The 144179-nt window shown below is 42.2% G+C and overlaps 1 protein-coding gene across 2 annotated transcripts; it reads right to left on the minus strand.

Annotated features, from left to right (window-relative positions):
• Nucleotides 1-31239: 31239 nt before the first annotated feature.
• On the minus strand, nt 31240-85112 carry LOC110509003 (ephrin type-B receptor 3). 2 transcript variants are annotated; one of them, XM_036966281.2, is made up of 15 exons: nt 84409-85112; nt 79102-79166; nt 76364-77036; nt 72794-72949; nt 68644-68979; nt 68030-68154; nt 57559-57715; nt 56684-56792; nt 56344-56396; nt 55562-55684; nt 53421-53668; nt 40268-40483; nt 39243-39392; nt 37543-37736; nt 31240-33268 (listed from the first exon to the last, which is right to left on the minus strand). In XM_036966281.2, exons 1-15 carry the CDS (start codon nt 84470-84472, stop codon nt 33154-33156), a joined length of 2784 nt encoding a protein of 927 aa, XP_036822176.1. In that variant the 5' UTR covers nt 84473-85112; the 3' UTR covers nt 31240-33153. The 2 variants fall into 2 exon arrangements, 1 of the variants encoding a protein (XP_036822176.1); XR_016493063.1 differs by having other exon boundaries at nt 32183-33268; nt 53421-54767; nt 84409-84945.
• Between the last annotated feature and the right edge of the window lie 59067 nt (nt 85113-144179).

The raw sequence follows: 144179 nt of genomic DNA on the forward strand, positions 1-144179 counted from the left end.
AAAACTGTGGATGGGCTGTTGTAGTGACTTGACAATAATGACAGAGTGAAAAGAAGAATACAAATAATATAATAAAATATTCCAAAACGTGAACTGCAACAGAGAACATGGCAAAAGGAATACACTTTTGGTCTAAATGCAACTGAGTAAATGACTCCTTATTTTCAACCATGGAAATGGCTGCATCACCATGGTGAATTCACCTTTCAGCAGCACAATGACCTACAACACGAAGCCAAATCTACACTGGAGTTGCTTTACCAAGAAGACAGTGAATGTTCCTGAGTGGCCGAGTTACACTTTTGACTTAAATCTGTTTGAAAATCAATGGAAAGACTTGATCTGTCTAGCCATGATCTCCACCACCTTGACAGAGCTTGAAGAATTCTGACAAGAATAATGGCCAAATATTGCACAATACAGGTGTGCAAAGCTCCTATGAGACTTACCCAAGAAGACTCAGCTGTAATTGGTGCCAAAGGTGTTTCTAAGATGTATTAACTTGGGGGTGAATGCTTATCTAATCAAAGAATATTAGTGTTGTATTTTTCATTAATCTTTAAAACAAAGTTTTAGAATTTTTTTTCCACTTTGACATTACAGAGTATTTTGTGTAGATCGTTCACACACAAAAATGATAATTAGATCCATTTTAATCCACAGTCCCACAGTATATGGATGTATATTGTGGAACTGCTCGATAAAACTGCTATTAAAACAAACTAAATTAAATGAGTGGGTGTATAGTTGACCCATAACACTTTTCTCTCCAAAACATCATCACATAATATATCAAATGTTTTAGACAAAGGTTGACATTTTGTTTGCCATACTGTTAAACAGGCACAAATGAACCCCTAAAAAATATATTCCTCAAAAATGTTCAAGTGTGATGTCTCAAAATGTCTCTGAAACAATGATACAGGCTTTTAACCCATAAGTCGCTTATGTCAATGAAGTCGGATTTTCAGGCTGACATTTCCTGTATCAATTACAGCAAATAGGGGACTTTTGACATACAGCAATATATGAACTAGAAGTACGACCCAAGACATGTTTAAGCTTAGGAGCTTTGCGTGCACCTGTCTGCCAGCCTATCTCCATTCTCTAAAACACAACATCCTCAGTTAGAGGATTAAAGTAGTTAATATACATATCAGTAAAGGACTGTCATTCTCCCAACTAAACTTTGAAGGACTGGGTGTCGGTATAGATCCTGAGTTGAAGGATTGAAGTAGCTAATATACATATCAGTTCAAGAATTAAAGTAGTTAATATACATATCAGTTGGTGGATTAAAGTAGTTAATATACATATCAGTTGGTGGATTAAAGTAGTTAATATACATATCAGTTGGTGGATTAAAGTAGCTAATATACATATCAGTTGGTGGATTAAAGTAGTTAATATACATATCAGTTGGTGGATTAAAGTAGTTAATATACATATCAGTTGGTGGATTAAAGTAGTTAATATACATATCAGTTGGTGGATTAAAGTAGCTAATATACATATCAGTTGGTGGATTAAAGTAGCTAATATACATATCAGTTGGTGGATTAAAGTAGCTAATATACATATCAGTTCGTGGATTAAAGTAGCTAATATACATATCAATTGGTGGATTAAAGTAGTTAATATACATATCAGTTGGTGGATTAAAGTAGCTAATATACATATCATTTGGTGGATTAAAGTAGTTAAAGTAGTTAATATACATATCAGTTGGTGGATTAAAGTAGTTAATGTACATATCATTTGGTGGATTAAAGTAGTTAAAGTAGTTAATATACATATCAGTTGGTGGATTAAAGTAGCTAATATACATATCATTTGGTGGATTAAAGTAGTTAAAGTAGTTAATATACATATCAGTTGGTGGATTAAAGTAGCTAATATACATATCATTTGGTGGATTAAAGTAGTTAAAGTAGTTAATATACATATCAGTTGGTGGATTAAAGTAGTTAATATACATATCAGTTGGTGGATTAAAGTAGTTAATATACATATCAGTTGGTGGATTAAAGTAGCTAATATACATATCAGTTGGTGGATTAAAGTAGTTAATATACATATCAGTTGGTGGATTAAAGTAGTTAATATACATATCAGTTGGTGGATTAAAGTAGTTAATATACATATCATTTGGTGGATTAAAGTAGCTAATATACATATCATTTGAAGAATTAAAGTAGCTAATATACATCAGTTGGTGGATTAAAGTAGTTAATATACATATCAGTTGGTGGATTAAAGTAGTTAATATACATATCAGTTGGTGGATTAAAGTAGTTAAAGTAGTTAATATACATATCAGTTGGTGGATTAAAGTAGTTAATATACATATCAGTTGGTGGATTAAAGTAGTTAATATACATATCAGTTGGTGGATTAAAGTAGTTAATATACATATCAGTTGGTGGATTAAAGTAGTTAATATACATATCAGTTGGTGGATTAAAGTAGTTAATATACATATCAGTTGGTGGATTAAAGTAGTTAATATACATATCATTTGGTGGATTAAAGTAGCTAATATACATATCATTTGAAGAATTACAGTAGCTAATATACATCAGTTGGTGGATTAAAGTAGTTAATATACATATCAGTTGGTGGATTAAAGTAGTTAATATACATATCAGTTGGTGGATTAAAGTAGTTAATATACATATCAGTTGGTGGATTAAAGTAGTTAATATACATATCATTTGGTGGATTAAAGTAGCTAATATACATATCATTTGAAGAATTAAAGTAGCTAATATACATATCAGTTGGTGGATTAAAGTAGTTAAAGTAGTTAATATACATATCAGTTGGTGGATTAAAGTAGTTAATATACATATCATTTGAAGAATTAAAGTAGTTAATATACATATCAGTTGGTCGATTAAAGTAGTTAATATACATATCAGTTGGTGGATTAAAGTAGCTAATATACATATCATTTGGTGGATTAAAGTAGTTAAAGTAGTTAATATACATATCAGTTGGTGGATTAAAGTAGTTAATATACATATCAGTTGGTGGATTAAAGTAGTTAATATACATATCAGTTGGTGGATTAAAGTAGTTAATATTCATATCAGTTGGTGGATTAAAGTAGTTAATATACATATCAGTTGGTGGATTAAAGTAGTTAATATACATATCATTTGGTGGATTAAAGTAGCTAATATACATATCATTTGAAGAATTAAAGTAGCTAATATACATATCAGTTGGTGGATTAAAGTAGTTAAAGTAGTTAATATACACATCAGTTCAATAATTAAAGTAGTTAATATACATATCATTTGACGAATTAAAGTAGTTAATATACATATCAGTATCAACATCAACAGTGAAGAGGCGACTCCGGGATGCTGGCCTTCTAGGCAGAGATGCAAAGAAAAAGCAATATCTCAGACTGGCCAATAAAAATAAAAGATTAAGATGGGCAAAAAAAACACAGACAATGGACAGAGGAACTCTGCCTAGAAGGCCAGCATCCCGGAGTCGCCTCTTCACTGTTGACGTTGAGACTGGTGTTTTGCGGGTACTATTTAATGAAGCTTCCAGTTGAGGACTTGTGAGGTGTCTGTTTCTCAAACTAGTCACTCGAATGTACTTGTCTTCTTGCTCAGTTGTGCACCGGGGCCTCCCACTCCTCTTTCTATTCTGTTTAGAGCCCGTTTGCGTGCTCTGTGAAGGGAGTAGTACACAGTGTTGTACCAGATCTTCAGTTTCTTGGCAATTTCTCGCATGGAAAAGCCATTTCTCAGAACAAGAATAGACTGACGAGTTTCAGAAGAAAGGTCTTTGTTTCTGGACATTTTGAGCCTATAATCGAACCCACAAATGCTGATGCTCCAGATACTCAACTAGTCTAAAGAATGCCAGCTTTATGGCTTCTTTAATCAGAACAACACTTTTCAGCTGTGCAAACATAACTGCAAAAGGGTTTTCTAATGATCAATTAGCTTTTTAAAATGATAAACTTGGATTAGCTAACACAACGTGCCATTGGAACACAGGAGTGATGGTTGCTGATAATGGGCCTCTGTATGACTATGTAGACATTCCATTAAAAATAATCAGTTTCCAGCTACAATAGTCATTTACAACATTAACAATGTCTACACTGTATTTCTGATATTATTTTAATGGACAAAGAAATGTGCTTTTCTTTCAAAAACAAGGACATTTCTACGTGACCCCAAACTTTTGAATGGGAGTGTACATAGCAGTTGAAGGATGAAGCTAGTTAATATACATATTAGTTTGAAGAAGTCCTTGAATGGGTATCAGTATAGATCAGAGATCAGGGTTGGCTTAGTATGATCACTGGTTCACGTCTCAGTGCTACTGTCGATTAAAGATCTGAGAGAGCTCAGAAGAGCTCAGAAGAACTCAAAAGCCCCAAATCTGATAATATAACCTTAGATCTGGTATGTTTTCTGGGCCAATTAAGCTGTAGGGGGGCTTTTTGAAGTTCTACATTGAAGGGCGGGAGGCTGGCTTTCCAGCACGGCCTGAACTTACCAGTGAGGGGGGAAGAGAGGGGAAGACCCCAGGGGTCCCGGTTCCCAGAGCCTGGCTGTGTAATCCAGTCAAACACGCATGCAAATCTCATCTGTGCCCGCACACAATGGCCTGTCTGTGCTCGAGGCCTGGGAGGAGAGCAAGGTGGACATGGTGGATGTTCCCTGCGTGCCACAGATACCCTGATAGGCATATATGAACAAACAAAGCAGACCTGGGTTCAAATAGTATCTGTTTTCTTTAGAAAGGGTTGATCGAGCGTCTAGAGCCAGATGGCGGAGTTTGGGGTTCCATTGTCCGGGGCCGGCAGACGAGCTCAATCAAGCGCAGCTCAACGTTATTGAGAGACAATAGAAATATGCATCCCAAATAAAAACGATTTGAACCCAGTTCTGATAGCTACAGTAAATAGACACACAGAGAAAGATTGAGAAACTAGCGTCTTTCTTAAGGGCTGTTACACAAACATCTCGCTAATTAGCCAGACATTTTTATTGCTAATGGCGTCTGAAGAGAGAAGATACAGCGTCTCCAATAGAGGAACAATGTGCGGATAGCTACTTGGCACTTCTCGTGATACGGGTCTCTGCAGGCAAACAAAGTTGGCAAAGTGCATCTCTGGGGAAATTAAAAATCTTTCTATTTTCTGGCCAATTAAATTGAATCCCATTTTCAAAAAATGTGTTGCGGCTCCTCCGAATAAATGTTTTATTTGTGAGCTGTGTCTGCCATGTCTATCTAGTCTATGCCCATTGTTGAGCTTCATTGAGTTTCCCGACATGGAACAGTGTGGGAGTTGGGAAGGGGACTGGATGAGGGGGTGTATGTGGGGATTTTTCCCAGGGTTCCAGATCAGAGACACAGGGAACTCAGTTTACATCTGTCGCTATTTTATAGATTTATAGGATTAGGGCATATGCTCTTCAGCACACACTGGCTCCAATCTTTAATCTTAAACATTGGATTAGATGGTCCTGTGAGATTGTGTGTGTGTGTGTGTGTGTGTGTGTGTGTGTGTGTGTGTGTGTGTGTGTTTCCCTTCAAATGGATATGGTCCCTTTTCTCTGGCATCCCCTTATGCTATTGTGTGTGAGGATGTATGCGTGCCTGTGTGTGTGTGTATTCTCCCCTAGAACCTGTTCTATTGTGATCCCAGTTAGTAGACTATAGCTCAACAGGCAGCCTTCTCTCCAATTTGCCATCGTTTGTCCCCATTTGTTCACCCAACAAACATAAGTTGGCCTTCAATTTTTCCTGTTGGTCACACACACACACACACACACACACACACACACACACACACACACACACACACACACACACACACACACACACACACACACAATCACTGACAATCCTCCTCTCTTAATATAATAAGAATTTGTTCTTAACTGACTTGCCTAGTTAAATGAAGATACATTTTTTTTTAAATGTACCGATGAGAATCCAGTAGGTCTATACCATTATTGAATACTCTAGGCCTGCATTGAATTGCCATATTGTTAGTATATTATCTGACATTAAAGTGTAATTCAGTAACTGTCATTGCATTATTAATGACAGTTGATTATAATACTGTTAATCACAGGTGGCTACATGCTGTGACAGTTGTATTGTGTCTTTATCATGAGAGCTCCCAGGCTCAGTAAAGTTTCAAGTTTCATGTAAAGTGAAATGCCTTTCTTGCAAGCACTAACCCCAGCAATGCAATAATCAATAACAATGTAGCACAAAAAATAACAAGGTAGTACAAAAACACACAAGATTTAGAAATAAGAAGAACATGAGAAAGAAGCTTTATACAGGATCAGTTCCAGGGTCAGTAGCTATATACAGGGTCAGTTTCAGGGTCAGTTCCAGGGTCAGTAGCTATATACAGGGTCAGTTCCAGGGTCAGTAGCTATATACAGGGTCAGTTCCAGGGTCAGTAGCTATATACAGGGTCAGTTTCAGGGTCAGTTCCAGGGTCAGTAGCTATATACAGGGTCAGTTCCCAGGTCAGTTTCAGGGTCAGTTCCAGGGTCAGTAGCTATATACAGGGTCAGTTTCAGGGTCAGTAGCTATATACAGGGTCAGTTCCCGGGTCAGTTTCAGGGTCAGTTCCAGGGTCAGTTTCAGGGTCAGTTCCAGGGTCAGTTCCAGGGTCAGTTTCAGGGTCAGTTTCAGGGTCAGTTTCAGGGTCAGTAGCTATATACAGGGTCAGTTCCAGGGTCAGTTTCAGGGTCAGTAGCTATATACAGGGTCAGTTCCCGGGTCAGTTTCAGGGTCAGTTCCAGGGTCAGTAGCTATATACAGGGTCAGTTCCCGGGTCAGTTTCAGGGTCAGTTCCAGGGTCAGTAGCTATATACAGGGTCAGTTCCAGGGTCAGTTTCAGGGTTAGTTTCAGGGTCAGTTTCAGGGTCAGTTTCAGGGTCAGTTTCAGGGTCAGTTCCAGGGTCAGTAGCTATATACAGGGTCAGTTCCAGGGTCAGTTTCAGGGTTAGTTTCAGGGTCAGTTCCAGGGTCAGTTCCAGGGTCAGTTTCAGGGTCAGTTTCAGGGTCAGTTTCAGGGTCAGTAGCTATATACAGGGTCAGTTCCAGGGTCAGTTTCAGGGTTAGTTTCAGGGTCAGTTCCAGGGTCAGTAGCTATATACAGGGTCAGTTCCAGGGTCAGTTTCAGGGTCAGTTTCAGGGTCAGTTCCAGGGTCAGTAGCTATATACAGGATCAGTTCCAGGGTCAGTTTCAGGGTCAGTAGCTATATACAGGGTCAGTTTCAGGGTCAGTTCCAATACCATATGTACACTGTGCAGGAATACTGGAGTGATAGAGGTATACTGTTTGTATAGGGGTAAGGTGACTAGGCATCAGGATATGATGATAAACAGAGCAGCAGCAGCGTATATAATGATTGTATATGAGTGGGTGTGCGGATGTGTAGAGGCAGTATAAATGTATGTGCATATTATGTGTGTGTGAGCAAATGATGGAGTGAGTGTTTGTGTGTGTTGGAGTATCAGTGTGCATAGTGTGTAGGGCCCTGTGGGTGTTCATAGAGACAATGCAAAAATGAAGATTTTTTGGGGGGTCAACTCAGATAGTGCATATAGCCATTTTGTTAGCTGTTTAGTTAGCTATTTAGCAGTCCTATGGCCTGGGGATAGAAACTGTTCAGGAGCCTGTTGGTGTCAGACTTGATGGTCCGGTACCACTTGTCTTTCGGAAGCAGAGAGAACAGTCTAAGGAACAGTCAATGGAACAGTCTATGGAACAGTCTATGGAACAGTCTAAGGAACAGCCCAAGGAACAGTCTAAGGAACAGTTTATGGAACAGTCTAAGGAACAGTCTAAGGAACAGTCTATGGAACAGTCTATGGAACAGTCTAAGGAACAGCCTATGGAACAGTCTATGGAACAGTCTATGGAACAGTCTAAGGAACAGCCCAAGGAACAGTCTATGGAACAGTCTATGGAACAGTCTATGGAACAGTCTAAGGAACAGCCTAAGGAACAGTCTAAGGAACAGTTTATGGAACAGTCTAAGGAACAGTCTAAGGAACAGTTTATGGAACAGTCTAAGGAACAGTCTAAGGTACAGTCTAAGGAACAGTTTATGGAACAGTCCAAGGAACAGTCTAAGGTACAGTCTAAGGAACAGTTTATGGAACAGTCCAAGGAACAGTCTAAGGAACAGTCTAAGGAACAGCCTAAGGAACAGTCTAAGGAACAGTCTAAGGAACAGTCTAAGGAACAGCCTAAGGAACAGTCTAAGGAACAGTCTAAGGAACAGTCTAAGGAACAGCCTAAGGAACAGTCTAAGGAACAGCCTAAGGAACAGTCTAAGGAACAGCCTAAGGAACAGTCTAAGGAACAGCCTAAGGAACAGTCTAAGGAACAGTCTAAGGAACAGTTTATGGAACAGTTTATGGAACAGTCTAAGGAACAGTCTAAGGAACAGTCTATGGAACAGTCTAAGGAACAGCCTAAGGAACAGCCTAAGGAACAGTCTAAGGAACAGTTTATGGAACAGTCTAAGGAACAGTCTATGGAACAGTGTCTTATGATGATAAACAGAGCAGCAGCAGCGTATATAATGATTGTATATGAGTGGGTGTGCGGATGTGTAGAGGCAGTATAAATGTATGTGCATATTATGTGTGTGTGAGCAAATTATGGAGTGAGTGTTTGTGTGTGTTGGAGTATCAGTGTGCATAGTGTGTAGGGCCCTGTGGGTGTTCATAGAGACAATGCAAAAATGAAGATTTTTTGGGGGGTCAACTCAGATAGTGCATATAGCCATTTTGTTAGCTGTTTAGTTAGCTATTTAGCAGTCCTATGGCCTGGGGATAGAAACTGTTCAGGAGCCTGTTGGTGTCAGACTTGATGGTCCGGTACCACTTGTCGTTCGGAAGCAGAGAGAACAGTCTAAGGAACAGTCAATGGAACAGTCTATGGAACAGTCTATGGAACAGTCTAAGGAACAGCCCAAGGAACAGTCTAAGGAACAGTTTATGGAACAGTCTAAGGAACAGTCTAAGGAACAGTCTATGGAACAGTCTATGGAACGGTCTAAGGAACAGCCTATGGAACAGTCTATGGAACAGTCTATGGAACAGTCTAAGGAACAGCCCAAGGAACAGTCTATGGAACAGTCTATGGAACAGTCTATGGAACAGTCTAAGGAACAGCCTAAGGAACAGTCTAAGGAACAGTTTATGGAACAGTCTAAGGAACAGTCTAAGGAACAGTTTATGGAACAGTCTAAGGAACAGTCTAAGGTACAGTCTAAGGAACAGTTTATGGAACAGTCCAAGGAACAGTCTAAGGAACAGTCTAAGGAACAGCCTAAGGAACAGTCTAAGGAACAGTCTAAGGAACAGTCTAAGGAACAGCCTAAGGAACAGTCTAAGGAACAGTCTAAGGAACAGTTTATGGAACAGTCTAAGGAACAGTCTAAGGAACAGTCTATGGAACAGTCTAAGGAACAGCCTAAGGAACAGTCTAAGGAACAGCCTAAGGAACAGTCTAAGGAACAGTCTAAGGTACAGTCTAAGGAACAGTTTATGGAACAGTCCAAGGAACAGTCTAAGGAACAGTCTAAGGAACAGCCTAAGGAACAGTCTAAGGAACAGTCTAAGGAACAGTCTAAGGAACAGCCTAAGGAACAGTCTAAGGAACAGTCTAAGGAACAGTCTAAGGAACAGCCTAAGGAACAGTCTAAGGAACAGCCTAAGGAACAGTCTAAGGAACAGCCTAAGGAACAGTCTAAGGAACAGCCTAAGGAACAGTCTAAGGAACAGTCTAAGGAACAGTTTATGGAACAGTTTATGGAACAGTCTAAGGAACAGTCTAAGGAACAGTCTATGGAACAGTCTAAGGAACAGCCTAAGGAACAGCCTAAGGAACAGTCTAAGGAACAGTCTATGGAACAGTCTAAGGAACAGCCTAAGGAACAGTCTAAGGAACAGTTTATGGAACAGTCTAAGGAACAGTCTAAGGAACAGTTTATGGAACAGTCTAAGGTACAGTCTAAGGAACAGTTTATGGAACAGTCCAAGGAACAGTCTAAGGAACAGTCTAAGGAACAGCCTAAGGAACAGTCTAAGGAACAGTCTAAGGAACAGTCTAAGGAACAGCCTAAGGAACAGTCTAAGGAACAGTCTAAGGAACAGTTTATGGAACAGTCTAAGGAACAGTCTAAGGAACAGTCTAAGGAACAGCCTAAGGAACAGTCTAAGGAACAGCCTAAGGAACAGTCTAAGGAACAGTCTAAGGTACAGTCTAAGGAACAGTTTATGGAACAGTCCAAGGAACAGTCTAAGGAACAGTCTAAGGAACAGCCTAAGGAACAGTCTAAGGAACAGTCTAAGGAACAGTCTAAGGAACAGCCTAAGGAACAGTCTAAGGAACAGTCTAAGGAACAGTCTAAGGAACAGCCTAAGGAACAGTCTAAGGAACAGCCTAAGGAACAGTCTAAGGAACAGCCTAAGGAACAGTCTAAGGAACAGCCTAAGGAACAGTCTAAGGAACAGTCTAAGGAACAGTTTATGGAACAGTTTATGGAACAGTCTAAGGAACAGTCTAAGGAACAGTCTATGGAACAGTCTAAGGAACAGCCTAAGGAACAGCCTAAGGAACAGTCTAAGGAACAGTTTATGGAACAGTCTAAGGAACAGTCTATGGAACAGTGTCTCCTAGTGTATTGGGCATTTAGTTTGGCGTTTCTCACCAACTAAGGCAGACAATGGTGACGCCCCAAAAGGCACCCTATTCCCTATATAGTGCACTACTTTTGACCAGAGCCATATGGGCCCTAATCAAAAGTAGTGCACTATACAGGGAATAGGGTGCCCATTTGGTGTGCAGCATTATAACAGCGACACACATCCCTATTACCAGACTGGCGGACCCTCACATTCCAGATTAATCATGTTATGCTGCCCACCGAATCAAACACTGCACGGTAGTTGTACTTCGCTAATGCTACTCAAACTTTCTCACGCAAAATCTTAGATTCTGGCTGCAGGGGTAACATGAGAAGACTCTATGTCATCGGATTGTTACTGTTGGTTTCAGTTGGTGGTGGTACCATCGCAGTGTTCCCATCTCAACCGCTGTCTGTGGTGAACCTGAAGCATGATAAAATGGTCTATAGCTCCATAAATGCCAGCGGAAGGTCAAACTGTTAATGATCTGTACTGGCTGGGAGGCGAAGCGTCTCTTTAGAGCGCCTGTAAATGGTTGGGCCATAAACTTTAGGTGACTGGGAGTTTAACGGTCAGGAATGAATCCAGTCAGTTGGAGGGATTCAATTTCAACACTCATTCTCTACCATAATATTTCAACACACATTCTCTACCACATTATTTCAACACTCCTTCTCTACCACAGTATTTCGACACTTATTCCCTCCCACACTGATCTGATGTTCTGTGTTATTATGTTTTAGAGATGAGTTGTCGGATGAAACAGCCTGGTCTCATAGACTAGACATAATAAATGTTAATGATGTTACGTTTGGTATGTTTTAAGGCAAAAACGAAAGTAGGGTGGTTAGTCAGGATGGATGGGTGGGCATATAACGTGAACGTCTAGCAACCCAAAGTTGCGAGTTTGAATCTCATCACGGACAACTTTAGCATCTTAGCTAATTAGCAACTTTTCAACTACTCACTACTTTTTAGATACTTTGCAAGTACTTAGCATGTTAGCTAGCCCTAACCCTAACCCTAACCCTAACCTTTTAACCTAACTCCTAAACTTAGCCCTAACCTTAACCCTAACCCCTAGTCTAGCTAACATTAGCCAGCTAGCTAATGTTAGCCACCTAGATAGAATTCGTAACATATTGCACGTTTGGCAAATTCGGAACATATAATACGAAATGGGTGATGTACATCCACAAATGAATACATAACATACGAAATGTAGCATATCAAACATATCATGGAGTGTCTCAGATTTATGTACAGAATAATACAAAATGCTCTAAGACCAGGTTGGATGAAGAGAGAGAGAGGGAACTGTTCCGTTTGGTGGTTCACTGTGTTAATGTGTAACTACATAAGGACAAGTTGGCCAAAGCAGGACACCCACAGATGTGGGCTCTAAATTCAATCACCCTGTTGCATGAGAACTTTCCTGCAATTCAGAACATTTTAAACGTGTAGTGTTTTTGTCATTTTAAAAGATTCCTGAAGTGTGCAATTTCCACTTAGAAATGTCAGACTTGATTTTCTCTTATGGAAAATTGATCAACCCCTACAGAAATTAATTATAATTCACATAGTAATTCACATTTCCTGTTGCTACAGGATTATTTTCCTGCTGCAGCAAACTGAATCAAATTAAGATCCTATATCTGTATAGGCTAAAAAAAATCATTAAAAAAAGGGAAGTGCAGATACTTGAAGTGTTAAAATATATATTTTTTAAATGCAGTGAATTTAAACTCTTAATTAACCTGTTACTAGGAAGAATTTGTTGTCAAAAGCATGTATGTTGTACATATTTAAAACAGCATACTAAACTTTTAAATAGTATGTCCTTACTTTAACTCCTTCATAGCGTACCTGATTATAAATTCTCTCATTACTTTGATATAAACTGTCTGCTTGTGTGGATCTACTAGGAAGGCCATGTGAGCTCAGACAGCAGTTAGTGGGTAATTGGAGACAGAGATGTTGACCTGGTAGTACATTTTCCAGACCAAAGTAAAGACCGACCTTGCTACTTTTATGTTTCTTTGCCTCTAGGGCTTTACGGCTCATGGGATATTTATTGCAAACATAAATCCAATGTTTAAAGACTGTGTGCAAATATGTTCAAGATGGTCTTGCTGATACCCTGTGATGTTGTAGGAATAAATAAATAAATAAACAGTTAACATGTATTATATTCCATGAAGTCTATTGATGTGTTGTCCCTCTGATGGTTATAAGGTTTGATGGTAGGTTTGTAATACTGCATGTTAAAATTAGGACTAATATATTGTGTCCCCAAGCAATTATGACCCACACGATTAAGGCGAGTAACACATAAAAAAGGTACCCATAGTCTTATAGAGAGCAGGCTATTCACTAGTCTTATGAGAAGACTAGAACGAGGGTGTAACGGTACCATGGAAAGCCCCGCTGACAGCTGTGTGTAGGCATTTATAAGAGAAGTGCCTACATGGTCTGCAGCCACTAACATATGTTGCATAGCAAGTAACGCCAGGAAAATCGTTGAAGACGCAAATGGGTTAATGTGGGAGATTACCAAGTGTTGTTTGGGAACAGTACTTAGTGAATGTGGATGTGAAAGTTGTGAGATATGAGATATGACATATTAAGCTGATTGAAATTTGGATAAGAAATGGATTGAAATTATTACTGTTAAGATTGAAATTTGGATAATAAGATTGATACAAATTTGGTTAACAAGAAAAATGGATAATAAACTGATTGAAAATTGTATAATAAGAGATTGAAATTTAGCTATAACGTACCGAGTGAATGAGAGCTGTCAGTGAAAAACTCAGTGAATGTGAGTTTTTCAATCTATAATGTTATCTAGGGGTTCTGTCCACCACTGCCCATCATAGTCTGGGGCTACTAATAATAGCACTGATGTTATTGAGCACAGGTTGTTGTTTTATATGTATAGGACATAGTGGTCTATAGACATTTCTGGAATTGTCTATGTGGTCTGGGATCACTGTACCATAGTCTCCACCATAGTCTCTATGGTAACCATTTAAGATACATATGGAGTGGTGTGTATGTGAATACCTTATATTTATATAGGGAAAATAATGAACACCCCAACCTGTTCTGTGAGCTGAGTTTTTCAATCTATAATATTACCTACGCTTATTATATATGTATAGGAAGTAGAAGGTGTGAGAATGTCTTCCTGTTGGGATGAAGGGAGTCCTGGATGAAGGAAACAGATATGGAGACTAGTGAAAGTAACAAAGTGAATGGTAATTGGCTTTCAGATAGCACTCTAATAATGCAATATCTTAGTAATTTGAAGAAGTCAATTTAAATATAAGGTCACATGACGAACAGAGGTATAAGTCCACCATCTGGTGTTTGGGTTAGAGATAAGCTTTCTGTGAAACAATAGATAGCCGTCAGTACACACTGAACTCAAACAGGCTGTAAGGGAAACAGTGCGGAAATTTGGGGCGAAGATATGAATAATTGAATAAGACACATTGACAATTTATTACTCAATTCTATTGTTTGTGTAGCACCAGTGAACTAAGTAAAACATTTGATTTTACTAGGCATGTCAGTTAAGAACAAATTCTTATTTTCAATGACGGGCTAGGAACAGTGGGTTAACTGCCTCGTTCAGGGGCAAAATGACAGATTTTTACCTTGTCAGCTCAGTGATTCAATATTGCAACCTTGTGGTTACTAGTCCAACGCTGTAACCACTAGGCTACCTGCAGCCCCTTTACTACTGACCACTGTGAAGCTGTGAAGGGATCTCCCAAATTAAGGCCAGGCCATTTTATTTGTTTTTACCCTACGATATTTACCTCACACACCTCAGCACCCAAACACAACCCACCTTGATAAGAAATGTACCGAAAAACCCAATGCGAACTCGTTTCAACAAACGTTAGAAATGTTTGAAATATCCTCCTGATCGACATGTGTACTTGGTGCATTGAGTTGTTTGGAACCTCTCCAGCGCACTGATAATAAACAACGATTCATTTAAGATTGACTTCGAGTGTCCCTGCGTAGAATTTCCACGACAGACCATTTATACAAACGGGTGGGTCTAATCTTATGACCACATTTATATTTGTCAGAGATATGGGTAGATCGGTTCAATAAAAATGCAATGAGGGGAGTCAGGGGAAAAACAACCCAATCCCGGGCCCCCGCTGGCGAGGCCCTTCCTCCTAATCAAATCACATGTCCCCTTAACCTTAACTTTAACTCAAATTCAGAACATGGTACTGTGACTTGGCTGAGGTTAAATAAATAAATGAAGTATCAGTGAGATAATTTAAAGGTTATTTCTGATTGATCAGATATATGTGTTTACTGGGAATGCCATCTCGTCGACCGTGGGAACATTGCCTTTAATTGTCAATCGCGGTATAAAGCGGATCTTTAGCACTAAAATCAGCTGGGCGGCGGGGGGGGGGGGGGGGGGGGGTTACCACTTCATTGACTCCTCCCCTCAGAAGGCAAAATTACAGAACATGGGTACTCGTGAGCCATTATGGAGGCTTAGCTTCTGCGTTTAAAGGATGATTAAATATTGCCATTAGATTAAAGGCAGCAAACCCACATGGTTATGTGATATACAGCAATTTCGGGCCACCTTACATTTGATGTTTTGTTGGTTTTTTAAAACGGACAAATGTGAGATTTTTTTATGAACTATAATAGCAATGCAATGCAATGCAATGCAATTAATTATGCAGCAATACAAAGAAACTAACACCATGGTATTTCTTTCAACCACTGAAGCAGTATTGTCAGTATGAATGAGAACGACAGAAAAAAGTGGAAACAATATAAAAGATGAATACGACCCCCTATATGCCACCTGTTCTAAATAGGCTTCAATGTGTTTGTTAATCATTAATCTACAGGTAACTGCCCAGATAAAATAAACACTTCGGTAAATGAGAGATATAAAGTATATTGAAAGCAGGTGCTTCCACACAGGTGTGGTTCCTGAGTTAATTAAGAAATAAACATCTCATCTTGCTTAGGGTCATGTATAAAAATGCCCAGATGCCAATTATTTTGGCCACCATGAAGAAGAGATTTCAGTGACTTTGAAAGAGGAGTCTCAAAGGAGCATAGGTGTTTTAGAGGGTGTGTGTATGTATGTGTGTTTGTCTATGTGTGTGTATGTATGTTTGTCTATGTGTGTTTGTCTGTCTGTCTGTGTGTGTGTGTGTGTGTGTGTGTGTGTGTCAAAGTCACCAGATCTCAATCCAATTGAGGACTAATGGGAGATTCTGGAGTGGCGTCTGAGACAGCGTTTTCCACCACCACCATCAAAACACCTAATTATGGAATTTCTCATGGAAGAATGGTGTCACATCCCTCCAATAGAGTTCCAGACACTTGTAGAATCTATACTAACACCTATTAAGACACTTTATGTTGGTGTTTCCTATATTTTGACAGCTACCTGTAAATGTGTCTATTAAGGTATACTTTGGGGTGGCAGGGTAGCGTAGTGGTTAGAGCGTTGGACTAGTAACTGAAAGGTTGCAAGTTCATATCCCCGAGCTGACAAGGTACAACTCTGTCGTTCTGCCCCTGAACAGGCATTTAACCCACTGTTCCTAGGCCTTCATTGAAAATAATGATTTGTTCTTAACTGACTTGCCTAGTTAAATAAAGGTAAAATAAAAAAAGCAGTGATACAAAGCCTAGTTTCAAACATTCATCAAAGTTAAGATAGCAATATTAAGTTAAAATAGTACGCAGAATCAGTCATCTTTTATAGTTAAACTATTATAATATACATTTTGGCAGCGCCTAGCCCATAAAATTATATGAATTTAAGATACAGATACAAATCAAATCAAATTGAATGTGTCACATGCTCCGAATAGATTTAAAGAGACCTAAAGTGAAATGCTTACAAGCCCTTAACCAATAATGCAGTTTTAAGAAAAACCAACAAAAAAAGTAAGAGATAAGAATAAGAAATGATGCAGCTCTAAAACCTTTTGAGGATCTGAGGACCCATGCCAAGTCTTTTCAGTCTCCTGAGGTTTTGTTGTGCCCTCTTCACGACTGTCTTGTTGTGCTTGGACCACGTTAGTTTGTTGGTGATGTGGACACCAAGGAACTTGAAGCTCTCAACCTGCAGCCCCGTTGATGAGAATGGGGGCCTGCTCGGTCCTCCTTTTCCTATAGTCCACAATCATCTCCTTTGTCTTGATCACATTGAGGGAGAGGTTGTTGTCCTTGCACCACATGGTCAGGTCTCTGACCTCCTCCCTATAGGCTGTCTCATCGTTGTCGGTGGTCAGGCCTACCACTGTCATCAGCAAACTTAGTGATGGTGTTGGAGTCGTGCCTGGCCGTGCAGTCATGAGTGAACAGCGAGTACAGGAGTGGACTGTGCACGCAGCTCTGAGGGGCCCCCGCGTAGAGGATCAGAGTGCCGGATGTGTTGTTACCTACCCTTACCACCTGAGGGCAGCCCGTCAGGAAGTCCAGGATCCAGTTGCAGAGGGAGGTGTTTAGTCCCAGGGTACTTAGCATAGTGATGAGCTTTGAGGGAACTATGGTGTTGAACGCGGAGCTGTAGTCAATGAATAGCATTCTCAAATAGGTGTTCCTTTTGTCCAGGTGTGAAAGGGCAGTGTGGAGTGCAATAGAGATTGCATCATCTGTGGATCTGTTGGTGCGGTATGCAAATTGTAGTGGGTCTTGGGTTTCTGGGATAATGGTTTTGATGTGAGCCTTGACCAGCCTTTAAAAGCCTTTCATGGCTACAGACATGAGTGCTAGTCATTTAGGCAGGTTAACTTAGTGTTATTGGGCATGGGGACTATGGTGGTCTGCTTGAAACATTACAGACTCAGTCAGGGACAGGTTGAAAATGTCAGTGAAGACACTTGCCAGTTGGTCAGGACATGCTCGGAGTACACATCCTGGTAATCCGTCTGAATGTTGACCTGTTTAAAGGTCTTACTCACATCAGTTGCGGACAGCGTGATCACACAGTCGTCTGGAACAGCTGATGCTCTCATGCATGTTTCAGTGTTACTTGCCTCGAAGCGAGCATAGAAGTTATTTAGCTCGTCTGGTAGGCTTATGTCACTGGGCAGCTCTCAACTGTGCTTCTCTTTGTAGTATGTAATGGTTTGCAAGTTTCGGAGCTGGTGTAGTACGATTCGATCTTAGTCCTGTATTGACACTGCCTGTTTGATGGTTCATCGGAGGGAATAGCGGGATTTCTTATAAGCTTCCGGGTTAGAGTTTTTTTTAAAGCTTCCGGGTTAGAGTCCCGCTCCTTGAAAGCGGCATCTCTACCCTTTAGCTCAGTGCGAATGTTGCCTGTAATCCATGGCTTCTGGTTGGGGTATGTACGTACTGTCACTGTGGGGACGACGTTCTCAATGCACGTATTGATAAAGCCAGTGACTCTCAGCCCAAAACCCCTTCCTGGACTGTGTCTCATGTTGCATCCCACATGGCACCCTATTCCCTACATAGTGCACTACATTTGATCCGAAGTAGTGCACTACTTCAGTTGAATACATCCAGTTGGACAGCTGACTAGGTATCCCCCTTTTCCTTGACTTACTTTTGACCCGAAGTATTGCATTATATAGGGAATAAGGTGCCATTTGGAGCACATCATCTTCTTTAATGTCGAGGGCTTTGTTCACACCAACTCCTGTAAAGGATTCTTTGTGGCTCTAACTACAGAATAAGATTAGAGAGAATTCGCATGCCAACACTTTGATGACAAAGACAGAAGAGACGCACAGAAAATGTCATCCTTCAAGAACCATAGTAACCAAACCAATTTAACCTGTGGGGGTTCAGTTTAAAATGTCAGTTTTTAACAGCTGTTTTCTGTGAAATGTGAGAGAAGAGCATGTTAACTTCAGTCAACCCTAAGAAGCTGTGTGGATGAATCCTTTGAAACTGAATTATTCATAGTTTTGTTACTCAAGTTCAACCTGCGCGTAATCCAAAGCGTCTAATCTTCTCCCTCTTTTGCAAACATGAAAGTTATTTTAAGTATACTATTTAAATATACATATTTAAAGGCCCAGTCCAGTCAACAACATGATGTTTCCTGTGTTTTATACATTTCCACAATATGAGGCTGGAATAATACTGTGAAATTGTGAAAATGATGATAACCCATTAAGCACAGATGTCAATTCAACGTCTATTCCACGTTGGGTCAACGTATTTTCAGTGAAATGACGTGAAAACAGTGATTCAACCTCCCTCTGGGCACAAACTGGTTTAATCAACATTGTTTCAATATCATTTGGATTTGAAAATAGTAATCAAAAAGTAATCAACAATAAACTGTTGTTTTGAGTGTTCAACCACAGGATTATGTCATCATAGTAACTATTTTAAACAGACAAACCTTGTATAAAATATGTTGAATTTGTATCTTTGAAACAATGTCAGATCTTCAAAGCTACAGTGCCTTGCGAAAGTATTCGGCCCCCTTGAACTTTGCGACCTTTTGCCACATTTCAGGCTTCAAACATAAAGATATAAAACTGTATTTTTTTGTGAAGAATCAACAACAAGTGGGACACAATCATGAAGTGGAACGACATTTATTGGATATTTCAAACTTTTTTAACAAATCAAAAACTGAAAAATTGGGCGTGCAAAATTATTCAGCCCCCTTAAGTTAATACTTTGTAGCGCCACCTTTTGCTGCGATTACAGCTGTAAGTCGCTTGGGGTATGTCTCTATCAGTTTTGCACATCGCGAGACTGAAATTTTTTCCCATTCCTCCTTGCAAAACAGCTCGAGCTCAGTGAGGTTGGATGGAGAGCATTTGTGAACAGCAGTTTTCAGTTCTTTCCACAGATTCTCGATTGTATTCAGGTCTGGACTTTGACTTGGCCATTCTAACACCTGGATATGTTTATTTTTGAACCATTCCATTGTAGATTTTGCTTTATGTTTTGGATCATTGTCTTGTTGGAAGACAAATCTCCGTCCCAGTCTCAGGTCTTTTGCAGACTCCATCAGGTTTTCTTCCAGAATGGTCCTGTATTTGGCTCCATCCATCTTCCCATCAATTTTAACCATCTTCCCTGTCCCTGCTGAAGAAAAGCAGGCCCAAACCATGATGCTGCCACCACCATGTTTGACATTGGGGATGGTGTGTTCAGCTATGTTGCTTTTACGCCAAACATAACGTTTTGCATTGTTGCCAAAAAGTTCAATTTTGGTTTCATCTGACCAGAGCACCTTCTTCCACATGTTTGGTGTGTCTCCCAGGTGGCTTGTGGCAAACTTTAACCAACACTTTTTATGGATATCTTTAAGAAATGGCTTTCTTCTTGCCACTCTTCCATAAAGGCCAGATTTGTGCAATATACGACTGATTGTTGTCCTATGGACAGAGTCTCCCACCTCAGCTGTAGATCTCTGCAGTTCATCCATAGTGATCATGGGCCTCTTGGCTGCATCTCTGATCAGTCTTCTCCTTGTATGAGCTGAAAGTTTAGAGGGACGGCCAGGTCTTGGTAGATTTGCAGTGGTCTGATACTCCTTCCATTTCAATATTATCGCTTGCACAGTGCTCCTTGGGATGTTTAAAGCTTGGGAAATATTTTTGTATCCAAATACGGCTTTAAACTTCTTCACAACAGTATCTCGGACCTGCCTGGTGTGTTCCTTGTTCTTCGTGATGATCTCTGTGCTTTCAACGGACCTCTGAGACTATCACAGTGCAGGTGCATTTATACGGAGACTTGATTACACACAGGTGGATTGTATTTATCATCATTAGTCATTTAGGTCAACATTGGATCATTCAGAGATCCTCACTGAACTTCTGGAGAGACTTTGCTGCACTGAAAGTAAAGGGGCTGAATAATTTTGCACGCCCAATTTTTCAGTTTTTGATTTGTTAAAAAAGTTTGAAATATCCAATAAATGTCGTTCCACTTCATGATTGTGTCCCACGTGTTGTTGATTCTTCACAAAAAAATACAGTTTTATATCTTTATGTTTGATGCCTGAAATGTGGCAAAAGGTCGCAAAGTTCAAGGGGTCCGAATACTTTCGCAAGGCACTGTATGTCCTCTATCAGAAAATAAACAATAGGCTGGGCAGTACCTCCTACTACTAGAGAGTTGATCTATCTACAGCCATCCATTTGGTCTCCCATCCAGGGTTTTAATCAAGCCCTGCTTAGCTTTGATATTTGTCACTGACTACTACCAAGTTTAACAGAGCAAATTAAATGCACGTTATAGGCCATACAGTATATCATCAATTATACTATTAAGGCCTATATAGGTGAAAAATATCCCCATAGCATGATGTTGATACCACCATAGTTCACAGTAGGGATGGTGCCAGGTTTCCTCCAGATGTAACGCTTGGCATTCAGGCCAAAGAGTTCAATCTTGGTTTCATCAGACCAGTGTCTAATGGTCTGAGAGTCCTTTAGATGCCTTTTGGTAAACTCCAAGCGAGCTGTCATGTACTGAGGAGTGGCTTCCGTCTGGCCAGTCTACTATCAAGGCCTGATTGGTGGAGTGCTGCAGAGATGGTTGTCCTTCTGGAAGGTTCTCCCATCTCCACAGAGGAACTCTGGAACTCTGTCAAAGTGACCATTGGGTTCATGGTCACCTCCCTGACCAAGGCCCTTCTCCCCCAATTGCTCAGTTTGGCTGGGCGGCCAGCTCTAAGAAGTCTTGATGGTTCCAAACATCTTCCATTTAAGAATGATGGAGGCCACTGTGTTCTTAAGGGACCTTCAATGTTGCGGAAATGTTTTGGTGCCCCACCCCAGATATGTGCCTAGCCACAATCCTGTCTCGGAGCTCTACGGACAATTCCTTCGATCTCATGGCTTGGTTTGTGCTCTGACATGCACTGTCAACTTTGGGACTTCATATAGACAGGTGTGTGCCTTTCTAAATCATGTCCAATCAATTGTAATCTATCACAGGGGGACTCCAATCAAGTTTTAGAAACACCTCAAGGATAATCAATGGAAACAGGATGCACCTGAGCTCAACATCGAGTCTCATAGCAAAGGGTCTGAATACTAAGGTATTTCTGTTTTTAAGTTATAAGAAATGTAAAAAAAAATCAAAATACTTGTTTTTGCTTTGTTATTATGGCGTATTATGTGTAGATTGATGAGGAAAAGGTTTATTTAATCCATTTTAGAATAAGGCTGTAACGTAACAAAATGTGGAAAAAGGGAAGGGGTCTGAATACTTTCCAAATTACATTTTGATATTTGGTTGCATTGTCAACCAAACAATTTAATATAACTTTTGTAATACAATAAATACACTAAAGTTAAGGCTATCTTACAAACTAATATAACAGTTTTATTCAACCTTAAAATGAGTAACACATCCATGGCCACATTTTGAGGTTACTGTAACTATAAATGTCTTCTTATGTAATCATATAAAGCATGTATGTTCAAGATAGCAAACATAGGTCATTGCAGGTCTGTGGAGATCTTCACAATTGACGCAATAATCTGCGCAGAATTTCAAACAGCATCGATCACTTTCAACATGTAATTTTAATGTACTGTAATCTCAACTGCAATCCAGATAATTTGTGTGTGCTATTAGATGAAGCACAGTGATAACACATTAAGTTGTTATATAAATACCAAATATCTGACATTGTATTCCCATTTGAACTTTTTTGTGTTTCTAAATGGTTGAAAGCATAGTGATAACACATTTAGATGACAACTAAACCAAAACGTGAAATTGTTTTAACATTGGAATTTGGTTGTGCTTCTATATGGTTGAAAGCATAGTGATAACACATTGGGAATTCAACAAACTTCTGGCTGTCTTTTTGAGTGTGTGAATAAAGGTTGAAATATCATTGGTCAACATCTCAACCAAATACAATCCACATTTCCACGTTGAAATGACGTGGTGTGCCCAGTGGGAATGCCCTTATTGAGTATGAGAGCTGTTTGAAAAGACTGCTTGACATTTCAGCCTTTTTTGGTAGGATTGTGTTTAGGCCTGCCTGGTAACATCACCAGCCACTAAATTAGTTCATAGACCAATAAGAGAGTTCCAAACCTCTCTGCCAATAACAGCTAATTTTCAGTTTTCCCCTCCCCACTCAGACTATTCCCAGACAGTCCTAGCAACATTTTAGCTTGAGAAATTGCTCTTTGCTAAGAAGCAATTTTTGTTTAGTTTGACAGTTTTAATTGAAAACAAGCACAGTAAGGTACAGTACTTAATTGTTACCCAGAAAGGATTTGATATTGAGATGAAAACGGTTGCATTGAACTTTAATATATCCATGAATTAAAATAATCCTTCCTTAATTTCTAGAACTAATATTTTATTAAAATGGGAGTTTTCAGGGCAGAAACTGGCATAGGCAATAAAATATACTTGCAGCACTGAGTTGTTCAAGCGAATAGCAAGAAACAAACTACAGCATCCCTCTCTACTGTACTCCAGTCTATTCCCCAGCACTCATTACTGGGAGGAGGAGGTGGGGGGGTAGAAGAATAGAGGATGAATCTCAGAGCTCGTAGTGTTTCGGGGAAGTAGACTCATATCTCGTTACATACAGCTGGAGCTCAATTAGCGGCCATTTTGCCTAGTTAGGCACACTCAGCCCGATTCACTGCTGCGAAAAACAAATGTTGTTTGTCCAATCACACCCCACATCTGTCAAGTTGCCTCTGAGGCAGCCTTTAAGACCTAAGTAAATACTGAAGCATACAAGCAGCCTCTTTGGCAGTGTGAATACAACAACAACCAAAATGAAGTGAGGCGCTATAACAATTCCAGTGGCTTCTAATCCAAGGTAGCTTTGATTTTGAGTTTGAAAGTTTTTGGTGTACCCAAATTTCCCTCACTATTTTGTTGTTGTTATTGTTTATGAACAGCAATTATTCCAAGAGGAGTGAGTCGTATCATGTAAAGTAGGTTGGCTTGCAAAGAGTGTTTCTAATAGTGCGTGAGCGAAAAACAAAGTTGTGGCAACTTCAGTCTCGATGAGTAAAGAGAGAAAGACCCACCGAGAGAGACTTGTGTTAATTGCCTCAGAAGTGTCTGTGTAGTTAACAATCTTGTCTCATGAGATGTGTTAAATTGCCCCCCGAGGCCATTTGGGGACAGAAACTGTCCAGCTCTATACTCCAACTGCGTTTGGTATTAATTTACAAGACGAGACAGGTCCTCAACAGAAGGGTCAGTCTTCTCCAAACGATCTGTCGACCCCTTCATCCCTTTCTTTCATCCCTTATCATGGGTGCTCTTTCCTCCATCTAGCTGTTGCCATGGCTACTGGTCGCAGGGACGAAGGAATGAGAAGCACGCTGGAGTTTAGAGAAGAAGAACTGCTATCACTGGAGTTTAGAGAAGAAGATCTATCACTGGAGTTTAGAGAAGAAGAACTCCTATCACTGGAGTTTAGAGAAGAAGAACTCCTATCACTGGAGTTTAGAGAAGAAGAACTACTATCACTGGAGTTTAGAGAAGAAGAACTACTATCACTGGAGTTTAGAGAAGAAGAACTCCTATCACTGGAGTTTAGAGAAGAAGAACTACTATCACTGGAGTTTAGAGAAGAAGAACTACTTTCACTGGAGTTTAGAGAAGAATAACTACTATCACTGGAGTTTAGAGAAGAATAACACCTATTACTGGAGTTTAGAGAAGAATAACTACTATCACTGGAGTTTAGAGAAGAATAACACCTATTACTGGAGTTTATAGAAGAAGAACTCCTATTACTGGAGTTTATAGAAGAAGAACTCCTATTACTGGAGTTTATAGAAGAATAACTACTATCACTGGAGTTTAGAGAAGAATAACACCTATTACCGGAGTTTATAGAAGAAGAACTCCTATTACTGGAGTTTATAGAAGAAGAACTACTATCACTGGAGTTTATAGAAGAATAACTACTATCACTGGAGTTTAGAGAAGAATAACTCCTATCACTGGAGTTTAGAGAAGAAGAACTACTATCACTGGAGTTTATAGAAGAAGAACTACTATCACTGGAGTTTAGAGAAGAAGAACTCCTATCCACACACACCCTCTGTTATGCCGGACTAAATCCCTTCTTTTGATCCTCCTTTGATGGAGCCATTAAGGATGTATCTTCTGTACAGTTTGACTAGCTGAGGTATTCAGTTCAGAATGTTTTAGGCTCTCGAGTGGCGCAGCGGTCTAAGGCACTGCATCTCAGTGCTAGAGGCGTCACTACAGACCCTGGTTTGATCCCGGTCTATATCACAACCGGCTGTGATCAGGAGTCGGATAGGGTGGCACACATTTGGCCCAGCGTCGTCCTGGTTAGGGGAGGGTTTGGCCGGGGTAGGCCGTCATTGTGAAATAAGAATTTGTTCTTCACTGACTTGCCTAGTTAAATAAAGGTACTTCCATTTGCAATATTTGAAGATAGAGCGGCAGGTAGCCTAGCGATTAGAGCTTTGGGCCAGTAACTGAAAGGTTGCCAGTTCAAATCCCCAAGCCAACAATATGAAAAATCTGTTGATGTGCCCTTGAGCAAGGCACTTAACCCTATTTGCTCCAGGCTAGCAGTTGATAATAGTAGACCCGGGCCGTGATCCCACTCTCCTAGGATGTCTCAGGGGGAGAAAAAAAACAACAACAAACATTTCCCATTCATACATATGTGAATTTGGACAAATATAAGCACCCACCAAATTATAATTATTACACACAAACACAATGAGGATAATGAACTCTGCTGTGGTCTATGATAGAGTGTTGTGCACTACTCACTCCTAGTACTCTTACAAAGAACAAGCTCAATTCAATTACGGAGGTTAGCATCAAGATACATTGCACTTCAAAACTGACAAATGTAGTTTACGAAGGTTGAATCAGGAAGGCGGGTCTGAATGGCTTGTCACTTTTAAATTCATCTAGTAAACACAATATAATTCACATCACTTCCTATCGCACGGGCATAGCAGGTATAACATACAGTAGTGTTTATCATGTTACCTCATCAGCATAGCAGGTATAACATACAGTAGTGTTTATCATGTTACCTCATCAGCATAGCAGGTATTTACATGAATATAGGGGTTCGATGCCAGCTGCCTAGCATAAGACAACCTGTCATCAGCATCTGGCTCCGAGGAGCAATCCTCAGAGAAGAGGCCATACCTCAAACTATTCAATAAAATTCCATATTGCATTCTGTCCTTGTTGTCATTCAGTTAAGCCTGTACTCGATTTAACAGAACTGAACGGTCGTCATGGGTAACAGTACACTAGAAAATCAAGAGAGGACATTCGTATTCATCACATGCCGCCTGGCACAATCATTTATAACCGCTCATGTCCATCAATGACAAATGATGCATCGCACATAGTGGCATGCGCCAACTAGCTGACACGTTAACAAGGTCGTTGTGATTTGATTGGAGTGAGCCGTATGCATCGTTATACTCCCGTGAAGTCATTTGTCAGCTAGGGGTTCTAAAAGTTAAAACTGGTGTCGTGTTGTGTGTATGCTAGCTGGAGTTCTATGGGGTGTGTAATAAATCGTTGGTGTCAGGTGTTTCCATGGGGATGATTACTTGAGAGCAAGACAAGGCAGTATAAGCATGTGGGATTTGGAGCCAGCCCATCAAACGCTCGACAGGCCCATCTATTTCACATATACCAGGTAGTTTCAGATAATAAGAATCTGCCATGGTATGCCTTCGTGTTTATTAGTTTCGGAATCAAATGTTCAGAATATGGCAAAGGTTGCCTATAAATACCTGTATGAACCAAACAACCCAAAAAAGTAATTTGAGGTGGCTTTGTTGCTATGGTAAACGCGTCTCTACATCAATACTTTTTTGTTGGTTCGGGTAATCTGTTTGCCTTTCTCTCCTTGTATTTTTAATATAAATCTTGTTGAAATGGTTCCCAGAGCCGTGCCAGTCTGTTCACATTACAAAGAGTCATCATGCCCTCTGGCCACACTCTTGAAATACCCTTTTAGATCTACGGCTGACTGCTATACTACATTCTACAGATATTCGTTTTTTTGGTGAAATATTCCCAGGCTTTATATCTAGTAGTCCCTTGCACTTTCTCTCTTTCTTCCCCAATTTTCACCATCTGTTCAGAGACCTCAGACCTCATCACCCCCCATATCAAACAAAGTTTGCTCAAAGGCCTATGTTACCCATCTATCTCTCTCTTTTCTTTGTTCTATCCTTCTCCTTCCCCTCCCTGGTGGGGTTTGTAATGCAAGCAGGAGGTTTGTGAGACCTTCCAATCCCATCAGCAAACACTCAGATGCATAATCTGTCTAAATCTGCCATTTCTCCCTCACCCATCCACATGCAAGCTAATTTGTCTTGGTAGGTTCTTCTTTTGAGCCAATGTCCATCACTGTGACTGGGATGACTGCTGGGCACCACAAGCCATGAATCAAGACTTATTTTCTAGGATGTATATTGGTTAACACTTAAAGCTGACAGGAATAATGGGTTATTACTCGTTTTTAACTAATAACAATGCTTATATTTGTCCTGTTACACACGGAGACACCCACTGTAATGAGTTATTATTTGTTACATAAGCATGTATGTTATGAGATGACATAGCACTGTATAATGGGTTCATACATGCTTATGACATGTTGTAAAATGCATTATAACGGCACAATACACTATACCTATTGGGTTTAAGTAAAGTGGTACTTGATAAAATCTCCCTAGCATATTTTGTGGAGTGAAATGTAGAAATCACCACATAAATGCATATCTGCGGAACATTATCAGAATGAGAGTGAAAAACAGAGGTGATGATATTGTACTTTGTATTCAAGGGTTCAGACTTGTACTTTGAAAGCCGAAGACATGCACAGTACTGTATTTGAAGAGTCAAATAAAATGATGGAATTTCAGTTGAAATATACAATATTTTTGACTGTTGCCAATGGCTCAAATTTGAGGGATTTTGAGCTTGCATGACTCCAATTAAAGGGCATATTTTTGTCGAGTGTTGTCAGAGTCAATCATCTCAAACTCACATCAGTGGATTGGCATACTTGTGATGCAGCTCCACGCGATGATGTGTAGATCAGTGAATTAGTGTCATCCCCCGAGCTATGATGAGCAACCGTCAATTAACAAACCACACAGGTTCAATTAGACCAATGACTTCAGATTGATCTATTTTAGAATACAGATTAATTCACACACAAGCACCTGTGGGTGGCACAGACAGACAGACAGACAGACAGGCAGACAGACAGACAGACAGACAGACAGGCAGACAGGCAGACAGGCAGACTGGCAGGCAGGCAGGCAGGTAGGCAGGCAGGCAGGCAGGCAGGCAGGCAGGCAGGCAGGCAGACAGACAGACAGACAGACAGACAGACAGACAGACAGACAGACAGACAGACAGACAGACAGACAGACAGGCAGGCAGGCAGGCAGGCAGGCAGGCCTTGGGTAGTTGAGCAGTATTGGAAGAGCGTGGCTCTCTGTTTGTGAATGTAGCCAGGCACATTGTGATGCGTATCCTGCATCCTATCCATCAGACTCAGGCCCTTGGGTATTGACACCCATTTAATCAATGGCAGGCTTTAGGCCTTTTGTGGATCGCATCACACTGAACTATACAAAACAGACACACAGGCCTTACCCTCTTCAGCCTCACCGGCCGCACACAAAGTGCACTGTCATGCTAATCTGGAAAACACTGGAAGCTAAAGACATTAATGACAAAGACTGGCGGGAGTTGTGGAGTTGACTTGGAACTGCGTTGCTTTGACTATTTTTGTTTGTCTCAATTATATAATTTTATTTGAATGAATATTGGGGTAAATAACCTTGTAAATGAGTGTGCAGTATGTTGACTCACCTGAACAATGTGATGCCTTCACTATAACAGCATTATGTAGATCGTTGATGGCACAACATCATTTTGTCATTTCCCAACAACTTCCCCTGTCAACTTTCCCCATCCTCCTTGATAAACCCTTCAATCTGCTGTGTTGAGGTTTCCTCCCAATGAGAGATAGCAGGCACAGTTGAAAGGCAGATCTTTTTGTGACTAGCCCGGCAGTTTTCAGCCGAACAGCCTGTCATTTTCTACATGAAGGGGGTAGTTTTCCACTGATGAGGCTGCACAGACAGCATCGGCCGTCTCACCGGCAGCAAATCACTACTCTGTTAAAAGTCCCTGATGCGTAGCAAACTCTGCCTGCCAAACCTCGCTTCAAATCTGCCTGCTAGCACAGCCTCCAGTAATTGGAGGCATTACACTAGCTTTGGACAGAATAGCAAATGAGCGCTATGAGCTTAGGCAGAAACCGTACCGATGGAACCAAAAGGTGATACTGAAAGATAGGGGGGGTGGAATCAGAAGAGGCTTCAGAAGAGGCTACTGAGAGATGGGGGAGTGGAATCAGAAGAGGGTACTGAGAGATGGGGGGGTGGAATCAGAAGAGGCTACTGAGAGATGGGGGAGTGGAATCAGAAGAGGCTACTGAGAGATAGGGGGGTGGAATCAGAAGAGGCTACTGAGAGATGGGGCGGTGGAATTAGAAGAGGGTACTGAGAGATAGGGGGGTGGAATCAGAAGAGGGTACTGAGAGATAGGGGGGTGGAATCAGAAGATGGTATTGAGAGATGGGGGGGGGGGTGGAATCAGAAGAGGGTACTGAGAGATAGGGGGGTGGAATCAGAAGAGGGTATTGAGAGATAGGGGGATGGAATTAGAAGAGGGTACTGAGAGATAGGGGGTAGAATCAGAAGAGGGTACTGAGAGATAGGGGGGTAGTGTGTGTGTGTGTGTGTGTGGCTGTGTGTGGGGGGAAGGGAGTGTGTGCAAGCAAATGTGCATGTGTACGTGCATGTATTAGTCTCTCACTCTGTGTGTATGTGTGTGTGTGTGTGTGTGTGTGTGTGTGTGTACACATGCTGGCATGTGTGTGTGGTTGGATGATTATCCTTCCCCACACACACTCTCATGTACACACAGTGGTAAGTACAAGAGCTTGCCTGTTGTTAATCTCCCAGTAATCACATGGCTCACTCTGGAGATTTGACGTTCTACTGCACGAGTGTCTGGCCATCAAAAAGCATACGACAAGCAAGCAGGAAATTGCCTGCCATCTACGCGCCACGTCCTCCGTTCTTACTCCATCAAGCACGCTCATTAAAATCTACAGATGAACTGTCTCAGTTGATTTGTCATTACCTAATAGGCTGTAATATGGGGATGGTGTCACATCCTTTCCTGAGAAGTTTGCTGTCGTCTAGCATTAAATTGGAAGGATTTAAAAAAAAAAAGAGTTTCCGAAACAGTTTTATTGAGATTAAGTGATGGAAGATTGAAGATTTCTAGCTTCTAGTCCGTGGTGGTCCTGAGAGAGATTGTGTTGGATCAACATTGATTTCATTGTAGAAAAATAGAATGCGAAACCCCACTCCTGACACCACGTGTCAACGGCGCTACACACAGTCAATATCGAACATACACTCTGGCTGAAGGCATTAGTTAGTCAAGGCCCTCGTCTTCAACACCTAATGCACTGAAGTGCTGTATACTCAAAGCTCTACACAGCAAAAACCTACAATACTATTCTTCATTCTTTAACCCAACCTTTATTTGACCCATTGACATAGATAGACTCTTCTCCAAGGGAGACCTGGCCAAGATGGCAGCTTCAGTATCTATATTAATAGGTTTTCTCCCATCTACGTCTAGTGCTGTATGTTCCTAAACAACCTGTACTGGGGGCTACAGTACAAGAAGAGTATCTATAACAAGACCCATTATAGCCCAGATATACAGTACTCTATTATATACAAGAAGGAAATCATGCCAGATCTAACCATACAGCTCAATGACCTATTCCCACATTCTTAATCAACTGGGACACTATATGGTGTTGGTGGCAGTACGTCTATCTTCTCAAGGACAAATTCGGAGGAGAACGGACATGTCACCACCGATCTCTCCTCAGGGAGATTATCATACGCCTTCTTGCTCAGCATCGGGTCCAAAAAAACCCGATAAATATCTGCATTAGCCTTCCAGGCCATCCACGAGGGTCGGTTTTAACACAGTCAATAAAAACAGAACATCAGTAAAGTGTCCACCGCCAGGGTGTTGCCAGGTGACAGCACCGCTCATCAATATTGGCAAGACAAGACCGATGTGACATGATGTGGTTGTGTACAGGTTGTGTACAGGTCGTGTACAGGTTGTGTACAGGTTGTGTACAGGTTGCCAAGAAATGCACATAGATCCACTACCAGTGCTGGAATGATGTCAGGGTATCTCGCTTCCTTGAAGCCTCTCTCATGACAGAGGACGAATCTATAGTCCTGCTTTCTCACTAATTAATGAGCTGTGTGGACTGGTCTTTGATTAAGCTTAAAAGTGAATGAGTTTCATAACTAATATGATATTCTAAAAGAAAAAACATACTTGCTATTCCCTATGTTCGTCCTACAACTGGAAGAAGAGAAGACCTGGAATGACTTTGTGCTGGACCCGCAGAGAAATAAAAGAGAATACCATAGATCACTTTAATAATTGATTTGCATATGATTATCGAAAAAATACTAAGAGAGAAATGCGTATTTTGTTCTAGTTTCTTTTTTTTCTTCTTTCTTTTTTTTTTTTTACAATTCCATACACCTTAGTCTTACAGAAAGAAGTCTGCCCTGACAGACAATTCCATACACCTTAGTCTTACAGAAAGAAGTCTGCCCTGACGGACATTTCCTTGTTTTTCTTATTTCACATAGATTTTTCTATCCTGGTACATGGCCCCTTTAAACTGTAATTTTTCTTTTGATGTTGCCAACAACAAACAAACATACGGAGGTTCACACGGAGGTCAGAGGGGCCAAATGAAGATGAACTCTGAGCGGATTTAGTAGGGATGGGGAGATCATATAACACGGAAGATACTGACAGCTGGCGTACTTAAAAAAAAAAACATGTCAAGAGTAATTCACTGAATAATTCAAACTTTTTGTGGGTCAGGTTGATATTGAGGTCACATAGTTATCATCTTAATGGTAACATATTTCATTTGAATGGGATCCTTGACACATTTTACTTAAGAAAACATCCGACACTTCAACATAGTTAGCCAGTTAGCCTGGTCCCATATTCTATGTGCTTTAGCCAACTTCCCTGACTATCGGTGTCAGACCAAACATGTTCGGCATGACAATGGAAAAACACAGAGACGATTTGGTTAAAGCACAAACAGACTGGAACCCCAGGCTAAGATATCAGTAGCGTGTCCAGAATAATGGAATTGACAACTGTACTGACAGGCTGGCGATGTGGGCCAGCAATGGTGACTAGAAGTAGCTATGGTTCATCATTAACCCTTTCCTACGAGCTACAGCTGCCACAAAATATTTGAATATCGTTTAATCATTAAATTCACTGTCTAGTGTATTAAGATAACGTGTCGAAAAAAAAACAAGATATCCCTCAATTACTGTAGAAAACGCAATACTATATTCAACTATAAGTAATAACTTAGCATCCAAAACAAGACATAGTTGAATAAAATAAGAGTAAGAAAATAGACTAATAGTTATGCGGAACCATTGTCTCTTGTTCACATGACATTCATCCACAACAGTTCCAATTTGGCATGCAAATGATGGTGTGTCCTGTACTGTATTACAGTCAAATACGTCCTACTCAGTCAGCCCCTTTATCCAGGGAAGGTGAATGGGACACGCAAAAACACATACAGTATCATGAGACCGAAACCTTCCACTGACATGAAAGACCACAATTAAAGAAAGTGGACAAAACAAGATAATAAAAAACAGCAATTCTTATAGAAGTCTGCAATCAAGTTCTCTGACCAAGGGCTTTAGGATACAATATTTTCAGGTGTCCGCGTTCCTTCAGAATCCATAGAATACATCCTCAAAGACTCATCATTCGAACAAACCCTTTTGTATCATCATTGCGCCTGTATCTTTCCAGTACATAGTATCCATATCGGTTCCCATCCGTGGTCAAAGTCAATGATAAAGGCAGGGAAGACATGGGAATCACTTTGGCAAAAAGGACGCTTCCCAGGCAGCAGAAAACACATGCAGACATGCAAACATAACCTGAGGGAGAGTTTGGCTTTCTGTCAATGGACGGTTCTCGAAATCACAAATGTCAATACTGAGTGCGAGCACACACCAATAAACAAGTTCTCCACAAGCTGCTCAAGAGTCTGTTCTCAACAGAGCTCCACTGAAGCTGTCCAAAGTCAAGATGTCCTTTTCCCATGTTAGTTTTGTGTAGGTACAGCAGACCACTTTTGTTTTTGTCTAGGAATGGGTCATCCATTCATTCACTCATTGGGTTCTGCAAGTAGAGCTCCTAGGTGGTTTCTAGTGGGTCCAGTTTCCTCTGCTGATGTGTTGGTTTGTTGTTCTGTTGGTCCAGATCCAAACCTCAGACCCTTATGGGGAGAGTTGCGCTCATCTGTTGTCGAACGATGTCATTCTGACTGCTGTCCAGGCTCTTTATGTGGTGGCCAGGCAACGTCCCCCCGATCCGCATCAGATCCCTGTCAACAGAGGTAATAGGTCAGTCACGTGTGTTTTTTTTTCAAGAGTACAAACTGTTACACCAGTGTTATTAGATTCCTGGTTCTGGAGCAGAGACCCATAGGGTGTGCAGGGTTTTGTTCCAGCTCAGTGCTAGCACAAAATGTTCAACTTATCAACTAATCATCAAGCCCTTGGTTTGTTCAATTACCGGTAGGTGTGTTAGTGCTACACTTATCTATTTCAAACTGTATTTACCCAGGAGCAGGACTGAAGAACGCTGCTGTGTTAGGTGGTATAGTATTACGCTGTCAACAACATTGAGGATGGGAGACAGCACACAGCACAGCACACAGTGAGAATCCATCAAATATGTGTTGATACCGATCATGGAAAAGACAATCTAGAAGCCAGTTCCACCACTTACAAAATCCAATTTAACCTCCGAGCAGAATAAATTAATCACGTTGGGGTTGTAATAAAAACTAGTACCTCCGCCATCTCCATTCTAAAGATACTACAGTATCCGTACAGTATTGATAAGGCTCTCACTCACTCTCACACTCTTACACTCTTACACTCACTCACTCACTCACTCACTCACTCACTCACTCACTCACTCACTCACTCACTCACTCACAGATGAGGCCATAAATGAATCATCAGCATACATTGACACGTAGCATAACACACGCAAGACATACACCTACATACACACATTGATACACACACACACACAATGACACACGCACACAAACACACACTTCCCCATTTGGCCCATCACAGCAATGGGCTTGGCCTCCCTTAGCAACCTAATTAAATACATTCCTCTTTTAGCTTCTCCTCAATCTGTCTTATTACCCACACTCCATCCCCTCAGCTCTCTGTTAGTCTGTTTCTACATCCTCCATTAGTCTGTTTCTACATACTCCATTAGTCTGTTTCTACATCCTCCATCACCTCAGCTCTCTGTTAGTCTGTTTCTACATACTCCATCACCTCAGTCTGTTTCTACATCCTCCATCAGTCTGTTTCTACATCCTCCATCACCTCAGCTCTCTGTTAGTCTGTTTCTACATACTCCATCACCTCAGTCTGTTTCTACATACTCCATTAGTCTGTTTCTACATCCTCCATCACCTCAGCTCTCTGTTAGTCTGTTTCTACATACTCCATCACCTCAGTCTGTTTCTACATCCTCCATCAGTCTGTTTCTACATCCTCCATCACCTCAGCTCTCTGTTAGTCTGTTTCTACATACTCCATCACCTCAGTCTGTTTCTACATCCTCCATCAGTCTGTTTCTACATCCTCCATCACCTCAGCTCTCTGTTAGTCTGTTTCTACATACTCCATCACCTCAGTCTGTTTCTACATCCTCCATCAGTCTGTTTCTACATCCTCCATTAGTCTGTTTCTACATCCTCCATCACCTCAGCTCTCTGTTAGTCTGTTTCTACATACTCCATCACCTCAGTCTGTTTCTACATCCTCCATCAGTCTGTTTCTACATCCTCCATCACCTCAGCTCTCTGTTAGTCTGTTTCTACATACTCCATCACCTCAGTCTGTTTCTACATCCTCCATCAGTCTGTTTCTACATACTCCATCACCTCAGTCTGTTTCTACATCCTCCATCAGTCTGTTTCTACATCCTCCATCACCTCAGCTGTCCGTCAGTCTGTTTCTACATCCTCCATCAGTCTGTTTCTACATCCTCCATCACCTCAGCTGTCCGTCAGTCTGTTTCTACATCCTCCATCAGTCTGTTTCTACATCCTCCATCAGTCTGTTTCTACATCCTCCATCAGTCTGTTTCTACATCCTCCATCCCCTCAGCTGTCCGTCAGTCTGTTTCTACATCCTCCATCAGTCTGTTTCTACATCCTCCATCACCTCAGCTGTCCGTCAGTCTGTTTCTACATCCTCCATCAGTCTGTTTCTACATCCTCCATCAGTCTGTTTCTACATCCTCCATCCCCTCAGCTGTCCGTAAGTCTGTTTCTACATCCTCCATCAGTCTGTTTCTACATCCTCCATCACCTCAGCTGTCCGTCAGTCTGTTTCTATATCAGCAGCCTTGACTCTGTCTGCGCCATCTCTTTCTCTGTCCTATTACCTACATTCAGGAGGCAGCCAAGAGCACGGGGAATTAAACCTAGGTCAGACATTACATTTCCACACGCAATTAGCTTCACAGAGGCCCGCTCCTGGCAATAGGAATCACTCTTGGGGTAATGCTGCAACAGTGAAACTGGAAGACATTGAGGCTCAAGCGAGAAACTGATAAGTGGAATATGATAATTTTGTGGTTTTGTTTAGTGGGGTACAAAGAGCTGAACCAGAACTTCATGCCCTATTCATCAGTTTAGGCCCAACATGCTGCTGTTGATATTGTTGATCGCACGCCAAAACAACAAATCAAACCAACAACAACAACAAATATGGCCATGTCTGTAAAAACCACTAAATGTGTAGGTTGGTGTTTCGATAATTATTACTATTGACAGTATACTTTGAATTTTTGTTCATTATCATGGGAGAGGTTTTTGTGCAAATCTGTAGGTTTCTCGGGTGCAGACGCACGTATGCTTATTTAGAAACTGTTGTTTAGAAACCATTAAAAAAGTATTTACACCGGTCTTGTTGTGCATATAAAATACACATATATATAAATATATATAAAAACATGAATAAAACAATTATATAAACTCAGTAAAACAATAAAGTCCTCTCACTGTCAACTGCGTTTATTTTCATCAAACTTAACATGTGTAAATATTTGTATGAACATAACAAGATTCAACAACTGAAACATAAACTGAACAAGTTCCACTGACATGTGACTAACAGAAATTGAATAATATGTCCTTGAACAAAGGGGGGGTCAAAAATCAAAAGTAACAGTCAGTATCTGGTGTGGCCACCAGCTGCATTAAGTACTGCAGTGCATCTTCTCCTCATGGACTGGACCAGATTTGCCAGTTCTTGCTGTGAGATGTTACCCCACTCTTCCACCAAGGCACTTGCAAGTTCCCAGAAATTTCTGTTGGAATGGTCCTAGCCCTCACCCTCCGATCCAACAGGTCCCAGACGTGCTCAATGGGATTGAGATCCGGGCTCTTCGCTGGCCATGGCAGAACACTGACATTCCTGTCTTGCAGGAAATCACGCATAGAACAAGCAGTATGGCTGGTGGCATTGTCATGCTGGAGGGTTATGTCAGGATAAGCCTGCAGGAAGGGTACCACATGAGGGAGGAGGATGTCTTCCCTGTAACACACAGCATTGAGTTTGCCCGCAAAGTTGAGTTTGCCCGTTTTTTTACATTTTTACAACAAGCTCAGTCCGATGATGCTGTGACACACCGCCGCAGACCATGATGGAATGTCCACTTCCAAATCGATCCCGCTCCAGAGTACAGGCCTCAGTGTAACGCTCATTTCTTCGACGATAAAGGCGAATCCGACCATCACCCTTGGTGAGACAAAACCGCGACTCATCAGTGAAGAGCACTTTTTCCCAGTCCTTTCTGGTTCAGTGACAGTGGGTTTGTGCCCATAGGCAACGTTGTTGCCAGTGATGTCTGGTGAGGACCTGCCTTACAACAGGCCTATAAGCCCTCAGTCCAGCCTCTCTCACCCTATTGCGGACAGTCTGAGCACTGATGGAGGGATTGTGCGTTCCTGGTGTAACTCGGGCTGTTGTTGTTGCCATCCTGTACCTGTCATGCAGGTGTGATGTTCGGATGTACCGATCCTGTGCAGGTGTTGTTACACGTGGTCTGCCACTGCGAGGACGATCAGTTGTTCGTCCTGTCTCCCTGTAGCGCTATCTTAGGCGTCTCACAGTACGGACATTGCAATTTATTGCCATGGCCACATCTGCAGTCCTCATGCCTCCTTGCAGCATGCCTAAGGCATATTCACGCAGATGAGCAGGGCCCCTGGGCATCTTTCTTTTGGTGCTTTTCAGAGTCAGTAGAAAGGCCTCTTTTAGTGTCCTACGTTTTCATAACTGTGACCTTAATTGCCTACCGTCTGTAAAGTGTTAGTGTCTTAACGACCGTTCCACAGGTCCATGTTCATTAATTGTTTATGGGTCATTGAATAAGAAGATCTGTGACGTTATTTGGATTTTTATAAATGATCTTTGAAAGACAGGGTCCTGAAAAAGGGATGTTTCTTTATTTGCTGACTTTAATAATAATTATTAAAAAAATATATAATAATAAAGAAATAAATACATGATAAAGAAATAAAGAAATAATTCCTCTCCAGTCTCTTCCACTCACCCTGAGTATGTGCTGGTGACCACTTTGAGTGTGGCGGCGTTGCGGAGCAGCTTGTCCAGGGTGCTGACGATCTGGCAGAATTTGGGCCTCAGGTTCCTCTCCTTCACCCAGCACTCCAACATGAGCTGGTGCAGCACCATGGGGCAGTCCATAGGAGGGGGCAGACGGTAGTCCTGTTCAACCGCAGTCATCACCTAAGGAAAGGGTTAATACGATATGATACAATGTGATTGTATACAATCTGGTACGATACAATATGATACGTTATGATACCACAGGATACAATACCATATGATATGATAGAATAGGTTTAGGGATCAATTCCATTCTCAATTCCTGTCCATTTAAAAAGTGTATTGAAATTCTAATTCATGAGGAAGAACAGAAAAGAAAGTAAGAGTCAGTTAATTCAGTTGATTACTGTTGATTACTGTTGATTACATGTGATTACTGTTGATTACAGTTGATTACTGTTGATTACATGTGATTACTGTTGATTACAGTTGATTACTGTTGATTACTGTTGATCACTGTTGATTACAGTTGATTACAGTTGATTACAGTTGATTACAGTTGATTACTGTTGTTACAACATGCTATTTTCTGTTCTACTTTCTATAAACTTCACATGTATTTGACTACTTGCTACAAAGCAAATGGGCCTTTGTAAAAAATGAAGAATCTCTCTACTGCACTGCACAACTTGCTCTCCCCGTTTCCTCCTTTATTTGTCATGACGTGTTTGTATTCTCTACAAAGCTATTTATATCCATATGCTGTCGGTATGTATTTTGGTTACTTCTTGCTGCAATGCAAATTTGCCTTTGGGATCATACAACATCTGTACTATTCATATTCCTATTTTTCGCTGCTCACAAATGTAATGATTATTTTGAAACTGGCTACTGCAGTGATACAACATGTTGGATGCCACGTTTGGATGAGCATAATTGCTCTCTATTCATTAATAAGGTAGAAGCCCAGTGAGATGGTAAGATGTGTTTTGGGGATAGAGAGTGGGTGTGTGTGCGCGTGAGCTTGTGCGTATGAGTGTGTGTGTGGTAGTTAACTACTCTGCCGTAGTAAATATCTGTGGATTGAAGATACAGGCGGAGACGTGGTTAGCAGGAGACATTAAAGTTAAAAAACGCCAACACAGCCGCACTAACCACCTGCACAGTGAAGATAAAAACTCTCAAGCATAACTGTCAAGCTCAAACTAAAAGTGCAACTGCAATGTACCTCAGTGTAAACTATCCCTTCAAGACTATGAATCTGAAATAAAACAGTGGCTCCATTCCAACAGCCATACTAGCACACTACTTTAAATTCATGACCAATAAATTATTTCATTCCAAGTAATTCATTCAGGGAACACGGATGAAAATGTGCTTTGTTGCTAAACGGGGAGTTTTACATTGATGTTGAAACTGAAATGTTTTAATTCAATGACTAATGTGCACTGTCCCTATCAAATAAATACCCTGAATAAATCAATAAGTGGTAAGGTAGTGTGGGTATTGGAACAATATTCAACACGCTGTGTCGATCTGTCAGACGCAACGGGAGCTAGGAACTAACTAACTGACATCCAGGTCGCATGCTAGTGTGTTCTAGTCTGCTACAGTAGATATTGAAACACTTCTTCTGGTAGTATGAGCCTATCAGACGCAACAGGAGCTAGGAACTAACTAACTCACATCCTGGTTGCCCATGTCCCAGTAGGGCCTCTCTCCGTAGGACACCACCTCCCACATGACGATGCCGTAGCTCCAGACGTCACTAGCCGAAGTGAACTTCCTGAAGGCAATGGCCTCAGGGGCGGTCCAGCGGATGGGAATCTTCCCTCCCTGCAGAGACACAGGGGGAGGCGGGGTTGATACAGTGGAGCATGCTGGGCGATGGAGCCATTATAAACACTCACACAGGGAGAGGAAGGTAGACACATGCAGACACACGCAGGCAGAGACACACACACATACGCAGAGACACAAACACGCAGAAATACACACACACGCAGAGATACACACAGAGACACACACACACACTTACACGCAGACACACAAACACACGCAGAGACACACATACGCAGAAATTCACACACACACACACACACACACACACACACACACACACACACACACACACACACACACACACACACACACACACACACACACACACACACACACACACACACACACAAACACACACACACACACACACAGGTAACCAAAGTCTCACAAACATGATCACAGAATGCAGAGAGACACAAAGACACAAATGAGTGAGCACACTCACACACACACAAAATTGCAAACAAACAAAGAAAGCAAACAAACAAGCAATCTCACAGATAAACACACACAGACAAAAATAGAAAGACCGATTAAACACAGACCAAGCTAACAAGATCCATACCTACAACCCCCCTCTCCATCCAGGTCACTCATACCCACAACCACCCTCTCCATCCAGGTCACTCATACCCACAACCCCCCTCTACATCCAGGTCACTCATACCTACAACCCCCCTCTCCATCTAGGTCACTCATACCCACAACCCCCCTCTCCATCCAGGTCACTCATACCCACAACCCCCCTCTCCATCCAGGTCACTCATACCCACAACTCCCCTCTCCATCCAGGTCACTCATACTCACAACCCCCCTCTCCATCCAGGTCACTCATACTCACAACCCCCCTCTCCATCCAGGTCACTCACCAGAGAGCTAGTGTAAGTGGGATCGGCTGATGAGTCGTCTAGGAAACGGGACAGGCCGAAGTCGGACACCTTACACACCAGGTTGGTATTAACCAGGATGTTGCGGGCAGCCAGGTCCCGGTGAACGTAGTTCATATCCGAGAGGTACTTCATGCCCGCCGCGATGCCACGCAGTATGCCCACCAGCTGGGTCACCGTGAAGCGCCCGTCATTCAGCTGTGAGGGAGGCGAGGGGTAATGGAGAGGGGGTTGGGGAGAGAGGGTAGATAGATTGAGGGTTAATGCAGAAAGAGATAGTGGGTAGATAGAGGGGGATGGGAGAGGAAGAGAGGGAGGGAAAGAGAGAAGAGAGGAGAGAGAGAGACAGAAATGGGGGAGAAGGGGGAGGAAATATATATAGGTGAGGGAGAGAGAGAGAGACCGAGTGTGAGCGAGAGAAAGGACACCACCTCAGCACACAGGGGGACAAACACCTACCTGGAGGTGACAGCATTCCCTCCCCCATATATGCCCCCCTAGACACAACTACGACAACATAACCAACAGAAATGGGTCACAACTCTTGCAGCTCTGTCACACGCTGGGTATGTACAGCACCTAGTCAATGGTAGGCTTTGAGGGGACTCCTACGGTAGATACATTTTTAGCTCATCTCTTGGCAGTAGTACTGTAGACTACATTATCACTGACCTCAACCCAGTCTCTCAGAGTGTTTACAGTCAGCCCAATGACACCCCTATCAGATCACAGCAATATCACAGTCCACTTGAACAGAGCAATACTCAGTCATGAGGCATCAAAGCCAAAGAAACTGAATAATATTAAGAAATGCTAGAGATGGAAGGAAACAACAAATTCAATCCCTTTTAGACAATTTCCTGGACAAAAAGTTTCACTGTAATAGGAAAGTTGTAAACTTGGCAGTAGAAAACCTAAACTGTATTTGACTTCTCAGCTTCCCTATCAAATCTAAAAAATTGCAAGCAGACAGCCTAAGAAAATGAACAACAATGACAAATGGTTTGATGAAGAATGCAAAAACCCAAGAAAGACATTGAGAAACCTATCCAACCAAAAACATAGAGATCCAGAAAACCTGAGCCTACACCTTCACTATGGTGAATCACTAAAACAATACAGAAAACCTGAGCCTACACCTTCACTATGGTGAATCACTAAAACAATACAGAAAACCTGAGTCTACGCCTTCACTATGGTGAATCACTAAAACAATACAGAAATACATTACGGAAAAAGAAAGAACAGCACGTCAGAAATCCTCTCAATGTAATTGAAGAATCCATCGAATCTAACTGCTTCTGGGAAAATTGGAACACACTAAACAAACAACAACAAGAAGAGTTATTTATCCAAAATGGAGATATATATACAGTGCCTTGCGAAAGTATTCGGCCCCCTTGAACTTTGCGACCTTTTGCCACATTTTAGGCTTCAAACATAAAGATATAAAACTGTATTTTTTTGTGAAGAATCAACAACAAGTGGGACACAATCATGAAGTGGAACGACATTTATTGGATATTTCAAACTTCTTTAACAAATCAAAAACTGAAAAATTGGGCGTGCAAAATTATTCAGCCCCCTTAAGTTAATACCTTGTAGCGCCACCTTTTGCTGCGATTACAGCTGTAAGTCGCTTGGGGTATGTCTCTATCAGTTTTGCACATCGAGAGACTGACATTTTTTCCCATTCCTCCTTGCAAAACAGCTCGAGCTCAGTGAGGTTGGATGGAGAGCATTTGTGAACAGCAGTTTTCAGTTCTTTCCACAGATTCTCGATTGGATTCAGGTCTGGACTTTGACTTGGCCATTCTAACACCTGGATATGTTTATTTTTGAACCATTCCATTGTAGATTTTGCTTTATGTTTTGGATCATTGTCTTGTTGGAAGACAAATCTCCGTCCCAGTCTCAGGTCTTTTGCAGACTCCATCAGGTTTTCTTCCAGAATGGTCCTGTATTTGGCTCCATCCATCTTCCCATCAATTTTAACCATCTTCCCTGTCCCTGCTGAAGAAAAGCAGGCCCAAACCATGATGCTGCCACCACCATGTTTGACAGTGGGGATGGTGTGTTCAGCTGTGTTGCTTTTACGCCAAACATAACGTTTTGCATTGTTGCCAAAAAGTTCAATTTTGGTTTCATCTGACCAGAGCACCTTCTTCCACATGTTTGGTGTGTCTCCCAGGTGGCTTGTGGCAAACTTTAACCAACACTTTTTATGGATATCTTTAAGAAATGGCTTTCTTCTTGCCACTCTTCCATAAAGGCCAGATTTGTGCAATATACGACTGATTGTTGTCCTATGGACAGAGTCTCCCACCTCAGCTGTAGATCTCTGCAGTTCATCCAGAGTGATCATGGGCCTCTTGGCTGCATCTCTGATCAGTCTTCTCCTTGTATGAGCTGAAAGTTTAGAGGGACGGCCAGGTCTTGGTAAATTTGCAGTGGTCTGATACTCCTTCCATTTCAATATTATCGCTTGCACAGTGCTCCTTGGGATGTTTAAAGCTTGGGAAATATTTTTGTATCCAAATCCGGCTTTTAACTTCTTCACAACAGTATCTCGGACCTGCCTGGTGTGTTCCTTGTTCTTCATGATGCTCTCTGCGCTTTTAACGGACCTCTGAGACTATCACAGTGCAGGTGCATTTATACGGAGACTTGATTACACACAGGTGGATTGTATTTATCATCATTAGTCATTTAGGTCAACATTGGATCATTCAGAGATCCTCACTGAACTTCTGGAGAGAGTTTGCTGCACTGAAAGTAAAAGGGCTGAATAATTTTGGAGATGGAGTCTGCAAAAGACCTGAGACTGGGACGGAGATTTGTCTTCCAACAAGACAATGATCCAAAACATAAAGCAAAATCTACAATGGAATGGTTCAAAAATAAAGTATACAAAGTATTAACTTAAGGGGGCTGAATAATTTTGCACGCCCAATTTTTCAGTTTTTGATTTGTTAAAAAAGTTTGAAATATCCAATAAATGTCATTCCACTTCATGATTGTGTCCCACCTGTTGTTGATTTTTCACAAAAAAAATACAGTTTTATATCTTTATGTTTGAAGCCTGAAATGTGGCAAAAGGTCGCAAAGTTCAAGGGGGCCGAATACTTTCGCAAGGCACTGTACATGACCAAATACAAATCTTAGAATCAACAATTAAAGACTCCCAGAACCAACTGGATTCTCCAATTACTTTGAATGAACCCCAGGACAAAATACAAACCCTCTCACCTCAAAAGGCTTGTGGTGTTGATGGTATCCTAAATTACATGATAAAATATACAGACCATAAATTCCAATTGGCTATACTTCAATTATTTAAAATCATCCCTGACATCTCTGACATCTTCCCCAATATTTGGAACCAAGGACTGATCACCCCAATAACTACCGTGGAGTGGGATATGCGTCAACATCAACCTTAGGGAAATCCTCTGCATTATATCATTAACAGCAAATTCGTACATATCTTCAGTGAAAACAAGGTACTGAGCATATGTCAAATTGGCTTTTTACCAAATTACCGTATGACATACCACGTATTCACCCTGCACACCCTAATTGATAAACAAACCAAAACAAAGGCAAAGTCTTCTCATGCTTAGTTGATTTCAAAAAATATTTGGACTCAAATTGGAATGAGGGTCTGCTATACAAATTGATGGAAGGCGGTGTTGGGGAAAAAAACAAGACATTCTAAAAATCCATGCACATAAACAAAATGTGTGTGGTTTAAATTGGCAAAAGAACACACACATTTCTTTCCACAGGGCTGTGGGGTGAGACAGGGATGAAGCTTGAGCCCCACCCTCTTCAACATACACCACTGTTCAAAAGTTTGGGGTCACTTAGAAATGTCCATGGCCTTCTAGGCAGAGTTGCAAAGAAAAAACATTTCTCAGACTGGCCAATAAAAATAAAAGATTAAGATTGGCAAAAGAACACAGACACTGGACCTCTGCCTAGAAGGCTATTTATTGAAGCTGCCAGTTGAGGACTTGTGAGGCTTCTGTTTCTCAAACTAGACACTCGAATGTACTTGTCCTCTTGCTCAGTTGTGCACCGGGGCCTCCCACTCCTCTTTCTATTCTGGTTAGAGACAGTTTGCGCTGCTCTGTGAAGGGAGTAGTACACAGCATTGTACCAGATCTTCAGTTTCTTGGCAATTTCTCACATGGAATAGTCTTCATTTCTCAGAACAAGAATAGACTGATGAGTTTCAGAAGAAAGGTATTTGTTTCTGGACATTTTGAGCCTGTAATCGAACCCACAAATGCTGATGCTCCAGATACTCAACTAGTCTAAAGAAGGCTAGTTTTATTGCTTCTTAAATCAGAACAACAGTTTTCAGCTGTGCTAACATAATTGCAAAAGGGTTTTCTAATGATCAATTAGTATTTTAAAATGATAAACTTGGATTAGCTAACACAACGAGCCATTGGAACATAGAAGTGATGGTTGTTGATAATGGGCTTCTATACGCCTATGTAGATATTCCATAACAAATCTGCGGTTTCCAGCTACAATAGTCATTTACAACATTAACAATGTCTACACTGTATTTCTGATCAATTATATGTTATTTTAATGGACAAAAAATGTGCTTTTCTTTAAAAAACAAGGACATTTCTAAGTGACCCCAAACTTTTGAATGGTAGTGTATACAGTATATCAACGAATTGGCGAGGGCACTAGAACAGTCGGCCTCACCCTACTAGAATCTGAAGTTAAATGTCTACTGTTTGTTGATGATCTGGTGCTTCTGTCCCCAACCAAGGAGGGCCTACAGCAGCAACTAGAACTTCTGCACACATTCTGTCAGACCTTGACCCTGACAGTGAATCTCAGTCAGACAAAAATAATGGCGTTCCTAAAAAGGTTATGCAGGTTATGCATTCCATCTAGACACCGACAACTCTACATACCTCGGCCTAAATGTCAGCGCCACAGGTAACGTACACAAAGCTGTGAATGAGGCAAGGCAAGAGGTGCCTTCTACGCCATCAAAATAAACATTACGCTTCAAAGCCATACAATACTCCTTCCGTGGCCTCCAACTGCTCTTAAGTGCTAGTAAAACTAAATGCATGCTCTTCAAAAGATCACTGCCCGCACCCGCCCGCCCGACTAGCATCACTACTCTGGACGGTTCTGACTTAGAATATGTGGACAACAATAAATACCTAGGTGTCTAGCTAGACTGTAAACTCTCCTTCCAGATTCACATTTAGCATCTACAATCCAAAGTTAAATCTAGAATCGGCTTCCTATTTTGCAACAAAGCCTCCTTCACTCATGCTGCCAAACTTACCCTCGTAAAACTGACTATCATACCGATCCTTGACTTCGGTGATGTAATTTCCAAATTAGCCTCCAACACTCTACTCAGCAAATTGGATGCAGTCTATCACAGTGCCATCTGTTTTGTCACCAAAGCCCCATATACTACCCACCACTGCGACCTGTATGCTCTCGTTGGCTGGTCCTTGCTACATATTTGTCGCCAAACCCACTGGCTCCAGGTCATCTATAAGTCTTCATTCGGTATAGCTCCGCCTTATCTCAGCTCACTGGTCACCATAGCAACACCCACGCGTATCACGCGCTCCAGCAGATATATTTCACTGGTCATCCCCAAAGCCATCACCTCCTTTGGCTGCCTTTCCTTCCAGTTCTCTGCTGCCAATGACTGGAACGAATTGCAAAAATCACTGAAGTTGGAGACTTATATCTCCCTCACTAATTGTAAGCGTCAGCTGTCAGAGCAGCTTACCGATTGATGCAGCTGTACACAGCCCATCTGTAAATAGCCCATCCAACCAACTACCTACCTCATCTCCATATTTGTTTTAGTTTTTCCGCTCTTTTGCACACCAGTATTTCTACTTGCACATCCTCATCTGCACATATATCACTCCAGTGTATAGTGCTGAATTGTAATTACTTCGCCACTGTCATGACGTTGGCCTGGGGGTAGGTTTATGACAGTCATAAATACCTCTTCCCCCCTTTTTCCTCTCTCTACCCTACTGATGTTACATTTGCAAACACCTTGGTTAACATAGAGATTCTAGGAACATCAGTAGGTGGGGGGAAATGAACTATATTCTGGTAATCCGACCAATTGAACATATTCGGTGGTACTTAATGAATATGATGTCAGTTCCGTTGTCATCTGAGACATTCTCATCAATGATAAGATGACATAAACTCTACAGTGGAAAGTCTACACATCAGAGTTATCGGATTCACATGGAATTGTTGTTCAATTGAAATGTTTGAATATGAAATTATTCGTGATGGGATGAAATGTGATTTTGGCTTCTAAAATGTGAGAATTGGGTTTTTATAAGGTTAGGGCTCTGCTCAATCAGTGGCCCGCCCCTGTGAAGGGACATGGGCTATAAAACTTTTCAAACACGCCCTCCTCTCCCTTCCTATATAAAGCCTTGACGACAATATAACCTCTGGTTCCGAGGATGTGAGGACGACGGTCCGATGTCAAAATGGTTCAGATAATAACTACAGAACGAAGCCAACATCAGCGTGAGCTTTGGTTGCGAATGGTATGAACTTTGAACTCTTATTCACTACAGAAGTGATACCTCCTAGCCATTGAGTTAGCAACAGCAGCTGCAAACGCAGGTTAGGAAGGAACAGACAGAGTATCCCATCTACCACACAACGATGTTACTACAACATATTTCAATTTACCAGCAGAGACATTCTTCAAAGGACAAAGGACTCGGTTGGGCAACACGGCCTTCCATCTACCACCAACCTACCGAAGCGCAGCTCAGAGTAAATATTTATTGTATTTTCCTTTTCCAAATGGGCGGTAATTTAGAAGGCATAAGATACTGTATTTACGATAGCACAGCTTCTCCCTGTGTCCCTCAGTCTTCCCGTTTTTTCCCTCAAACCCAGACGCTTTTTTTTTGTGTAACCAGCTGTCATATCTGTTCCGCCCGCTAGGGATGTTTTCCTTTATGTTGTCATTTGTAATCAAGTTATGATTAATTATGTGTATGTGTAATTCTGTGTGATTAGTTAGGTATTTAGTAAATAAATAATTAAACTAAATTTTGTATTGCTGATTCAACTTGTTAGCCAGGGTTCGTGCAGATAACCAAGAATTTAGAACTTTCAGATGAGACTGAATTAAGGTGAGGATTAATATTGACTGCTATTGATGTAAAATATTACTAGGTCTTTAAGAGTTTATTCGGAAGATAACAGCTCTATAAATATTATTTTGTGGTGCCCGACTCTCTAGTTAATTACATTTACATGATTAGCTCAATCAGGTGATATTAATTACGGATAAATTATTTTATAGAATAGCATGTCATATCACTTAATCCGGCATAGCCAAAGACACGACACCACTATTGGCCTATTTATTGCCTTACCTCCTTACTTAATTTGCACACAGTGTATACAGATTTTTCTATTGTGTTATGTTATTGACTGTTCATCCCATGTGTAATTCTATGTTGTTGTTTTAGTCACACTGCTTTCCTTTATCTTGGCCAGGTCGCAGTTGTAAATGAGAATGTGTTCTCAACTGGCCTACCTGGTTAAATAAAGGTTAAATAAATAATAATAAATAATAATAAATAAATAAAATTGACATACCAATTAGGATCTGGCTAAAAGTACTTGAATCAGATATATAACCCTTTATGGCTGTGAGATCTGGGGTCTGCTCACCAACCAAGAATTCACAAAATGGGACACACACCAAATTGAGACTCTGCATGCAGAATTCTGCAAAAATATCTTCAGTGTACAACATAAAACACCAAATAATGCATGCAGAGCAGAATTAGGCCGATACCCACAAATGATCAAAATCCAGAAAAGAGACGTTCAATTCTACAACCACCTAAAAGGAACCGATTCCCAAACCTTACAAAACAAAGCCATCACCTACAGAGAGATTAACCTGGAGAAGAGTCCCCTAAGCAAGCTGGTCTTCTCCCAAGAGAAGACAGGCTATATGCACACTGCCCACAAAATGAGGCGGAAACTGGGCTGCAATTCTTAACCTCCTGCCAAATGTATGACCATATTAGAGACACATACTTCCCTCAGATTACACAGACCTACAAAGAATTCAAAAACAAATCCAATTTTGATAAAATCCCAGATCTATTGGGTGAAATACCACATTGTGCCATCACAGCAGCAAGATTTGTGACCTGTTGCCACAAGAAAAGGAAAAACGCCATTGTAAATACAACACATATTTATATATTTTCCTTTTTGTACTTCAACTATTTGCACATCATTACAATACTGTATATAGCCAAAATATGACACTTTCTTTGGCAATGTAAACATGTTTCCCTTGCCAATAAAGCCCTTTGAATTTTACTGAATTGAGAGAGGGAAGAGGGAGATCAAATCAGTCCGTAGGTCAGTCTACATAAGCATAAACCTACATAAGCCTACATAAACATAAACTTACATGAGTCTTCATAAACATAAAATGACATGGCTACATAAGCATACACCTACATAAACATAAACCTACATAAACCTACATACGCCTACATAAACATAAACCTACAAAAACATAAACCAACAAACGCCTTCATAAACATAAGTCTACATAAACCTAAATAAGCCTACATTGACATAAAGCTACATAAGCCTTCATAAACATAAACCTACATAAGACCACTTCGCCACTAGGTCAGTCTACATAAACATAAACCTACATAAGCCTACATAAACATAAACTTACATAAGTCTTCATAAACATAAAATGACATAAGTCTACATAAGCATACACCTACATAAGCCTACATAAACATAAACCTACATAAACATAAACCAACATACGCCTTCATAAACATAAGTCTACATAAACCTAAATAAGCCTACATTGACATAAACCTACATAAGCCTTCATAAATATAAACCTACATAAGCCTTCATAAACATAAACCTACATAAGCCTACTGTACATAAATATAAACCTACATAAACATAAACCTACATAGGCCTACATAAACATAAACCTACATAAATATAAACCTACATAAGCCTACATAAACATAATAAACATAAACCTACATAAGCCTACATAAACATAAACCTACATAAGCCTTCATAAACATAAACCTACATAAACATAAACCTACATAGGCCTACATAAACATAAACCTACATAAATATAAACCTACATAAGCCTACATAAACATAATAAACACAAACCTACATAGGCATACATAAACATAAACCTACATAAGCCTACATAAACATAAACCTACATAAGCCTTCATAAACATAAACCTATATAAACCTACATAAACATAATAAACATAAACCTATATAAACCTGCATAAGCCTTCATAAACATGAACCTACATAAGCCTTCATAAACATAAACCTACATAAGCCTTCATAAACATAAACCTATATAAAGCTACATAAACATAAACATAACATATGGCATAACTATCCATGACTAGTTCTGTCAGTCTGCAACAGATTACCATGTGTCTGATCCCATCTAATGAGTCATTTAAATATTTAATAGTTAGAGGTGTGTGTGTGTGTGTGTGTGTGTGTGTGTGTGTGTGTGTGTGTGTGTGTGTGTGTGTGTGTGTGTGTGTGTGTGTGTGTGTGTGTGTGTGTGTGTGTGTGTTGCTACAGCATGAAAGTGAATAGGACAGTCCACTGATAATTAGTTACAGTTAGAATTAAATTATCTTTTCCCAGAATGACTAGAGGTTCGACCTTTCTCTGCTTATCCAGTCTTGACTGAAATTAATTAAGCATTGAGTTGATGGGAACCATGCTACCACTCACAACACCTCCATAGAATTAGAATAACTAGAATGGAAAATCATGTCTCCTTGACTTGAAGCAGGTTGACATTTATTGTCATGAATCTTGCCTTGGAGGCCAACCTGAGCGATGTACGCTAGATGGGCCAGCTGCAAAGTAAAATGGGCAAAATCGTAAAAATGAATGCAAACAAAAATGTTTAGGTTAGGGTTAGGTTAATTTAAGGTTAGGGTTAGGCATTAGGGTTAACAGTGGGTTAAGGTTAGGTTTAAAATCAGATTTTTATGACTTTGCGGCTGTGCCAGCTAGTGACCACTCTACAGAGCTGCCTCCAGTACATGAGTCATGACAATAAATGCCAACCTTCTGACTTGAATGGGGATGTTAGTTCTAATGATTCTATTTTTATAAACAGCTCCATAATCAGTCCCATTTCTCATTAGTTTTGTGATGGCATACTTCCCATGTCTCAAGGAGCCTGGAAATCAAGGTTTATTTGTCATGAACTCAGGAGGGTTAGATTCCCAACGTGCCAAGTATCTAAACATACTGCTTTGTTCTTTACACATGAATGGAGTTTGACATTAAAACACATTTGGATGGGTATGTTAACAACATGATTCATCAGGGGGGGAACTCAGGGGGGCAACTTTCACATTTTGAAATTGTCTCCCCCAGTTTTATCATAGGAATGTGATACAAAACGAGGCAACGTTGTGCTTTAGGACCATGCGGACGCCTCCGAGCGGTCGGGTAAGCTGTTTGGAGTGTTTATCCGACTGGATTTAAATGAATAAAAAATAAATACAAATATGCCCCCCCCCCCCACTAAAACCAAAGTTGCACCCCTGTGATTCATAACAAGGCTGGGTGGCAAGGAAACAAAACCCTAAGCAGATGTACCTTCTTTAGGAAAACAGCTCTAATGTTGGAAACAAACATCATTATGTTGTCGTCCAGAGTCACATTTATTTATTTTACAAGCTATAGCACAACAGCACAGTTTGGTCTGCTTTGTGTTTTCATTTTTGCAATGGAAAATATATCACAATGCTGGTATCGTCACAGCCCTAATGCATTGGAGGCATAGATGGATAGGACAGTCCTGCTTGGGAGTGTGTGTTTGTGTTTATGAGTGCAAATGTGTTTCTTGTTGTTATGCATGTGTTATGTGCGTTCGCATGTGTTATGTGCGTTCGCATGTGTACATGTGTGTAGTTCTGCCTGCATCTCAGAGCCAGGCACCGTAGTTTGACGGGACATCACTAGATCACTGCAGTGTGTATCTATGAGTCACACACACAAACACACACAAATGTAGCTGGATGGACATCTGACTGACAGGAGTGTGTGAGAAGGAGTGAGAGGATGAGCTTGAGTCACAAGATGAGCTTGAGTTTGAGTCACGAGAGATGAAATGAAATGAGATGAAATGAAATTAGATGAATTGAGATGAGATGAAATGAACCAAGGAGGGTTATGGACATTGCTCTGTACTTTATGATCGTAAATCTATCCAATAAGAGAGATTATTTGTATATATTAACGTTATACACCATTTATTTTTTATTTAACCTTTATCAAGGCAAGTCAGTTCTTATTTACAATGACGGCCTACCAAAAGGCAAAAGGCTTCCTGCGGGGACGGGGGCTGGGATTAAAAAAATATATATAGGACAACATTGGACTGTAATAATCTGGGTTAACTGTTACAGAAAGGACAGGAGCTACTGCATAACTACACAGAGATTAAGCGATTCCATATTATAAACTGGGTGGTTCCAGCCCTGAAAGCTGATTGGCTGACAGCCGTGGTATATCAGACCGTATACCACGGGTATGACAAAACTGCTCTATTTACGTTATTTCACCTTTATTTAATCAGGTAGGCTAGTTGAGAACAAGTTCTGATTTGCAACTGCGACCTGGCCAAGATAAAGCAAAGCAGTTCGACACATACAACAACACAGAGTTACACATGGAGAAAAACAAACAGTCAATAATACAGTATAAACAAGTCTATATACAGCATGTGCAAATGAGGTAGGATAAGAGAGGTAAGGCAATAAATAGGCCATGGTGGTAAAGTAATTACAATATAGCAATTAAAACACTGGAATGGTAGGATGTGCAGATGATGAATGTGCAAGTAGAGATACTGGGGTGCAAAGGAGCAAGATAAATAAATACAGTATGGGGATGAGGTAGATTGGATGGGCTATTTACAGGTGCAGTGATCTGTGAGCTGCTCTGAAAGCTGGTCCTTAAAGCTAGTAAGAAAGATATGAGTCTCCAGCTTCAGTGATTTTTGCAGTTCGTTCCAGTCATTGGCAGCAGAGAACTGGAAGGTAAGGCGGCCAAAGTAAGAATTGGTTTTGGGGGTGACCAGTGAGATATACCTGCTGGAGCGCGTGCTACGGGTGGGTGCTGCTATGTTGACCAGTGAGCTGCGATAAGGCGGGATAGCAATAATAGCAATAAGGCACTTAGGGGGTTTGTGATATATAGTCAATATACCACGGCTAAGGGCTGTATCCAGAACAGCCCTTAAGCCCTTAGCCGTGGTATATTGGCCATATACCACACCCCCTGGTGCCTTATTGCATAAGTATGACCACCGATGAATGGACTTGAACAGTGCACCATTCTCGTAAGAGCTCATCGAGGTTAATTAACTCTTACTGAGTGAGAGAGCATTACTGTGTGTGTGCACTGCCTATTGCCTACTGTAGGAATCATGTAATAGAACTCTTTAGGTTGTAGAAGTTCTGTACTTCCCCCATCAGCGTCCACTGTCCTGTAGGAGGTGGTGTGTGTCCTTGTCCCCAGGCTTTTGTGTAGTAAAATAATAATACAAATTTTATGTCATTTAGCAGACGCTTTTATCCAAAGCGACTTACATGGATGCGTGCAAAAATGTTATTTATGGGTGGTCACGGGAATCAAACCCACAACCCTGGTGTTGCAAGCGCCATGCTCTACCAACTGAGCTACAGAGGTCCAGATGTAGTCCAGTAAAATATGGTTTTGTACAGCTGAATTCCTATCAGTCAGCGATGTTGTGTCTGACTACGCATGTCTCTGTATTTTCAACAGCACAACTCCTATCACTATTGGTCAGAGGTATCATGAACGGTTCAGCGTATCGCCATTACTGGTGTGTGTGCGGTACGACTCTAAGCATTACTGGTGTGTAGGTGGTGGTATGTGTGATTTTGCGTGACTCCAGGTTTTTATGAAGTACGGTAGAATCGATATCAATTAAAATGTATCATGTACAATTCCGCACATCATCGCAACTGTCAGCTTCACTCACCCTGAGGAAGGAGTCCAGCGCTCCGTTCTCCATGAACTCGGTGATGATGAGCACGGGGCAGCTGCGGGTCAGCACGCCCTCCAGCCGGATCACGTTGGGGTGGTCAAACTGGCCCATGATTGACGCTTCGCCAAGGAAGTCCCGCCTCTGGCGCTCTGTGTAGCCTGCCTTCAGTGTCTTAATGGCCACCACCGCCTCACGGCGCCCGGGCTGCTTCAGGCGCCCGCGGCACACCTCCCCAAACTCACCTGGGTGGAGGGTTGGGGGGAAGGGGGGTGGGGAAGAGGGTGTGACGGTTGGGAAGGGGGAGGGAAGTGAAGGAAGAGGGAGGAGAGAGAGGGGAGTAGAGGAACAGGGAGGAGGGAGAGAGGGGAGTGGAGGAAGAGAGAGTAGAGAGAGGGGAGTGGAGGAAGAGAGAGGAGAGAGAGGGGAGTGGAGGAAGAGAGAGAGGGGAGTGGAGTGGAGGAAGAGAGAGGGGAGTGGAGGAAGAGAGAGGAGAGAAAGGGGAGTGGAGGAAGAGAGAGGAGAGAGAGGGGAGTGGAGGAAGAGAGAGGAGAGAGAGGGGAGTGGAGGAAGAGAGAGAGAGGGGAGTGGAAGAAGAGAGAGGAGAGAGAGGGGAGTGGAGGAAGAGAGAGAGAGGGGAGTGGAGGAAGAGAGAGGAGAGAGAGGGGAGTGGAGGAAGAGAGAGAGGGGAGTGGAGGAAGAGAGAGGAGAGAGAGGGGAGTGGAGGAAGAGAGAGGGGAGTGGAGGAAGAGAGAGGAGAGAAAGGGGAGTGGAGGAAGAGAGAGGAGAGAGAGGGGAGTGGAGGAAGAGGGAGGAGGGAGTGGAGGAAGAGAGAGAGGGGAGTGGAGGAAGAGGGAGGAGGGAGAGGGGAGTGGAGGAAGAGGGAGGAGGGAGTGGAGAAAGAGAGAGGAGGGAGAGAGGGGAGTGGAGGAAGAGGGAGGAGGGAGAGGGGAGTGGAGGAAGAGGGAGGAGGGAGAGAGGGGAGTGGAGGAAGAGGGAGGAGGGAGAGAGGGGAAAGAGGAGGAGGAGGAGTGAGGGAGAGGGAGGGAGCATTACTGGTTGAACCGAAGAGGAGGAAGAAGAGGAGGAGGAAGAGGAGGAGGAACTCTAGAAATATAGGAGTGAAAGGAAGAAGGAGATTGTAAAAGAGCGAGGGATGGGGGTTGAGCTGTGTAGGAGAGAGAGTGAATGAGGAAGGTAGGAAAAGAGAGAGACAGGAAACTTAGGGGTCTGAGAGGTTGGGGAGGGATGGAGAGAAGGAAAGATCATCCCGTGACCGGGAGTGGAGCCTGGGACCGGTGGAGGGGGAGAGGGAACGGATAAGGAGCCTGGAAGTTTTGGTGCCTTGGTAAAAAGTTGTGTGTTTATAAAGGAGAAGAGAGAAAGAGGAAGAGAAATAAAGGGACATATGGTTCAGGGTGAAGTCAGGAGAAAGAACACATGCTCTCGGAGAAGAAACAGCAAACTAGCTGGATGACAGAAGAAGTTGTTTCACTGACACCTCTCCTCCACACCTCCCCCTCACACCTCCCCCTCACACCTCTCCCCCACATCTCCCTTCCACACCTACTCCCCACACCTCCCCCTTACACCTCCCCCTCACACCTACCCTCCACATCTACTCCCCACCCCCCCCCCACACCTCAACCTCCACGCCTCCTCTCCACGCCTCCCCTCCACACCCCCCCCACACCTCCCCTCCACACCTACTCTCCACGCCTCCCCTCTACACCTACCATCCACACCTCCTCTCCACACCACACCTCCCCTCCACACACCCCCACCCCCCCTCCACACCCCCACACACCACCCCCACACCTCCTCTACCCTACACCCCCTCTCCACACCCCCCCCCACACCACCCCCACACCTCCTCTTCACACCCCCCCCCCCCCACACCACCCCCACACCTCCTCTCCACACCTCCCCCAACAACCCTTTTGCCCTCTTCCACCCAACACACATCTTGTTCAACCAACAACCCACCCCAACATCACCCACTCCCCTAAACACACAGCTGTCCCAAAACATCTCTCCATCTTCACAAATATCCCCCCTACCCCCAAACACAAAATCCACTCCCTCCCAAAACCCTGCCCTCTGAACACCGCACTTCAACACCTAGCTATGTTGGTTACCTGCACCAATGACCTCCTCAATCTTCACACACGAGATGTCAATCTCCTTGGCAAACTCATGGACTGCCTCATTGGGGTCCTCGTAAGTGAACGGATCAATGTACACCTTCACCCCGGGAGAAACTACAGAGATGAAGGGAGGGATGCATCAGATGTTCTTGAATATACACATTCATCAGATATTCATGACACAGTTTTTGTTGTTGTTGTGTTCCAATGCATAATTATTAACTAATACAGTTATGAATGGAAATGGAATCACATTTGATGCATGAACAGCAGTTGGACATATCTATCACGCAGCTCTTTTGAGTCTTGAAAAGCTGAAAAGCCAGGGAGTCTGCTGCACTTTGGGGTTTCATAAACCACCTGATCTAGATAATCATGGTTTCATTGAGCAAATGCAGTTTCCTGCTTTGGTCAGGTGATTGGATAATTGATTAAATCAGGTGGTTTACTGTCCTGGTTTGAACAAAGGACCACAGAAAGGCGTAGCTCTCCAAGTCTGCACTCACAACATGCACGCACGCACACAAACCCCAACACACACACACACACACACACACACACACACACACACACACACACACACACACACACACACACACACACACACACACACACACACACACACAACCCCCTCCCCCAACACACACACACACAAACCCCTCCCCCAACACACACACACACACACACACACACACACACACACAACCCCCTCCCCCAACACACACACACAACCCCCTCCCCCAACAGACACACACCTTCCCCTCAGTACTCACCATACTGCTGCAGCTTCTCTGTGTACTCCAGCTCCGAACCGCTGCGTTGTTTCCTACAAACAAGGACCACACACGTACAATCTCATTCACATCATCCATCCTCTGTCTTGGCAGGCACTCCACAGTAAATACACAGGCTGCTTTCAAATAACAAGCAGAAGATAGTAGATTGTCTGCAGACAGTCGGGATTGGAAGAATGGAACAATGCTCAGGGTGGCTAAAGCCTTTCTAAGGGCCTTTTCAGGATTCAAGGAACCAAGATACCAAACAATGACCAAAAATGTCAAAATAATGACCAAAAAGGCCTGTTAGATAAATACATACAAGTCAAACACTTACCGAGAGCAAACTATGGCAATGACCACAAGGGCGACGATGACCACAAGACCGGCGGACGCTGAGCCCACTATGAGAGGCAGCTGGTCCTGCACTGACTTCATAGGGTCACCTAAAGGTCACCGAAGAAATAATAATCAAAGAATAAACACCTGGAATGTCACTGAAGAACTTCTTAAAGAAACAGCTAGTGAAATATGGAGGCAGATTCATGGCAAAACAAATAATGGGTATTGTATTCCAATCTGTGTTTACATGTATATATATATATATATATAGATAGATTTTTTTTCTTCACAATAAATACATGTCATTATGAAAAGCAATGCATAGTAAAAAAAAAACACAACAATATTCTAATATTAATTTGACTTCAATGTTATTTTGTATTCGCCTTGCATTCATCTGCTACCATAATATGCGACCCTGAGTATATAGCCGTGTGTTTATTCCTTGTGATATTATTTTTCACTTTTTTCCTTTACATTTTATTCTGCATTGCTGGGAAGGGCCCGTAAAAAAAAAAAGCACAGCTCCTTGAAATAGCTTGTTCGGAGTTCTTTCACTGCTTGGATGGATTGTACTGATTAAAGATAACAGAGAAAAGCTTTAGAACACTGGTGAATAAAAAGATGAGGCATTATCAATGGTGAAGGACAATGATAAATAGTGATGGGACAGAAGGGAAGGGAGAGAGACAGAGAAAGAGAAGGAAAGACAAAGTAGTGAAGGCGGAGAAGGAGGAGAGAGAGGGAAAGAGAGAGAGAGCGAGAGACAGACACAGAACGCAGAGTGTGACAATGAAGTAGCGAAGGAGGAGGCGGAGGAGGCGGAGGAGGAGGCGGAGGAGGAGGAGGAGGAGAAATGAAATGACTTACTGTGTGTTGAGGTGCTGAAGTCCTTAGGGATGCTGTAGCGGCCATAGCCAGCCACGGTGCGAGCCCGGACCTGGACCACGTAGGGAGTGGCAGCCCGCAATCCCTCCACACGGACTGAGCTGTGCTGGGCTGTCACCGTGTGAGACATGGCCTGGCCCTGTGGAACACATCAATCAATCACATGTATTTATGAAGCCCTTTTAATATCAGCAGTGGTCACATGCTTTTACAGGAACACAGCTTAGACCAGTGGTATTCAAAGTCGGGGGTCCGCAGAAATTCTGGCGGAAAAAACAGGCTCCCCTGAATTAGACTTGTTGGATTCTAGCTGGAAATATACTTATTCATGTTACCATACTACAACTTACTGATTACTTTATATGTATAAGGAATGTGTATATTAGGGGTCAAGGAAATGTCAAGAGGAACTTGGTATGTGGGAAGTTACTGACTGAGAAAAGGGGAAATGCAGAAAGTTATTGTGGAAAAGGGAAACAGTCTAGTTTCAGTTCCTGATAGGGCAGGCCAGTTCCTGATAGGGCAGGTCAGTTCCTGATAGGGCAGGCCAGTTCCTGTGGAACCAGGAACATGAGGGATGTGGAACTCAACTTGAGATAAGGTCAACAGATGAAGAGAGAAGACACTGCTGGAAGGGGGGCCACAGGGGCCCACCCTGAAGACCATCTGATTATAGTAGGGCGTGGTTGCGTTGTCTAGCGGTTACGATTCGGCACTCTCACCGCAGTGGCCCGGGTTCGATTCCCTGTCAGGAAACTACTTATTATAGGGCTCCCGAGTCGCACAGCGGTCTAAGGCAAGAGGGTTACTACAGTCCCTGGTTTGAATCCAGGCTGTATCACATCTGGCCGTGATTGGGAGTGTCATAGGGCAGCGCACAATTGGCCCGGGTTTGGCCGGGATAGGCCGTCATTGTAAATAATAATTTGTTCTTAACTGACTTGCCTAGTTAAATAAAGGTTAAATACAACAACAACAACAAAACATGTCCTATCTCTCACACACACACATTTCCACGCCCATGAGGGTCCTATCTCACACACACACACATTTCCACGCCCATGAGGGTCCTCTCTCTCACACACACACATTTCCACGCCCATGAGGGTCCTATCTCACACATACACACACATTTCCACGCCCATGAGGGTCCTATCTCACACACACACACATTTCCACGCCCATGAGGGTTCTATCTCACACACACACACATTTCCACGCCCATGAGGGTCCTATCTCACACACACACACATTTCCACGCCCATGAGGGTCCTATCTCACACACACACACACACATTTCCACGCCCATGAGGGTCCTATCTCACACACACACACACACACATTTCCACGCCCATGAGGGTCCTATCTCACACACACACACACACATTTCCACGCCCATGAGGGTCCTATCTCACACACACACACACATTTCCACACCCATGAGGGTCCTATCTCACACACACACACACATTTCCATGCCCATGAGGTCCTATCTCACACACACACACATTTCCACGCCCATGAGGGTCCTATCTCTCACACACACACACACACACACACACACACACACACACACACACACACACACACACACACATTTCCACGCCCATGAGGGTCCTATCTCTCACACACACACACACACACACACACACACATTTCCACGCCCATGAGGGTCCTATCTCACACACACACACACACACATTTCCACGCCCATGAGGGTCCTATCTCACACACACACACATTTCCACGCCCATGAGGGTCCTATCTCAACACATGACAACAACATGGCAGCATCACAAAATGGTAGCAGCACAAAACATGGTAGCAGCACAAAACATGGTACAAACATTATTGGGCACAGACAACAGCACAAAGGCAAGAAGGTAAAGACAACAATACATCACGCGAAGCAGCCACAACTGTCAGGAAGAGTGTCCGGGATTGAGTCTTAGAATGAAGAGATGGAGATAAACGTTTTTTCCAGTTTTTGCAGCTTGTTCCAGTCGCTGCAACTATAAGAGAAGCGACCCAGGGATGTGTGTACTTCGGGGACCTTTAACAGAATGTGACTGGCAGAACGGGTGTTGTATGTGGAGGATGAGGGCTGCAGTATAGAGTGCAGTGATGTGTCCTATAAGGAGCATTGGTGGCAAATCTGATGGCCGAATGGTAAAGAACATCTAGCCACTCAAGAGCACCCTTATCTGCCGATCTATAAATTACATCTCCGTAATCTAGCATGGGTAGGATGGTCATCTGAATCCGAGTTAGTTTGGCAGCTGTGGAGAACGAGTAGAGATTACGATAGAGGAAACCAACTCTAGATTTAACTTTAGCCTGCAGCTTTGTTATGTCCTGAGAGAAGGACAGTGTACCGTCTAGCCATACTCCCAAGTACTTGAATGAGGTGACTACCTCAAGCTCTAAATCCTCAGAGGTATGAATCACACGGGTGGGGAGAAGTGCATTCTTCTTACCAAACCACAATGGTTTGGAGATGTTCAGAACAAGGTTAATGGCAGAGAAAGCTTGTTGGACTCTAAAGCTTCAAAAACACAGACGCCAGAATTGGTACACTAGAATTACATTCATTTCCAATGAAACGCTGCGTTTCCCTTGCAGCATAGCGTTGCAAAGGCAGTTGCAGTGTGTTCTGTGTAGTGCATGCAGTATGTTGGATGTATCTAACGTATGCGTCAAACTGTATGTGTAGACGGTTTGACAGAAATGGTAGCAGAAGGTGAATGTTGAACTTTTGTTGCACACATCCAGATGATGCTGTGTACTATTTTGCGCCATGACGCTGTCAGTGTGTCCGAAGCATAAGAAAGCTTCGTTGTAGAGCGTTTAACACAAAATCCGGGGCTGAGTATGAGACTGTATCATCTGCATATAAATGGATGAGAGCTTCCTACTGCCTGAGGTATGTTGTTTTTTAAAGTTTTTTTTAAAGAGGTGGATCAGCTTTAATATTACAGATAGATTGTAGCTTCCATCAACGTAATTGCCTGCATCATTTCCAATCTCCCATATATATTTTTTTGGTATATATATATATATCCATATACATACACGTACATACACATATGCATACATATACACATACCTATATAGATATACATACTTTTTTTAGAATATACCTTTATTATTCCCCACAAACCCTACCACCCCTCCCCCAATTGGAGTAAACTAATAAACAATAACACTTAGGCTTCTACCTTCAGTTTATACATAATATACACATTTTACAGACACAGTCTATTTTACAATAGCTATATTTTGTTGGTTTTTAGTCCTTCCTCTATTTCTGATGTCCATCCAGTTTGATTTCTATTTGTAACTGTGCTATTTCACAACATTTCTGAACCTTTATACATTTTACAGACCCCGTATGTTTTGCATTGGTTATCTTGTTATTAGTCCGACCCTTCAGCTCCATTCAACCCCTCCCATCTATCTCTTAACACCATCCATTTTGGATTTCTATTTGCCATATATTTTTCAACTGTGCTGTGATGCTTCACAAAAGTACTGAACCTTTCTATTCTCATAGCTTCTACAGATTGTAAATTAAAGATAAACATTATTGCTAAAATAATTATTATATTATTGATTGATTGACTATGGCTTTTCAAATCACCCAGTATTGCTATCTGCAGCGTTAGTTCTCGGCAAATGTTGCAATTCTTCAGACATTCCTTGACCTGTGACCAAAAACGAGCTACATATGGACAATACCAAAATAAATGATCTAATGACTCTGCCTCCTCACAGCACAATCTGCAGAGCTGGGAAGATTGTATCCCCCATATATATAACATTCTATTGGTTGCAAGAATTTTGTATAGTAATGTAAATACAAAAATTTGAAGTTTTGCGTCCGGCGTTGTTTTGCATATCAATTCATAAACCATGTGCCATGGAATGAGTACATTGAAAATCTCTTCCCAACTATTTTGTCATTTATATGGCACCGCAGTCAGTTTTTTGGTCCTTAAATTAAATTGGTATATGTTTATATTTATCAGACCTTTCTTTAACCATTTATGTTCTTTAATACAGGGCCAACATACGTTCCATACGTTTCCCCCTTCTACTTGCCTCTTCCATTTTTGTGGTAATGCTGCAAATAGTTAATAGTTAATATTTAATCATTTCTGCCCTCAGAATTCATAATCGTTATATAAATAGGCCCTTTTAATTTTGTCTGGCTTGCCATTCCAAATAAAATTGAATATTCTTTGATTGTATAATTTAAAAAGCAGGTCACTATGTGTAGGCAAAACCATAAGCAAATAGGCAAACTGTGATACGACTGTGATACGATCCAGAAGAAGATTGGGAGAATGCCATATGGTCAGATGAAACCAAAATATAACTTTTTGGTAAAAACTCAACTCGTCGTGTTTGGAGGACAAAGAATGCTGAGTTGCATCCAAAGAACACCATACCCAGTGTGAAGCATGGGGGTGGAAACATCATGCTTTGGGGCTGTTTTTCTGCAAAGGGAACAGGACGACTGATCCGTGTAAAGGAAAGAATGAATGGGGCCATGTATCGTGAGATTTTGAGTGAAAACCTCCTTCCATCAGCAAGGGCATTGAAGATGAAACGTGGCTGGGTCTTTCAGCATGACAATGATCCCAAACACTCCGCCCGGGCAACGAAGGAGTGGCTTCGTAAGAAGCATTTCAAGGTCCTGGAGTGGCCTAGCCAGTCTCCAGATCTGAAAATCTTTGGAGGGAGTTGAAAGTCTGTGTTGCCCAGCAACAGCCCCAAAACATCACTGCTCTAGAGGAGATCTGCATGGAGGAATGGGCCAAAATACCAGCAACAGTGTGTGAAAACCTTGTGAAGACTTACAGAAAATGTTTGACCTCTGTCATTGCCAACAAGTATTGAGATAAACTTTTGTTATTGACCAAATACTTATTTTCCACCATAATTTGCAAATAAATTCATTAAAAATCCTACAATGTGATTTTCTGGATTTTTCCCCCTAATTTTTTCTGTCATAGTTGAAGTGTACCTATGATGAAAATTACAGGCCTCTCTCATCTTTTTAAGTGGGAGAACTTGCACAATTGGTGGCTGACTAAATACTTTTTTGCCCCACTGTTTACCACTTGGGTCCTGTTTCAGTAATAATGATATCAGACCTTCTTGTTGTGTGTCTAATAATATACCATTTATATAGGAGTGGTTAAAACATGCTAATAATGGTCCTCTGAGTATATCAAAAACAGTTTAGTATACTTCCACTGGTATGCCATCCAGCCCTGGAGTTTTCCCATTCTTAAAGGCTTTCATTGCATCAAGAAGTTCCTCCTCTGTAATTTGGCCTTTACATGAGTCTTTCTGTACATATGTTAATTTTACATTATTATTAGGAAAAAAATCCATACAATTAGATTCAGTTAGTGGAGATGGAGGAGACTGAAATGAAAACATATTCTTAAAGTACTTTACCTCCTCTTTCAAATGATCATTCAGTGAATCATGCTTGACTCCATCATTTGTAACAAGTTTCAATAAAAAAACATTTTGGTAGCATTTCTATATTGAAGATTGAAAAATAATTTTGTGCATTTTCCCCATATTCCATCCAGTTTGTTTTATTTTTATAATATATTACACTGGATCTTTCTTGAATAAGTTCCTCCATTTCTTTTAGTTTTCCCTCTAACTTATTCTGTGCCTCTATGGTACAGTTTTTATTGCTATCTAACTGTACTGTTAGTCCTTCAATTTCCTTTGTTAATATGGACTCTTTTGATCTAAATTGCTTTTGTTTTATAGATGAGTACTGAATTGCATGGACTCTAAAGGCACATTTAAAAATGTCCCATACAATAAGAGGATCTGCTGTACCTATGTTATGTCTGAAAAAGGCAGTTATAAACGATTCTGTCCTAGTTCTAAACAATTTATCATCTAGTAGGATTTGATACATTTCTAATATCCACGCCCACGTGGAAATTCTGTAAGAGTAATATATATGCCAATTATGTGATGATCCGACCACATTCTGTCCTTTATCAACACTTTTTAAAGTGTTGGTGCCAGAGAGAATGACATTAGAAGGTAATCAAGACAACTAGCTTGATTAAGCCTCTGCCATGTATATCTCACTAGGTCAGGGTATTTAAGTCTCCATATATCCACTAATTCCAATATATCCTTGACATTCATGATTTCCTTAAATGCCTGAGGGTGATAGTTTGTAGTGTGATTTCCTTTCCGGTCCATAGAGGTATTTAAGATCATATTAACATCTCCCACCAAAATAATAGAGTCTAGTGTTGCTTGTAGAGTTGATACATTATTATATATATTTTCAAAGAAGCTTGGATCATCATTATTTGGACCATATAGGTTAATAAGCCATATCTGTTTATTGTCCAATAACATATTTAAAATCATCCATCTACCTTGATGATCTGTTTGGACAATTTGCACATTTAAATCAAAATTACTATTAATTAAAACCATCACCCCTTTTGAATTTCTTTGCCCATGGGAGAAATATATTTCGCCCCCTAAAACTTAATCTAAAATTGTTGAATGAGTTTCCTGTAAACAATATTACAGATATTATATTCCTTCTCTTTTAGCCAGGTAAATACTGATCGTCTTTTCATATTATCTGCTAAGCCATTACGATTATAACTGTCTATACTTATTTCACCACTTACCATAATGAGACACAACTTTCAATTCAATTTATCAAAATATATGTTAGTAAACGTACCATTAAAAAGTAACATGATGATTGAGTGTCTATATAGCTGTACCATGGTATTTGCATTGCTACTAAGTAAACCTCCAATTGGTCCCCACTATTCCACCCGCTAAAAGCCCTCCTCATCCCGAGTTGGGTTGTCATCCCAATGCCCGGCAGAACACCCCCGACCACCCGGATCCCATAGCCCCGGAGACACCGGGATCCATCATTCGAAAAGAGCACACAGTGCCATTCAAAGAACAGAAGTAGAACAACCGCCAAATGCATTTCCATCGCCCTCACCTCCATTTGTATTATATATAGCCATCAAAAAATATATATTTTTTAAAAATCCTGTTTCTTATTTTCCATAATTAGCTATCAATATTTCTAGTAGTGTAGGCAATTTATGCAAAGGATTTTACCTATCACCAGTCTCGCCATTACCAAAATGACATTATTGCAAGCAATTATTATATTAGTAAACAATTATTGTGAATGATTCTATATTGTCCCTAACATCTTTTACTCCTTCGCAGCAGTTGTGGGATGCACATACACCCACACACTCATACACACCCACACACTCATACACACCCACACACTCTCAACCCTTTCCCTCCACACAACCATAGGCTCATATTCTCAACAGTTGCACCATCCCAGAGCCCAACTCAATAAAGGTCTTGATTTACGAATGCATATACAGTTGCAGCTGTATGAGAAGGCAGGCAAGACTGTGCAAAAGAAAATTGGCAGAAATGGGGAGATTTTATTAACCATGGAGGTCAAATTTACACATTTGTGCTTCTACACCTGCATTGCTTGCTGTTTGGGGTTGTAGGCTGGGTTGCTGTACAGCACTTTGAGATATCAGCTAATGTACGAAGGGCTATATAAATAAATTAGATTTGATTTGATTTTCCATGAAACACCCACAACACGATCATTGATCATATTCCCAAGCATTTATATGCAGTCAGACTTTTGATTTTGTGCCACCAGGGCCACAATAATATACCCCTCTCTGAATATCCGAGTGTGACCCCTTCCCCATGGGTTACTGCAGCTAGTGACTGAGCTATGTTGTTGATGTAAATTGAGAAGAGGGTGGGGCCTAGGATAAAGCCTTGGGGTACTCCCTATGGGGTACTCCCTATGATCTATGCTATGCTATCCATTCATGCTTTTTATATGTTCTATTTATATATTGAAACTGACTAACGAAATCAAGCCACACCTGGCCATGATTATAGACGCCTCAGTGTCCCTTGAAACTATATAAACAAGTGACCTGAAGTCTTTGTCATTATACCCTGATGAAGACAACTTGTCTGTCGAAACGTTGATTATTAGGTTATTGCATCTGAGCTCCTAGAGTGTGAGGCTCTCCTTTTCTTTTTTTAAGGGCCATGACAATACCAGTAAGAGGAACCTACCTGTGTTTCTGACTAACAACAGAGAAGGACTGTCTGTCTTAGACATGGAAGGAGATGACTCCGCCTAGTTAGACATGGAAGGAGATGACTCCGCCTAGTTAGACATGGAAGAAGATGACTCCGCCTAGTTAGACATGGAAGAAGATGACTCCACCTAGTTAGACATGGAAGGAGATGACTCCGCCTAGTTAGACATGGAAGGAGATGACTCCGGAAATTTAGACATGGAAGAAGATGACTCCGCCTAGTTAGACATGGAAGGAGATGACTCCGCCTAGTTAGACATGGAAGGAGATGACTCCGCCTAGTTAGACATGGAAGAAGATGACTCCACCCAGTTAGACATGGAAGGAGATGACTCCGCCTAGTTAGACATGGAAGGAGATGACTCCGCCTAGTTAGACATGGAAGGAGATGACTCCGCCTAGTTAGACATGGAAGAAGATGACTCCGCCCAGTTAGACATGGAAGGAGATGACTCCGCATAGTTAGACATGGAAGGAGATGACTCCGCCTAGTTAGACATGGAAGGAGATGACTCCGCCTAGTTAGACATGGAAGGAGATGACTCCGCCTAGTTAGACATGGAAGAAGATGACTCCGCCTAGTTAGACATGCGAGAAGATGACTCCGCCTAGTTAGACATGGAAGGAGATGACTCCGCCTAGTTAGACATGGAAGGAGATGACTCCGCCCAGTTAGACATGGAAGGAGATGACTCCGCCTAGTTAGACATGGAAGAAGATGACTCCGCCTAGTTAGACATGGAAGGAGATGACTCCGCCTAGTTAGACATGGAAGGAGATGACTCCGCCTAGTTAGACATGGAAGGAGATGACTCCGCCTAGTTAGACATGGAAGAAGATGACTCCGCCTAGTTAGACATGGAAGGAGATGACTCCGCCTAGTTAGACATGGAAGGAGATGACTCCGCCCAGTTAGACATGGAAGGAGATGACTCCGCCTAGTTAGACATGGAAGAAGATGACTCCGCCCAGTTAGACATGGAAGGAGATGACTCCGCCCAGTTAGACATGGAAGGAGATGACTCCGCCCAGTTAGACATGGAAGGAGATGACTCCGCCCAGTCGGAAGGTATAAAGATGTGCTTGTGTGACTTGTATGTTCTCTTTGCAGCTGCATGACCCTGTGGGTGAATAAACGTGGTCTGAGCTTTTCCTAGTCGTCCCTTTGAGTTTTTACTCTTTTTGTTAAGAACCTAACAGACTGAAATCAGAAGCAGAGGCACATTGGCTAAGAAAAACATCAGGAACAGGAACCCAGCAACAACAGGAACCCAGCAACACATCTACTAGAATAGAAAACATGCTAAACTCTTCGTTCTTTTGTTAAAGGGACAGCGTTCACTTGATGCAGTCAAGTGTATTTGTTTCATATTATTTTCTATAGCAGCAGCATATCTATGTCCATGCTGACATAGTACACATGATGCTTTTGAAGAAAACGCTACACAGCTGCATCAAGTCAGCACTAACCTGTGGAATGCCAAACAACTCTGTCAACCATCTACATCAGACAGGACACACATGGCATATTCATTTTCAAACATATTTCATACAAGGGTTTTGTCTCCAGTGGCTCTTCAAAATTAAGGTACAGAGTAAATGTTTACTTCAGTGAATCATGTTTGAATTAGAGAACAGGAGGAGTGGAATCCACCAAATAAACAGATCTGGGACCAGGCTAGATAATTCTGACAATGGCAATTGGAGTGAGCTACACAGCATAAACAGATCTGGGACCAGGCTAGATAATTCTGACAATGGTAAAATGAGTGGGCTACACAGCATAAACAGATCTGGGACCAGGCTAGATCATTCTGACAATGGTAAAATGAGTGGGCTACACAGCATAAACAGATCTGGGACCAGGCTAGATCATTCTGACGATGGCAACTGGAGTGAGCTACACAGCATAAACAGATCTGGGACCAGGCTAGATCATTCTGACAATGGTAAAATTAGTGGGCTACACAGCATAAACAGATCTGGGACCAGGCTAGATAATTCTGACAATGGCAATTGGAGTGAGCTACACAGCATAAACAGATCTGGGACCAGGCTAGATCATTCTGACAATGGTAAAATGAGTGGGCTACACAGCATAAACAGATCTGGGACCAGGCTAGATCATTCTGACAATGGCAATAGGAGTGGGCTACACAGCATAAACAGATCTGGGAGCAGGCTAGATCATTCTGACAATGGCAATAGGAGTGGGCTACACGGTATAAACAGATCTGGGAGCAGGTTATAAAACAGTGCCTTACCCTTTCGTAGTACTTAATCTCGTAATCTAGGATAACCCCGTTGGGTTTCTCTGGGGGAAGCCAGGACAGGCTGAGTGTGTCTGATGTGGACTTCATCAGGTGCACTGTGGGTATTGCTGACGGTGCTGTGATTGGACAATAAAAATGGGTGACTTTAATAAAAAAAATATATATAAAGCTTTCATGTCGAATATGTTAAGAGTATTTTTGTTCCTGTATACATGAAATTAGCAAAAATGTACACGCTCTTCATCTAGCATTGTTTACGATGACCTCACTTCTTACCATGCCATTCATCTGTGCCTTCTACGTGACGTTTCAGTTTATTAATTTGGTACTAAGCTGAAATGACACATACTGAGTCCATAAACTCAGGCAACACATCAGTACTGATCACAAGATGAGGCAGTAAAAGTAAGTGCCATTGTAAGATGCAGCTAGCCTGAGTTGAGAGGTAAACTTGAGTGGTGATGTTAAGTGGTCGCTAGCTACTGTACTTACAGTGGTGACCTTGAGTGTCGTGGGGTGAGGTGATAGTGAGTGCTGATATCAAGTATTAATGTTGAGTGCAGCTAACGTTAAGTGCCGGCGTCCAGCGCAATGGCGATACTTACCGGCCTGGTTGGTGGTGATGTTGACGGTGGCGTAGCGCGGTGCGCCGGGGCTCTTCCCAGAGACGCCGTTGACCGCCTGGATCTCAAAGCTGTAGCGGGTATGAGCCTGCAGGTTCCTCATTACCACCTTCTTCTGGGTCAGGCCCAGTCGGCGCGGCGATATGTCCACGTTGTCGTCACAGCGCGTGCACGGGCTCCGGTCGTGCAGACACTTCTTGCACACCACGTTGTAGATGACGTCATCCCGTCCGCCGGTGTCCAGCGGCTCTTCCCACTCCAGGGAGATGGAAGTCTCGTTCACGGTGGAGATTACGTATTGAGGTGGCGAGGGCTTGGCTGCACAGAAACACCACAGACGTGTTAGTGATATCCCCTGAACACTGTTTATAGAGGCAAATACAATAGAACCTCACTATTAAAACCTTACTCTTAGAACCTCACTATCAGAACCATAATCTTAGAACCCCACTTTAACAACCACACTCTTAGAACCCCGACTCTTAGAACACCAGTCTTAGAACCCCACTCTTAGAACCCCACTCTTAGAACCTAACTATTGACGGGGTAAATTATTTTGTTTATGATTAGCTTACTAAGATAGCCATTAGTCCATTAGCGCCTATCTTCCTGGGCCCGTACAGTTCACTGTTCTGTTTCTGCTGGGGAAATATGACCTCCAGCACATAATTAAACAAATAGTAAACTTCATTCTTATTACATATGCCATATTCTTTCCATGCATGACTTCAACATTATAGTTCAAGGAACTTAAATCAGTACCCATTAAATACCAATGGGAGTTCATTCCATTAAAGTAGAAATAAGTTATGATATACATGACAAAATAAATAGCTGTGTTCATATACAGAATAGAAACTACATCCACGCCACGCATGACTTAAACATTACCCTTCGTGAAACATTGATTCAATACCCATGAAATAGAAAATATCTGAATTTCAATGCTTGTAGCTATGGCACAGTGGTGGTGCATGATATATCCATGGGCCTGTGTTACTCAAAAAATGTGAGTTCTTTAAATAAGAACTGTATGAAATTGGGGGAGGTGTGATATCTGCTACGGGGGTCAACTGGTGCAGCAAGAAGGTTTCTTACATCCAATAATCTAACCCCAACACCTCTCAAAGGCTGAAGGGTAATCTAACTGAACCCCTCTCTAAGGCTGAAGGGTAATCTATCCCCAACCCCTCTCTAAGGCTGAAGGGTAATCTAACTGAACCCCTCTCTAAGGCTGAAGGGTAATCTATCCCCAACCCCTCTAAGGCTGATGGGTAATCTAACCGAACCCCTCTCTAAGGCTGATGGGTAATCTAACCGAACCCCTCTCTAAGGCTGAAGGGTATTCTACCCGAACCTCTCTCTAAGGCTGAAGGGTATTCTACCCGAACCCCTCTCTAAGGCTGAAGGGTATTCTACCCGAACCCCTCTCTAAGGCTGAAGGGTATTCTACCCGAACCCCTCTCTAAGGCTGAAGGGTATTCTAACCGAACCCCTCTCTAAGGCTGATGGGTAATCTAACCGAACCCCTCTCTAAGGCTGAAGGGTATTCTAACCGAACCCCTCTCTAAGGCTGATGGGTAATCTAACCGAACCCCTCTCTAAGGCTGAAGGGTATTCTAACCGAACCCCTCTCTAAGGCTGATGGGTAATCTAACCGAACCCCTCTCTAAGGCTGAAGGGTAATCTAACCGAACCCCTCTCTAAGGCTGAAGGGTATTCTACCCGAACCCCTCTCTAAGGCTGAAGGGTATTCTAACCGAACCCCTCTCTAAGGCTGATGGGTAATCTAACTGAACCCCTCTCTAAGGCTGATGGGTAATCTATCCCCAACCCCTGTCTAAGGATGAAGGGTAATCTAACCGAACCCCTCTCTAAGGCTGATGGGTAATCTATCCCCAACCCCTGTCTAAGGCTGAAGGGTAATCTAACCCCAACCCCTGTCTAAGGCTGAAGGGTAATCTAACCGAACCCCTCTCTAAGGCTGAAGGGTAATCTAACCGAACCCCTCTCTAAGGCTGAAGGGTAATCTATCCCCAACCCCTGTCTAAGGCTGAAGGGTAATCTAACCGAACCCCTCTCTAAGGCTGAAGGGTAATCTAACCGAACCCCTCTCTAAGGCTGAAGGGTAATCTATCCCCAACCCCTCTAAGGCTGATGGGTAATCTATCCCCAACCCCTCTAAGGCTGAAGGGTAATCTAACCGAACCCCTCTCTAAGGCTGAAGGGTATTCTACCCGAACCCCTCTCTAAGGCTGAAGGGTAATTTAACCGAACCCCTCTCTAAGGCTGATGGGTAATTTAACCGAACCCCTCTCTAAGGCTGAAGGGTATTCTAACTGAACCCCTCTCTAAGGCTGAAGGGTATTCTACCCGAACCCCTCTCTAAGGCTGAAGGGTAATTTAACCGAACCCCTCTCTAAGGCTGATGGGTAATTTAACCGAACCCCTCTCTAAGGCTGAAGGGTATTCTAACCGAACCCCTCTCTAAGGCTGATGGGTAATCTAACCCCTCTCTAAGGCTGATGGGTAATCTAACCCCTCTCTAAGGCTGATGGGTAATCTAACCCCTCTCTAAGGCTGATGATCAATCTAACCCCTCTCTCTCTAAGGTTGATGATCAATCTAACCCCTCTCTAAGGCTGATGATCAATCTAACCCCTCTCTAAGGCTGATGGGTAATCTAACCCCTCTCTAAGGCTGATGGGTAATCTAACCCCTCTCTAAGGCTGAAGCGTAATCTAACCCCTCTCTCTCTAAGGCTGATGATCAATCTAACCCCTCTCTAAGGCCGATGGGTAATCTAACCCCTCTCTAAGGCTGATGGGTAATCTAACCCCTCTCTCTCTAAGGCTGATGGGTAATCTAACCCCTCTCTCTCTAAGGCTGATGATCAATCTAATCCCTCTCTAAGGCTGATGATCAATCTAACCCCTCTCTAAGGCTGATGATCAATCTAACCCCTCTCTCTCTAAGGCTGATGGGTAATCTAACCCCTCTCTAAGGCTGATGGGTAATCTAACCCCTCTCTCTCTAAGGCTGATGGGTAATCTAACCCCTCTCTCTCTAAGGCTGATGATCAATCTAACCTAACCCCTCTCTAAGGCTGATGGGTAATCTAACCCCTCCCTAAGGCTGATGGGTAATCTAACCTCTCTCTAAGGCTGATGGGTAATCTAACCCCTCTCTCTCTCTAAGCAGATCCTGAAAACAACACTTCTGCAGCAGCACACGGCAAGAAGATAGAAATGCTTTCAGGGTGTCTCAGTTCACACATCTCAACCAGTTCAGTTCAGCTCCTCTGCCTGTTCACCCTGAGTGGAGTGTGTTTTCCCCCATGCTCTGTCCTATCCAATTAGACTGACACAGTTTGGAGTATGGCCTGATCTAATTGGGCACAAAGTCTGAAACGCTGGGCTCCCACAGAGAGCCGGAGCTGGCCCGAGCTGAGCTCTACAGTACGCCACCCTCGGTCCCTTGCAAAACATGAGCTATGTGGACTGGCACAAGCTCTGACAGGCTACAGGGGAAGTATGGAGCCCAAATGACCTGAGGATTTTTTTTTTTTAACTAGGCAAGTCAGTTAAGAACAAATTCTTATTGACAGCCTACTGGGGAACACTGGGTTAACTGCCTTGTTCAGGGGTAGAACAACATATTTTTTTTAGCTTGCCAACTCGGGGATTCGATACAGCAACCTTTCAGTTATCAGCCCAATGCTCTGACCACTAGGCTACCTGCCACCCCAAAATGGAACACTCGGAATTCTGGACAAGGCGAGTCGATTAAGAATAATTTGGGCTTGGTCACATTCCATTGATGTCATGTCAACGAAAAAAGGTATTGGTTGTTGTACCAATTATCTGACATCAACAAAGTCTGTAGAAACGACCATATAGGCACTCAGTTTAACACTAAACCTACCTCTACTGACACTTACACCCTAGTTCTTTTTGACACATATGGGCTGGTTTCCCAGACACAGATTAAGGAAATAGCATGCTCAAAGGGGAATCTCCATTCAGCGTACACTTCAGTCCGTGACTTGGCTCAGTCTGTGTCCAGGAAAGAATCCCAAAGAATATCTACAGCCAATGACAACTGCTGAGAAAAAGCTAGGAGCTTGACTTACTGGTGCAGGCTGAGTCCGGAGAATCACTGTCGGCACGGTAGAAGCCATTTTGGCATGGGCAGATATTGGCCCCCCTGTAGCTGGTGCGACTGTTGGGGGGGCAAGGGTAACATGAGTCCTCCCCATGTTTGTACTTGAATGACCCGGGGGTACATGCTATACAGGAAAGGCAGAAACGAAAGGGACAGTCAGAACACTGTCAACGTCAATAAAGCACAATTAAGGTCGTTGACATTTGTGACAACAACCTAACTCTTGGTCTAGTTCTAGATGAGCGATAGAGAGGAGCTAGTCAGTTCAAATCCTTCAAACCATAATGTTATAATCTTTTGTCTGGGTGGGGTTGAAATATGTGAGGGAGTTTTAACTCTTTATATGGGGTATTTCTGTTCAAATCCTCATTTTCATCATAACATACAAGGGATATCTATCCCAGACAGGTCTAAGGATGACAGATAAATTGAGAGGGAACGGTAAAGATGGTGGGACGACAGTTGATTGCTCCTGTCTGGTTAAGAGGGATGGAGGATACACCTGCATCAATCACACAGTGTCCATTTGGGGCTTAGACGAACTCAGTGTTTCAACACCTCATTCAAGAGGTGGTTCGGCATGCATACAAAGCAGCTTGATCATCCATCAACTACAACTATATAGATACTACCTTATACGGTATTTTTGTTTTGTTTTAGACAGGCATTATTTATAGGCAGCCCTTCTCTTTTTGGGGGGCCTATCCTCTATCAAGTCAATCTTCAACTTCATTAAAGGAGGTCCCGTGTGGCTCAGTTGGTTGAGCATTGCACTTGCCATGCCAGGGTTGTTAATTCAATTCCCACCGGGGACCAGTAGGAAAATGTTTTCACTCCCTACTGTAAGTCACTCTGGATAAGAGCATCTGCTAAATGACTAACATGTAAATGTAATGTCATAAGAAAAGTTACCTGATAAACCAACACAGGTCTCAACTTGAAATAAGATTGAGGAGATTTACACTAATGGTGCATTTACCCCAGAGTTTTACCCAAAAGTCTCAGACTTTTCTTGTTCCAACTACGCGGGCCGGCACCCGTGTCTCCCTGGGCCATGGCTCCGACAGACCTGCTCTCACTTGGGGCCAAAGCCAGGCCACTGATACTTTTCAGCTGACATTTCCATAACAATAGCTAAATTTGAACTTTAAAACCTAACAAAGCAAGGGGTTTTGATTATGCAGAGGTTGTTGATCCTGTCCTCACTGTCAGCCCTAGTTATGGAAACACCATTTCCACAGGAACACAAGGGTGTATACACTAAATGCAGCATACAAGGTTGCACTTAGGTGCTATACTTTACTTTGACCTTTGTCCTTTAAGTGTGGTGTAAAACCGAGGCTCTGGCTAACATCTGTCTTATCAGTATGAGGGCTCATAAAAACCTGGCTGGCGAGGGTGTGATTAACTAGTCAGGCTAAGTGGTTTTCCAGTTTGAACTAGGCTCCGTCCTAATTCTCTGGAATGCCACTTTCAGTGACATTAGTGAACTTTAATGCTCCACATTCTAGCAACAACAAGAAACATGCAATAAATAGCCAAGTTAAGATAACACGAAAATGTGTTTTAGCTCTCGTAACTCAACAAAGACCACAGGTCCTGAAACACTTTAATCTGATTTATATTTGTCTTATTACACACTGCATCATCGTTTTGTTCTTTCTGGAGGAGAAGGGTTGCATCACCTGAATGGCTTCATTTGTTAACCTCCTTGGAGGGCATGCCTTTTTGTTTGTGTCTTCTCTGATTCCGGAAAGTTCTGTGGCCCTCACTGGCCTCTCTCTCTTTCTCCCTCTCTCAATTCCAATTCATTTTAATTTCAAAGGGCTTTATTGGCATAGGAAACACATGTTTACATTACCAAAGCAAGTGAAAGAGATAATAAACAAAAGTGAAATAAACAACAAAAAATGAACAGTAAACATCTCTCTCTCTCCCCTTCTTCCGCTTCCTCTATACCCACTCCCTCCCATCGCCATCTCTCTCTCTCTGACCCCCTCCCTACACCCTCACCGTCCATCTCTCTCTCTCTGACCCCCTCCCTACACCCCCATAGTCCTTCTATCTCTCTTTGACCCTCTCCCTACACCCCCATAGTCCGTCTATCTCTCTCTCACCCCCTCCCTACACCCCCATAGTCCTTCTATCTCTCTCTGACCCCCTCCCTACACCCCCATAGTCCTTCTATCTCTCTCTGACCCCCTCCCTACACTCCCACAGTCCTTCTATCTCTCTTTGACCCCCTCCCTACACCCCCATAGTCCTTCTATCTCTCTCTGACCCCCTCCCTACACCCCCATAGTCCTTCTATCTCTCTCTGACCCCCTCCCTACACCCCCATAGTCCTTCTATCTTTCTCTGACCCCCTCCCTACACCCCCATAGTCCTTCTATCTCTCTCACCCCCTCCCTACACCCCCATAGTCCTTATCTTCCTCTCGTCCTCCCCCCTTTCTTATTTTCCTTCCCCCTCCCTCGCTCCCTCTCCCCCCCCCCCCCCCTCTTCCTCCCTCTCTCTCTCGCTCTAGACTGAGGTAAGAGATTAAACATCCCTGTGATTAATGGTGAGCGGTGGCAGTGTTGGCTCACGGTGGTCTGAGCGGTGTTAATGAGTGCAGCCGACTGTAGATGAACTAACGGTGGGGAGACCATAGAGGAAATGACACTTCCTCTTCCTCGCCACCACTGCGCCTGAAGCCTCTGGAGAGCCTTTCATCAGGCGTCGACGGCAGGCTTTTAACCTTGAGCCGCCAAATGGCGCTAAATTAGCTCTCTGGCTCATTATTTACCATTCCTCATGCCCATGTAAAGGCAGGAGAGGTGCATGGAGGCTTCTCTTTCTTTCTCTGACCGCTCCTGATGTTGTCCTGGGCAATGGGAAATTCATGGCTCTATCTCTCAGTCCTCCTCTCTCTCCCTCTTATGTGTCTCTCACTTTATCTTTCCTTCCCCCTCTCACACACTCTCTCTCTCCCCCTCAAAATCTCTTTCTCCTTTACAAACCCTCCAAAAATAGTCTCTCTCACACACTCTCTCTCTCCCCCTCACAATCTCTTTCTCCTTTACAAACCCTCCAAAAAGAGTCTCTCTCACACACTCTCTCTCTCCCCCTCACAATCTCTTTCTCCTTTACAAACCTTCCAAAAAGAGTCTCTCTCACACACTCTCTCTCTCCCCCTCACAATCTATTTCTCCTTTACAAACCCTCCAAAAAGTCTCTCTCACACACTCTCTCTCTCTCCCTCACAATCTATTTCTCCTTTACAAACCTTCCAAAAGGATTCTCTCTCCCACTATCTTGCTTTCTCGCCTCACTATCTCGTCCCCTTTCACTATCTCATTCTCCCTCTGATTGCCCTCTCTCAATATTTGTATGCTGTTGCTCTCTGCAACAGCTCATTAATGCAAACTCTCCATCCTTCTTCACCCTTCATTCATGTGCCACACAATACACACAGACAGGACTATGACTTTCGATGGGCATTAAAAACAGGCTTTAGTTAAAAGTCAAAACAGTCGACTGTAGACTAAAGACTCACACTGGCACTGTGTGTCGGTCATGGCCGGCTCAAACCCTGGCATGCAGGTACAAGACCCCACGGGAACCATCCACTCCCCATCCCCGTTGCAGTACAGCTTCAGAGGGACGGACACCTCATGCGCATTGGACACGCATGCCCCTGGGGCGATGACCAAGGAGGTGGCCTCGGCCCCTGTAGCCGTCTCGGGGAAGACGGCGAAGTTTGCGATGGTCGTCGAGCACTTCTTGAAGAAAACCTGCACGGATATCAAGGACATACAAGCCCCCAGGTCCTGGAAGGCTAGGTAGAAGCCGGCCTTGGAGAGAGGCCCGAAGCTTCGCACTTTGGTGTTGATCCTGCCTGCCACCAGAAGGGAAAAACTCTCATCGGGAGCGATGGTGTCCACCTTCACATAAGGGTTCTCCCTCCACAATGGACTACTTTCCGTGGCGGTGTCGCCGTCAGACTCGTAGTAGAAGAGGTTAAAGGTCTCCTTGCAGGAGCCGGGGATGTTGGGAATACTGGCGCAGTCGCGGACAGAGAACTTGAGCTCCACGTAGATGCGTAGCACGCCTTTACGGGGGATGAAGTCCGTCCTCAGCCAGTTGTTCTGGTTGGGCTCGCGCACGTTGCACACCTGATACGTCCTTATGGGACTCATGGAGTCATCGTAGCCACTCACCTCCTCCCACTGCAGGAAAACAGAGACAAACACTGTAACTAGTGAAGAGAGAGAACTGTACACATTATCAGACATGGGTTCAAATAGTATTTTTCCATCAAAAAACTGGAACTTGATTTAGTTTGCCAGGTGCAATGGAACCAATGGAATCATCCCAAAAGCGCAAACCCCACCCAGCTGGCAGGGTAGCCAGGTAGTTGGACTAGTAACCGGAAGGTTGCAAGTTCAAACCCCCGAGCTGACAAGGTACAAATCTGTCATTCTGCCCCTGAACAGGCCACTCCTAAGCCGTCATTGAAAATAAGAATTTGTTCTTAACTGACTTGCCTAGTTAAATAAAGGTAAAAAAAAAGTTCCAGGCAGGTTCCATCTTTTGCTCAAAGTCTTTGAAAGAAAACAAATGCTATTTGAACCTAGGTCTGCTTATAATCATATTATCATTGCACAGAGAAGGCAGCAATCAGAACGTCGTTCCTATGAAATAAGTCACTTTGCAGGTGCTGCTATTGAGATAGATTATAGGGCATGTCCTCAATGAGAACTACCTCATCTCATCACAAACAGTGTATTATCTATTGAAGAGGCGATTCAAGCGCAATCTCATCTCGCTGGTTGCATCACAGAGGTGTTATGGAGTATCTTTTAAGATTCAAGTGGAACATTTTCTAAGCCTACACCTCAAGTCACGAGGAGTATTTTTGCATGCTATGAAATGTGGTCCAGTCGAGCAGTCAATAAATCATTTCACAGCACTTAGCTTCAACAGCGATGATATGGTTCTCTACAGTCGGGGAATAAACCATTTACATCAGTTCATATCAGCAGATCTTCTATATCAAATACATTTGACATTATTACAATATAGGCATGACCACCTAAAGGAAATAGTCAAAGAGCCATCTATTTGAGGATTATATCTATAATTAACCATGATCCTAATTAACTGGGTTATTAACAGATTTTTGCCCAAGGAAATAATCATCTCCTCTAAGAAGTTAATCTTTTGATTCTAACAACTCAACCTGAATAATACATTTCCATTCTTAATGAGGGCTCCAGACATCGATCAATTCAACAGGAGGAACAGAATGCATAATTCAACATGGTGGAGCACGCACGCATACAATCTATTCCAAAACGATGAGTCCAGGAATCAGCATCGTACGCCATAAATCAGGGGCAGCACAGTGCCGTAATACCTCACAAATAGGATAATTGCACCCGGCCAGAACGTATGGGCTTGTCACACATTTTGAAAGGGCCATCTTGCCCTTATGACGTATGGCTTGTAGGGGTGCAAAGACATTTGATGTGAGCCTGCAGAAAGGCTCGAGAAAGCTGGACTGCCTAAGATTGTTGCCATAGTAACACATCGTTTCCATTGACTGACTTTGCGCTCACGTACCAAAGACAAATTACACTGCCCTGGAGTGGGGGAGGTCTATCAAGCTGTTAGCCTAGGGGTCAAATTCATGTTGTTTTATTTTCTCATCATTCCTACGGGGGATATCATCATCTGAAACATTAATTCCCTGCTGTAATTTGCCTATGTGTTTCTTCCACCGTAAGAGATATATTTCCACACTCTACAGCTGGTGTTGCTTACAGACGTGTCTGGGTCTGTTTAGGTCTGTTTGGGTCTGTGTACCCAATATGACTGAGTTTCCTCTTTTTGGACTATATTAGAATCGTATGTTTTTGGGAATCCTGATATGCGAGAAACTTTGCTTAAATTTCAAACTTAAAGGTGTATGTTTATCATTTGTTTTTAGCAACCAAGAAAACAAACAGAGTTATAAAACAGTGGGAGGTATGTCGTTTAAGTCCGGGGGAGATCTATTAACTAGCAGATGGAGCAAATGCTGTGGAATACTGCAGGAACACAAGTCAAGGTTTAAATTCTGTACCGAAAATACACACACACACACACACACACACACACACACACACACACACACACATACACACACACACACACACACACACACACACATACACACACATACACACACACACACACACACACACACACACACACACACACACACACACACACACACACACACAGACTCACCCCACTCTCCGGAAACGTGGTCCAGGCCAGTTCTGTGGTTGCCCACTTGCTGTCCATTAGTGTTTCTGTAAATCAAGAACGAGAGGGTTGGTTAAACTAAGTATTAAGAGGTGGTTTATGGGAAATAAAAATATAGCACAAACAAAAAAGCCCACACAGATGTCTATTATTAACCTAATGAAATATTTTCTGTATTTTCATTCTATTCATTTCTGTGGTCTAAACATCAATTACACACACACAGACGCACAGACACACAGACACACAGACGCACAGACGCACAGACGCACAGACGCACAGACACACAGACACACAGACACACAGACACACAGACACACAGACACAGAAAAGGACTGAATACATAAATAATCTGTCATCATGACACAACTGTTATCACACATAAAGTTCCATCATATAGAAATAAGATTATAGAAGGAAAAACCTGTCAGCCTTTGATAGAATTGGAAATACAGAAATGGGCAAAAAATGCCCCATCCTCTACTAGGAGGGAGAAATCATCTTGATCGGATTTCAAAGCTTTACTGCTAAACGATATCGCAATCAATCCCGAAGCACTCCGAGACCCAGCCATAGTGGATTCCCCAGAGTATTGACCTTGTATTATACAGGTCATTGTGAAAGAATCAGGTGAATTAAAGTCAGTTTATTCCTGCCTAGCAACAAATTATACTAGTATATTTTTTTCTTTACACCTCTGTGTTTACGATGTCAGAACGGAGGGATGAGGTTAAACAAATACAAGGAAAGAAAGTGTAAATTAGTGGATGAATAGACACTGTTGTCACCTGTCAGGCTGTGTGATGGTTGAGTGTAGGGTCATTAAACCACACAAAAGGCCCAGTTAAAAGGCTATCTTCTTGATTATGAAGATTCAACTGTTTACTCAAATGCAACTCCAATTTACAGTTGTGTCAATGACTAACTCAAGCATGAGGACTCCCTTATTTTCATGGTAGTTTGGACCTAGATTAGCAATACATTGTCAAAAGTTATCTTCTTCATTCTAATAATCAATCTAAACATTGGATTCTTTACTCAAATGCAACTCCAATTTACAGATGTGTAAGGACTCACCCATTACAATATTGTGTTGGGGATCTACATTTGCTATAAGGTGTGGGTACCACTTTATAATAACCTTGCATGAATAACATTATAGAAATTATTATAAATCTTATAAATGATTATGAATTGTAAGGCTTATAATGATTATAAAAAAATATATTTATAGTTATTTTTATTAAGGTGTGCATGTTTGCTATTGTGTGTTGGATTACCCCTGGTTGACCAAGAGGAGAGTGAAGTGATACAACAGGTGTGTAGCTATGGTTGCTGCACTACACATTATCAAATTACCATTGATGTGAGCTGGCCAGCTGCGGAAGCTTGAATACAACGGGTATTGAAATAAATGCCAATAACAGTTCATCAGTCATGAGACAGCGAGAACATTGACTAGCTGTCTTCACGTTCAACAAGCGCCAAGCCCAAGTCCATCTATCTCAGGTTCCAGGTTATTTCTTGGATGTTAGAGCCTTTTCTTGAGGCAACATAAACTCTTCTCCAACTGAACTCTTCATAGACCTCAGTGAGCCTTGCTATGGCTTACTTAACAGGGCTTTGCCTGAGAATTCCACCGCTCCTCGCAGTAACACTCAAAGAACATTTGTGTAGATTAGAGGTACTTTATCCACAGGCTTACCACATGAGTTAAATTCAGATTCCCAAGGTTTGACAGAAGGCTCAATACTAATTCAAAACGTGCTTCAGCTGCGCAGGAAGTCTTTTATTTAAAAACATTTTTTTTTTAACTTGACCCCCGAAAGCTAAACACAGCTTTTAATTAAATAGCATCCCAAGTGTAAAAACTCTCTACCCCTTTGCCCTCCAAGTACCATTTGAAAGTCTAACTGTGTTGCTATTACTCAAATCCGTCAAGATACTCTCCCATAAAACTACAGGCAGTGGTGATGCCTCCCCCAGGGCAAAAAAAACCCAATGGAAGTTACAGGATCTCCATCACCGCCCATGGTGTTTACTGTTTGTATTCACTGGAGCAAAATGCGTCAGTATGTCCTTACTCACTGCTCCTATTGGAGCACACAGGCTAATGTTTCATTCATTTTGTTGAGTTGGGAGGCTATGAAAGGAAGGCCACTCCTCGTATTCAATTAATTTGACACGTACTTCCACAAATATATGAAATATTTAAAGGCCTAACATCTCTCCACTGATTCTGTGTATAATCAGGTACATATAGATAGACATAGGCCATAACACATGGGTATTTCGACTGGAAATGGAGGGGCAAATTCAGAGTTCGTAGGTCTACTGTTTGACTATTTTCGCTGGTCTCGCTAGATGAGTGCATCTTCTATCTCCATTCATCAATCAATCAATCAAATGTATTTATAAAGCCTTTTTTACATCAGCAGATGTCACAGCGTGCTTATACAGAAACCCAGTCTAAAACCCCAAACAGCAAGCAATGCAGATGTAGAAGCACGGTGGCTAGGAAAAACTCCCTAGAAAGACAGGAGCCTATGAAGAAACCTAGAGAGGAACCAGGCTCTGAGGGGTGGCCAGTCCTCGTCTGTCTAAGCTGAGATGTTGAGATGTTATGTTTGATGCTTGATGAACCGCTTTAATCAACTCAAGCTGACCCTAATTCGACATTCTCCTTCAGGCTATTTGCATCTGCACATATGGTTCAAATCAGAATTATCCATATTTACCTCTAATGTACAGACAAGAGATAAGGAAAGTGTGCACTGGTATAGAGATGTTCCTCGTGTATTTGCAGAAGAAAATGGCTACGTGTGTTCTTCTGCAGTCATGCATATTTTTCGTCGCCTATTACGTCAGATATTTTTTATAGAATGTTAAGGTTTTCTGAGCAATTATGTAATTGCATTTACGTTCCAATACCATGTGACTCAAAAATAGTACAGGCACACAACATTACTGTTAAAGGGGTTAATTATAAAGAAGATTACAGGGTCAATGCGTCACATTTCCATTCTATGGGTGACTAGGAGGCCAGAGCTAATATAGCCAGATAAACTCATGGACACACCCAAGGATGCAGTTGGACACTGCACTCAAATCCACAAAACAAATCGAAATTCAACTGACATACAATCATTGTTCCATTAATTCCAATTCATCTCTTGGAATTAACTAAACAACACTAAACTTAACTCAAATGAATTGGATTAATTCTATGGATGGAAGTAAAGGAAACCAACAGGCAACTGCCAATTTAAGAGCCAAACTCCAACTCATCTCCATCACACTGGCAACAGGGCATGGACCCCAACAGCCCTAAAACCCATAAGACACTCTAACCACTCTAACCTCTGCCCATCCCCAGAGGACAGACATTAGTTAACAACCCAGTGTTGAGTAACTGAAGTTGTTGGTCGGGGAGAAACTTGCTGATGAAAGGCCCAGTGGGACCAGCTAGGGAGGCTGCGGCTGCCGCTGCATTGATTTAGATGCTGACACCAGAATTAATGAGGGATAATACTGGCTGGCGTCCAAGAGAAGCAGATTGTACTCGGAGAAGGACAGGCAGGCAGGCAGGCAGGGAAAGACGGGGGATTTGGAGAGAAATATATAAAGGAGCTGGTATAGCCTAAATTAATTTGCCTTGGTTTACATTGGCTGGGCTCCACCCTGTAGAAATAACCTGGTCTCAGATTGGTTTGTGCTGTCTTGCCAACTCGAGTGACAATGTCTGACCATAGACGTTGGTAAGACAGTGCCAAATGTGACAATGACCATAGGCGTTGGCAAGACAGCACAAACAGATCTGGGACCAGGCAATCGATTGGTAAGCAACTGGGGGAGTATGATCCTCTGGTAATTAGTCAGTTTGTTTTAGTTTCTGAAATGACTACATATCAGTGAAGCACTTTGGAAGGAAGGTTCAGGATTTAAATTGTTAGAGATATTGGCTTTTCCCTACAGAAAGGAAATGTACAGAGTGACGCTAAACCTTGTTACACTAAGCATGTAATGTGCACGTTGTAATGTGAGGCACCTATTTTGGAGTTATGCCAATTGAATATACAGATGTAGGATCTTAATTTGATCACTATTGTTGCTGAAAATGCAAATTTACAGTGTATTCAAGGTATAAAAAGTTAATAATTTCCACTTTAAAATGTCAGAATTGATTTGGTATCAACCACCCCCCCCCAAAAAAAAAAATTCCAATAATTATAAACCAATTTTTTTCTCCAAATTTCCTGTTGTTGCAGGATTATTTTCCTGCTAGCAAACTAGCTCAAATTAAGATCCTACATCTATATATGAAAACTACAACCTCCCCATCAGTGTAAGCCCTTGTTTACTTTGTGAGAACTATTTACACCATATCATATATATATAAATATCAGAATGGCAGAGTCTGGAATAAATATATATATATTCTGGACTCTGACATTCTGATATTTTTGGGATTTGTGTGTTTAGTTTTGGTATACTGCACTGTTGGAGCTAGAAGCATAAGCATGTCGCTGCACCTGCGATAACATCTGTAAAATATGTGTACGTGATACAAGTTGATTTGGTGTATTATACAGCATTAGTCCTGAATGTCAAACTGAGCTGATTTATGGGTTTGGTCAAGCAACCAAGCATAAGGACAGAAGGCCATCCTTAGCTTGTGGGTGTGACAACAGAGCAAAAGGTACTCAACAATAGCCACAGGGATGCAGTTGCAATGTAAGCATGGGAGTGTTACACACGGGGGACTGAGAATGCAAGGCATCCTTTTCCTTTGTAGGGAAAGCTATACCAAGAACTGTAGTTTTTCTTGTGTGTGTGTGTGTGTGTGTCATTGATCAGTTTCGTAGAACAATAATCATCAAATGTGTGGCTCAACCACAACACAATACAATGGTGTGATACGAAACACGACGTATATAATAATATTTGAATAGTATGAACATAAACGGTAACTTTGTATCCTAAACAATCGATCTACTCTATCCATTTTCAACTGTGGGACATTACAACCTTTTTTTTAAATACATTTTAGGTTATTACAGGTATCCTACAACCTGCAATCAAAATAACGAATGTTTTTATGAGCCATGCAATTGCCAAAATAAAGCTGCGCTTCATGATATTGTACAACGATTATTCATATTATTCTAACATAATTGCCTTATTGGCAGTTCATCAAGGCTTGGAAACACATTCGTTTGAACATCTACATACGTGAAAGAAAAGTCGTAGAAAAGAGTGTAGTATATTAACATTATTTTTTGTACATACCTTCAACAGCTAATACCACGGGAAGCACAAAGCTGCACATCCACAGCAAGTAATCCATTGTCATAAACTAGGTTCTTGCAACATGAATAAAGGCTTTGACTGGACCGGTCGGATGGTGCCACACAACATACACCACCTATAGCACTGGAGTCGATGAACGGTTTACACGTCACTTGAATTAATATGATGAATAAAACCATCCCATGCCACTACATCCAGTCGAACGTAGTATTAATCAAGCACTTTTTGTTTTCCATTGAAATCAACGGTCAAATCCTCGAAGAGAAGACAAAGCTTACGGAGCATTACAATGCGCTCTTTCTACAACTCCTTTCTCGCGCTTTACCGATGCCAAATTGTTATCCAAACGCACATCTATGCCCTTGCACATTGCTCCAAAAATACAGCAAATCTTTTCTATCTAAAAACTAAGTAATCCACTTCACTAACTCCGTTGTAGCTGTTGCTCCTCAAGGAGTGTGCATTGGAATGGCAATCGGGACAGTCGAGACAGACGGGGGCTAGGGAGTGTACGGGACGGGTGGAAGGAGGGGGGTTCTGCCTTGCTCTGCGAACATGCAAGTCACACCCCTCCCGAGACGCAGAGAGAATCTCGTGCACTTTGGGGACCAGCATTAGAGATAAGAGAAAACCCTTCTTGGTTTATGTGGTGGTTTTGTTAATTCAGGCCCCATAACCTGACTGAATCAATGTGCAATACAAAACGAACTGTGGATCGGTGACGAATGTCAATAACCAAGCCTTGGATAGATGGATAGATAGCGCCTCCCACAGGTTATTGAGTTACTATTGTAGGCTAGCATGCTGTGATATTAATTACTAGCGCCTCCCGCAGGTTATTGAGTGTCAAGGTTACTATTGTAGGCTAGCATGCTGTGATTTTAATTACTGTTGACCTACTGTGATTTATTTAACTATTACAACATAACTCATACTATCGGTAATCTGTTTTTCTTTAAGAGGGCCATCAGCAATTGAAACAATAACAAAGAATATTCCCTGCCCCTCTTTCGTTAAAAAGCTGAGGGATGGGGCTGGAGAAATGTAACCAATCTCAAATCCATAGACAGAGCTATGGAGACAGACTGACCATCCATATGTACAAACAAAATATATGGGGGGTTGGAAATTATGCAGACAATTACATTGATGGAAGCCACAATCTATCTGCAATATATATAATAATACATATAAATATCTTTTTTTTACCATCCATGGCATCAAAATGATTGTTTTAACCATGTTTTGAGGCTATACAGTGTTTATTTACATTTAATTTGTTTACAAACATTGGAGTAAAACAAGTTTATATTTTGGGTTCTGATGTTGAACTAAACTCATGAGGCCTTTATAAGTTATATTCTTCATGGGTACATATTAATTTTCAAGTGTAAAACATTTATGTAGTAATTGCAGATTTCCCCTTTAAGAGATCTCTTTAAAAAAAGAATTGACGAGTCATCATCACCACCAGCACCATTATCATACTTGCTCAAATGTTTTCTCCTTCTCATCATCCTCTCCACATCCCCTATTTCATCATTCTCTCTTGGTCATCCCCCTCTTCTCCATTACACTAGACCTCTTCCCGTTTGTCTCTCCCCCCAGCAGGACATGGCACACATTAATCCCAGTGGTATATGTAGGCAGCAGGACATGGCACACATTAATCCCAGTGGTATATGTAGGCAGCAGGACATGGCACACATTAATCCCAGCGGTATATGTAGGCAGCAGGACATGGCACACATTAATCCCAGTGGTATATGTAGGCAGCAGGACATGGCACACATTAATCCCAGTGGTATATGTAGGCAGCAGGACATGGCACACATTAATCCCAGTGGTATATGTAGGCAGCAGGACATGGCACACATTAATCCCAGTGGTATATGTAGGCAGCAGGACATGGCACACATTAATCCCAGTGGTATATGTAGGCAGCAGGACATGGCACACATTAATCCCAGTGGTATATGTAGGCAGCAGGACATGGCACACATTAATCCCAGTGGTATATGTAGGCAGCAGGACATGGCACACATTAATCCCAGTGGTATATGTAGGCAGTATTCAAACAAGGCTCCCCTTTAAAACGGCTATTTCAGCTGTCTGTATTTGTATTTACTATGGATCCCCATTAGTTCCTGCCAAGGCAGCAGCTACTCTTCCTGGGGTCCAGCAACATTAACACAGTTATACAATTTTAAAAAGGTTACAATACATTCACAACAGATTTCACAACATTAAGTGTGTGCCTTCAGGCCACTACTCTACTACCACATATCTACAACACAAAATCCATGTGTATGTGTATGTATAGTGCGTATGTTATCGTGTGTGTGTACGCACTGCATCTAAGTGCAAGTAGGCGTCACTACAGACCCTGGTTCGATTCCAGGCTGTATCACAACCGGCCATGTTCGGGAGTCCCATAGGGCAGCGCACAATTGGCCCAGCGTCGTTAGGGTTTGGCCGGGGTAGGTCGTCATTGTAAATAATAATTTCACTTGCCTAGTTAAATAAATGTTAAATAAAAAAAATGCATGTGCCTGTGTTTGTGTCTCTTGACAGTCCCCTCTGTCTCCTCTCCCCCCTCCTGCGCTCGGCAGCTTTACACCAAACCCCGTATCCCCCCATGTCATGGCCACCCCCCCACATCCCCTTGTGGCCCCCCACACTGCCAGCTCCCCTTCAGCTCCCTACACACCCTCTCTCCCCTAGCCCCCCCCCCCCCCCCCCCAGACTCCTTTTGTCCCCCTGTCTGTGTGGTCTAATTACCTCCAGTTCAGTCCCCAGCAGGCTTGGGTCAGCCCCTCCATTGAAACAGTGATGGGCAGGATGGCTCTTTAAACCACATCCCACTACATTGACTGAACCCAAAATATGACACTGCTGCCTGGCTTCTTCATGGAATCAATGACATCATTGTAAAGAGTGGGGGTCATCTCTGTAAATGCTAGAAATGCAGCATGTAGTCTGTTATAGAGACATTGAAATACTTGTTGGGGGGTTTGGAATCAACTGGTGTTGTTGTGATGTATTCGTCTAGTGATGTATTGGGTGCTTTAATGTAGTTGACAGACTGGAACCGTAGCGTTTTTCTTTTGACAAAATGAAACATTTACTGTTTATGCGGGTTGTTTTCTCATTATGCCGATGTCGAGACAAAAAATATTCAGTGCCTTCAGAAAGTATTCACACCCGTTGACTTAGTCCACATTTTGCTGTGTTACGGTCTGAATTCAACATTTATTAAATATATTTTTTCCCCCTTACACATCGACACACAATACCCTATAACGACAAAGGGAAAACAATCTTACAAAATGTATTCAAAATAAAATACAGAAATATTGAATTTACATAAGTATTCACACCTCTGAGTCAATACTTTGTAAAGGGCACATTTGGCAGTGATAACAGCTGCGAGTCTTTTGGGTAAGGGTCTAAGAGCTTTGCACACCTGGATTGTACAATATTTGCCAATTATTTATTTTAAAATTCTTCAAGCTCTGTCAAGTTGGTTGTTGATCATTTCTAGACAGCCATTTTCAAGTCTTGACATAGATTTTTCAAGACGATATAAAAACTAAAAAACTGTAACTAGGCCACTCAGGAACCGTCAATGTCATCTTGGTAAGCAACTATAGTGTATATTTGGCCTTGTGTTTTAGTTTATTGTCCTGCGGAAGGGTGAATTTGTCTCCCAGTGTCTTTTGAAAAGCAGACTGAACCAGGTTTTACGTGCTTAGCTCTATTCCATTTTTTTTCATCCTAAAAAACTCCCTATACCTTGCCGATAACAAGCAAACCCATAATAACATGATGCAGCCACCACCATGCTTGGAAATAGGAAGAGTGGTACTCAGTGATGTGTTGGATTTCCCCCAAACATAACGTTTTCAATTCAGAGCATAAAGTTCAGTTCGTTACCACATTGTTTGCAGTTTTACTTTGTGCCTTATTACAAACAGGATGCATGTTTTGGAATATTTTTAAGTCACTATTGGCCTCATGGTGAAATGCCTGAGCGGTTTCCTTCCTCTCCGTCTACTGAGTTAGGAAGGACTTGTGTATCTTTTTACTGAATCGGTGTATTGATACACCATCCAAAGTGTCATGAATAACTTCACCACGCTCAAAGGGAAACTCAATATCTGCTTTTTAAATTGTATTTCTACCAACAGGTGCCCTTCTTTGTGAGGCATTGGAAAACCTCCCTGGTCTTTGTGGTTGAATCTGTGTTTGAAATTCACTGCGCGACTGAGGGACCTTACATATGTGTGGAGTACAGAGATGAGGTAGTCATTCAAAAATCATGGTAAACACTACTATTGCACACAGAGTGAGTCCATGCAACTTATTATATGAATTGTGAAGCACATATCTACTCCAGAACTTATTTAGGATTACCATAACAAAGTGGTTGAATACCTATTGAGTCAAAACATTTCAGCTTTTCATTTTTTGTTAATTTGTAAAGAATTCCAAAAACATGATTCCACTTTGACATTATGGAGTATTGTGTGTAGGCCAGTGACACAACACCTCAATTCAATCCATTTTTAAATGAGGCTGTAACAATAAGATGTGGAAAAAGTCCAGAGGAGTGAATACTTTTACAGCCAGTGCTGTGAGGAAGAATACAATAGCCAATTAATTAGGTCGCCTATGGAGGAGGGTATTGAAAGACTTTGATTGTGTAGGTGTAAACACTCCCTCTCCCTACTATGTGTATTGGATACCTATGTGCAATCACAGCCGCAACGTTTGTGACCCATTGCCATGAAAACAAGGCAACCAGTGGAGTACAAACAATATTGTAAATACAACCTATATGTATCTGTTTACTGATCTTAACTATGTGCACATTGTTAAGAACACTGTATGTTGCTGATACTATACAATTTGAAACGTCTTTATCTTTTTGAAACCTTTATAGTGCAATGTTTACTATGCGTTTGTTTTTTTTTGTTTGTTTTTTTGAGGGGTTTCTTCTCACTTTTGTTTATTTCACTTGCGTTTGCAATGTAAACATGTTTCCCATGCCAACAAAGCCCCTTTGAATTGAATTGAGAGGAGAGAGAGGATCAATGTCTGTGATTTAACTGAGGACCAGTGTTTCCCAAATGCAAGGAGTTTGGTGGATTATGGGGCAAACACTTCATTTTAGACCCCCACTTATAGCAAGAAGTCAACAACAGAGGGGCTCCTGAAGAGAGGAAGGACTGTCATCTGAAGAGTGTTGTCAGCAGCTACGTATATGGGTGTGAGATGTCTCAACCTCGCACTCATCCTGTGACTTCCCCTTCCTGGGAACATGTTGGTCAACAGTATCATCAACACACTAGTATTACAGTTTCTCGATTGCTTGAGCACATTTGTCCAAACACAATTCCCTTCTTCAAAACAATTAACACACAGCCCCAAGCTGAAACACGTTGGCCAAAAACGACACATTTAATTTACATAATGTATAAAGAGTCTTAAAAACATGAAATGCATGACACAAAACCAACTACCTCCATCAAAACATACAACTTGTTATCTAATGAAAAGTTATTTCAATCAATTGTTACATAATGGCCCAATAAATACTAACTACAGCTATCAATATACCCTAACATGGTTAACCCCCTTTTATATGTCTGGGCCATTTGTTGATAATATAATTCTAGCACCATAAAAGGCAAATTAACATCATTACAGCATGGGCTGTATTCTTTTTTCTAAAATGATTTTTACCAAAGATGACCAATGCATAATGTCACTCAAGAGCATCAATATTCAAAAACAAAAGGCTTTATTTGACCTTGTTCCATTTTAACTGAGAGTTTAACTATCTTCGTCTGTGTGCCTCTCTACCTCTTCTTTGTCCTTACCCTCTGCCTCTTACTTAGTCCATTCTTGCAAACAGCAAGTCAAATGTGACTTATTTTATGCATGAATAAGGACCGATTACTGTTTTGGACCCGTGCAGAAGAGGTTCGCATTCATGGGAGTAATTTGTATCAGCTGTGACCAAAATGTGTAAATGTTGTTTGTCTCGATTTACTCTGAGTTTTGCGGGGGTTTTTTTGTAGAAAGTTGTGTTTACTGTTTTTCAAAAACGTGCTTAGCATTTTCATTGTGTGTGAAAGCTATGAGGAATGACTTACAGTTTTGCAAAAAACAATACTGTTGTGCTCTCTAGGCTATGATGGACATCAAGTGGACCCCAGTTTCATTAGAAGTGTCTTAGCAATCAACGAGAACTGTAACACATTGCCATCAGCACATTGCATTCTGTTGCACTGTCTGCATTGTTGGTTAAGGGCTTGCACAGTGCCTTGTGAAAGTATTCGGCCCCCTTGAACTTTGCGACCTTTTGCCACATTTTAGGCTTCAAACATAAAGATATAAAACTGTATTTTTTTGTGAAGAATCAACAACAAGTGGGACACAATCATGAAGTGGAACGACATTTATTGGATATTTCAAACTTTTTTAACAAATTAAAAACTGAAAAATTGGGCGTGCAAAATTATTCAGCCCCCTTAAGTTAATACTTTGTAGCGCCACCTTTTGCTGCGATTACAGCTGTAAGTCGCTTGGGGTATGTCTCTATCAGTTTTGCACATCGAGAGACTGACATTTTTTCCCATTCCTCCTTGCAAAACAGCTCGAGCTCAGTGAGGTTGGATGGAGAGCATTTGTGAACAGCAGTTTTCAGTTCTTTCCACAGATTCTCGATTGGATTCAGGTCTGGACTTTGACTTGGCCATTCTAACACCTGGATATGTTTATTTTTGAACCATTCCATTGTAGATTTTGCTTTATGTTTTGGATCATTGTCTTGTTGGAAGACAAATCTCCGTCCTAGTCTCAGGTCTTTTGCAGACTCCATCAGGTTTTCTTCCAGAATGGTCCTGTATTTGGCTCCATCCATCTTCCCATCAATTTTAACCATCTTCCCTGTCCCTGCTGAAGAAAAGCAGGCCCAAACCATGATGCTGCCACCACCATGTTTGACAGTGGGCATGGTGTGTTCAGGGTGATGAGCTGTGTTGCTTTTACGCCAAACATAACGTTTTGCATTGTTGCCAAAAAGTTCAATTTTGGTTTCATCTGACCAGAGCACCTTCTTCCACATGTTTGGTGTGTCTCCCAGGTGGCTGTGGCAAACTTTAAACAACACTTTTTATGGATATCTTTAAGAAATGGCTTTCTTCTTGCCACTCTTCCATAAAGGCCAGATTTGTGCAATATACGACTGATTGTTGTCCTATGGACAGAGTCTCCCACCTCAGCTGTAGATCTCTGCAGTTCATCCAGAGTGATCATGGGCCTCTTGGCTGCATCTCTGATCAGTCTTCTCCTTGTATGAGCTGAAAGTTTAGAGGGACGGCCAGGTCTTGGTAGATTTGCAGTGGTCTGATACTCCTTCCATTTCAATATTATCGCTTGCACAGTGCTCCTTGGGATGTTTAAAGCTTGGGAAATATTTTTGTATCCAAATCCGGCTTTTAACTTCTTCACAACAGTATCTCGGACCTGCCTGGTGTGTTCCTTGTTCTTCATGATGCTCTCTGCGCTTTTAACGGACCTCTGAGACTATCACAGTGCAGGTGCATTTATACGGAGACTTGATTACACACAGGTGGATTGTATTTATCATCATTAGTCATTTAGGTCAACATTGGATCATTCAGAGATCCTCACTGAACTTCTGGAGAGAGTTTGCTGCACTGAAAGTAAAGGGGCTGAATAATTTTGCACGCCCAATTTTTCAGTTTTTGATTTGTTAAAAAAGTTTGAAATATCCAATAAATGTCATTCCACTTCATGATTGTGTCCCACTTGTTGTTGATTCTTCACAAAACAATACAGTTTTATATCTTTATGTTTGAAGCCTGAAATGTGGCAAAAGGTCGCAAAGTTCAAGGGGGCCGAATACTTTCGCAAGGCACTGTAAGTAAGCATTTCATTGTATTCAGCACATGTGACAAATAAAAATGTATTTGATTAGATTATAATCAACACATTGTCATCAATACATTATCATCGACACATTATCATTGACACATTATCAACACATTGTCATCAACACACTATCATCAATGCACTATCGTCAACACATTATCATTAACACATTATCATCAACATGACCGTTATTCTTTCTGCTGTTTCCAGAAGGTTGAGGCCTGAGAGAATGCTCTATACAGTAATTCTGTATGTTAATCAGAGGTCAACTTACAGCTGTTACATGTTTACTGAATGATCCATAGGTACATAGCTACTGTATGTTTCATTAAAAGGCCTTCATGTTTCAATACTGATATTGAGTCAACCTCAATAAAGATGTTAGGCTTTTTATTGTTGCATACGTTTGTGTAGAATTATGACTTTTTAGAGAAACCTATCTATAGCTCTTCATCCATTCAATAATTTAGCCATCCATCCAACAATAAGTCTCACCCTTTCATTCATTCATTCATTCATTCATTCATTCATTCATTCATTCAAACAGATCCTAACCCAGGCAGTCAAGTCTACCACATATACTATAGCTTTGATCATAGACTGAGAATATATGCGCCTGGGCTTTCGCTGTGACGGCAAGTGGTGAGGCAAAAGGTTCTCTCAACCGTGGTTGAGAGAACCTTTTGCCATCCCGCCGCAGTCCACAAATGAGAAATCAGTCCTTGGGATGAGGTGGGGAAATATATATTTCACAGAGCATGGCGAAGAGAGGCTGCCGTGATATGACACGATTCAAGGGCTACAGATGTAGGATCTTAACTTGAGCCAGTTCGATACAGCAGTAAAATAATCCTGCAGCAACAGGAAATGTTAATTATTATGTAGATTACAATTTTGATTTTTTTGTTGTTGTAGGGGTTGATCATTTTATTGTTCGGGCAAATCAAGTCTGACATTTTAAAGTGGAAATTCCAAACTTTAAAAAGCCTTTTTAAACCTTGAATACACTACAAGTATGCAAATTCCAGAACAACATGATGATCAAATTAAGATACGGCATCTCTATGTCCCCAATGGTACCCCATTCCCTATATAGTGCACTAATTTTAAACATGACCCATAGGACTCTGGTCAAAACTAGTGCACCGATGTAGGGAATAGGGTGCCATTTGGGATTCAGACAAGGATAAGCCTGGGAATAGAGTATTGCACTGGGGGGGGGGGGGGGGGGGGGGTATCAGCTGTGAAACAGCAGCTGACAGGACAGGATGACAGATCATTTCACAGCCTGAGCTCTCCTGGAAGCTACTTTGGAATTATGTCTAACTCTGCTACTGTATGTATGTGTGTGTGTGTGTGTGTGTGCGGGGAGGTTGAAAAGATTTGCCATGGGCTCTCAAATCGTCAAAAAGTTCTACAGCTGCACCATTGAGAGCATCTTGACTGGCTGCATCACCGCCTGGTATCGCAACTGCATGGCGCCACAGAGGGTGGTGCGGACCACCCAGTACATCACTGGGGGTGAGCTCCCTGCCATCCGGGACCTCTATATTAGGCGGTATGAAAGGAAGGCCCAGAAAATTGTTAAAGACTCCAGCCACCAAACCATAGACTGTTCTCTCTGCTTCTGTACGGAAAGAGGTACCAGAGCATCAAGTCTGGCACCAGCAGGCTCCTGAACAGCTTCTATGCCCAAACCATAAGACTGCTAGGTAGCTAACAGAATGGTCACACAGACTATCTGAGTTGACCCTTGTATTTTATTTTTGGACTGACTCTATGCACTCTCACACACACTATACACTCACGCACACTGACACTCCAACGCACACTTAATTTGCTCACACACAACACGTATACACATACATACGAACTCTACACACACAAGCACACCTACAATCATCATATACGCTGCTGCTGCTCTGTTTATCATCATATCCTGATGCCTAGTCACCTTACCCCTATACAAACAGTATACCTCTATCACTCCAGTATTCCTGCACAGTGAACATATGGTATTGGAACTGACCCTGAAACTGACCCTGAAACTGACCCTGGAACTGACCCTGTTATATAGCTACTGAACCTGGAACTGACCCTGTATATAGCTACTGACCCTGGAACTGACCCTGTATATCGCTTACTTACTTTCTTCTTATTTCTATTTCTGCTGTGCTTTTGTTCTACTTCACTTTATAGTACTACTGATATTGCATTGCTGAGAAAGAGCGAGCAAACAAAAGCATTTCACTGCACTTGTGCACGTGACAAAACTTTAAACGTGTGTGTGGGTGTGTTTGTGTGTGTGTGTTTGTGGGTGTGTGTGTGTGTGTGTGTGGGTGTGTGTGGGGGTGTGTGTGGACACTAGAGTGAAGGAAAAGAGTATCCAGGACCAGCACTAGTTCATCATTGAAGGCCAGGGCGCTCTGGACAATGTAGGAAGTCTGTCAGTCTTGATTCTAAATGATGCAGTAGCACTTCATATAGCACTTTGTGACATCTGCTGATGTAGAAAGGGCTTTATAAATACATTTGATTGATTGATTTGTATTTGTTATGGATCCCCAAAGCCAAAGCAGCAGCTACTCTTCCTGGGGTCAAACAAAATTAAGGCAGTTTATACAATTTTAAAACATTATAATTTGCAAATAAATTCATTAAAAATCCTACAATGTGATTTTCTGGATTTTTTTCTCTCATTTTGTCTGTCATCGTTGAAGTGATTATGAAAATTACAGGCCTCTCATCTTTTTAAGTGGGAGAACTTGCACAATTGGTGGCTGACTAAATACTTTTTTGCCCCACTGTATCTACAGTACTAAATACATGTGTAGGTATAGTGTGCATGTTATCGTATGTGGGTATGTGTGTGTGTGTGTGTGTGCATGTGTCTGTGCCAATGTTTGTGTTGATTCACAGTCCCCGCTGTTCCAAATGGTGTTGTTTTATCTGCTTTTTAAATCTAATTCTACAGCTTGCGTCAGTTACTTGATGTGGAATAGAGTTCCATGTAGTCATGGCTCTATGTAGTACTGTGTGCCTCCCATAGTCTGTTTTGGACTTGGGGACTGTGAAGACACCTCGTGGCATGTCTTGTGGGGTATGCATGGGTGTCCGAGCTGTGTGCCAATAGTTTAGACAGACAGCTCGGTGCATTCAAATCAAATTTATTTATATAGCCCTTCGTACATCAGCTGATATCTCAAAGTGCTGTACAGAAACCCAGCCTAAAACCCCAAACAGCAAGCAAGGTGTAGAAGCACGGGGGCTAGGAAAAACTCCCTAGAAAGGCCAAAACCTAGGAAGAAACCTAGAGAGGAACCAGGCTATGTGGGGTGGCCAGTCCTCTTCTGGCTGTGCCGGGTGGAGATTATAACAGAACATGGCCAAGATGTTCAAATGTTCATAAATGACCAGCATGGTCAAATAATAATAATCACAGGCAGAACAGTTGAAACTGGAGCAGCAGCACGGCCAGGTGGACTGGGGACAGCAAGGAGTCATCATGCCAGGTAGTCCTGAGGTATGGTCCTAGGGCTCAGGTCCTCCAAGAGAGAGAAAGAAAGAGAGAAAGAGAGAATTAGAGAGAGCATACTTAAATTCACACAGGACACCGGATAGGACAGGAGAAGTACTCCAGATATAACAAACTGACCCTAGCCCCCCGACACATAAACTACTGCAGCATAAATACTGGAGACTGAGACAGTAGGGGTCAGGAGACACTGTGGCCCCATCTGATGACACCCCCAAACAGGGCCAAACAGGAAGGATATAACCCCACCCATTTTGCCAAAGCACAGCCCCCACACCACTAGAGGGATATCTTCAACCACCAACTTACCATCCTGAGACAAGACCGAGTATAGCCCACAAAGATCTCCGCCACGGCACAACCCAAGGGGGGGCGCCAACCCAGACAGGAAGATCACATCAGTGACTCAACCCACTCAAGTGACGCACCCCTCCTAGGGACGGTATGAAAGAGCCCTAGTAAGCCAGTGACTCAGCCCCTGTGATAGGGTTAGAGGCAGAGAATGCCAGTGGAAAGAGGGGAACCGGCCAGGCAGAGACAGCAAGGGCGGTTCGTTGCTCCAGAGCCTTTCCGTTCACCTTCACACTCCTGGGCCAGACTACACTCAATCATATGACCCACTGAAGAGATGAGTCTTCAGTAAAGACTTAAAGGTTGAGACCGAATTTTCGTCTCTCACATGGGTAGGCAGACCATTCCATAAAAATGGAGCTCTATAGGAGAAAGCCCTGCCTCCAGCTGTTTGCTTAGAAATTCTAGGGACAATTAGGAGGCCTGCGTCTTGTGACCGTAGCGTACGTGTAGGTATGCACGGCAGGACCAAATCAGAGAGATAGGTAGGAGCAAGCCCATGTAATGATTTGTAGGTTAGCAGTAAAACCTTGAAATCAGCCCTTGCCTTGACAGGAAGCCAGAGTAGGGAGGCTAGCACTGGAGAAATATGATCAACTTTTTTGGTTGTCTTGATATGTTCTTCAAAAGAGAGATCCGGGTCCAGAGTAACGCCGCGGTCCTTCACAGTTTTATTTGAGACGACTGTACAACCATTAAGATTAATTGTCAGATTCAACAGAAGATCTCTTTGTTTCTCGGGACCTAGAACAAGCATCTCTGTTTTGTCCGAGTTTAAAAGTAGAAAGTTTGCAGCCATCCACTTCCTTATGTCTGAAACACATGCTTCTAGCGAGGGCAATTTTGGGGCTTCACCATCTTTCATTGAAATGTACAGCTGTGTGTCATCCGCATAGCAGTGAAAGTTAACATTATGTTTTCGAATGTTTTCGAGTGAAAACAATAGTGGTCCTAAAACAGAACCTTGAGGAACACCGAAATGTACAGTTGATTTGTCAGAGGACAAACCATTCACAGAGACAAACTGATATCTTTCCGACAGATAAGATCTAAACCAGCCCAGAACTTGTCCGTGTAGACCAATTTGGGTTTCCAATCTCTCCAAAAGAATGTGGTAATCGATGGTATCAAAGCAGCACTAGGGTTTAGGAGCACGAGGACAGATGCAGAGCCTCGGTCTGATGCCATTAAAAGGTAATTTACCACCTTCACAAGTGCAGTCTCAGTGCTATGATGGGGTCTAAAACCAGACTGAAGCATTTCGTATACATTGTTTGTCTTCAGGAAGGCAGTGAGTTGCAGCGCAACAGCCCTTTCTAACATTTTTGAGAGGAATGGAAGATTCGATATAGGCCGATAGTTTTTTATATTTTCTGGGTCAAGGTTTGGCTTTTTCAAGAGAGGCTTTATTACTGCCACTTTTAGTGAGTTTGGTACACATCCGGTGGATAGAGAGACGTTTATTATGTTCAACATAGGAGGGCCAAGCACAGGAAGCAGCTCTTTCAGTAGTTTAGTTGGAATAGGGTCCAGTATGCAGCTTGAAGGTTTAGAGGCCATGATTATTTTCATCATTGTGTCAAGAGATATAGTACTAAAACACTTGAGTGTCTCTCTTGATCCTAGGTCCTGGCAGAGTTGTGCAGACTCAGGACAACTGAGCTTTGAAGGAATACGCAGATTTAAAGAGGAGTCCGTAATTTGCTTTCTAATATTCATGATCTTTTCCTCAAAGAAGTTCATGAATTTATTACTGCTGAAGTGAAAGCTGCTTTTTAGTTAGCTTTGCGACAGTATCAAAAAGTAATTTCGGATTGTTCTTATTTTCCTCAATTAAGTTGGAAAAATAGGATGATCGATTAGCAGTAAGGGCTCTTCGATACTGCACGGTACTGTCTTTCCAAGCTAGTCGGAAGACTTCCAGTTTGGTGTGGCGCCCTTTCCGTTCCAATTTTCTGGAAGCTTGCTTCAGAGCTCGGTTATTTTCTGTATACCAGGGAGCTAGTTTCTTATGAGAAATGTTTTTAGTTTTATGGGGTGCAACTGGATCTAGGGTATTGTGCAAGGTTAAATTGAGTTCCTCAGTTAGATGGTTAACTGATTTTTGTCCTCTGGCATCCTTGGGTAGACAGAGGGAGTCTGGAAGGACATCAAGGAATCTTTGTGTTGTCTGTGAATTTATAGCACGACTTTTGATGTTCCTTGGTTGGGGTCTGAGCAGATTATTTGTTGCAATTGCAAACGTAATAAAATGGTGGTCCGATAGTCCAGGATTATGAGGAAAAACATTAAGATCCACAACATTTATTCCATGGGACAAAACTAGGTCCAGCGTATGACTGTGACAGTGAGTGGGTCCATAGACATGTTGGACAAAACCCACTGAGTCGATGATGGCTCCGAAAGCCTTTTGGAGTGGGTCTGTGGACTTTTCGATGTGAATATTAAAGTCACCAAAAATGTGAAAATTATCTGCTATGACTACAAGGTCCGATAGGAATTCAGGGAACTCAATGAGGAATGCTGTATATGCCCCAGGAGGTCTATAAACAGTAGCTATAAAAAGTGATTGAGTAGGCTGCATAGATTTCATGACTAGAAGCTCAAAAGACGAAAACGTATTTTATTTTTTGTAAATTGAAATTTTCTATCGGAAATGTTAGCAACACCTCCGCATTTGCGGGATGCACGGGGGATATGGTCACTAGTGTAACCAGGAGGTGAGGCCTCATTTAACACAGTAAATTAATCAGGCTAGTTGCCATGTTTCAGTCATGCCAATCACATCAAGATTATGATCAGTGATTAGTTAATTGACTATAATTGCCTTTGAAGTAAGGGATCTAACATTAAGTAGCCCTATTTTGAGATGTGAGGTATCATGATCTCTTTCAATAATGACAGGAATGGAGGAGGTCTTTATCCTAGTGAGATTGCTAAGGCGAACACCGCCATGTTTAGTTTTGCCCAACCTAGGTCGAGGCACAGACACGGTCTCAATGGTGATAGCTGAGCTGACTACACTGACTGTGCTAGTGGCAGACTCCACTATGCTGGCAGGCTGGCTAACAGCCTGCTGCCTGGCCTGCACCCTATTTCATTGTGGAGCTAGAGGAGTTAGAGCCCTGTCTATGTTGGTAGACAAGATGAGAGCACCCCTCCAGCTAGGATGGAGTCTGTCACTCCTCAGCAGGTCAAGCTTGGTCCTGTTTGTGGGTGAGTCCCAGAAAGAGGGCCAATTATCTACAAATTCTATCTTTTGGGAGGGGCAGAAAACAGTTTTCAACCAGCGATTGAGTTGTGAGACTCTGCTGTAGAGCTCATTACTCCCCCTAACTGGGAGGGGGCCAGAGACAATTACTCGATGCCGACACATCTTTCTAGCTGATTTACACGCTGAAGCTATGTTGCACTTGGTGATCTCTAACTGTTTCATCCTAACATTGTTTGTGCCGACGTGGATAACAATATCTCTATACTCGCCAGTTTTAGCTTTAGCCAGCACCATCTTCAGGTTAGCCTTAACGTCGGTAGCCCTGCCCCCTGGTAAACAGTGTATGATCGCTGGATGATTCGTTTTAAGTCTAACACTGCGGGTAATGGAGTCGCCAATGACTAGAGTTTTCAATTTGTCAGAGCTAATGGTGGGAAGCTTCGGCGTCTCAGACCCCATAACGGGAGGAGTAGAGACAAGAGAAGGCTCAGCCTCTGACTCCGACTCGTTGCTTAATGGGGAAAACCGGTTGAAAGTTTCTGTCGGCTGAATGAGCGACACCGGTTGAGCGTTCCTACAGCATTTCCCTCCAGAAACCGTGAGAAGGTTGTCCGGCTGCAGGGACCATGCTAGGGGATTTATACTACTATCTGTACTTACTGGTGGCATAGACGCTGTTTCATCCTTTCCTACACTGAAATTACCCTTGCCTAACGATTGCGTCTGAAGCTGGGCTTTTAGCACAGCTATCCTCGCCGTAAGGCAATCGTTCTCCTGTATATTATGAGTACAGCGACTGCAATTAGAAGGCATCGTGTTAATGTTACTACTTAGCTTCGGTTGTTGGAGGTCCTGACGAACCATGTCCAGATTAAGCATCTGGAGTGAAAAAGTTGAATGGGGGGAAAAAAAGTTGAGGGAAAAACCCAAAATATAAACAGGCCATGCTGCCCTGTTCTGAGCCAATTGCAATTTTCCTAAGTCCTTTTTTTGTGGCACCTGACCACACGACTGAACAGTAGTCAAGGTGTGACAAAACTAGGGCCTGTAGGACCTGCCTTGTTGATAGTGTTGTTAAAAAGGCAGAGCATCGCTTTATTATAGACAGACTTCTCCCCATCTTAGCTACCGCTGTGTCAATATGTTTTGACCATGACAGTTTACAATCTAGTGTTACTCCAAGCAGTTTAGTCATCTCAACGTGCTCAATTTCCACATTATTTACTACACTAATTAGTTGAGGTTTAGGTGTTTTGTGTTTTGTTCCAAATACAATGCTTTTAGTTTTAGAAATATTTAGGGCTAACGTATTCCTTGCCACCCACTCTGAAACTAACTGAAGCTCTTTGTTGAGTGTTGCAGTCATTTCAGTCACTGTAGTAGCTGACGTGCATAGTGTCGAGTCATCCGCATACATAGAAACTCTGGCTTTACTCAAAGTCAGTGGCATGTTGTTCATAAAAATTGAAAAAAGTAAGGGGCCTAAACAGCTACCCTGGGGAATTCCTGATTCTAACTGGATTATGTTTGATAGGCTTCTATTAAAGAACACCCTCTGTGTTCTATTAGACAAGTAACTCATTATCCACATTATAGCAGGGGGTGTAAAGCCATAACACATAAGTTATTCCAGCAGCAGACTATGATCGATATTGTCAAAAGCTGCACTGAAGTCTAACAAGACAGCCCCCACAATCATTTTATCATCAATTTCTCTCAGCCAATCATCAGTCATTTGTGTAAGTGCTGTGCTTGTTGAGTGTCCTTCCCTATAAGAATTCTGAAATTCTGTTGTCAATTTGTTTACTGTAAAATAGCATTGTATCTGGTCAAACACAATTCTTTCCAAAAGTTTACTAAGGGTTGGTAACAGGCTGATTGATCGCCTATTTGAGCCAGTAAAGGGGGCTTTACTATTCTTGGGTAGAGGAATGACTTTAGCTTCCCTTCAGGCCTGAGGGCACACACTCTCTAGTAGGCTTAAATTGAAGATGTGGCAAATAGGAGTGGCAATATCGTCTGCTATTTTGTCCTCAGTAATTTTCTATCTAGATTGTCAGACCCTGGTGGCTTGTCATTGTTGATAGACAACAATCATTTTTTTCACCTCTTCCACCCTGACTTTATGGAATTCAAAGTACAATTCTTGTCTTTCATAATTTGGTCCAATATACTTGGATGTGTAGTGTTAGCATTTGTTGCTAGCATGTCATCCCTAAATTGGCTTATATTGCCAATGAAAACATCATTCAAGTAGTTTGCAATATCAATGGGCTTTGTGATGAATGAGCCATCTGATTCAATAAATGAAGGAGCCAAGTTTCTTTCCCCAATTTTTTATTTAATGTGCCCCCAAAAATGTTCAATCTTTATATAATTTATCTTTGTTTCATAGTCTAGGTTATTTTTAATTTAGTTTAGTCACATGATTTCTTAATTTGCAGTACGTTTGCCAATCAGTTGGGCTGTCAGACTTAATGGCCATACCTTTTGCCTCATCCCTCTGGACCATATCATTTGTCAATTACTCATCAATCCAATGGGATTTGACAGTTTTTACAGTCATTGCAGTCTGCATTTGAAGACTTCCAGCTAACAGCCCTAGTACAGAAGACATACCGATAAAAAGTTATACAGACAGATGAATAATTCATACAAAAGTCAAACATACTGTCCTACAGTACAACAAAAGGCATTTGGCCTGTATTTGAATAATAGTGTGGAACTGTTTTTATTAATTTCTCAGCTAACAAGGCCCAAACAAGACTGTCATACACATACACTTATTGAAATGAGAAGTCAGTGAGATTCTGGAGTGGGGTTTCAATTCGCTGCAAGAGACTAATGATTTGTGCGGAGAAAGAACTAGTTGGTGCCTAAGGGTGCCAAAACTGTGGAGGTGGAGGGTTACTTTTTCTAACCATGTGAAATGTGAATCAATGCTGCTGCACATTCAATGTGTCGGGCTCATCGAAAAAAGGACTTGAACAGGGATTATTTATGAACCTGTCTGACAGTGTCAACCTCACCCGGTAACATTGTATGAGTAGTATGCTACTCAAAAATGTCAACACAACCAACGATACCTGACTACTAGCTTACAGGTTGCCACGGGAGACGGCTCTAGTTTGTGGGTGCACCACGACCATTGTGACAAGTTTTTCAGAGTACGCCAAACTCTTTCTCAGCCTACTAACATAATGAGTCTGCACCATGAAGACAAAACGAGACACAGTAACACTAATTAAAAACAACTCGGGGTAGGGATATTTCATTTTCAGCAGTAATCTTTTTTAACTCTAACGTACTCCCATCCTCCGTCTGTTATTGATGACTCCCCACATTTGGGCTCCCCCCCCCACCCCATTCCCCTCCATTATTAATCCCGCTCTTTTTAATCTCCTGTGAGCTGACTCAGAACTCCTTTATCATTTGGAGACTGTTCATCTTCTATGCACATGTCCATAGCATTGATTAACTGGGTCTCGGTGAGCTTCGGATTACATTGGGGTTTATTTGAAATGGCATTTCAAAATGTTTTTCCATTACGGAGCAGGAGGAAGGGGAATTTAGATAAACTTGGCCTTGCACTTTCTGCTGGATTTCGCCTTGTTTGCCTCGTCCACTTGTGGCCTCGGCGCAAGTAACAATTACTGTCTTCGGCTGATGCCCAATTCTATGTTTACATCACTCAGCAGAATGGTTCCACCAGTCAAAGATAACTCCCATTGGAGGAGAGTGGAGAGAAGGAAGAAGCAAAATGGAGGAAGATATGGAAGAAGGCAAAAATAGTATTTATCACGTGAGATTGCATGAGGGAGAGTATTAAATGAGATTGGATAATGGGGTAGCCTACAATTAGGGTCTGGACGTCACGTGAGTATCATTGGTTTAAAAGACATCAGGCTGAAGTGATCGAAAACATTGTTTATACATATTTTTGTAGTCCTTAAAAATGTATTTACCTGGTTGTGATCTGACAAGTAGGTTACAGTTCCCATGTCGAATTTCCCTGCTGAGCAAGAAGCAAGAGGAAGAAATGACAGATGGGCTGAATAGATGACATCACTCCAGAACATCAATGTGTCACGGCTTATTCAATCCCCAGTGTTGTCTCTGGGTTCTAATGGTCTGTGGTTGACACATCCCATATCACAGAAGTGGGACTCTGTTTCCTTATCACCACAGTTTGAGACTGAATAAACAGGGTTCCATTTCTGTAGGTCAAAGGCTAACTGAACGTTTCATAATGGGGTCAGAGTGAGCAGGTTTTTCTCCTACTGTATCTGCATGAGTCGTTCCTTAAGTATTACTGGGGATGAGTAAATCAGTACTTTTAAAAAAAAATTTTTTACATGTCTTAGACCTGAATGTCTCTCCATATATTTTTTAAAGGCATACTCCATCATTGGAAAAATACATTGTTTACAAACAATGGAGTAAAACATTATTGTATTATGGGTTATGATGGAGTAAGACAGTTGAACAAAGCTCATGGGCCTTTCTATGTGATATTGTTAAAATACTCTGGAATCAAAGGTTGTATAATTAATATTCATTTAAATTACCAAAAACTGCTGTGAATATCACATATTTCCCCTTTACAGGATGTTGATAATGAGCGTCTCTGTGTCCCGCCCAAAACCGTCCCTTCTCATCCCCACACAGGTGACGGCTGGGTTTAGGTCATCAGTGATGAAAACAGACATTTGAAGGGGTTGATGAGTTACTCAAGATGTCTTGAGGACATTGGGTATTTTGTCTTCTACTGAAACCTGCTGGATATTTGCTTAATGACGTTATTCTCTGAATGCCAAATACTTACTGAATAATGGAGGGGAGGCGCCATCTAGTGCTTAATAGACTCATTACAAATTAAACTCTTGTACAGTGCTGCTGTGTCACTAGACTGTAGAAAATAATGGTCAATAATTACGGCAAAAACCTGGAAGAGACATAAGCATAACCATGTGTGTTGTCTGTGAGGCTGGGGTTGATTTGACCATGGTAGAATGCTCAACTACTTATGTCATATGAAGGACAGTACCCTGTGCAGGGAAACATTTCAAATCAATGGCTTGAGGCATTGGAGTCTCCTTGGACCAGATAAAAAAGTGGCCCCTACTGACCCTCCAACAACTACTCCCATCCATAAGACCCGGCCCTAGCTTCTGAGGTTGCAGAGTGTTAAGGCTGCCTAGGTATGTTTTTTAACGATGACATCAGCACATCAGGAGGTTATCCATACAATATTAAAGAGGATTATTTTTGTACAATTTGATGTTAGATGGTTCCTCGTCCTGAAAGTAGTTCATGGCCCTAAGAGAAACTGTAAATGGTTCAGTTTTCCTTTAAGGTGAAATCCGCAGTTGAAACAATAAGAGAACAAAAAAGCTGATGCTGTATTGTTGAAGGTAGAGTATGGCGGTTGCCCCACCAGGGTTGTGGGTTTGATTCCTCGGACCACCCATATGTAAAATATATGCACGCATGACTATAAGTCGCTTTTCATAAAAGCGTCTGCTAAATGGCATATATTATAGAGCTGGAGAAATGTAACCACTCAAATTTATAGACAGAGCTATGGACGCAAGGACCCAGTAGCAGACAATAAGAAGGTGGCAGAATAAATTCAACCACACCTTTGTTTTATCACAAAACCGGAGAGCAACCTCTGTCAGGTGAAGTCCACAAAGCATACTGCATGTACAGTAATAGACAGTGACATGACCTAAAGCATGGTGAAGCAAGCTAAAGTTTGACATTTTTTGGACCACTGAACAACTATTGACTTAGAACCACAGAGAGTTACCGCAAGTCACAAAGAAAACAGGAGCTGCCTCCACTATTCCAGCATCATTTCAATTTTAACATTATAAAAATCACCTCTGCTCAGTCTAATACAGTGATAACTAAAAGATACCAAAAACGATTTAGTCCAATCAATGTAAAATAAATATGATGTGGCTGTCCATGGTTCTGTTTTCTGTGGGCGCTTGTGTTTGTGTGGGCAAGTAGAAAAACATGTTGACTCACCCTATTGTAGAGAAATGCCAATGCCATCCTCCTCTCTTTCACTGTTGACGAAACGGTCGATCACTCTGTCATACAGTACGTGCTTTTAGTTTTTGTTGTCCAAGGCTACCTCGCTAAAATGTTTGCTCACTTAACTAACTTCCATTCATGGGCAACGTTAGCTAGTTAAACATTAGTCTTCTACAACTAGCTACATATTGGACTTCCATCCTCTCAAGTGTGAGGTTCTGTGTTATGCACTATAGTCCATTACCATATCATATGTGATTGAATATTATTTGCTGTTGGCTTGTGTGGGTGTATGTGTTATGCAACATAGCTGACTTGAGACATTGTTAACAGTTTCAGGGCCATGGGCCTTTCTCGTGATGAAAAAATACAGAATAACACGACAGGAACTGTGCAATGAGTTGTGGGGGACACATACAGAACGTAGTGTAGAGAACAAACTGTATTTTGTTAGATAACAGGAGCCAGGTGTGTGATAACTGTATCGAGAGTATGAGCACACAGATATTCTACACAACAACGCCTGACCGCTGAAGCGCCTGGGGGCTGGGACCAGTTTGTGCGCCAACAATCAACGATAGGCTGGGTGAGTTTAAACCACGCCCAGTCTCTACTCTGACAGGCAGGCTCGGTAAGCAGGAACTATTTCCGTCAGAGTATTAAAGAAGATACCGTTAGGGTGGTGGCCAGTTCTCTGTTCTACCCTGCGTGGTGTTACAGCGAACCCGTATATACGAAAATTGCATTTACCATTTATTGCTTAGCTAATAAAAAAAACATAGTATACAATCGGTGACTCAGTGTCATACTTGTTCTGATACCAGATTCAAATTGACGCAACCCTAACACAAGCCAAGGGCACAACAATTAATGGTTGAATTAATTACTGTTCTAATCTTTGGCCATTGCGGAGAATTAAGGAAAAACCAAATCCCTTTCCCATCCATGGCTAATTTAGGAAAAGGACAATTTTAGCTAGGCCAAATGCTCGCTGACTTCCCTTGCCTTCAATGCTACGGGAGGCAACAATGTCATACTCTTTATGACCAGACAGTATCAGATAGATGGCATACAGAGACAGAGGGGCACTGTTTTGCTCACTCTAATGCTTTCTCCAGTGAGATACATTCAGCCTCTTGTGAATTGATTGAATTTAATTATCTTATTAAAACACTAACCCTAGTGAATAACAAAAAGAATAACATCTTCATGAATCATTATAATAAGATATTTTCAGAGTGAATATAATTGCACTTAGATTGTTTATTTTTTTGTATTTTATTTATATTTGTTGTATGTTTGAGCATTGTTAATACCTGTGTTTGCTTTGCTAGTCATGTTTGATGTAGCAATGTAACTTGATTTTTGTATTATGAATAAAATACATTTATAAAATAAAAAATAAAATAAAAATCTTGTGAATTGAAGGAACATTATGAAACACAGAGAGACAAAAGATCAATTATTTTATGTTTAAAAATATATATATTTTAGGGAAGCCTGGCTTCCCTTGGCATGAATACAAAGCACTGCACGGACCATCCATGATATCAAAATGATCATTTTAACTACGTTTTCAGGCTATACAGCATTTAGTGTGTACGTTATTTACAAACATTGGAGTAAAACAAGCTTATATTTTGGGTTCTGATGGGGTACTACAGCTGTTTGGTTTAGTTTAGTTGATTAATTCGACCATTTAAAAAAAACAAGCACACATAAAACTTGAAAAAGTCATACATAACACACAATTAGGTCTGGGACTTATTTCCATTGTGGTCCTCTTGAGACAAGATGGCTGGAAAAGATCGAACACAGTATGGCAGTGAATTAATAAAACAAAAACATAGAAGAAGAATATCTATCTCATCATTCCAGTTACATCATAAGGGTTATTCATATGGGCATAGAAGACATCAAACATAGTTTTACTTTATTTTTAAAGCTGCCCAGAGAGGACGTTGTTTTTATGGGCAGAGGCAACTCATTCCAATTCTGAGGCTCCAGTATACAAGAAAGTACCATTCCCAGCATTACTCCTGGACCTGTATAAGCACACATCAGCGACACCTGATCTGGTGCTGTGATTATGTGCGTCCCTCACACGAGGAAAGTAATCACTTATATATCTAAATACTCCTGTAAACCAAACCTAGTCTTATCTGGGACACCCTAGCTTCAACAGGCAGCCAGTTTAGTTCCTGAAAGCAGCTCCTGCCTATGTGAGTATATGGACTCACCTTCAATACTACCCTGATCAGCTTATTCTGGGCTATCTGGAGCTTCCCCTTCATTAGTTTAGATAAGCCCGCAAACCAGGAAGTACTAGCAAAGTCAAAATGACATTGAATGAGGGCAGTAGATAGCACTTTCATGGAGTCCTTATCAAGCAGCTTGGACTTTCGAGCCAAAAACTTAGTCCTGGCATTAACCTTCTCTAGCACTTTATTGGCCATGCTCACACCTCCCAAGCTTCCATCAAGGATACATCCCAAGTAGAAAGAGGTTTTAGTAGTCAGCACCTCACCCCCTAATTCCACACTAATTTCAGAGAACCTACTCAATTTAGGTCTGGATGCAAAAATAATTGCTTAAGTTTTTCCTAAGTGCAGAGATATCTTATTATCTCCAAGCCTTTTGCTAATGTTAGTAAACTCTGTGCTAAGTATGCTGTCCAACATAGTTTTACTTTTGTGAGACACCAGAAGTGTAGAGTCATCTGCATAATGAAAAATACGGCAAGAACAAGCATCTTTCATATCGTTAATATACAATAAAAACAGCAGAGGCCCAAGCACGCTCCCCTGCGGAACACCACAACTCATTGGCTTTGCCTGAGACAGAAAACAATTAACCTCTACTACTTGCTCCCTTCCTGATAAATAGGACTTTACCCAGCCTAGAGGGATACTGCTTAACTCCAATGCCTCCAGTTTGGAGATTAGGAGACAGTGGTTAACTGTATCAAAGGCCTTCTGTAGGTCAAGCAGTACCATTCCACACAGATTTCCCTCATCATTCTCTTTCCTGATGAAGTCAGTCAAGTACAGTGCCTTGCGAAAGTATTCGGCCCCCTTGAACTTTGCGACCTTTTGCCACATTTCAGGCTTCAAACATAAAGATATAAAACTGTATTTTTTTTGTGAAGAATCAACAACAAGTGGGACACAATCATGAAGTGGAACGACATTTATTAGATATTTCAAACTTTTTTAACAAATCAAAAACTGAAAAATTGGGCGTGCAAAATTATTCAGCCCCTTTACTTTCAGTGCAGCAAACTCTCCAGAAGTTCAGTGAGGATCTCTGAATGATCCAATGTTGACCTAAATGACTAATGATGATAAATACAATCCACCTGTGTGTAATCAATTCTCCGTATAAATGCACCTGCACTGTGATAGTCTCAGAGGTCCGTTAAAAGCGCAGAGAGCATCATGAAGAACAAGGAACACACCAGGCAGGTCCGAGATACTGTTGTGAAGAAGTTTAAAGCCGGATTTGGATACAAAAAGATTTCCCAAGCTTTAAACATCCCAAGGAGCACTGTGCAAGCGATAATATTGAATTGGAAGGAGTATCAGACCACTGCAAATCTACCAAGACCTGGCCGTCCCTCTAAACTTTCAGCTCATACAAGGAGAAGACTGATCAGAGATGCAGCCAAGAGGCCCATGATCACTCTGGATGAACTGCAGAGATCTACAGCTGAGGTGGGAGACTCTGTCCATAGGACAACAATCAGTCGTATATTGCACAAATCTGGCCTTTATGGAAGAGTGGCAAGAAGAAAGCCATTTCTTAAAGATATCCATAAAAAGTGTAGTTTAAAGTTTGCCACAAGCCACCTGGGAGACACACCAAACATGTGGAAGAAGGTTCTCTGGTCAGATGAAACCAAAATGGCACTTTTTGGCAACAATGCAAAACGTTATGTTTGGCGTAAAAGCAACACAGCTCATCACCCTGAACACACCATCTCCACTGTCAAACATGGTGGTGGCAGCATCATGGTTTGGGCCTGCTTTTCTTCAGCAGGGACAGGGAAGATGGTTAAAAATGATGGGAAGATGGATGGAGCCAAATACAGGACCATTCTGGAAGAAAACCTGATGGAGTCTGCAAAAGACCTGAGACTGGGACGGAGATTTGTCTTCCAACAAGACAATGATCCAAAACATAAAGCAAAATCTACAATGGAATGGTTCAAAAATAAACATATCCAGGTGTTAGAATGGCCAAGTCAAAGTCCAGACCTGAATCCAATCGAGAATCTGTGGAAAGAACTGAAAACTGCTGTTCACAAATGCTCTCCATCCAACCTCACTGAGCTCGAGCTGTTTTGCAAGGAGGAATGGGAAAAAATGTCAGTCTCTCGATGTGCAAAACTGATAGAGACATACCCCAAGCGACTTACAGCTGTAATCGCAGCAAAAGGTGGCGCTACAAAGTATTAACTTAAGGGGGCGGAATAATTTTGCACGCCCAATTTTTCAGTTTTTGATTTGTTAAAAAAGTTTGAAACATCCAATAAATGTCGTTCCACTTCATGATTGTGTCCCACTTGTTGTTGATTCTTCACAAAAAAATACAGTTTTATATCTTTATGTTTGAAGCCTGAAATGTGGCAAAAGGTCGCAAAGTTCAAGGGGGCCGAATACTTTCGCAAGGCACTGTAAAGTAGACATGAATCAGTGGAGTATGTTTTTCTAAAAACCCGACTGAAAATCATACATTAGACCCTGTTTGTTAACATATTCATACATTTGCTCATGTACAATTCTCTCCAGGATCTTTGATGTTACACAGAGCATAGATACAGGCCTATAACTACCAGGGTCAGACTTTATCCCTTCTTATACAGAGGTATAACTTTAGCTTGTTTCATGTCCCTGGGAAAGGTACCTTGTTCAAGAGAGAGAGATTAACAATATGCGTAATACAAGGGCCAATTTGCTCAGCAGAATCTATAAGAAACCTTACAGGAATATTATCCAGGCCTGTGGCTTTGGAGCATTTAAACTATGCCAGCATACTGACTATTCTGGCTGTTGCTACCTTTGCAAAATAAAAATAGTGTGGCTGAACCACTATCTCTACATAATACTTCTTGACTTGGTTGCTTCCATACAAACCAGAACTGGTGGGCAGCTGGCTAACCAGCTTGCTGGCAACAGAAGTAAACAAAACAAAAAAAAGAGTTGAATTCATTGGCAACCTCTGCTTTTTCATACACCATCTCCCCCCTGATGTTCAGTCCAATACTGTTTCGTTTTTTGGGGGGTGTACTACTACAGCCTAGTTCCTTAAATGATTTACAAAGCTTTTTAGGGTCATTTTTGTTCTCAATTATCTTCTCAGCAAAGTAACCCCTCTTAGCTTCATACATCCTGCTCTGTGCTTCAATTCAGTGACTTTTATATAGGACAAAATCAGGCTGCTCTTGACAGTTCTTGAATTTTGTAAAGGCCTTAATCCTTGCTCGGATAGATACTAGAATCTCATGATTAAACCAAGGGCTAGATCTCTGCTTTACCCTGGCCCGTCTAATGGGAACCATCACATTCACCACATCAAGGAATCTACCTTTAAAGACTTCCCAGGCACTGTCTACCCCTACACTATCTAGCACAGGTGACCAGTCAATTTTACTCACTACCTCCCTAAACCTTTCACAGTATTTTTTGAGTCCTCTGATTCGAACAGTTTTGTGACACATAAATATAGCTTTAAAAATCATCCTTGTGCAAAATGTAATAAAATGATGACTGATTCCATATAGTATTACTCCACTCTGCGATATTTTAGATTTATCAGACACCAATATTAAGTCAATCGTACTTTGCACTGTTTTACATATCCTGGTGGGATCTTTTATCATTTGGGTCAGAGCAAGTGATCTACAAAAGGGCATAAATACATTGTGGGTTGGGCTATTCTTTTTGCAGACATCAGTATTGAAATCCACTAACAAAATGATTTCCTTCAACAGGGAAGCATTACAGTTTGACAACACAATTTCAAGACCTTCATAGAATGCATTCTGATTGGGCGGCCTGTAACACAACCCCAACAAAATCGGCTTGGTTTTGGCCGATATCCAGCCAGACAATCTCCAGATCAGCGTTTAAATCCGGTCTGAGGTTAAAAGCAATGTCTGATCTTACAAACGCACATATCCCCCCACCGTTCTGATTCCGATCCTGCCTGACAACAGAGTAATTACCCATCTCAATTTCTCATCACATCACAAACAGATGAATCCAACCATGTCTCAGTAAAACATAAGACACCCACCTCTGATTTGCAAACAAACAGGCGCATCTCATCGATCTTCGGTAGTAGGCTTCGGAAGCTTCGGATGCTGAACTAAGCTCAATAATCAAATGGGTACATACTGTATCATTATTCAAAACATTTATGTAGAAACTGAAATGTCCCCTTTAAACAACCACTACAAACTTCAGCTAACGAATCAAGAGGGCTCTTCTTTGCCATAATGGCTTCTGTGACAGCATGGACAGCACCATTGAGGGCTTTCTCCACTCTAACGTAGTACATTTCTTCTTTTACTTCTATGAAACAAACAAATGGTGCATACTGCCACCCGGAATGCGTTGTCTGAACAGGTATAAAGTGATTTATTGCCACCTGCAGTTATGGAACATTTTCCAGGTTGTATAATTCATTGGACAACCCTCCTACTGACCTGGTTGGAATTGTGTGTATCACAACCCAGGATATTCAGTTCTCAGAATATGTATTGTAACAAAGGGGCAGGCAGAGGTTTGTAATCCAAGGCAGAGTAAAAAAAAAGGGACAGAACGGCCAGCAGGCAGGCTCAGGGCTGGCTGGCTGGCTGGCTGTCTGGCTGGCTGGCTGACAGGGAAAACACGCTGGTAAGATCTGACAAAACAAGACAAACTGACAACAGACAGAAAACGCAATTATAAACAGGGGGATAATGGGGAAAATAGGAGACACCTGGTGGTGGGTGGAGACAAGCACAAGACAGGTGAAACAGGTCACCTTATTCTTCATTAACCCTTAGAAAGTCCATCCCTGTTAACTACTTCATAATGGTGGTCAAAACTCCTCAGTGGCGCTCAGAAATGGGCAAAAGATACTAAGGCGCATTCATAGCCCATTCTTTTCCAGGAGGTTTGAGTAAAATAAATAATATCATTGGCAAATGATTATAGGCCACCCTTGAATGTCTAAAACCAAACATAAAGAATGTGTAAATTATTAGAGTTACAGTTCATATAAGGTCTCAGAGCAAATGACGTCACCGATTGAAACGCTATTAGCGCGCACCACCGCTAACTAGCTAGCCATTTCACATCGGTTACACAACCATGGATGGGCATGGGCCCACCAACATGGCAGCCAGGGCCCTTATTTATCAATGTTTCGTACAAATAGAAATGTTTGTAAACCATGCGTGGGATAATTTCTAAGCAAAGTGTGGGATTTATCAATTTGTACTTATACTTGAGAATGTGTGTACATTTAAGTACACCTCTGACCATGTGTATACATGTACACAGCACCATGTGATAGAAAAGTCCAACTGCTAAATTAAATACCATCCACCAAATGGAGAAAGGATTGACATACTGGACCAAATCATCACCTATGTAGAAAAAAAGATAATACATTAATAGCTTATTCTTGTATTTATTTTATAGACACTTAAGCTACTAATAGTTCTCAGGGTGCTATCGAATTCATAAATATTAAACTATTTAAGCCTAATTGAATAATAAAGTCAATTAGAAAGACAGTGGAATGTAAGATTGGAGGCAATCTAGTTAAAGCCGTTAAATATCATAAAAGTCAATACTGAGGCATTGTGACATGTCCCAAATTGCAAATCTTGCATTGCTAGAGGATGTGGCACAAGCTGCATCACGCAACGAGTTTGTTTTCAATGAGCGTGCAGATTATCTTTCTGAGAGCGACACTTGGCTTGTTAGTAGTCGTTTTCCAAGGCATATTTTATTGTATCTCTGCAACCAATTCTCTCCAGTATTAGAAAGGGAGATGAAACCCACCAATGCCATCCTAGTGCACACCCAAGTCCTCTCCACCCTGGGATTTTTGGCCACTGGAACATTCCAACTGGAGATTGCTGATCAGTCTGGCAATTCACAACCAACCATGAGTCGAATATTGCCTGCAGTCCTTCTTGGAATTATTTAATTGACCCCACAATATACATCCAGTTTATGTACACTGCTGTGCAACAGGCCAGAGGGAAAAGGAATTTCCATACCATAGCTGGATTTCCTAATGTCATTGCAGCAGTTGACTGCACACACATCGCAATAAGTGCACCATCATTGAACGAATTCAACTTTGTCAACAGAAAAGATTTCCATCCTGTCAATATGCAGGTCCTCTGTGATTCACATTTGGCTTTGTTGAATGTAGTGGCCAAATGGGACACCTGATTCATTCATTGTGCAGAACAGTTCAGTCGGCCTTAACCTCCAGGAAGGAGCTGTTGACGATGGATGGCTTATTGGTAAGTGACATGTTTTATTTTCAAGGTTTTATTTTCCATATTAGACCTCTACTGGGAAACAATATCTGAATGTTGTGTTCATAACTGCAGGAGACCGGGGCTACCCATTAAAAACATGGATGATGACTCTCCTCCAAACCCCTCAAATCAAGAGGCAAGGTACAACCAAGCCCACGCACCATAGGAGCGCACCATAGGCCTGCTGAAAGGGCGTTGGCTGTGCTTGTCTGGGATAGGAGGCACACTGCAATACCAGTCTAGCAAGGTTTGCCTCGGAAATTACATTCCTTCAAATGCCATTACGTGAATGCAATACAATATGCAAATTCATTTGTAGGTTTGCTACATTGCCAAGGCTTGCAGTGTGCTCCACAACATTGCAATCAAAAATGGCATTCCCACTGAATGATCCACCCAGACCCGATGAGCCCATGCCTAATAGGGAGTATTTCTCACCACCCATAGCTCTGGCACTGAGGACAAGTATCATACAATGGTTTTAGGTATCTGTTCTTCCAATCATGGCACCAGAATGTATTGTTTCACTTTTGACACAATACACAAGTTGTTTCAATGATTGATTTCTCTCTCAGGCCGTTGTGTATATCCCCCAGCTGCTGTTTGAGTCCAAGAATTGATGTGTTGATAATCTCTTGTTGTTGTTTCAGGACTGCGTCAGTCAAAACATGCAGCGCAGCTGAAGCGCTCACTAAAGAGGACACCCTTCTGGTAGGCCTGGGATGAGGGGTCAGGCAATTATTTTGGTTTTATATATATATACATATATAAATATTAGTTATATTTATTGTCAAGAAAAAATATTTAGATGTGGCTAATGTCTGAATATGGTTGCGAAAATAAAGCTTGACTTACCATCACTTGATGTGTCTGGTATTCCTTCATGGTCTGGGAGAGGGTCCTCAGTACCACCATCACTAATGATACCAGACATTGAGGTCTCTCCAATTATGGTGCCAATGCTCTGGTCCATAGCAGACAGTGAAGAGTTACTCTGCCCTCCTCCTATTGCACTTGCTTTTGTGGATCATAATTTAAAAAAATGCATTTGTTTTCAAATCAAACCATTTCTTTTTAATTTCATTAACTGTTCTGCAACCAGATGAGGCAGAATTTACCACAGCTCTAACCTGCTCCCAAGCAATATTTTTTCTTATTTGTTAAGACATTGCTGAGGGCTCCAAAAAGTATGGCTTGTTTTGCTTCCACTTCGGTGATCAAAAGTCGTATTTTTCCATCTGAAAAGTTTATTTTCTTTGATTTCTCCATGTTGGCGGACAGAAATTTGTGACATTTCTGGCAGCTTTAAAGGGAAGGTTTTGACCATAAATGGTCATTTAGGGCAGTTCTTTATGTAAATGAGACTTCACGTGCACTAGCACAGTGTTTTAGAACGTGTCTGATTAATCAAGACAAAATACTTACAGGTGGGTGAAAATCAAGCGCACGAACAATTGATAAATACCAACTTTTTTCGTACATTCTACATTTTCTTCGTACGAGTTAATTTAGAAGCTTTTCTACCCAACATTGATAAATGAGGGCCCAGGCCCAGCTAATCAGAATGAGTTTTTCCTAATAAAAAGTTTTATTACAGACCGAAGTACTCCTCAGTTTCATCAGCTGTCTGTGTGGCTGGTCTGAGACAATTCCACAGGTGAAGAAGCCAGATGTTGACGTCCTGAGCTGGCGTGGTTACATGTGGTCTGTGGTTGCGAGGACGGTTGGACGTACTGCCAAATTCTTAAAAACGAAGTTGAAGGTGGCTTATGGTAGAGAAATTAACATTAAATGATCTGCTAACAGCTCTGACTGACGTTTCTGCAGTCAGCATGCCAATTGCACGCTCCCTCAACTTCAGACATCTGTGGCATTGTGTTGCTGGCTAAAGCTAAAACTGGCGAGTGTAGAGAGTATAGGGATATTGTTATCCACGTCGGCACCAATGATGTTAGGATGAAACAGTCAGAGATCACCAAGTGCAACATAGCTTCAGCGTGTAAATCAGCTAGAAAGAAGTGTCGGCATCGAGTAATTGTCTCTGGCCCCCTCCCAGTTAGGGGGAGTGATGAGCTCTACAGCAGTCTCACAACTCAATCGCTGGTTGAAAACTGTTTTCTGCCCCTCCCAAAAGATAGAATTTGTAGATAACTGGCCCTCTTTCTGGGACTCACCCACAAACAGGACCAAGCCTGACCTGCTGAGGAGTGACGGACTCCATCCTAGCTGGAGGGGTGCTCTCATCTTATCTACCAACATAGACAGGGCTCTAACTCCTCTAGCTCCACAATGAAATAGGGTGCAGGCCAGGCAGCAGGCTGTTAGCCAGCCTGCCAGCATAGTGGAGTCTGCCACCAGCACAGTCAGCGTAGTCAGCTCAGCTATCCCCATTGAGACCGTGTCTGTGCCTCGACCTAGGTTGGGCAAAACTAAACATGGCGGTGTTCGCCTTAGCAATCTCACTAGGATAAAGACCTCCTCCATTCCTGTCATTATTGAAAGAGATCATGATACCTCACATCTCAAAATAGGGCTACTTAATGTTAGATCCGTTACTTCAAAGGCAATTATAGTCAATGAAGTAATCACTGATCATAATCTTGATGTGATTGGCCTGACTGAAACATGGCTTATGCCTGATGAATTTACTGTGTTAAATGAGGCCTCGCCTACTGGCTACACTAGTTGCCATATCCCCCGTGCATCCCGCAAAGGCGGAGGTGTGGCTAACATTTACGATAGAAAATTTAAATTTACAAAAAAAATGACGTTTTTGTCTTTTGAGCTTCTAGTCATGAAATCTATGCAGCCTACTCAATCACTTTTAATAGCTACTGTTTACAGGCCTCCTGGGCCATATACAGCGTTCCTCACTGAGTTCCCTGAATTCCTATCGGACCTTGTAGTCATAGCAGATAATATTCACATTTTTGGTGACTTTAATATTCACATCGAAAAGTCCACAGACCCACTCCAAAAGGCTTTCGGAGCCATCATCGACTCAGTGGGTTTTGTCCAACATGTCTCTGGACCTACTCACTGTCACAGTCATACTCTGGACCTAGTTTTGTCCCATGGAATAAATGTTGTGGATCTTAATGTTTTTCATCATAATCCTGGACTATCGGACCACCATTTTATTACGTTTGCAATTGCAACAAATAATCTGCTCAGACCCCAACCAAGGAACATCAAAAGTTGTGCTATAAATTCACAGACAACACAAAGATTCCTTGATGTCCTTCCAGACTCCCTCTGTCTACCCAAGGACACCAGAAGACAAAACTCAGTTTAACTCAATTTAACCTTGCGCAATACCCTAGATGCAGTTGCACCCCTAAAAACTAAAAACATTTCTCATAAGAAACTAGCTCCCTGGCATACAGAAAATACCCGAGCTCTGAAGCAAGCTTCCAGAAAATTGGAACGGAAAGGGCGCCACACCAAACTGGAAGTCTTCCGACTAGCTTGGAAAGACAGTACCATGCAGTATCGAAGAGCCCTTACTGCTGCTATTTTTCCAACTTAATTGAGGAAAATAAGAACAATCCGAAATTCCTTTTTGATACTGTCGCAAAGCTAACTAAAATTATTATTCCTTCAAAGCTCAGAGTCTGCACAACTCTGCCAGGACCTAGGATCAAGAGAGACACTCAAGTGTTTTAGTACTATATCTCTTGACACAATGATGAAAATAATCATGGCCTCTAAACCTCCAAGCTGCATACTGGACCCTATTCCAACTAAACTACTGAAAGAGCTGCTTCCTGTGCTTGGCCCTCCTATGTTGAACATAATAAACGGCTCTCTATCCTCTGGATGTGTACCAAACTCACTAAAAGTGGCAGTAATAAAGCCTCTCTTGAAAAAGCCAAACCTTGACCCAGAAAATATAAAAAACTAATCGGCCTAAATCGAATCTTCCATTCCTCTCAAACATTTTAGAAAAGGCTGTTGCACAGCAACTCACTGCCTTCCTGAAGACAAACAATGTATACGAAATGCTTCAGTCTGGTTTTTAGACCCCATCATAGCACTGAGACTGCACTTGTGAAGGTGGTAAATGACCTTTTAATGGCATCAGACCGAGGTTCTGCATCTGTCCTCGTGCTCCTAGACCTTAGTGCTGCTTTGATACCATCGATCACCACATTCTTTTGGAGAGATTGGAAACTGGTTGGTCTACATGGACAAGTTCTGGCCTGGTTTAGATCTTATCTGTCGGAAAGATATCAGTTTGTCTCTGTGAATGGTTTGTCCTCTGACAAATCAACTGTAAATTTCGGTGTTCCTCAAGGTTCCGTTTTAGGACCACTATTGTTTTCACTATATATTTTATCTCTTGGGGATGTCATTCGAAAACATAATGTTAACTTTCACTGCTATGCAGATGACACACAGCTGTACATTTCAATGAAAGATGGTGAAGCCCCAAAATTGCCCTCGCTAGAGGCATGTGTTTCAGACATAAGGAAGTGGATGGCTGCAAACTTTCTACTATTAAACTCGGACAAAACAGAGATGCTTGTTCTAGGTGCCGAGAAACAAAGAGATCTTCTGTTGAATCTGACAATTAATCTTAATGGTTGTACAGTCGTCTCAAATAAAACTGTGAAGGACCGCGGCGTTACTCTGGACCCTGATCTCTATTTTGAAGAACATATCAAGACTGTTTCAAGGACAGCTTTTTTCCATCTACGTAACATTGCAAAAATCAGAAACTTTCTGTCCAAAAATGATGCAGAAAAATGTATCCATGCTTTTGTCACTTCTAGGTTAGACTACTGCAATGCTCTACTTTCCGGCTACCCGGATAAAGCACCAAATAAACTTCAGTTAGTGCTAAATATGGCTGCTAGAATCCTGACTAGAACCAAAAAATGTGATTATATTACTCCAGTGCTAGCCTCCCTTGCCTTGCTTCCTGTCAAGGCAAGGGCTGATTTCAAGGTTTTACTGCTAACCTACAAAGCGTTACATGGGCTTGCTCCTACCTATCTCTCTGATTTGGTCCTGCCGTACATACCTACATGTACGCTACGGTCACAAGACGCAGGCCTCCTAATTGTCCCTAGAATTTCTAAGCAAACAGCTGGAGGCAGGGCTTTCTCCTATAGAGCTCCATTTGTATGGAATGGTCTGCCTACCCATGTGAGAGACGCAAACTCGGTCTCAACCTTTAAGTCTTTACTGAAGACTCATCTCTTCAGTGGGTCATATGATTGAGTGTAGTCTGGCCCAGGAGTGTGAAGGTAAACGGAAAGGCTCTGGAGCAACGAACCGCCCTTGCTGTCTCTGCCTGGCCGGTTCCCCTCTTTCCACTTGGATTCTCTGCCTCTAACCCTATTACAGGGGCTGACTCACTGGCTTACTAGGGCTCTTTCATACCGTCCCTAGGAGGGGTGCGTCACTTGAGTGGGTTGAGTCACTGATGTGATCTTCCTGTCTGGGTTGGCGCCCCCCCTTGGGTTGTGCCGTGGCAGAGATCTTTGTGGGCTATACTCGGCCTTGTCTCAGGATGGTAAGTTGGTGGTTGAAGATATCCCTCTAGTGGTGTGGTTGCTGTGCTTTGGCAAAGTGGGTGGGGTTATATCCTTCCTGTTTGGCCCTGTTCGGGGGTGTCATCGGATGGGGCCACAGTGTCTCCTGACCCCTCCTGTCTCAGCCTCCAGTATTTATGCTGCAGTAGTTTATGTGTCGGGGGCTAGGGTCAGTTTGTTATATCTGGAGTACTTCTCCTGTCCTATCCGGTGTCCTGTGTGAATTTAAGTATGCTCTCTCTAATTCTCTCTTTCTCTCTTTCTTTCTCTCTCTCGGAGGACCTGAGCCCTAGGACCATACCTCAGCACTACCTGGCATGATGACTCCTTGCTGTCCCCAGTCCACCTGGCCGTGCTGCTGCTCCAGTTTTAACAGTTCTGCCTGTGATTATTATTATTTGACCATGCTGGTCATTTATGAACATTTGAACATCTTGGCCATGTTCTGTTATAATCTCCACCCGGCACAGCCAGAAGAGGACTGGCCACCCCACATAGCCTGGTTCCTCTCTAGGTTTCTTCCTAGGTTTTGGCCTTTCTAGGGAGTTTTTCCTAGCCACCGTGCTTCTACACCTGCATTGCTTGCTGTTTGGGGTTTTAGGCTGGGTTTCTGTACAGCACTTTGAGATATCAGCTGATGTACGAAAGGCTATATAAATACATTTGATTTGATTTGATTTGTGTGACAAAACTGCACATTTTAGAGTGGCCTTTTATTGTCCCCAGCACAAAGTGCACCTGTGTAATGATCATGCTTTTAATCAGCTTCTTGATATGCCACACCTGTCAGGTAGTTGGAGTATCTTGGCAAAGGAGAAATGCTGCTAACAGGGATATAAACAAATTTGTGTGCAAAATTTGAGAGAAATATAATTTTTTGTGCTTATTGAACATTTCTGGGATCTTTTATTTCAGCTCATGAAACATTGGACCAAAACTTTACATGTTGTGTTTATGTTTTTGTTCAGTGTATAATGGACCTATATACACTGAGTATACAAAACATTAGGAACACCTTAATAACCTTAATATTGAGTTGCACCCCCTTTTTCCCTCAGAACAGCCTCAATTCAATTCGAAATCTTTCCACAGGGATGCTGGCCCATGTCAACTCCAATGCTTCCCACAGTTGTGTCAAGTTGGTTGGATGTCCTTTGGGTGGTGGACCACTCTTGATACACACAGGAAACTGTTGAGCATGAAAAACCCAGCAGCGTTGCAGTTCTTGACATGCCTACTACCATTCCCCGTTCAAAGACACTTAAATCTTTTGTCTTGCCCATTCACCTCTGAATGGCACATACACACAATCCATGTCTCAGTTGTCTCAAGGCTTAAAAATACTTCTTTAACATGTCCCTTCCCCGTCATCTACTCTGATTGAAGTGGATTTAACAAGTGACATCAATAAGCGATCATAGCTTTCACCTGGATTCACCTTATCAGTCTTTGCCATGGAAAGAGCAGGTGTCCTTAATGTTTTGTACACTCAGTGTATTCTCAAATAGCTGCCTATTTTCTGGCCCGCAAAATGCTTTTGACAAACAAATCGGTCTAGATAAAAATCTCTGCGGCCCTCCGCTGAATTTGAAAAGCTGATGAAGCCCTCGAACCAAAATGATTGCCCCCACTGATCTGATTACAAATACAATATACCCAACAGGCCAATGTATTGAAATAAAATACAAGATACTTTTGCAAAGTATTGTATTGGTATTTTAGATTGTTTGTATTTTCAAAATACAAAATACATTTGCAAGTACATGTCTTAACTACCACAACATTCTCAGTAAGAAAATACTCTTTACTTGCTATGACTGATCTACCTGTGTAATCTACCTTAGCTGAACGCACTGGCTGTAAGTCGCTCTCGATAAAAGCATCTACTAATGACCAACATCTAAATGTAAATCTAAAAATGTACAATTGCAAAGCACACTGTGTATTAGCATCGGCCTTGCTTCAGGGCCAGAGCTCATTAGAATAATATCCAGCGTGCTTTGCAGGTGTTTTTACATGTACATTTTGGTCATTTTGCTGATGCGCTCATCACACAGTAGTGCCATCAGACTTCTGATACCAATGCAGGGTGAAAGGGGGCCACAAAATTGTGAACTGCATAAAAAACTATGAAAATACAAATTATATTTCAGGCAAAGTGTAACACAAATGACAAAATACAAAAAAATGGTTTCAATAGTAATTAAATACGTATTTCAAATACAAGTTTCAGAAATACTGCACCTCTCTGATGGTTATCTATCCAAGTCTATGGACGGATCTGAGAGTCAAGTGGCGCAAAGAACTCAGGGAGGATATGGAATAATATCTGGTTCCTCTTTGTCTCTTCTGAATTGTGTATAGAATGTTGTTTATTCCAAGTCTGCTGCTTTCCCCATTAACTCTCTTGTTCTGTTGCTTTTCCACTAACACTCCATGGGAACTTAACATGACCTATTGGTTTCCTGGAAAAAATAAGTCACTTACTGGACCATGTAAACACTAGAAACAGAGTGGGAGGAAGTGCAATGGACATCATCGTACAATGCTTACAATAACAAAATATACAATGCTCTATGATCTAAGTATGTTTTGTCAGTTAGTCTTACCTCTGGCATCCATTCGGTTGTAGAGGAAAAGTGGGTGAATGCAATTATCTTTCAGCTAGTTTTAGTTTTAGTCCCAAATACACAATTTGATCACTCTTTTGTCGCTAAGAATTTTCCTGCACTGCAAGGAATGCAGATGAGCTTCATGATTGACATTAATTAACTAAAAACCTGCACTAAGACATGGTTATATTAACAGTATTGCACTTTTCATGTAACCTAATTTTTGGCCGGCTAATAATAGCCTAACCACTAATCAAGAAACATTATGGACAAAACATTAAAATCCTGTTGTTGCGACAATACCGGGCAAATGAAGATCCTCCATCTTTAGGTGGAGTTGTTAAATAGATGTTCAACTAACTTTTTCCATTTAAGATTTGTTCAATTATCTTCTCTGTTGGAAGGAAGTAAATCCTCTCACTTAGAGTTGATCAATTATATCCACAGACTGTCCATTAGTCTACTAATTATGCCTTTTATCAAAGTGTGTTCATAATGAGAATATATTTGACTGAAGCTGAAGGGCAGCCCACTGTTTAACTGCTGGACATGACATCAATCAAATGTGAAAATGTACATGAATATTCCAAGGGTCATTTATTTTATACAATTGTTGAAACCCGTGTGTCTGTGTGTAATAATAATGCAATAATAATTAGGCGGGTGCTTATATTTGTCCTATTTCACACGTGTACAAGTGTGTCTCAATACACGTGTGAATTGGAAATGTTTTTTTTTTGCATATCCCAACTCCTCCTGAGAGTGGAGTCACGGCCGGGGTTCACCATTGTCCAGTGCCGATGGAGCAATTAGGGTTAAGTGCCTTGATCAAGGGCACATTGCCAGAGGTTTCACATTGTTGACTCAGGGATTCGAAATAGTGACGTGTGTGTGGTGCATTTATTTAGTTGAGTACCTAAACATGATTGAGATATGACGTCTTGGACACAGAGACATGATGCACGAAATTATGTATTTTACTCCTGAACAACAAGGAGGTTAGAAGTGGAGAAACATACACTGAAGGACATTGAACTCCAACCATCTCCTCATCCACTAAAACCAATACAAATAATATATTATCCTAAGAGACAGTTTGTGAATTAAACAGCCTGCAAGAAAACAATGGTATAGCTTTCTCTGGGAAACATCTTTACATTTGGAATTGTTTGTCATTTAGCAGACACTCTTATCCAGTTTTATTACAGTTAGTGCATTCATCTTAAGACAGTTAGGCGAAGCAACCACATATCACATTCATAGTAAGTACATTTTAAATAAATACCTCAATAAAGTAGTTATCAGCAAAGTAGGAAAAAAAACATGCTTGAGTTCTTCTTCTTCTTAGGAAACGTGATGGACTGGAGCTTTTTAATTAGAGATTTTCCATTTGTATTGCCTTGTTATCTAAATCAAATTGCCTCCAAGCAAATGAACAACAACTAGGATAAGCATCAAGTATGCCATATGGAGGTACACAAGCATAACATTATCACCAGCCACACTCAACTGTATAAAGGACACGTCACACACCATAACGAACATAAACCGTGTGCATGTATAAAAGACTGGACACACCATAACGAACATAAACCCTGTGCATGTATAAAAGACTGGACACACCATAACGAACATCAACCCTGTGCATAACGAACATAAACCCTGTGCATGTATAAAAGACTGGACACACCATAACGAACATAAACCCTGTGCATGTATAAAAGACTGGACACACCATAACGAACATAAACCCTGTGCATGTATAAAAGACTGGACACACCATAACGAACATAAACCCTGTGCATAACGAACATAAACCCTGTGCATAACGAACATCAACCCTGTGCATAACGAACATAAACCCTGTGCATGTATAAAAGACTGGACACACCATAACGAACATCAACCCTGTGCATGTATAAAAGACTGGACACACCATAACGAACATAAACCCTGTGCATAACGAACATAAACCCTGTGCATAACGAACATCAACCCTGTGCATGTATAAAGAACTGGACAAACTATAACGAACATCAACCCTGTGCATAACGAACATCAACCCTGTGCATAACAAACATAAACCCTGTGCATGTATAAAAGACTGGACACACCATAACGAACATAAACCCTGTGCATGTATAAAAGACTGGACACACCATAACGAACATAAACCCTGTGCATGTATAAAAGACTGGACACACCATAACGAACATAAACCCTGTGCATAACGAACATAAACCCTGTGCATAACGAACATCAACCCTGTGCATAACGAACATCAACCCTGTGCATGTATAAAAGACTGGACACACCATAACGAACATAAACCCTGTGCATGTATAAAAGACTGGACACACCATAACGAACATAAACCCTGTGCATAACGAACATAAACCCTGTGCATGTATAAAAGACTGGACACACCATAACGAACATCAACCCTGTGCATGTATAAAAGACTGGACACACCATAACGAACATCAACCCTGTGCATGTATAAAAGACTGGACACACCATAACGAACATAAACCCTGTGCATAACGAACATAAACCCTGTGCATAACGAACATCAACCCTGTGCATGTATAAAGAACTGGACACACTATAACGAACATAAACCCTGTGCATAACGAACATAAACCCTGTGCATGTATAAAAGACTGGACACACCATAACGAACATAAACCCTGTGCATAACGAACATCAACCCTGTGCATGTATAAAGAACTGGACACACTATAACGAACATCAACCCTGTGCATAACGAACATCAACCCTGTGCATAACGAACATCAACCCTGTGCATAACGAACATCAACCCTGTGCATAACGAACATCAACCCTGTGCATGTATAAATGACTGGACAAACTATAACGAACATCAACCCTGTGCATAACGAACATTAACCCTGTGCATGTATAAAGAACTGGACAAACTATAACGAACATCAACCCTGTGCATAACGAACATCAACCCTGTGCATGTATAAAGGACTGGACAAACTATAACGAACATCAACCCTGTGCATAACGAACATCAACCCTGTGCATAACAAACATCAACCCTGTGCATGTATAAAGGACTGGACAAACTATAACGAACATCAACTCTGTGCATAACGAACATCAACCCTGTGCATGTATAAAGAACTGGACAAACTATAACGCACGTCAACCCTGCTTGTGTTGATCACTTGCTGGCTGTCTGGCAGCCGTTGGATGAACATCAGATATCGCGGTGAGCTTGTGAGATCAAGTTGTTGATGAACTCTCAACACTAAACTGTGTTGATATCCTTATTCTTCTTCCTTGTCGTTTTCCCTCTCACGGACAGTACAGGAACTGTCCAATGTTGATACAGATGTCAGCATGTCAGCAATCAAGTTTTCTAGATGCAGGACTTTCAAAAAGCAAATTGTAACCTGGCACATCATCCTAATGTGTTTTGACAATGATTTATTTTCTTCATCACATACCTCTCTACTTCCTGTGATGTGAATGTCATATATCTGTAGAATGTTCTGGATCTGTTCCAAGAGGGTCTGCATGATCTCCATCAGTTCTGCAGCTTTGTTTAGGCAACGCCCCACAGAGCTCTTTAGGTCAACAACCTCTTGGTTACCATAGTGATAGTGGTGGTAGTGATAGTGGCTTGTCTCTAGTAAAATATTGAGAATAATGTTATTTTGTCTCTCATTATTTGACAGTTAAGCATCAAGGGAAACATTAAGACCCATCAGAGATGATTAGTACTTACTCTGATGGTCATATCATCTCCAATAACCATTGTCTGCCTCATTAAACTTCTAATTGTGATTACAGATATGCTGCCATCCACTAGGTCAGCCTGAAAAAGTAAACAGTATATTTAAAAAAAAAATGTGTCAAGAAATGCACATAAAAAACATGGAAAACGTGTCACGTTTGTGGCAGCTCAAAAATCAGTGCTATAGACGGTTCCTACTATACACACATGAACTATTACTGCATTACGTGGGCAAAGGCCAAATACTCTAACCTGTGGTCTACGTGTTCACGCAAGACTTTGCACTCCTTTATCACCCACATGAACTACACTGCATTACGTGTGCGGACACTTCCCAATAATACACACGCAGTACAAGAGCTTTAATTGTTACATGGACTCAATCTTAATGCCTTATGGTATTAACACTACCCTTTAGAGTGCCTTGTTATCATCTCGAGAAACATTTAGGAAAATCGTGTTGATAATTAAAATGCACTTATTTATTATTATTCTAGCAGTCCAGGTACATGTTTCTAGAGATGATAACAAGGCACTCACTCTAAAGGGAAGTTTTATTTTTTACCTTTATTTAACTAGCCAAGCCAGTTAAGAACAAATTCTTAGTCACAATGACGGCCTAACCCGGATAAAACCTGGACGACGCTGGGCCAATTGCCGCCCTATGGGACTCCCAATCACGGCCGGATGTGATACAGACCTGCATTCGAACCAGGGACTGTAGTGACGCCTCATGCACTGAGATGCAGTGCCTTAGACCACTGCACCACTCTTGGACATCGCTTAGTGATGTCACCATCTTTCTATTCTTTTGTTTGCGTGGAAAAAAAGGTCAGTTATGCATCGTTAGTCCCCAAAGTGTCCAGTTCTGAAATTCTGCTAATAGTAGCACTTACTGGAAACTGGAGAAAACACCAAGGACTGAGTGGGAGGCACTTTAGCAATCCAGGTACATTTGGGTGGGCGGTTCTACATAAACAAGATAAAAGGGTTACTAGGTACATTTTCAATCAGTGTAAATTAAAGCAGTTCATTTAATCAGCCAGGCTGAAGCGCATCTGCTTGCCAACACAAAATGAAAAACAGAACTGTTGATTAAAAGGGATGTGTCCTGTAGTATAATGGGGTAGTTTGGTATTATTGTTGGATTGTTTTGAACAGCTGATTGTTGAGTTGGGGCTGTCAGTGACCAGCAGATAAAATAGATACAATAACTTCTTCCTTCAGTCTAGATGGGCGTCATACTGTACAATGTGTGTGTCACCTCTTTTTTTCATAGGCCTAGGCTACTGGTTGCATTCAACACAAGGTCATTTTTATGGATCTCAGTTTGCATTGCATGAAATGCATTTATAAAAGGCCAGATGTTTGGACTGTATTTGAAGCTTTACGCCTTGGAAGGAGTGTGATTCTGTTCTTCATGTTTCATGGCATTGTGGCAAGCTAGGTGATACTTGTCCCTGTCTCATGTTTTTGTATTATGTCATCACAGACTGTGTCATAGTTAGGGCCTTCCAAGGTTGAAATTCAGGTGTAGATATTGGGGGGGTCCGGGTGTTCTACCCCCTACATGTTTTTTAAAAACTTTTTCAAATGCATTTCCTGCAATTCAACACAGTTTGACATGACTTATTATGCCTCTCTTCAGAGAAATAAGAAAAATAATAATGAAGAAAATAAAGAAAACACCATTGAAGCTGTAAATTAGTCCAGGAGTAATATTTCACTTACTGTTACTGAAGCTTGAGGGTTGATGTAATCTGAAATCAGCTGACAGAGGCTGGGCTGGACTTTGATGGAGGCAGACATTGGCAGGCCTCAATGCAGCTGACAGACTGGACTGGACTTTGATGGAGGCAGACATTGGCAGGCCTCAATGCAGCTGACAGACTGGACTGGAGTTTGATGGAGGCAGACATTGGCAGGCCTCAATGCAGCTGAGAGACTGGACTGGAGTTTTCTAGCAGACAGACAGTAGCTGGACGTTGAAGATGGTTGACAGAGACTGGACTAAATTTCGTAGAAGGCAGACATTGGCTGGGTTCTGACGGTGGCTAACAGAGACTGGACTTGATCTTTCTAGGAGGCAGACATCAACTGAACTTTGAAGATGTCTGACAGAGACTGGATTAAACTTGGAAGAAGGCAGACATTGGCTGGGCTCTGAAGGTGTCTGCCAGAGACTGGACTGGCGTCAAATAAATGTTGTCCTGTCTATATTGTCCAACCTTTTCTGGTGAGCATGGCAAACAGTCACATCTCTTCTGTGTCATTGATGTTCTGAGCCATATTATCAGTCTTCTCAGGGCACTGAAGCTTCTTTCAAACTCAGCAGGAACAAGTAGAAGTCTCACCCAGGTTTCTACTTGCTTGAAGATACTTCTCACCTCTGGTACCATGTTCTTAATGATATCGACCAAATACAGCAGGTGCTGATTGTGTAGCTAGACTCTAGCATGTCTAGCTGCACGTGCAACGCCCTGGGCTCCAACTCCAACTGGTTGAAAACAAGAAATAAACACCTTCTACAACTGTTTGAGTGTGTGGAGCTCCACCCCCCCCCCCCCCCCCCCTCCACCCTGTAGTATCTAAGATGTTGAACTACTGCATTCTGTAGTATCATGGACATTACTGTTTATTTTCACTTTAGAGGGTAAGTCATCACAATCACTCACTCACCTGTAGATCAACACTGCTGCTGCTCATGCCTGCACTGACTTCACTCTCCTCACTGTCACTTTTATTTTTTTAACCTTTATTTAACTAGGCAACTCAGTTAAGAACAAATCATTATTTACAATGACGGCCTACCAAAAGGCAAAAGGCCTCCTAGGGAGTCAAGGTGTGCTTAACTGGTGGCATGGAAGTCAAACGCAGGAGAGCAGAATTTGGTAAATAGCCGGAGCCATTTAATGTACATAACTACCGGCATACAAAAGTAACAAAACACATGGGCACAAAAACCCGCATCGCACCAGTCACATAAAGCACACGTACTACAATAAACAATTCCCGACAAGGACATGGGGGAAACAGAGGGAACATATACAACAGGGAATTGAAACCAGGTGAGTGCGACAACCAGACAAAACAAATGGAACATGAAAAATAGATCGATGATGGCTAGAAGACCGGTGACGTCAACCGCTGAACACCGCTCAAACAAGGAGAGGAACTGACTTCGGCAGAAGTCGTGACATAGGGGGACGGGGGCTGGATTTAAAACTAAAGACAACAATATAACATGACAACACAGCACGGTAGCAACACCACATAACAACAACATGGTAGCAACACAACATGGTAGCAACACAACATGGTAGCAACACAACATGGTAGCAACACCACATAACAACAACATGGTAGCAACACAACATGGCAGCAAACATTATTGGGCACAGACAACAGCACAAAGGGCAAGAAGGTAGAGACAACAAGAAATCACGTCAAGCAGCCACAACTGTCAGTAAGAATGTCCAGTCTTTGAATGAAGAGATGGAGATAAAACTGTCCAATTTGAATGTTTTTTTGCAGCTCGTTCCAGACGCTAGCTGCAGTGAACTGAAATGAGAAACGACCCAGGAATGTATGTGCTTTGGGGAACTTTAACAGCATGTGACTAGCAGAACGGTGTTGTATGTGGACGATGAGGGCTGCAGTAGATAACTCAGATAGGGGGGAGTGAGGCCTAAGAGAGTTTTATAAATAGGCATCAACACTGGGTCTTGCGACGGGTATACAGAGATGACCAGTTTACAAAGGAGCAATGGTGGGAAATCTGATGGCCGAATGGTAAAGAACATCTAGCCGCTCGAGCGCACCCTTACCTGCCAATCCATAAATTAAGTCTCCGTAATCTAAAATAGGTAGGATGGTCATCTGAATTTTTCCTCATGTTCCATCCAGTTTGTTTTATTTTTATAATATATTACACTGGATCTTTCTTGAATAAGTTCCTCCATTTCTTTTTGTTTTTCCTCTAACTTATTCTGTGCCTCTATGGTACAGTTTTTATTGCTATCTAACTGTACTGTTAGTTCTTCAATTTCCTTTGTTAATATGGACTCTTGATCTAAATTGATTCTGTTTTATAGATGGGTTGTCACGTCCTGACCTTAGTTCCTTTTTTATGTCACTGTTTTAGTTTGGTCAGGGCATGAGTTGGGGTGGGCATTCTATGTTTTGTGTTCTATGTTTTCCATTTCTATGTGTTTGGCCTGGTATGGTTCCCAATCAGAGGCAGCTGGCAATTGTTGTCTCTGATTGAGAACCATACTTAGGCAGCCTGTTTTTCCCACTTGAGTTGTGGGTGGTTGTTTTCTGTCTCTCTACCAGACAGGACTATTTCGGTTGTGCGGTTGTTTACTTTGGTCAGTTATCGAATAAATCTAACATGGACACTTACCACGCTGCATCTTGGTCCTCTCCTTCCAACAGCCAATGGGTACTGAATTGCATGGCCTCTAAAGGCACATTTAAAAGTGTCCCATACAATAAGAGGATCTGCTGTACCTATGTTATGTCTGAAAAAGGCAGTTATTAATTATTCTGTCCTAGTTCTAAACAAGTCATCCAGTAGGCTTTGATTAGATTTCCAATATCCTCGCCAACGTGGAAATTCTGTAAGTGTCATGTACTGTCATGTTGTCTTGTCTCTGTCCTTTCCCTTCACCCTGTCTCCCTCTGCTGGTCGTGTTAGGTTACCTTTTCTCCCCCGCTTTCCCCCAGCTGTCCCTTGTCTCCTCTAACTACCCATTCACCCCGTTCCCCACCTGTTCCCTTTTTCCCTCTGATTAGGTCCCTATATCTCTCTCTGTTTCTGCTCCTGTCCTTGTCGGATTCTTGTTTGTTTGTGTCATTCATGCCTGAACCAGACTGTCGTCATGTTTGCTGTAACCTTGTCCTGTCCTGTCGGAATCTGCCGGTCCATCTGAGCCTACCTGTGTGTGGTAATTAAAGAAGCTCTGTTTAAGTTGATTCGCTTTTGGGTCCTCATTCACGCACCGTAACAGAAGAATCCGACCAAGAATGGACCCAGCGACTTCGGATCCTCTCCACTCAGCCGTCGAGATCCAGGGAGCGATGCTAGGCAGACACAAGCAGGAATTGTCTGCTGCTCGACATGCCGTTGAGACCCTGGCCACCCAAGTCTCCAACCTCACAGAACAGGTTCACCATCTCCGCCTCGATCCACCGGCCACTTCCAGGGCTTTCGAATCTCCGGAGCCCAGAATCAATAACCCGCCGTGTTACTCTGGGGAGCCCACTGAATGCCGCTCGTTCCTCACCCAGTGTGATATTGTGTTTTCTCTCCAGCCCAACACTTACTCCAGGAGCACTGCTCGTGTCGCCTACGTCATATCTCTCCTTATTGGACGGGCTCGTGAGTGGGGCACGGCAATCTGGGAGGCAAGGGCTGAGTGTATTAACCAGTATCAAGACTTTAAGGAGGAGATGATACGGGTTTTTGATCGATCTGTTTTTGGGGAGGAGGCTTCCAGGGCCCTGTCTTCCCTATGTCAAGGCAATCGATCCATAACAGACTACTCTATTGAGTTTCGCACTCTTGCTGTCTCCAGTGGCTGGAACGAGCCGGCCTTGCTCGCTCGTCTTCTGGAGGGTTTCCGCGCAGAGGTAAAGGATGAGATTCTCTCCCGGGAGGTTCCTTCCAGCGTGGATTCCTTGATTGAACTCGCTATTCGCATTGAGCGACGGGTTGATCTTCGTCACCGAGCTCGTGGAAAGGAGCTCGCGCTCTCCGTCGCCTCCCTCTCCGCATCACTACCATCTTCCTCTGCCGGCTCGGGTGCTGAGCCCATGCAGCTGGGAGGTATCCGCATCTCGACTAAGGAGAGGGAACGGCGAATCACCAACCGCCTCTGTCTCTATTGCGGTTCCGCTGGTCATTTTGTCACTTCATGTCCAGTAAAAGGCCAGAGCTCGTCAGTAAGCGGAGGGCTACTGGTGAGCGCTACTACTCCTGTCTCTCCTTCAAGATCCTGCACTACCTTGTCGGTCCATCTACGCTGGACCGGTTCGTCAGCTTCCTGCAGTGCCTTAATAGACTCTGGGGCGGAGGGCTGTTTTATGGACGAGACCTGGGCTCGGGAACATGACATTCCTCTCAGACAGTTAAAGGAGCCCACGGCCTTGTTCGCCCTGGATGGTAGTCCTCTCCCCAGGATTCAGCGTGAGACGCTACCTTTAACCCTCACTGTTTCTGGTAATCATAGTGAAACCATTTCTTTTTTAATTTTTCGTTCACCTTTTACACCTGTTGTTTTGGGCCATCCCTGGCTAGTTTGTCATAATCCTTCCATTAATTGGTCTAGTAATTCTATCCTCTCCTGGAACGTCTCTTGTCATGTGAAATGTTTAATGTCTGCTATCCCTCCTGTTTCCTCTGTCTCTTCTTCACAGGAGGAGCCTGGTGATTTGACAGGGGTGCCGGAGGAATATCACGATCTGCGCACGGTGTTCAGTCGGTCCAGGGCCACCTCTCTTCCTCCACACCGGTCGTATGATTGTAGTATTGATCTCCTTCCGGGAACCACCCCCCCCCGGGGTAGACTATACTCTCTGTCGGCTCCCGAACGTAAGGCTCTCGAAGATTATTTGTCTGTAGCTCTTGACGCCGGTACCATAGTCCCCTCCTCCTCTCCCGCCGGAGCGGGTTTTTTTTTTGTCAAGAAGAAGGACGGGTCTCTGCGCCCCTGCATAGATTATCGAGGGCTGAATGACATAACAGTGAAGAATCGTTATCCGCTTCCTCTTATGTCTTCAGCCTTCGAGATCCTGCAGGGAGCCAGGTTTTTCACTAAGTTGGACCTTCGTAACGCTTACCATCTCGTGCGCATCAGGGAGGGGGACGAGTGGAAGACGGCGTTTAACACTCCGTTAGGGCACTTTGAATACCGGGTTCTTCCTTTCGGCCTCGCTAACGCTCCAGCTGTCTTTCAGGCATTAGTCAATGATGTCCTGAGAGACATGCTGAACATCTTTGTTTTCGTTTACCTTGACGATATCCTGATTTTTTCACCGTCACTCCAGATTCATGTTCAGCACGTTCGACGTGTCCTCCAGCGCCTTTTAGAGAATTGTCTTTTTGTGAAGGCTGAGAAGTGCACTTTTCATGCCTCCTCCGTCACATTTCTCGGTTCTGTTATTTCCGCTGAAGGCATTAAGATGGATCCCGCTAAGGTCCAAGCTGTCATTGATTGGCCCGTCCCTAAGTCACGCGTCGAGCTGCAGCGCTTTCTCGGCTTCGCGAACTTCTATCGTCGTTTCATCCGTAATTTCGGTCAGGTGGCAGCTCCTCTCACAGCCCTTACTTCTGTCAAGACGTGCTTTAAGTGGTCCGTTTCCGCCCAGGGAGCTTTTGATCTCCTCAAGAATCGTTTTACATCCGCTCCTATCCTTGTTACACCTGACGTCTCTAGACAGTTCGTTGTCGAGGTTGACGCGTCAGAGGTGGGAGTGGGAGCCATCCTTTCTCAGCGCTCCCTCTCTGACGACAAGGTCCACCCATGCGCGTATTTTTCTCATCGCCTGTCGCCGTCGGAACGTAACTATGATGTGGGTAACCGCGAACTGCTCGCCATCCGGTTAGCCCTAGGCGAATGGCGACAGTGGTTGGAGGGGGCGACCGTTCCTTTTGTCGTTTGGACTGACCATAGGAACCTTGAGTACATCCGTTCTGCCAAACGACTTAATGCGCGTCAGGCGCGTTGGGCGCTGTTTTTCGCTCGTTTCGAGTTCGTGATTTCTTATCGTCCGGGCTCTAAGAACACCAAGCCTGATGCCTTGTCTCGTCTCTTCAGTTCTTCAGTAGCCTCCACTGACCCCGAGGGGATTCTCCCTGAGGGGCGTGTTGTCGGGTTGACTGTCTGGGGAATTGAGAGGCAGGTAAAGCAAGCACTCACTCAAACTCCGTCGCCGCGCGCTTGTCCTAGGAACCTTCTTTTCGTTCCCGTTCCTACTCGTCTGGCCGTTCTTCAGTGGGCTCACTCTGCCAAGTTAGCCGGCCACCCTGGCGTTCGGGGTACGCTTGCTTCCATTCGCCAGCGTTTCTGGTGGCCCACCCGGGAGCATGACACGCGTCGTTTCGTGGCTGCTTGTTCGGTCTGCGCGCAGACTAAGTCCGGTAACTCTCCTCCTGCCGGCCGTCTCAGGCCGCTTCCTATTCCCTCTCGACCGTGGTCTCACATCGCCTTAGATTTTGTCACCGGACTGCCTTCGTCAGCGGGGAAGACTGTTATTCTTACGGTTGTCGATAGGTTCTCTAAGGCGGCTCATTTCATTCCCCTTGCTAAGCTTCCTTCTGCTAAAGAGACGGCACAAATCATCATCGAGAATGTTTTCAGAATTCATGGCCTTCCGTCAGACGTCGTTTCGGACAGAGGTCCGCAATTCACGTCTCAATTTTGGAGGGAGTTTTGCCGTTTGATTGGGGCTTCCGTCAGTCTCTCTTCCGGCTTTCACCCCCAGTCTAACGGTCAAGCAGAACGGGCCAATCAGACTATTGGTCGCATCTTACGCAGTCTTTCTTTTCGCAACCCTGCGTCTTGGTCAGAACAGCTCCCCTGGGCAGAATACGCCCACAACTCGCTTCCTTCGTCTGCGACCGGGCTATCTCCTTTTCAGAGTAGCCTCGGGTACCAGCCTCCGTTGTTCTCATCTCAGTTCGCCGAGTCCAGCGTCCCCTCCGCTCAGGCTTTTGTCCAACGTTGCGAGCGCACCTGGAAGAGGGTCAGGTCTGCACTTTGCCGTTATAGGGCGCAGACTGTGAGAGCTGCTAATAAGCGTAGAACGAAGAGCCCTAGATATTGTCGCGGTCAGAGAGTTTGGCTCTCCACTCAGAACCTTCCCCTTAAGACGGCTTCTCGCAAGTTGACCCCGCGGTTCATTGGTCCATTCCGTATCTCTCAGGTCATTAATCCTGTCGCAGTGCGACTTCTTCTTCCGCGATATCTTCGTCGCGTCCACCCGGTCTTCCATGTCTCCTGTGTTAAGCCCGCTCTTCGCGCCCCCGCTCGTCTTCCCCCCCCCCCCATCCTTGTCGAGGGCGCACCTATCTACAGGGTCCGTAAAATCTTGGACATGCGTCCTCGGGGCCGTGGTCATCAGTACCTAGTTGACTGGGAGGGGTACGGTCCTGAGGAGAGGAGTTGGGTTCCCTCTCGGGACGTGCTGGACCGTGCGCTGATTGATGATTTCCTCCGTTGCCGCCAGGTTTCCTCCCCGAGTGCGCCAGGAGGCGCTCGGTGAGTGGGGGGGTACTGTCATGTACTGTCATGTTGTCTTGTCTCTGTCCTTTCCCTTCACCCTGTCTCCCTCTGCTGGTCGTGTTAGGTTACCTTTTCTCCCCCGCTTTCCCCCAGCTGTCCCTTGTCTCCTCTAACTACCCATTCACCCCGTTCCCCACCTGTTCCCTTTTTCCCTCTGATTAGGTCCCTATATCTCTCTCTGTTTCTGCTCCTGTCCTTGTCGGATTCTTGTTTGTTTGTGTCATTCATGCCTGAACCAGACTGTCGTCATGTTTGCTGTAACCTTGTCCTGTCCTGTCGGAATCTGCCGGTCCATCTGAGCCTACCTGTGTGTGGTAATTAAAGAAGCTCTGTTTAAGTTGATTCGCTTTTGGGTCCTCATTCACGCACCGTAACAGTAAGAGTAATATATATGCCAATTATGTGATGATCCGACCACATTCTGTCCTTTATCAACACTTTTGAAAGTGTTGGTGCCAGAGAGAATGACATTAGAAGGTAATCAAGACAACTAGCTTGATTAAGCCTCTGCCATGTATATCTCACTAGGTCAGGATATTAAGCCTCTGCCATGTATATCTCACTAGGTCAGGATATTAAGCCTCTGCCATGTATATCTCACTAGGTCAGGATATTAAGCCTCTGCCATGTATATCTCACTAGGTCAGGATATTAAGCCTCTGCCATGTATATCTCACTAGGTCAGGATATTATGCCTCTGCCATGTATATCTCACTAGGTCAGGATATTATGCCTCTGCCATGTATATCTCACTAGGTCAGGATATTAAGCCTCTGCCATGTATATCTCACTAGGTCAGGATATTATGCCTCTGCCATGTATATCTTACTAGGTTAGGATATTATGCCTCTGCCATGTATATCTCACTAGGTCAGGATATTATGCCTCTGCCATGTATATCTCACTAGGTCAGGATATTATGCCTCTGCCATGTATATCTCACTAGGTCAGGATATTAAGCCTCTGCCATGTATATCTCACTAGGTCAGGATATTAAGCCTCTGCCATGTATATCTCACTAGGTCAGGATATTATGCCTCTGCCATGTATATCTCACTAGGTCAAGGTATTTAAGCCTCCATATATCTATTAATTCCAATAGATCCATGACATTCTTGATTTCCTTAAGTGCCTGAGGGTGATAGTTTGTAGTGTGATTTCCTTGACGATCCATAGAGATATTTAAAACCATATTAAAATCTCCCACCAAAATAATTGAGTCTAGTGTTGCTTGTAGAGTTGATAAATTCTTAAATATATTTTCAAAGAAGCTTGGATCATCATTATTTTGACCATATAGATTAATAAGCCATATCTGTTTATTGTCTAATAATATATTTTAAAATAATCCATCTACCTTGATGATCTGTTTGGACAATTTGCACATTTAAATCAAAATTACTATTAATTAAAACCATCACCCCTTTTGAATTTCTTTGCCCATGGGAGAAATATATTTCTCCTTTTTCCACAAAACTTCATCTAAAATTGTTGAAAGAGTTTCCTGTAAACAAAATATATTATATTCCTTCTCTTTTAGCCAGGTAAATACTGATCGTCTTTTCATATTATCTGCTAAGCCATTACGATTATAACTGTCTATACTTATTTCACCACTTACCATAATGAGACACAACTTTCAATTCAATTTATCAAAATATATGTTTATAAACATACATAATTAGCTATTAATATTTGTATTAATGTAGGCAATTTATGCAAAGGATTTTTACCTCTCACCAGTCTCGCCATTACCAAAATGACATTATGGCAAGCAATTATTATGTTAGTAAACAATTATTGTGAATCATCCTATATTGTCCCTAACATCTTTTACTCCTTCGCAACAGTTGTGGGATACACACACACCCACACATACACACTCAACCCTTTCCCCCACAATAAACATCGACTCAGATTCTCAACAGTTGCACCATCCCAGAGCCCAACTCAAGAAATGTCTTGATTTACGAATGCATATACAGTTGAAGCTGTATGAGAAGGCCTGCAAAACTGTGCATAAAAATGGGCAGAAATGGGGAGATTTGATTAACCAGCACTGCCACTGCCTGGGTGGGGACACCCCACCGGAATCCCCACCGGCTAGGTACAAGGTTGTCAAGGTTCTCATTAGCAGCTTTGAGAATTCCCTTGTATATTATGCTCTCCCTTCAGGGGGCTTCAGGACCAAACCTGCCAAAGCAGGCTCAGAATCTTGAGGGGGCAGTGCTGCTCTAGAAACTCTCTGACCGCATTTTGGCTTCATACAGGCCACTTACAGCAGGCCCATAAAAACAGATAGGGACTTCTCCTTAGTATCTGGGTCGTACAGGTGGGTTTCTAGGGTATAAGGTTGTGGACCGTTCCATCAATATAGGACCATAAATAAATAAATTAGATGTATAATTTATTTTAAAAAATGTAGTTCCCCATGATAGGACAATACATAAATAAATAAGATGTATAATTCATTATAAAATGTATATCCCTCATCTGCACAACATTGAAAGCTCTCTCACAACCCCTGCTCACAGAAATACATTGGTTCTGGGATATTCAACCATTTCCTTTCTCACTCAATGCCACACTTTCCCAAACACCAAAAAACTCACACCACACCATCCATCCCCTGCTCGCCTAGCGTAGTAGTGACTACCGAACGGCACCCTGACTCACCTATTGCTGCTCTTTTGATCACTCGGCTACACAGCTGATGCTCCCTGGACTGTTTCAATAACACTGTACCTCATTTTGTTTACCTGTCGGCCCCAGCCTCGAACTCAGGTCCTGTATGTACCTAACTGACCCGCTCTGCCAATTCATCGCCATTTACCCGTTGTTGTCTTAGCTCTTCTGATCAACACCTCTGATTGCTTTATGCCTCTCTCTAATGTCAATATGCCTTGTCTACTGCTGTCTTGGCTAGTTCTTATTGTTTTATTTCACTGTAGAGCCCTCAGTCCCACCCCACACACAGGCGGAGACCTCACCTGGCTTAACTGGTGCCTCCAGAGACGAAACCTCTCTCATCATCACTCAACGCCTAGGCTTGCTACCACTGTACTCACATCCTACCATACCATTATCTGTACATTATGCCCTCTATTCTACCATGCCCAGAAATCTGCTCCTTTTATTCTCTGTCCCCAATGCACTAGACTACCAGTTCTTATAGCCTTTAGCCGTACCCTTATCCTACTCCTCCTCTGTTCCTCTGGTGATGTAGAGATTAACCCAGGCCCTGTAGCCCCCAGTTCCACTCCTATTCCTCAGGAGCTATCATTTGTCAACTTCTGTAACTGTAAAAGCCTTGGTTTCATGCATGTTAACATCAGAAGCCTCCTCCCTAAGTTTGTTTTATTTACTGCTTAAGCACACTCCGCCAACACTGATGTCCTAGCCGTGTCTGAATTCTGGCTTAGGATATCCACCAAAAATTCGGAAATTTCCATCCCCAACTACAACATTTTCTGCCAAGATATAGAACTGCCAAAGGGGGTGGAGTTGCAATCTACTTTCCAGAAATAAGTCTCTCACTGTTGCCGCTTGTTATAGACCCCCCTCAGCCCCCAGCTTTGCAATGGACACCATATGTGAATTCATTGCCCCTCATTTATCTTCAGAGTTTGTACTGTTAGGTGACCTAAACTGGGATATGCTTAACACCCTGGCCATCCTACAATCTAAGCTAGATGCCCCCAATCTCACACAAATGATCAAGGAACCTACCAGGTACAAACCTAAATCCGTAAACACGGGCACCCTCTAAATAAACCTCTGCTGTCTTCAACCAGGATCTCAGCGATCACTGCCTCATTCCCTGCGTCTGTAATGGGTCCGCGGTCAAACGACCACCCCTCATCACTGTCAAACGCTCCCTAAAACACTTCAGCGAGCAGGCCTTTCTAATCGTAGGCTGGAAGGATATTGACCTCATTCCGTCAGTAGAGGATGCCTGGTTATTCTTTAAAAGTGCTTTCCTCACCATCTTAAAGAAGCATGCCCCATTCAAAACATGTAGAACTAGGAATAGATATAGCCCTTGGTTCACTCCAGACTTGACTGCCCTTGACCAGCACAAAAACATCCTGTGGCGTATTGCATTAGCATCGAATAGCCCCCGTGATATGCAACTTTTCAGAGCAGTTAGGAACCAATATACACAGGCAGTAATGAAAGCAAAGGCTAGCTTTTTCAAACAGAAATTTGCATCCTGTAGCACAAACTCCAAACAGTTCTGGGACACTGTAAAGTCCATGGAGAATAAGAGCACCTCCTCCCAGCTGCCCACTGCACTGAGGCTAGGAAACACTGTCACCACCAATAAATCTATGATAATCGAGAATTTCAAGAAGCATTTTTCTAAGGCTGGCCACGTTTTCCACCTGACTATCCTTATCCCTGGTCAACAGCTCTGCACCCCTCACAGCAACGTGCCCAAGCCTGCCTCATTTCTCCTTCACCCAAATCCAGATAGCTGATGTTCTGAAAGAGCTGCAAAATCTGGACCCCTACAAATCAGCTGGGCTAGACAATCTGGACCCTCTCTCTAAAATGATCTGCCGCAATTGTTGCAACCTCTATTACCAGCCTGTTCAACCTCTCTTTCGTATCATCTGAGATTCCAAAAGATTGGAAAGCTGCCGCTGTCATCCCCCTCTTCAAAGGAGGAGACACTCTAGACACAAACCTCCAACTTGGCCTCCAACTTCTCTTAAATGCAAGTAAAACTAAATGCATGCTCTTCAACCAATCGCTGCTTGCACCTGCCCAACATCACTACTCTGGACGGTTCTGACTAAGAATATGTGGACAACTACAAATACCTAGGTGTCTGATTAGGCTGTAAACTCTCCTTCCAGAATCACATTAAGCATCTCCAATCCAAACTTAATCTAGAATCTGCTTCCTTATTTCACAATAAAGCATCCTTCATTCATGCTGCCAAACATACCCTTGTAAAACTGACCATCCTACCGATACTTGACTTCGGCGATGTAATTTACAAAATAGCCCCCAACACTCTACTCAGCAAATTGGATTTAGTCTGTCACAGTGCCAACCGTTTTGTCACCAAAGCCCCAAACACTACCCACCACTGGGACCTGTATGCTCTCGTTGGCTGGCCCTCGCTTCATATTCGTCGCCAAACCCACGGGCTCCAAGTCATCTATAAGTCTTTGCTAGGTAAAGCCCCGCCTTGTCACAGCTCACTGGTCACCATAGCAACACCCACCCGTAGCACAAGCTCCAGCAGGTATATTTCACTGGTTATCCCCAAAGCCAACTCCTCTTTGGCCGCCTTTCCTTCCAGTTCTCTGCTGCCAATGACTGGAACGAATTGTAAAAATCTTCTTATATCTTATATTAAAAAGTCTTATATCTCCCTCACTAACTTTAAGCATCAGCTGTCAGAGCAGCTTACCAATCATTGCACCTGTACACAGCCCATCTGTAAATAGCCCACCCAACTACCTCATCCCCATATTGTTATTTATTTTTCTCCTTTGCACCCCAGTATCTCTACTTGCACATTCATCTTCTGCACATCTATCACTCCAGTGTTAATTGCTAAATCGTAATTATTTCGCCACTATGGCCTATTTATTGCCTTACCTCCCCAATCTTACTACATTTGCACACACTGTATATAGATTTTTCTATTGTATTATTGACTGTATGTTTGTTTATCCTATGTGTAAGTCTGAGTTGTTTTTGTTGCACTGCTTTGCTTTATCTTGGCCAGATTGCAGTTGTAAATGAGAACTTGTTCTCAACTGGCCTACCTGGTTAAATAAAGGTGAAATAAAAAATAAATCATTAATAAACATACTGTCCCTTCTGTTTACTGTGTTTTTATCTCCACCGTGTTGAATCAGTGCTTTTGTGTTCCAATTAGTTATATTTGAAGATAGATAGAAAAATTATATATTTTTGTTGTATTATTACAATCTGTAAGGAGGAATTCTCACACTACAGATTCAGGAACTTCTCCTTCTTTCTCTCGGATACTTGTAAGTACCAGATTCTCTCTGAAGGATCTAGTCTGTTTGTCAAGCTTCTCTCAGATCGACGTTCTCCTTTTGAAGTAACTTTGGGTTCAGTCTTATTGACCGTGTCTTTTAGCTTGTTTGTGTCTTTCTCCAATGTTGCAGCTTTTTCCTCTCGAGACTTGCCTTTAACTCTTTTATATCCTTACTGACTAGTTCAAGTAGGACCCAGTTTGTAATTTATTGATTTTAACAGATGGTTTTCAACCTTTACCATTCCCGGTGGTTTAAAAATGTAATTGTCTGTGTCTGTAGAAGAGTCCCGTTATTCGTTTTGAAATAGGTTCCCCTGTCTCGCAGTCATGTTTGGCTGTTGCTTGTCTTCGTAATATTTGTCAATGAATTTCTCTAGTCTTATGATTTGTTTTGTGTTGTTACCCAGATTGAAGGTTATTACCCAACAGATTGTGTAGTGCTAATATTTAGTCTAACTTACCGAAATAGAATATTACGTTTTTATCTTGAGGTGGTCTACATAACTGTGGTCAGTCCGCCATCTTCAGTAGCAGTAGATGGGCCAGCGTGTACAGTCATGGCCAAAAGTTTGAGAATGACACAAATATTAATTTCCACAAAGTTTGCTGCTTCAGTGTCTTTAGATTTTTTTGTCAGATGTTACTATGGAATACTGAAGTATAATTACAAGCATTTCATAAGTGTCAAAGGCTTTTATTGTCAATTACATGAAGTTGATGCAAAGAGTCAATATTTGCAGTGTTGACCCTTCTTTTTCAAGACCTCTGCAATCCGCCCTGGCATGCCGTCAATTAACTTCTGCGTCACATCCTGACTGATGGCAGCCCATTCTTGCATATTCAATGCTTGGAGTTTGTCAGAATTTGTGGATTTTTGTTTGTCCATCCACCTCTTGAGGATTGACCACAAGTTCTCAATGGGATTAAGGTCTGGGGAGTTTCCTGGCAATGGACCCAAAATATTGATATTTTGTTCCCCGAGCCACTTAGTTATCACTTTTGCCTTATGGCAAGGTGCTCCATCATGCTGGAAAAGGCATTGTTCGTCACCAAACGGTTCCTGGATGGTTGGGAGAAGTTGCTCTCGGAGGATGTGTTGGTACCATTTTTTATTCATGGCTGTGTGCTTAGGCAAAAATTGTGAGTGAGCCCACTCCCTTGGCATGAAAAAGTCTTCACCTCACTGTGCGTGCAGATGCACTCAAACCTGCCTGCTGCCATTCCTGAGCAAGCTCTGTACTGGTGGTGCCCCGATCCCGCAGCTGAATCAACTTTAGGAGACAGTCCTGGCGCTTGCTGGACTTTCTTGGGTGCCCTAAAGCCTTCTTCACAACAATTGAACCGCTCTCCTTGAAGTTTTTGATGATCCGATAAATGGTTGATTTAGGTGCAATCTTACTGGCAACAATATCCTTGCCTGTGAAGCCCTTTTTGTGCAAAGCAATGATGACGGCACGTGTTTCCTTGCAGGAACCATGGTTGACAGAGGAAGAACAATGATTCCAAGCACCACCCTCCTTTTGAAGCTTCCAGTCTGTTATTCGAGCTCAATCAGCATGACAGAGTGATCTCCAGCCTTGTCCTTGTCAACACTCACACCTGTGTTAACGAGAGAATCACTGACATGATGTCAGCTGGTCCTTTTGTGGCAGGGCTGAAATGCAAATGGAAATGTTTTTTTGAGATTCAGTTCATTCGCATGGCAAAGAGGGACTTTGCAATTAATTGCAAATCATCTGATCACTCTTCATAACATTCTGGAGTATATGCAAATTGCCGTCATACAAACTGAGGCAGCAGACTTTGTGAAAATGTATATTTGTGTCATTCTCAAAACTTGTGGCCACGATTGTACATGCACATTTCCAGATGTCATCAGAAGTAATACAATCAGGGCACGGCAGAGGCCAGGGAGAGATCTGCAGTGTTGATTTTTTATGACATTTTAACGTGCATCAGATGGCAACAAGATCATATTGTACAGCAATTTCATTAGATAACATGAATGCAAAGCCGGTGAGAGGTGGTTAGAATAGGATGGGAGGCCAAGAGTCTGTGTATCCAATAGAGAGTCCGAGTCCCGAGTGTGGGAACAAACATATTCAATCCCACGGTTGGGTAAACAAGCAAGTTCATAGTCAACAAAGCACTCAGGAGTCATGAGACACATAGCATAAATCACAAGAAAAAAATATAACGACTTGGGGCTAGCCATTGTAAGTTCAAGAAGTCACTTACCCCAACAAAATAATTTGATAGAGTAGCTCTCTATGAGTCCAGTAGGTTATAAAAGTATGTGTTTAAATAAATAAATAGCAGGCCTATACTGGTTAATTAAAGCATTTGAGTAAGCTCAAATAATAAATTAATAATAACAAGTTAATTAGCCTAGCTAAAATTCCTATCAGTTGCTTCTCTAACACTCTGTCACAGCAGACATGGACCAATACAGTGAGGCAGACAGAGGCAGTGAACAATGTCCTGTGTTACAGGATAACCAGTGAAGTTTACTTTAAAGGACACATTTAGAGGGAGCTGCTCTGTCAACAATCACATGTGTCTAGTACTTGAAAAAGTAGGGTCTGTTCCATCTCATGATTTATAATCAGGGTGAAAAAAAAACATGGTTTGTAGATGTGTGATTTATGTAATGGAAAGGTTGAGCATCACATACAGTACCAGTCAAAAGTTTGGACACATGTACTCATTCAAGGGTTTTTCTTTATTTTTACTATTTCCTGCATTGTAGAATAATAGTGAAGACATCAAAACTATGAAATAACCCATATGGAATCATGTAGTAACCAAAAAAGTGTTAAACAAATCAATATACATTTTATATTTTATATTCTTCTAAGT

This window comes from Oncorhynchus mykiss, chromosome 28 (assembly GCF_057628025.1).
Source record: "Oncorhynchus mykiss isolate SJ-2025 chromosome 28, ASM5762802v1, whole genome shotgun sequence".
Taxonomy (NCBI): Eukaryota; Metazoa; Chordata; class Actinopteri; order Salmoniformes; family Salmonidae; genus Oncorhynchus; species Oncorhynchus mykiss.

What these genes read in the sequence shown, in the direction of transcription:
- LOC110509003 (XM_036966281.2), bottom strand. Translation starts at nt 84,472, where the DNA reads ATGACAATGGATTACTTGCTGTGGATGTGCAGCTTTGTGCTTCCCGTG. An exon ending in GACCGACACACAGTGCCAGT is followed by an intron (nt 72,950 to 76,363) that starts GTGAGTCTTTAG and finishes TTTCCTGTATAG; the next exon opens with CATGTACCCCCGGGTCATTC. An exon ending in AGAGAAGCTGCAGCAGTATG is followed by an intron (nt 55,685 to 56,343) that starts GTGAGTACTGAG and finishes TCATCTCTGTAG; the next exon opens with TTTCTCCCGGGGTGAAGGTG.